This window comes from Carya illinoinensis, chromosome 1 (genome assembly GCF_018687715.1).
Source record: "Carya illinoinensis cultivar Pawnee chromosome 1, C.illinoinensisPawnee_v1, whole genome shotgun sequence".
NCBI lineage: Eukaryota > Viridiplantae > Streptophyta > Magnoliopsida > Fagales > Juglandaceae > Carya > Carya illinoinensis.
The window spans coordinates 40915067-41047640 of NC_056752.1; the positions used below are offsets into that span (position 1 = coordinate 40915067).

The 132574-nt window shown below is 35.3% G+C and overlaps 13 protein-coding genes, 2 long non-coding RNA genes and 2 other non-coding genes across 29 annotated transcripts in view; 11 read left to right on the forward strand and 6 right to left on the reverse strand.

The window, feature by feature from the left end:
* Positions 1–10191, forward strand: part of LOC122299220 — a 10743-nt gene extending 552 nt beyond the window's left edge. Inside the window, exon 2 of the mRNA XM_043109345.1 lies at positions 9913–10191. Coding sequence (XP_042965279.1) covers positions 9913–10191 — 279 coding nt within the window. The remainder of the gene's footprint in view (positions 1–9912) is intronic.
* LOC122293604 lies at positions 7826–7932 on the forward strand. Its single transcript, XR_006237315.1, has one exon. It is a non-coding gene; the product is annotated as a small nucleolar RNA R71 (small nucleolar RNA).
* A 2009-nt stretch (positions 10192–12200) lies between the features above and the next one.
* On the reverse strand, positions 12201–15671 carry LOC122299284 (protein FAR1-RELATED SEQUENCE 5-like). Its single transcript, XM_043109473.1, has 8 exons — positions 15522–15671; positions 14460–14525; positions 14256–14381; positions 14040–14159; positions 13691–13947; positions 13421–13599; positions 12803–13308; positions 12201–12701 (listed from the first exon to the last, which is right to left on the reverse strand). Exons 1-8 carry the CDS (start codon positions 15669–15671, stop codon positions 12201–12203), a joined length of 1905 nt encoding a protein of 634 aa, XP_042965407.1.
* A 2538-nt stretch (positions 15672–18209) lies between these two features.
* LOC122319287 (tubby-like F-box protein 3) lies at positions 18210–23826 on the reverse strand. Of its 2 annotated transcripts, none has more exons than XM_043137286.1 (6): positions 23255–23826; positions 21823–21910; positions 21480–21609; positions 21219–21398; positions 19592–20082; positions 18210–18553 (listed from the first exon to the last, which is right to left on the reverse strand). In XM_043137286.1, the coding sequence occupies exons 1-5, from the start codon at positions 23567–23569 to the stop codon at positions 19605–19607; spliced, it is 1191 nt and encodes a 396-aa protein (XP_042993220.1). In that variant the 5' UTR covers positions 23570–23826; the 3' UTR covers positions 18210–18553; positions 19592–19604. The 2 variants fall into 2 exon arrangements, with proteins under 2 accessions (XP_042993220.1, XP_042993226.1); XM_043137292.1 differs by having other exon boundaries at positions 19592–20076; positions 23255–23824.
* Positions 23827–40238: 16412 nt separating this feature from the next.
* Positions 40239–45554, forward strand: LOC122319301 (sodium/hydrogen exchanger 2-like). The gene is made up of 14 exons (XM_043137302.1): positions 40239–40980; positions 41073–41191; positions 41566–41663; positions 42263–42322; positions 42425–42471; positions 42551–42745; positions 42821–42867; positions 43023–43089; positions 43230–43330; positions 43459–43560; positions 43707–43845; positions 43941–44003; positions 44297–44380; positions 44852–45554. The coding sequence occupies exons 1-14, from the start codon at positions 40807–40809 to the stop codon at positions 45179–45181; spliced, it is 1626 nt and encodes a 541-aa protein (XP_042993236.1). The 5' UTR covers positions 40239–40806; the 3' UTR covers positions 45182–45554.
* Positions 45555–47338: 1784 nt separating this feature from the next.
* Positions 47339–52648, reverse strand: LOC122319306 (vesicle-associated protein 2-2-like). Of its 4 annotated transcripts, none has more exons than XM_043137325.1 (10): positions 52431–52648; positions 51666–51716; positions 51004–51074; positions 50726–50807; positions 50281–50396; positions 50037–50213; positions 49493–49687; positions 49063–49140; positions 48876–48953; positions 47339–47808 (listed from the first exon to the last, which is right to left on the reverse strand). In XM_043137325.1, exons 2-10 carry the CDS (start codon positions 51712–51714, stop codon positions 47698–47700), a joined length of 957 nt encoding a protein of 318 aa, XP_042993259.1. In that variant the 5' UTR covers positions 51715–51716; positions 52431–52648; the 3' UTR covers positions 47339–47697. The 4 variants fall into 4 exon arrangements, with proteins under 4 accessions (XP_042993259.1, XP_042993251.1, XP_042993266.1 ...); XM_043137317.1 differs by having other exon boundaries at positions 52394–52648; XM_043137332.1 differs by lacking the exon at positions 48876–48953 and having other exon boundaries at positions 52394–52639.
* Positions 52649–58378: 5730 nt separating this feature from the next.
* Positions 58379–61875, forward strand: LOC122319325 (acyl carrier protein 1, chloroplastic-like). Its single transcript, XM_043137351.1, has 4 exons — positions 58379–58576; positions 59852–59959; positions 60209–60331; positions 61491–61875. Exons 1-4 carry the CDS (start codon positions 58523–58525, stop codon positions 61617–61619), a joined length of 414 nt encoding a protein of 137 aa, XP_042993285.1. The 5' UTR covers positions 58379–58522; the 3' UTR covers positions 61620–61875.
* Positions 61876–62861: 986 nt separating this feature from the next.
* Positions 62862–63642, reverse strand: LOC122319332 (classical arabinogalactan protein 25-like). Its single transcript, XM_043137360.1, has one exon. The coding sequence runs from the start codon at positions 63511–63513 to the stop codon at positions 63085–63087; it is 429 nt and encodes a 142-aa protein (XP_042993294.1). The 5' UTR covers positions 63514–63642; the 3' UTR covers positions 62862–63084.
* Positions 63643–65016: 1374 nt separating this feature from the next.
* On the reverse strand, positions 65017–72570 carry LOC122319343 (serine/threonine-protein kinase RUNKEL). Its single transcript, XM_043137370.1, has 11 exons — positions 72367–72570; positions 72169–72258; positions 71518–71570; positions 71261–71336; positions 70384–70445; positions 70215–70293; positions 70058–70117; positions 68260–69909; positions 67147–68016; positions 65510–66638; positions 65017–65207 (listed from the first exon to the last, which is right to left on the reverse strand). Exons 1-10 carry the CDS (start codon positions 72412–72414, stop codon positions 65520–65522), a joined length of 4107 nt encoding a protein of 1368 aa, XP_042993304.1. The 5' UTR covers positions 72415–72570; the 3' UTR covers positions 65017–65207; positions 65510–65519.
* Positions 72571–75520: 2950 nt separating this feature from the next.
* On the forward strand, positions 75521–80146 carry LOC122319349. The gene is made up of 2 exons (XM_043137383.1): positions 75521–75674; positions 77380–80146. Exon 2 carries the CDS (start codon positions 77569–77571, stop codon positions 79603–79605), a length of 2037 nt encoding a protein of 678 aa, XP_042993317.1. The 5' UTR covers positions 75521–75674; positions 77380–77568; the 3' UTR covers positions 79606–80146.
* Positions 80147–81605: 1459 nt separating this feature from the next.
* Positions 81606–81677, forward strand: TRNAP-UGG. Its single transcript has one exon. It is a non-coding gene; the product is annotated as a tRNA-Pro (tRNA).
* A 66-nt stretch (positions 81678–81743) lies between these two features.
* On the forward strand, positions 81744–90905 carry LOC122319358. 6 transcript variants are annotated; one of them, XM_043137412.1, is made up of 12 exons: positions 81744–82075; positions 82195–82326; positions 82503–82928; positions 83290–83346; positions 84403–86690; positions 86769–87038; positions 87112–87192; positions 87468–87579; positions 87669–87735; positions 88147–88809; positions 88917–88954; positions 90249–90905. In XM_043137412.1, the coding sequence occupies exons 2-10, from the start codon at positions 82251–82253 to the stop codon at positions 88241–88243; spliced, it is 3474 nt and encodes a 1157-aa protein (XP_042993346.1). In that variant the 5' UTR covers positions 81744–82075; positions 82195–82250; the 3' UTR covers positions 88244–88809; positions 88917–88954; positions 90249–90905. The 6 variants fall into 6 exon arrangements, with proteins under 6 accessions (XP_042993346.1, XP_042993338.1, XP_042993329.1 ...); XM_043137404.1 differs by having other exon boundaries at positions 88917–90905; XM_043137395.1 differs by lacking the exon at positions 88917–88954.
* A 427-nt stretch (positions 90906–91332) lies between these two features.
* LOC122319390 lies at positions 91333–93662 on the reverse strand. Its single transcript, XR_006245070.1, has 2 exons — positions 92683–93662; positions 91333–91813 (listed from the first exon to the last, which is right to left on the reverse strand). It is a non-coding gene; the product is annotated as an uncharacterized LOC122319390 (long non-coding RNA).
* Positions 93663–95512: 1850 nt separating this feature from the next.
* LOC122302815 lies at positions 95513–98951 on the forward strand. Its single transcript, XR_006240525.1, has 6 exons — positions 95513–95641; positions 95723–95814; positions 95891–95980; positions 96059–96320; positions 96398–96487; positions 97870–98951. It is a non-coding gene; the product is annotated as an uncharacterized LOC122302815 (long non-coding RNA).
* A 3146-nt stretch (positions 98952–102097) lies between these two features.
* LOC122319396 (bifunctional 3-dehydroquinate dehydratase/shikimate dehydrogenase, chloroplastic-like) lies at positions 102098–108157 on the forward strand. 4 transcript variants are annotated; one of them, XM_043137452.1, is made up of 11 exons: positions 102105–102330; positions 102788–103023; positions 103250–103355; positions 104122–104349; positions 104907–105253; positions 105586–105649; positions 105814–105922; positions 106070–106213; positions 106491–106639; positions 107683–107845; positions 107941–108157. In XM_043137452.1, exons 1-11 carry the CDS (start codon positions 102304–102306, stop codon positions 107979–107981), a joined length of 1614 nt encoding a protein of 537 aa, XP_042993386.1. In that variant the 5' UTR covers positions 102105–102303; the 3' UTR covers positions 107982–108157. The 4 variants fall into 4 exon arrangements, 3 of the variants coding, with proteins under 3 accessions (XP_042993402.1, XP_042993386.1, XP_042993393.1); XM_043137459.1 differs by having other exon boundaries at positions 102106–102330; positions 104122–104340; XR_006245075.1 differs by lacking the exon at positions 106491–106639 and having other exon boundaries at positions 102098–102330.
* Positions 108158–110239: 2082 nt separating this feature from the next.
* LOC122319416 (pentatricopeptide repeat-containing protein At2g36980, mitochondrial) lies at positions 110240–112456 on the forward strand. The gene has a single exon (XM_043137482.1). The coding sequence runs from the start codon at positions 110513–110515 to the stop codon at positions 112382–112384; it is 1872 nt and encodes a 623-aa protein (XP_042993416.1). The 5' UTR covers positions 110240–110512; the 3' UTR covers positions 112385–112456.
* A 3885-nt stretch (positions 112457–116341) lies between these two features.
* Positions 116342–117011, forward strand: LOC122299337. Its single transcript, XM_043109589.1, has 2 exons — positions 116342–116644; positions 116778–117011. Exons 1-2 carry the CDS (start codon positions 116342–116344, stop codon positions 117009–117011), a joined length of 537 nt encoding a protein of 178 aa, XP_042965523.1.
* The last annotated feature ends 15563 nt before the right edge of the window (positions 117012–132574 follow it).

Here is a 132574-nt window from a genome sequence, read left to right on the forward strand (position 1 = left end):
TGCACAGTCCAAAAACTTGACCGGTGCAAAACTGCAAGTGCACAGTATCGTAGTTTTATAGTAAAGTAATAAGAAGAGTATCGTCCTCAGGAATTGGTACCTTACGTTTGCCAAATACCAAAATTATACTAAACTTGATTTTATCTAGAGGAATCACTAAGATTTTTGTAGTTGCAAATTTAAACTAAAATCGACTCAAAGGAAATATGCAAAGGAAATAAAACTGATGTTTGAAGATCAAATTAATGGGAAGAAAACTTCTAGGAAATCGATTTCACCTAATTCTTCACTATGCTTTTCTCATCCAGCTAACTTAATTTAATTCTCTTTTATCTATTAGCAAATCTCTAATTCATCCAAAAGCCTCTTTCGATAGTCAATTGGAAGTGATTCTACTTTATCAATTCACACAAGAGTATGCAAATTAAATAATCAAGAAAGCAATAAGATCAATGATTTAATTACTACATAGGTTCATACAAGTCTTTCGATCTCTATACTTACCTATGCTGAAATATTCAAGATCTACCCTATGATTCCCTCTTTCGATAGTAAATCACAAGATTACTTATCATCTAATCAATGACCAGTTAATTAAAAGCAATAAACTCAGAATAAATCAGATAAACAAAGAGAGAATTGCATTAAATTAGCATAGACAATCAAGCATAGTTCGGAAATAGGTTACATCGTTTTCCTAGAATGAAGAAAATTTAGCTCATGCTAGAAATGGAATTCAACATAAAACGAATTCACCATAATTGTTCTGAGAAGATTGGAAGAAAAATAAACACTGAAAAATCCTCCTTGCAGCCGCAACTCGTCGTCAAAAGCTCAAGGGAACGATTCAACGCTTTTCTCCCGTCCGTGATCGTATATGATTCCAACGTACGTGCAATAATTGGAATTCCGTCTCCAAAACAAATTAATTGAATCCTTCTAGCTATGTTTTTCTGTCCCAAAGAGTGTTCTCCAGTCAAAACGTCCGGCCATAGAGTGAAAAATCTCTTTTATATGGTCTGACGGCAGAAGACCCTAATTCTGTCAAAATATGATGTTCGCTCGAGCGGGGTGTCGAGCGCACATCGAGCGTTCGACTCTGCCTAATTTCGCTCGAGCGTCCTATCGAGTGCACGTCGAGCGTTCGACTCTGCCTGATTTCGCTCGAGCGGCCAATGTCTCCGCTCGAGCAAACCTTATTTTCCAGCAACCCGCTCGAGCAACCTGTCGAGCGGAAGTCGAGCGTTTGAATCTGCCTGAATTCGCTCGAGCGACCAAAAGCCTCCGCTCGAGCGATCTTGTGAATTCTGCAATATGAAATTTTGCAAGTCATCAAATACCCCCAAACTTACAACTTTGTTTGTCCTCAAACAAACAAAAAGAAAAGCAAATGATAGTTTAGGCAATATCGACTCGACCCAAAAGAGAAGTATCATCACTCACCAAGCTTTTATAAATTTAGATTTCATCTCTAGTATCTTACTCTTTTAACATCAAAGATAGCAAGAAAATCAATCAAAAATTTTACAATTTGTCAAGCAAGAGTTAGGCGTTTACTTCAACCTAAAGCTAAGACCTTGAGTGTGTGTGTGATATAGTCAATTTAACCTCAAACCACCTGCAAACTCAGATACAAGTAGAACAACTAAAATCAGAAGAATTCTCTTAAAACTTAACCCCATAAGTCCAATTTTCAGAAATCCTCTCCACTAATGTAGTCAACACCAAAATCAGAGATCAAAAGGTCTTTATTAAGGTTGTAATGATAGGCCACAGGGTGAGGGTTAAGAAAGAATTGGATATGGAAAATTAAAGCAAACTGGGAAAATACTTAGTGAAAAGAACACTAAAAGAGATACCCACATGATTCAAATCATAGCTCTTTCTTGGCAATATGCTCATACTTGTGGCATTATTATTGTTGTAATCACTGAAGCAATACCAACAATTCCTTTAACACAATCTGAGGTGATACATACTCTGCTTAGCGACTTCTTTTTTTTTTCTTTCTCTTTTCTTCTTCTTCTTCTTTTCTTTTTTTTTTTTTTTTTTTTTTTTTTTTTTTTTTTTTTTCAGTCACTTCCTTTCTTCTTCTTTTTCTTCTTCTTCTTTGATCAATCAAAGCAAAGATAATACGGTTCATCATGAAACCAATTTTTCTCTTTTAAATGTAACTCTCCACCAAAATATTTTCTCAAACTATCAAAGGTAGATTCATTGTTTTTCAGGCTTAGAGCTGGCATGGTTTATGTAGTTCAAAGAATAAATAAAGGCTTATGAAGGCTCAAGGGGGTTGACTATGGAAACACACCATGTAATGATGGCATGACATTTAGGACGGCTGAGAAAGCTTTTTGGTTATGCCAAAGAAATGCCTAGATCATTTCTCTAATATTTGGTCTCAACTAGGATTTCGCCTCAAGGACCCATCAACGAATTCTAGAGCAAAGCAAAATCGAACATCCCTCTTTCAATTAATTCAACTTCTTCTCTTCATAAGCAAAATGGAATAAGAGAAAAACGACTGTGTGCTCAATTGTGTTCAAGGTCAAAGATTTAAACCAAAGTACCCACAAAACTTCACTTGACATACAAGAAATTTTTGAAAATTTTTCTCAAAACCATCTTCAATCACAAATTTCAGAGTCATAGAGAATTCAATCTTACTCCAATGCATGCTTGGTAAGAGAATCAAACAACCCATCAACAACCCAAGACTTAGAAAATAAGAGTATCAAATGACTATAGGAGTATCAAATGACTATAGGAGTTTACACCCCCAAACTTAAACTAAACAATGTCCTCATTGTAATGCAAAAGTAAAAAGGATTGAAGAAATAAAAGGAACTTCCCTGGTTGCATGATGAATCTTCCGAGGTTTTAAAATTTTTCAGCTCTTTATTCATGCTAAATAAACCTGCATCAAAAACCAATTTATTAAAACTAAATAAATAAAGATAATAAAATAAATGAAAGAATGAGAGAAAGATCTATGGGTTGCCTCCCATAAGCGCTTGTTTTAAAGTCTACAGCCAGACTTTTCAATGATCATCAATTAGGATCTCCAAGAGGAATAAATGCAAAGTTCCTCTCCATTTGCTCTCCATAGTAGTGCTTCAATCTTTGACCATTAACTCTGAAAATATTCCCTGTCTTGTCCTTTAAATCTACTGCTCCAAAAGAGAAAACTTCATGAATTGTATAAGGACCCGTCCATCTTGATTTCAACTTTCCTGGAAAGAGTTTGAGTCGTGAATTGAAGAGTAAAACTTGTTGTCCTGGAACAAACTCTCGCTTGAGAATCTGTTTGTCATGCCACTTCTTCATCTTTTCTTTATAGATCTTTGCATTTTCATATGCATCATTCCGGAACTCTTCCATCTCATTCAATTGAAGAAGTCGCTTTTCACCTGCTGCCTTCAAATCAAAGTTAAACTTTTTTACAGCCCAATAAGCTCTATGCTCCAACTCCACAGGAAGATGACATGCCTTTCCAAACACTAATCGGTATGGAGACATCCCAATAGGTGTTTTAAAGGCCGTACGGTATGCCCACAAAGCATCATCAAGCTTCTTCGCTCAATCCTTTCTATTGATTTTGATCATCTTCTCAAGGATGTTCTTGATCTCTCTATTTGAAATTTCAGCTTGACCATTAGTTTGAGGATGGTAAGCAAGTGCTATCTTGTGCTTCACACCATATTTAGAAAGAAGATTCTCAAAAAACTTGTTGCAAAAGTGAGTCCCTTCATCACTAATAATAGCTCGTGAAGTGCCAAATCTTGTGAATATGTTCTTGTGCAGAAATTTGAGCACTACCTTTGCATCATTGGTTGTTGTAGCAATTGCTTCCACCCATTTTGACACACAGTCAACTGCTAGCAAGATATAAGCAAAACCAAAAGAAGGAGGAAAAGGCCCCATAAAATCTATTCCCCAAACATCAAACAACTCAACTTCTAAGATACCCTTCAGTGGTAACTCATGACGCCTTAAAATATTTCCCATACGTTGGCACCGGTCACAAGTTTTCACCAAAGTGTAACTATCACGAAAAATAGAAGGCCAATAGAACCCACTTTGAAGTACCTTAGCTGCTGTAAGGGTGGCTCCAAAGTGTCCTCCATATGATGATGAATGGCAATGATGGAGAATGTCTTGCATCTCTCCTTCCAGCACACATCTTCTAATGATTTGATCAGGGCATCTTTTGAACAACAAAGCCTCATCTCAAAGATAATGATTCACATCATGCAAAAATTTCTTACGTTGATGGTAAGTAAGATCAGGTGGTAAAACTTTACAAGTTAGATAATTAACAATATCAGCATACCACGGAAGCTTGATCTCACATGCAAACAACTGCTCATCAGGGAATGCCTCTTGGACCACTGAATCTGGTCTTTCTTCCTCTTGCTCTAACCGAGAGAGATTGTCAGCCACTAAATTTTCACTTCCTTTCTTGTCTCGAATCTCCAAGTCAAATTCTTGAAGAAGGAGGATCCAACGAATTAGCCTTGGCTTAGCATCCTTCTTACCAAACAAATAGCGAAGTGCTGCATGATCAGTGAACACTATCACCTTTGTCCCAATGAGGTAAGACCGAAATTTGTCACAAGCAAATACCACAGCAAGCATCTCCTTCTCAGTTGTCGTATAATTCAACTGAGCTTCATTCAATGTCCGGCTTGCATAATAGATGGCTTTAAACAGCTTGTCTCGCCTTTGCCCCAACACTGCTCCAATTGCAAAGTCACTTGCATTGCACATAACTTCAAAAGGTTGACTCCAATCAGGCACAATCACAATTGGTGCTGAAATTAGCTTCTCCTTGAGTGCATTAAAGGCCTGCAAACAAACAACATCAAAGTCAAATGCAGAATTTTTCTCAAGAAGTTTACATAAAGGTTTAGAGAGTTTAGAAAAATCCTTGATAAATCTTCTATAAAATCCCGCATGTCTCAGAAAACTTTTGATTCCCTTCACATTCTTTGGAGGTGGTAGTTTCTCTATAGTTGCAATTTTGGCTCGATCCACCTCAATTCCTTTAGATGACACTCTATGGCCTAGCACGATCCCTTCTTGAACCATGAAATGACACTTTTCCCAGTTCAGGACTAGATTTTTATCTTCACATCTCTGCAAAACAAGAGCTAAGTTATGCAAACAATGATCAAAAGATGTACCAAAAACTGAAAAGTCATCCATGAATACTTCCATTATATCTTCCACCATGTCAGAAAAGATAGCCATCATGCAACGTTGAAATGTCGCAGGGGCGTTGCACAATCCAAAGGGCATCCTCCTAAAAGCAAATGTTCCATAGGGGCATGTGAATGTAGTTTTCTCTTGATCTTCAGGAGCTATAGCAATCTGATTATACCCCGAATAACCATCCAAAAAACAATAGTAGGAGTACCCAGCCAATCGATCCAACATTTGATCAATGAATGGAAGTGGAAAATGATCCTTCCTTGTTGCTTTATTCAACTTGCGGTAATCCATGCATACACGCCATCCCGTGACCGTTCTTGTAGGAATGAACTCATTATTGTCATTTTTCACCACCGTCATTCCACCCTTCTTTGGTACAACTTGCACTGGACTTACCCATGAACTATCTGAAATAGCATATATAATTCCAGCATTAAGGAGTTTCAAAATTTCAACTCTCACTACTTCCTTCATTGCTGGATTTAATCTTCTTTGGTGCTCGATCGTTGGCTTGTAAAGCTCCTCCATTAAAATCTTGTGCATACAAATGGAGGGACTTATTCCTTTTATGTCAGAAATAGTCCATCCCAAGGCTGTTCTATGCTCCCTCAACACACGTAGCAACTTTTCCTCTTCTTCGGGTATGAGTGATGTAGCGACAATCACTGGAAAGGTATCACTATCACCCAAGAATGCATAGCGAAGATGCTCAGGTAATTGCTTCAACTCCGGAGTATTTTTCTGCATCTTTTCTTTATCATTTTCAGATTCACTCTTTGGTACCACCGGCTCTAGCTTCCCCACTTCATTACTAAGTGATGTAACCTGCTGCAATGCTCCCAAAGCAAAAACATAGTGGAGAAATTCTTCACTAACAAAAGGCAAGTCAGATTCACAAATAGCAGAATTATTAAAATCAAAAGCATGAGATGAAGTGGTGATACATCGTTCTAGGTGATCGGATGGCATGTCTTCTTGAAAGGCCTCTTCTACACATTGCTTAATGACATCTACCCGAAAGCAAGTACTTGGATCTTCTAGAAATTTCATGGCTTGGTAGATGTTGAACATAACATCTTCCTTGTTTATTCTCAATGTCAATTCACCCTTTTAAACATCAATTAAAGCTCTTCCCGTGGCCAAGAATGGTCGGCCAAGAATTAGTGGGACATCTTCATCTTCCTCCATATCTAACACCACAAAATCAGCAGGGAAAATGAATTTATCCACCTTTACCAATACATCTTCTATGATCTCACGTGGATACTTGATGGATCGATCCGCTAGTTGCAAGGAAATTGTTGTATGCTTCATCTCTCCAAGTCCTAATTTCCTGCAAACAGAAAGTGGCATAAGATTAATGCTAGCACCGAGATCACATAAGACTCTATCAAAAAATGAATCTCCAATAGTGCAAGGCAAAGTGAAACTCCCTGGATTTTTTAATTTTTGAGGCAATTTCTTTTGAAGAATGGCATTGCATTCTTCAGAGAGCTTCACTGTTTCAAACTCTTCCAATCTTCTCTTCTTGGAAATGATGTCCTTCAGGAATTTGACATAATTTGGCATTTGTTCCAAGACATCTGCAAAAGGAATATTAATGTAAATTTTTTTAAAAATATCCAAAAATTTAGAAAATTGCTTATCTAGTTTTTGCTTTTGAAAACGCTGAGGATAAGGAAGTGGAGGAGTAAGAATAGGAGGATTGTCAGGAAATGAAATTGTAGGAGGCAAGTCAGTCTCCTTTAGTGTATCATTGACAATCTTCTCTTATTCTACTTGATCTTTGCTTTGGCCATTGTTCGCATCGGTAGGGGTGGACTTGCTCTCCTTTAATGGTGCCCTCTCAATTTCTTTTCCACTCCTAAGTGTGATGGCCTTGCATTGTTCCTTTGGATTCACTTCAATGTTGCTAGGAAAAGCTCCTCTTTGTTGGGCATTGATGGTAGTGGCTAGTTGCCCAATTTGCACTTCAAGATTCTTCCTAGTGGCTCCCATATTGCTACAATGAGTCTCAATGTTGTCCAACCGTGAATCAGTCTTTTTAAACCTTGCATTGGTCTCCTGAACAAAGGAAACCATGGCATCCTCAAGTGACATCTTCTTCTCGCTTGGTTCGCTATCAAATCCTGGAGGAGGTTGAGGTTGCAACACATTCTTTGTATTTCCATATGACAAATTCTCATGATTTCTAAGCCCTGGATGATAGTAATTTGGCATAGGATTACCACGATAGTTGTAGTTCCGATTGTTGACATATTGAACTTGTTCTTGACTCGCCTCATTGCTTGGAACTATCATACTTGTAGATGCAACATATTCTGTACTTTGTGGTATCCTTTGTGTTGTCAAGGCTGAAATCTGATGAGATAGAGTAGCTACTTGAGTAGAAAGGGCTGCTATCTGCTCCAAGTCATGAATTCCAGCAACCTTCTTAGCCAAAGTCCTCTCAGTTGGCCATTGATAGTTGTTTGAGGCCATTTCTTCCAAAAGTGCAGTAGCACCTTCAGCTGTCTTCGACATCAAAGTTCCACCAGAAACAACATCAACTATAGTTCGAGTTTGCCCATTTAACCCATTATAGAACATCTGAACTTGCAACTAATCTGGCAATCCATGTTGTGGGCAACATCGCACCAAGTCTTTATACCTCTCCCACGCTTCATAGAGTGACTCAAAATCATTTTGCTTGAACTGGCCTATCTCACTCCTGAGTTGGGCTGTTTTTGCAGGAGGGAAGAATTTAGCAAGAAACCTCTCAGCCATGTCCTGCCAACTAACGATGCTTCCCGGTTGTAGAGATTGTAGCCAACCTCTAGCCTTGTCCCTCAAAGAAAAAGGAAACAATCTCAGTCTAATGGTGTCTTCAGTAACACCATTGATCTTCACAGTGTCGCAAATCTCCAAGAACATTGCCAAATGAATATTGGGATCATCCAGTGGCAATCCGCGAAATTGAGCCTACTGCACCATGCTAATCAAAGCTGGTTTGAGCTCAAAGTTGTTGGCATTAATTGGCTGGCGCATTATGCTCGAGTAATTTCCATTCACAACTGGCCGTACATAGTCCTTCAAGGTGCGTGGTAGTACCTCACGATCTTCTTCAGCCATGGCTAGTATCTTATTTCTTCTTAGTGATCTAAGAGTTCTTTCGATCTCCGGATCAACAGGAATAATATCACGAGATCTAACACGGCGCATCCAATGTCAAAAACACATATTAACAAAATTCTAAATTAAAACCAAGATTACTTTGTATCGATATTGACAAAAAGAATAAGAATAAATTGATCCCCGGCAACGGCGCCAAAAACTTGACCGGTGCAAAACTGCAAGTGCACAGTCTAAAAACTTGACCGGTGCAAAACTGCAAGTGCACAGTATCGTAGTTTTATAGTAAAATAATAAGAAGAGTATCGTCCTCAGGAATTGATACTTTACGTTTGTCAAATACCAAAATTATACTAAACTTGATTTTATCTAGAGGAATCACTAAGACTTTTGTAGTTGCAAATTTAAACTAAAATCGACTCAAAGGAAATATGCAAAGGAAATAAAACTGATGTTTGAAGATCAAATTAATGGGAAGAAAATTTCTAGAAAATCGATTTCACCTAATTCTTCATTATGCTTTTCTCATCCAGCTAACTTAATTTAATTCTCTTTTATCTATTAGCAAATCTCTAATTCATCCAAAAGCCTCTTTCGATAGTCAATTGGAAGTGATTCTAGTTTATCAATTCACGCAAGAGTATGCAAATTAAATAATCAAGAAAGCAATAAGATCAATGATTTAATTACTACATAGGTTCATACAAGTCTTTCGATCTCTATACTTACCTATGCTAAATATTCAAGATCTACCCTATGATTCCCTCTTTCGATAGCAAATCACAAGATTACTTATCATCTAATCAATGGCCAGTTAATTAAAAGCAATAAACTCAGAATAAATCAGATAAACAAAAAGAGAATTGCATTAAATTAGCATAGACAATCAATCATAGTTCGGAAATAGGTTACATCGTTTTCCTAGAATGAAGAAAATTTAGCTCATGCTAGAAATGGAATTCAACATAAACGAATTCACCATAATTGTTTTGAGAAGATTGGAAGAAAAATAAATACTGAAAAATCCTCCTTGCAGCCGCAACTCGTCGTCAAAAGCTCAAAGGAACGATTCAACGCTTTTCTCTCGTCCATGATTCCAACGTACGTGCAATAATTGGAATTCCGTCTCCAAAACAAATGAATTGAATCCTTCTAGCTGTGTTTTTCTGTCCCAAAGAGTGTTCTCCAGTCAAAACATCCGGCCATAGAGTGAAAAATCTCTTTTATATGGTCTGACGGCGGAAGACCCTAATTCTGTCAAAATACGATGTTCGCTCGAGCGGGATGTCGAGCGCACATCGAGCGTTCGACTCTGCCTGATTTCGCTCGAGCGTCCTATTGAGCGCACGTCGAGCGTTCGACTCTACCTGATTTCGTTCAAGCGGCCAATGTCTCCGCTCGAGCAAACCTTGTTTTCCAGCAACCCGCTCGAGCACCCTGTCGAGCGGAAGTCGAGTGTTTGAATCTATCTAAATTCGCTCGAGCGGCCAAAAGCTTCCGCTCAAGCGATCTTGTGAATTCTGCAATATGAAATTTTGCAAGTCATCAGGTACATCTAACATTTTTGTCAATGTAATTAATGAATAGGGCTTACCGTATTGCAAGTTCTTCAAGTGGGCGGATGGTGCTTTGGACGTAGAGCAAGAAATTGAAGATATAAAGCAATATCTATTAAGGAAGGAAGAAGAGCTGAGAATGGATAAAATTGAGTTCCGAAAGCGAGCCGATGCCATGGAGAAGATGTTGGCTAATATACTTGAGGAGGTTCGGAAGCAAGATGCTCAAAACAGGCGGAGACGCACACTACTCAATCTGTATTGGGCTGTTGCCATTGTTGTCTCATGTTACTTTCTGCTGTCTAAGTGATTTCTATTTGAATGTATAGCTTTATTTTGTGTATGTATTTTAAGTTAGTCTGAACAAAACTTGGACGTTTGTAATGAGATTTTTCCTTGTTATTTCAAGTGTTTTGTCTTGATGGTTTATGTACTACGGGGTTCGGATTCTATGTTTGAGACTCATAAACTATGTTTCATTTTGTGCTTGATGGTGGATGTACTCTGAAATAGAATCTATTAATGAAATTGAATTATTTTAGCTACCAAGAGAATTTGGTTGGAAGGGCTGAGCCCGTCTGAATTTCTATTTGAGCAACTTGAATATGTTTTGGATTACAGGAATCTGATATTTAGACACGAATTGAGTTTGGATTACAGGAATCTCCACTATATAGACACGAGTGTTATTGGAACTCTCTTATATAACTCCAAATTGCGTTTGGATTACAGGAACCAACAAATAATGCTTGTTGCTGCAGACTGTAACTCCTTGTCCGTGTTGCTTAAATAAACCAATATAACTCCTGCCAGCTGATAAACCATATACACTCCTTCAATAAACCAGCATACTCCTGCGTTGGCTTACTTTGTTTTAAATCATAACCAAACCTTGTGCATACCAACAGAAGGATGCAGTGAACTGCCTAAGCACCCCATAACAACTCAGTGAGAACATACCTGAAAGTTAGCTAGGACTCACGCTGCTATATTCAGTCGGATGATAATAATGTTATTTCCCCTATTAACCCAGTTTGCAATTTCTTCTAAAATTTCATAACCAAAGCTAAGTGATATTAATAGAGTCTCAATATTATGCTTTACAATTTAAACCTGGAGGTTTCACAGGTTATATGAATACTCACAAAATTCCAAATCTAATAATTACAACCCCTCAGAACAATTCTCAGTGACATCGACTGTAACATTATACCATACTTGCAAAACATAATAATTACACCATATACCATACAATTTCTCTAGGAATTACAGCTTCTAAACAAAAAATTCATGTTTTTAAAAATCCATCAACCTCATTGTTTGGTCTGGTTGTGTCCCATCCATACACTCTGGTTGTGATCCATTCAACCCAAATTGCAGTTGTAATGAAGAAAAAACAAATATTATCTTTAGTTGTTGAATACATTTTTAATTGAATGTTACCAACAAGCCTTACTGTTTCTTGAGTCCCAAATACTGTATGTTGAAACTGGGTACCACAAATGTCAGTAGCTGAGTTGTCTACCACAATCTAGAGCAATATGGATTCGGAAGTTAGCTACCAACGATTCTTAATTGCTTTCAGTGCACACCAATTACGTAACATATGAATTTAATATAATTTCTTCTAAAATATATTCCAAATGCTTCTAATATACCTGAAAATTTCCAACATTGAAGATAGGGGTCTCTGCTGGGCCAAATAAATTCCTGCGCGTCTCCTTTGCTGTTGTATCTCCTTCATCTCGCTAATAATAAAGTAAAAAGTAAAAATACTCATTAGATACTAACTTTGATGGGTGAAACTTTATAAACATTACAATAAAGGGGGCAGGTGGGTTTTGGTTAATACATGAATATGTTTGCACTTTCCTCCCACTTGTGCCTTACTTTGTTTGGCTTTAACCTTGCGCATCTCTGTCTCCATCCTGAATGCTCTCCTCAAAGATGGGGGTCTTCCTTTCCCTCTGACAACATTTGGACTCTTGACTTGTTGTGAGCTACCAACGGCAGTTGTATCTAGCGTCTCCAAATCCCCTGCATTTTATATATACAAAATTAAATATTGATACATTTTTGTAGTTTGGTTAGTTTTGGTTATAATGAACTAACCAAAGAGGATGATATACTAAACAAGTCGTCGCCTTCGAACGAACCTGATTCGGTGAAAGATATGGGGTGCTGGTTCTGACGATAACATGAAGTCATCTCATGTATCCTCTTCTTTGCATCTTCAAAGTGCTCATTACAATCCACCGCATAATCTATCATCGTATAACACATATTCAAAAGGATAGAATATCTATTACCATTTGGCCTCTAATCCCCTTCGTCGTAGCTGCTTCGGATTACTGTGTATCTCCTTTTAATGTCCTTCCTCCACCGGTCTAAAATGTACCGGTCTGGCAATGATTTTATGCCGTTTGATTTGAATATCGCCAAAATATGTCTACACAGTATCCCCCTCATTTGAAATAACCCAGATGAACATTTTGCATTGCAATCATCCACATTAAATTCCACGGAATATGTCAAGCTTTTTGTGAACTCCTGAATACGAACTTCATCTTCTACCAAATAACTCTTCAAAACACCATCTGACGTCAGTAGAGATGTCTCCAGATCAAGCACACCAATTACTTGTTGCTGAACTTCCTTGAATTTCGCGTTGGTGTATAACTCTTGAAATTTCTTTTCTATTGGAGATCTAGATACGCAAGGGATAGTGACACTAAAAGACTGGAATTCTGCCTGATTTTCATTCTCAATTTTCTTCTTAAGTGCACTGTCAAACTGGTCGACAAACTCCTTCAAGTTTGTCTTTTCGAATGGACGTAACCATCAAAAAAGACATTCATACTCTCGCTACGTTGGGTTGTACTCATTCTAGCCCAAAAGGTCTCTTTTAGGAAAACCGGTACCCAATGATCACGCTCTGCATATAAACTATTCAACCACGCATTCTCATGTAACTCAAATGTGTTAATAAACTCGGCCCAACACTTTTCAAAGTCCTCACTAGATTGTGTATCGTACACACATTTCATTAACCCAGTTTTAAGCCCACTTTTGTACGCAACATATGACCCAAGCTTCTCAGGGACTTTTTTCAGTATATGCCATAGGCAAAACCTGTGTCGTGTTTCCGGAAAGACAAGTGCAATTGCATTTTTCATTACTCGATCTTGATTAGTAATAATGGCCTTTGGAGCTATACCGTCCATACACTGCAACCAAGTTCTGAATAACCATGCAAAAGTCTCTGTGTCCTCACTAGAAATCAGGCCAGCTCCCAAAAGAATCGACTGCCCGTGGTGATTTACACTAACAAATGGTGCAAAGGGCATCCCATACCTATTTGTCAGGTATGTGGTATCGAATGTCACCACATCACCAAAATATTGGTAGGCTGCCCGACTACGTGGATCTGCCCAAAAAAACATTCTTCAACCTACCGTCATCGTTCAAATCCATCAATGCAAAAAACCCGTTATTTTTAAACTGCATCCTCATAAAATAATCTTGAAGTGCTCCAGCACCCCCTGCACCAAGTCGTAGATGTCGTGCTTTGTGGATGTAATTGCGACAATCATTCTCCAAAAATGGGAGGTTCTCAAACCCATCTGCCCCTACGACAAGAGATCCATAACTCTTATTCAGTCGGATGTCAGCTACGTCGTTTGTGTCTAGGACCCTTTTAACGGTCTCACTCACATCTCTATTACATCGAAAGAAGCAACGTGATTATGTGTGTTATAAACTGTTGTCAACCGCATCTTCCCCTCGACTCTTAAGGCATTAATCCTTGCCTTACAGTCCGTCTTTCCTGTTGGTAAGGGTTGGCTACATTTAAACTCTTATTCTGAGCCTTTCCTCCCCGTGCACACCCAAGGGTGACATATGTGACTGATTGATCTTCTGACCTCTCGCTCCTTTGGGTCATCACCCCAAACCCGTTCTTTTTAGCATAATGCTTATAATAGCTCAACAAATCATCAAACGAATTAAACTCCATCTCCGACTTGGGCTCCTCGATGATATCATCGCCATCTGATGATGGAACTACCTGTGGTGTACCGGTAGTGCCAAAAGATCGATTTCCTGTTCATTTGATCTATCCATGATATTCTCTTCATCAACTTTAGCGAAACTACATGCCTCTTCAGTTTCCAAACAATCGGGTGTATCTCGGTCACCAACTCTTGCACTCGTTGCGGAGCTTGTATTGATAATTGGCCTCGGAGGTCTCATCCCATATTGAAATGGGTAACCAACATTCTGCTTAAAAGAAAAAAAAAAGAAAACGTTTAAACTACTTTTAATAAAAATTATTAAATAACTACAAATCCATAACGATTCAAGTTTCAAAACCACCTGAATATTGCTTGGAATTTGGTAGCCAGCTTGATATGGCATAAAAGTTGGTGACCATTCAGGCACTGGTTCAAAGTAACCGTGCATGTAATTTGTATACTTTACTAAACCAGTTTCAAGAATGTCCTAACATAAAAATAATAATGCTAATTAGAATGCTAAACTATAATACCAATAAGTTTTATATAGGCTCAAATAACATACTGAAGTGGGGGGATTTGAGCTAGATAGTGTACGGGAAGACGGGTGTTTTTCCCCTTTTTCTATGTCCTGTAAAAGTTGTTCAATAACCAAGGTTAGTCTTTGATAAGGTTTCAGGAAAATTATATCATGAATGACCAAGAACTTTGAGTGATGACTAATATCCTTTGCTACTTATTCTATGAAAAAATAAATATAACAATACTACATGAGATTTGTTTATATACTTTTAAAGAGCATAGAATACAAGATTACTATAGTTTTAAAGTGCAATAAATAATAGCACATGGCTGAAAATCCACCCTCTTTCATATTTCTAAACATTTCATACCCAGCTCTTGGAACAAAAAATCAATTTTACATCTACTTATATATATATCAAAAATAAAAAAACCACCACAATATTTAACAACTAAACCACAATAATTAAACCACAATATGGAACTAGAAAATTAATATTTTCAGCCAAAGTATTTCTACATATTTAACTATTTTTTCTTCCAAAATTTTTTTATTCTTAAGTAAATCAATAGAAACATGCCATCTTCATGAACAACCAAGGCAGTAGGGATTACTAAACCAACTACATACATGACATCCTCTGTTCATAATACTACAAACATAAATTTAACAACAACTAACCCACAATAATTAAACCACAATATTTAACCTCAAAATTAATATTTTTAGCCAACAAATTTCTTCATATCTAACTTAAAACTCCTGCCAAATTCTTATATTGTTAAGTAAATCAATACATGCTTTATTGTTTATCAATAATCGGTATTTATTTAAGCAAATGTAACTAATATTGCAGATTGAAGAATGACTTGGGAGCTTACGGATTAAACTCACGCAGATGCTCCACGCAGATGACCCACGGAGCTGACCCACGAGATGGATGACCCGGTATCTTGGTCCACGTACCTGGCTGAAACAGTGGCAACGACGCTAACCCAGACCGAGCCCACCACACTGACCCAAACCGAGCCCACTACACTGACCCAAACCGAGCCCACCACACTGACACAACCCGATTCATAGCCTTGACTCACACCAACCAACGCCCGACCCACTTCGTTTCTGCACCCACACTAACGAACGGCCCACGCAGTGATGCCGTGAGCTGATGCCGTGAGCTGGAGCTGCTTCAATGGGAACCTCTCGCACCAATGGCTGTAAGAACAGAGCGGGAAATATGAAACTGAAATCCATTTTGCGTTTTTGGCCTTTTTTTTTTTTTTTTAAATATCTGACGTGGCCTGACGCCACGTCAGCCGACTCACCCTGCTTGTAACCCACGACTGTCTGTAGAACTATTGAAAAAAAAAAAAAAGGACGGTGCTACTCTGCCATTCAGAGTGCACCGCTCCTCCTTTTGACTATACGGTTATTTTTTTTTCATTTTTTTTCAAATTTTTTTAATATACTTAAATATTTTAAAAAGATATAAAAAAATATCAATATACTTAAAATTATTTTTTTAATTATTAAGTTAAAAAAATTAAAAAAAATTTGTGATCAACGGTCACTTTGAAGGGCACGGAAAGAGGACATTATAGCATTTTTTTTTTTAAATACTATATATAGTCTTTCAGAGAAAAAAAATAATAATAATATTATATGTAATCGTAAAATATATAAATATAATTATTTTAAAAAATAGTAAAATTTATTATTAAAAAATTAATTTTTTTATATTTATTATTTTTTAAAAAATGATTAGATTGGCTCACTACAGTAACTATCATTTATATTTTTAAGGGCTAGGACACCTTCTCATATATTATTCAAAAAGGGAAAAACTTCAAAAGGTCGGATATTTTTTTCTCCTTTGCACCGACTAATAGCATTTGGTCACGAATAGAACCTAAGGTTGTGTTTGGCTATAAGAAATTTTTATTTTAAATATAAAATTTTTATCTCATCATTATAATTTTTTTAAATCTCTGTATAACATATAATAAATAATTTAATTTTTTTTTTAACTTTTTTAAATTTTAATATAATAATAATATTTTAATATTTAATTTTAAAATTTAAAATTCTGACCTGAAAACTCTTATTAGTTAAGCAGAACCTAAGTATGTTACGATTGTGATTAAGTTAATTTTTTCTCTCTCCTTCGTCTATCACATCCCCTGTTCATTTTTCCTTTTTCCTATCCATTTTTTTTTTTTTTTTTTTTATCTTTTTCTCTCCTCTTGTCCTTTCCTCTCCACAACCTAATTCTATTTCTCTCTCTCTCCTCTTACTCCCATGGTCCCATCTGTTGAGAAATTTTGTGAGTGATTTGTAACGAACTCATTTCTTTTCCTTAACTCGTTCTACAACCTTCAATTTTTTTTGCTGGGAGGGCGCGATCAAGCCTCTAGCATTTTGTTTCGACTATTTCCAGCCTACCAAGAGAAAAAGAAGTTCTTTTAGAGAATGGCTGTCACACATGCTGACCTTGAACCAAGGCGTCGACACACTGAGCTGTGCAGCAAAACCGAGGCCCCCCTTGTATTGACCATTCTCTGTGGCTTGCTTTGCTTCGTTTTTTGTCTTGTTGCAGAAGCTTTACATTTTGAAGTAAGAGTTGCAAAAATAATGTTCTGGGACCGATCGATTTTCAATTGGGTTCATGATCTTGGATCCCAACTGGATTAATTTTAGAAAATTGTGAAGGATAGACTTTTCAAAAAGTTATAGATTTTTTATTGTAAATTTTCTATCATTAATTTTTTTCTTTTTGTCGTTGTTATAAAATTTTAGAGGTTTACATTGCATTGTGAATGAAAGATTTTTGAGAGAGAGAGAGAGATTAAGAGAGGGACCAGACCGATTTTTGTTGTTGGGGGGGGGGGTGAGATCGTGCTGGGGCCTGGGTATCAAAAAAGTATTTCCTACATGCGGATGTATTATTTAGTCAGTTTTTCATTTACAAGTGTAAAACAGTAAAACACAATATGCCTCCCATTCAAAAATACAAAAAGTCTGACTGGTCTACTGGAAGAAACCGTTTTCTTTTATTTTTTTTCATAGGTAAAATGCATATAACTTAATGCTCCTCTTTTTTTTTTTTTTTTTAATAGGTAAAATGCATATAGCTTACTTATGAGCATTAACAATAACCTAACTATTGCCAAATGTAAACTTTAACTAGAATCTCACCTTTTGACTATAACATTAATTTTTAGCTAAATAAATTCATATTAGACTAGCCAACATAAAGGTAAAATAATAATATAATATTATATATTTTAATAATATTTGATTATTATTTTTTATATTTTATAAATATGCTCATATTTTAATTAATACTTTTATTAAAAAATAAAATGTGGTAATTTATTTCAATTTAATAAAAGAGAATGAGAGGTTAATGAAAAGAATAAAATAATTAAATAGAAATTAAATAGTAATTATCCAACAATAGAGAACCTCCATAATTTACTATAGCTTAAATGTTAAGGTTTGAACTTTTGGCTAGTCACTGTAAAAGCTTTTTCTCACATCTAACTAAAATTTAGACTTACATTGACATTTGATTAGGCCATTGTCAATGCTCCTGTAGAACAGGAAGAAACCTGCGGAAGTTTCATTCTTCGGATGTTAAAAAATAGATTATGGGTGTTGGTGCAACAGTATCGGCCTGGAAGCCATTAGCTTAGGTTGATTTGCAAAAGCATAGCCCCATCAAAACAGGAAAAATAAAAATTGAAAGTGCATGGGTGAATGATGCACTTCCATAATGCCCAAACCCTAAAATATCCGCAGAATTTTTGCATTTTAATATGTGAAATTCAGAAACATAGAATTAAATAGCAACACAACCACAAGCAAAGGCAAATTGTATAGAAAAACTATGTACACAAACAGAAGAAAATATACAAGCCTGGAGGTTGACTAACTTCCAAAGTTCAAGACTACCTTCTCATTTCATATCCTTTCCCCAATTTGACCAGAGTCCACATCCGAGACAATAAACTTAAAACCCCGAAATCAGTCTCTTTTCTCTAGAGGTGAAAGTCGTTATACGATTTGCAATTTTACCTTCTCCAAACACGTTTATTTTATTACAGCCTGCCATGCGACCTTGAACAATGCTTCTCCTGGACAAAGGAAACCTGGTTAATTTGATTATTCCATAAAACTGTCAACATCTGCAGTCAGAAAAAAGTAGCATATATCGTAACTTTATCACCGTTATACACAAAAGCGCATACAAGGCCTTAAGGAGCAAAATGGTGTTACTTTAACGAAAGCAACAACAAAAATAATGTGACCAAGAATACTCGAGGAATGCATTAGATAATAAATATCCACAAGAGAAGTGGAGATAGAGGAAGTCTGGTGTGTATTTGAATGCCATAAATTGTTAAAGACGGGGGAAGTTGAAAGTCGTATCATAGTATACAGCAAGTGGAGGCTGTGCTGGTGATAATCTTTTATAGTATTGGTGATGGTGAAATGAAAGTAACTGGATGGATTAATGTTCATTATGACAGGATTTTGGTACTTCAAGAGGGCTTGGATTTTTGGCAGACTAGGGCTTCATTGGGAAGTGAGATGATCTCATATGATCTCAAAATTTTTCAAAATTTCCTTTCCCAAACATCACTAAACAAAAACACTTTTCAATTTTAAACATTTAACTTTTTCATTTAATCATTATAACTTTCCCAAACTTCTAAACAAAACACCAAAAAAATACAAGTTTTTCAAATTTCAAAAACAAAAATAATACTAAAAAATTATATTATAACAATATTTTAACTTTATAATATTTTTATTCAACTTTTTCTCTCACTTTTCAAAATCCAAAAAACATCTTAACTCAAACAATTTCACTACTATTCACAGAATTCTCATATCATCTTATTGCCAAAACATGCCCTAAACCTTCATGTCCTGCAATGGTGCACTCTAATCCATCAATGATCAAACACCAGATTATACTGAAGTTTCTTCCACTAGAAAATCTAAGCACTATATCTTATATCTGTGTTTTGTACGTATAATAAAATATGTCCGTGTTTCAGGAAAATAAAAGGTGGAGCATGGCAGAGTTGCCATGATGCGTTCTAATCTTTAAAATTTCTGCCCATTCCAATTCATGAAATTCAGCTTTCAAACAAATAAATACAAACCTGTTCGAACGTGCTATTCACAAGCAATCTTTGTGTCAAAGCTGCTGAGACAGATTGCAAATGCCTGGAATGCTGAGATAGGATACCGGTAATCCATGGTAAACAGGTCCTTCCCCACTTTCCCAAACTGGAGGATGATCTTCTCATGTTCAGGCCCAGCTGGACCATTTTCTGGAGAAGCCACCAATTGAAAGTTTTTCACTGAAGCTACTGTCACTCGCCCATGAAAATTCAAACACCAACATTGGAGCTGCTCATGCCACCTGGGAGCTTTGTTTTTTAAGACAAGCAATCCGTCTTTCTGACTTGCCAAAGGTCCAGATAAGGAATTGTCCATGCGATGTGATTTTGATCGGAAAAAAGGCAGTGATGGAAAGAAATCTATGTTGTTAACAGAAAACTCAGTCTGCGTGGGAGCTGATCCTCCAGGTCCAATTGCAGAGGCGGGAATGGCATCCATGATACATTGCATTCTCCTAGGACCCCTGCTTCTTATGTTACATAAAATCTATAAGCATATGCAAGTCTGTCAATGAAAGTTAGCAATTTCAAGAATTGGGGAAAACACACAGGAAAATCTACCAACTTGGGTGAAAATAGATAAAGATAATATCTATTCAGTGTATATTTGGGATTGCGGTAGCAAATATATCTTATAGCTTTAGGGCTTAAAACTTAAGTAATAAGTTCCACTATTAAAAAGTCATTTACTGTTTGGTAACCTTATGTTTAAAGCACTTACAAACATAAACAAATTAAAAGAGTTTTTAAGGTAGAAATGATGATCGTTTGTTTAAAAATTATGACCATATCCTTAAAAGTTTGAAAGTTATAATTATTTGAAAGTTGTATGAGTATTTTCGCCCATTGACAAATCTTTTTAAAATTTGAACTACATTCCAGATTATCCAGAAGTATGTTTGAGAAAAAGCATGATTTTGAGCTTGTTTAGGGTTGTGGTAAGAGTCTTAAAAAGTGCTTAAATAGCCTTAAAAGCTCTTTAATGAAAAAATTGGTCGTTTGGGTGTTACATATAAAACACTTTTAATCTCAAATAAGCATCATTTTGATGTTTTTCCTCATATGTATTTTTCCGGATAATGCAGAACGTAATTCAAATTTTAAAAGGAATATCGATGGATGAAAATACCTATACAATTTTAAGATAATTACAACTTTCAAACTTTTAATAATATGATCATAATCTTTAAAATTCAAATAATTGTCATTTCTACCTCAGAAAGCATTTTTTTAATTTGTTTCCAAACAAACGTAACATCTTTGAAAGTGCTTTAAACATATGAATACCAAACAGTAAATAATTTTTTAATCGTAAAACTTATTACTTAAGTTATAAGCTATAAGTCCTAAAGTAATAAGCTATATTTCCCACCACAATTCTAAATATGCACTTTGATGCTTTTCCTCAAACATACTTTTTAACTTATTTGAGATTAAAAAGTACTTTAATATGTAACACCCAAACAACATAATTTTCCCATTGAAGAGCTTTTAAGGCAATTTAAGAACTTTTTAAGAATCCTAACACAACCTTAAACAGGCCCCAAATATCTATTTTCATCTGCACACAAAATAACTAGAAGTAGCTGAAGAAGCTTACTCTTACCTGGAACCCAATACATTAAGTTCATATGAGATGTGAGCTACTGGATAGTTTCCAGCAGGGATCCTTGGTGAAATTTGTTTTGAATTTAATAGCCTATTGGAGCGACTTTTTGTTATCTTGGCTCCTGCATGAGGTGGTTGCCCATCAAAGATAGTGAACCTTGTTCCCAAGAAATTTGATCTGGTCACAGACAAAAGAAAATTATGTATGAGCCAGTGAAATAAATGAAAACCTAGTTACATCATTTGCCTCTAAACACACCTCAGTTTCCCAATATAGGTGCCACTCCCCTTTGACATATCATCAGCATCTACAGAGATGATATAACCTGCACAGGTGGGACGTCTAAACTTGCGTGCAGCAAGAAGGAATTTTCCATCATCATGAAGGGCTGTAATGGGGACCAGACAAGCAAAACATATCGTTCATAAAGGAAACCCCAGAAAAAGATAGTCTCATTTTCCTCCAAAATTAACAAACGGTTTGAAAGAACAAAACCAAGCAATTAGCTGTAAATAAGAACACAAACAAATTAAACAGCACTAGATCATTGCTGGAACAGTGAAGTGCTATGAAATCGTGATTCAAGATACCAGATGCTGACCATTAGTCAAGCTGAGGAAAAGATGATATGTCTGGGTGGACCGGTTCCGTTTAATAAAGCATTGGAGGAGAGAATCCCTTGAACCAGGCTGCAAACAAGGACCACAAAAACTTTAGCAGCAGTGAATACCTAAAGAAAGTATAAAAAAAGGATCATGAAATTCCAAATTCAAAAGCACCGAAATCAGAGGTCCAAATAATGAAAATGAACAAACAACAATATTTGCATGACATTTAGGATTTTTTTTTTTTAATGACGAGGTATCCGAGAACTTTCACTGCCCTAGAGAAGGCTCTGGTTCTCGACTAATCCCCAAGGTAAAAGACGTCTCCACCAGCAAATTTGTCACATTAACCGCAGTGCCTTATTCGCAAGGACCAAAGATCAGCCAGGAGCAACCCACCTATAGGGTCTCCTTTCGATGCCTTCCTTGCCCAGATTAGGGTCTCTGGGCAGTCTTTTAACCTCCTGCTCAGGAGGGACATTTAGGATTTTTACTGTCACTAGATCCAATCTATACTACATGGCAACTCAAAGGCAGTTGATTAGAAAAATACAAAGTGGAACATTATATTTTTCTGGGACTCAGAGAGACAGAGAGAGAGACTCTGGAGAAAAGTTGAAGCTAATCGTCACAGTGGAGCTGCAACGATGGAAGCTGAAAGTGGTCCCCCCTAAAGAGCCTGCAACACCTTTTGAAGCAAGTTTCTAAGTAATTTCCGACAGAAAATCTTGCACTGATTGAGAAAATTGCATAATTTTGAGGTGGTCCAGTGCATTACCAAGTCTAATGGACCAAATGGTTTAAGCTTCCTTATGGAACTAATCCTGAACAAGCTAATTTCCCTCCTTCGAGGCTCCAAGCAAACAGGAAAAATATATAATTCCGCCACATTTTTTTATAAGTAATTTTCCCCACATTATATTAGCGACCATCCACAAACCAGAGGCAGTAGTGCATAGATATGCAGTCGCTAAACCGAAAAGAAAAATAAATATATGTAACAAACTACAAAATCAAATCGCTAGGCGAAGAATTACAGAATATTAAAGTCACGAATTCACTATCAGACTTCTAGACTTGCCTTCCAATTCTAATGTGTAAAAATGTGAACTTGACAAACACAACACCTATATACGAGAGAACATGCACCCAAATCCAGAAGTGACAACCCAAACCTGTACCAAATCCTAAAACAAGAAAAATGTATAAACTTACAGCAAATAAAAACAATTACGTCTTTTTTTTTTTTTTAAATTTAATTGCTTCCAAATTGATTCAATTTAAACCCAATCATGGCGTCACATTTTCATTTTCTCTTTCCGGGCCATGAAATTTGGTTTATAAGACATAATTTTAGAATTCGGAAACCAACGAAATAATCCAACTCTTAGCATCCTATTCAAATTCAGACAAACATATTTCCCCTACCTGCTTCACCGAGATCGGGAAAGTGAGAATTCCAGAAACTTCCGGAATCTTAACGATCTCCTTAGTGATTTCCCGCCAGCTGCGGCACACGCCGGCGCACGCAACGACGCTCTTCCGTTGGGGCCACGCGTTCTCGGAGGCCTCGATCCTGACCAGCACCTCCCTGAGAAGCTCCTGCGGCATGTTGGCCCAGCAGCTCTGGCTCAGACCGTCGCTGACCGCGACAGCCGACGCCGAGCCGGAAGAAAACCGGTCCTGAACCACACGTCCAGAGCGCGACCTCATGTCCTGTATTATGCTGCGTATGATAGTCATCGAGTTACGGAATCAGTTACCAGCAGCTCTTATCATTCTACAAATTTCAGATCCAAAAATCCAAACCGAGTTCCAGAGTTAGCTCATTGTTTCCTCCACAAAGACATATAAAAATATGCCTATAAAAAACAAATTCGAGGAAATTACGAGGTTAATCGACAAGGATTTGTGCAGAGAGTCTCAGACAAATTGAGAGAGAGCGAGATGAGGAGAGTGTGTGTCTGTTCTTGGGTGGGAACGGGTTGCTTTTGGAGAGGGGCACGAGGGAATAATTAGTTGGCTGATGGTGACGTGTTCCAGGGCTCCCTAGTGTTCAGTGATCCACAGAGACTCGGGAAATCTAAAACTACCAAATTTCATTTTGCGCATATGAGCTTTTACTATTTCTAAATGCACCCCAAAATCATTAGAACTATGCTTTACATGACGTTAATATCATTCTCATTGGATTATACAAATATAAAATCAATGTAGTGTTTGACTAAAGAGTCTCAAAATATATCATATTGAATTATATAAATATAAAAGAGGATGACTTTTTGCTATAATAAGTTAGTGTTGTAGTTACTGTAGCACGACTAAAAGGAATAAAAAATACTTTATTCTTTACTTCCTACCGTGATTTGGTTACAGTATTTTTTTGAACTATAAAATTATTACTAATTAACGTAGAATGGTAAAATATAATAAAGTTTAATATTTTCAAATTTTTTAAAAATAAATTAATATTATTTTATTATATAACGAATAAATGGATAATCTAATATGGAAATTAGATACGAATACAATAGACAAAGATAAATTTATTCCATATTAGCTAAAACTTAGATTTGGATTTAGTTATTTCAACGAGAGTGCTCTTGAGTCATCACATTTTTTAACTAAAATTTTTTTTTATAAGAATAAATTCATAAATTGAAATGGTTTAATATAGTAAGTTAGATTATAAAATTATTTTTATTATAAAGTAAACATAACATATCATATGAAATCACGTGAATTTGTAAATTTATTTTTGTAAAATTTTTTGTGGTTATAAAATTTTTTGTTTTAATTGACGTCTCAAATGGGAAAATCTTAGATTTTTTTGAATAAATCATCTAAAACTCTCTTTTTGTCAACATAAATTTACTTAGTTACAATAAGGTATTATAAACTCCAATTTCTTTTTATTATCTTTTATTTTGGACCAGAGAAGTTTATAAGAGTTTGTGATTTTGGAATTTAAAATGAGAATGGTAATTAATCTCAAAAGAGGAAAAAAAGAAAAAAAAAGAAAAGAAAAAATGTGGTTTGTATTGTGAAGACTATAAATTAGAGATCATCTTGGTGATGTATCAAATCCACCGAATTGAGTGTGACTTCTTTTTTTTGGTGATTTTGGGAGAATACGAAACCTACAAGAGGAAACTCCAAGTCATGAAATACAAAATAATTTGTGATTTATCTGTCCAGATAATAAAATAAAATAATTAATCCTTGCAACTCAATTTATTGCTGGCCACATCATAATGTAGGGCTTTATATGATTGGTAAAGAATTATAACCTTATCATGTAGGTACCTTACTTTAATTTTCTATACCCATCATGGTTAGCCAGCCATTTAAGACTGCCCTAAGAAATGAAAGTTATACCAACTTTGGGTGCTGCTTGTTTTGTTGCCTCATTTTTCTTACACCATAGAATTATATATTACTTTAAATTCCTCACAAATAATAGTTGAAATCTAAGGTCCAATTTAGTTGTTAAACTTAACTCAGTTCAGTCTAATTTTAAATTTAATATAATATTCAAATATCTAATTTTTAAATTATTAAATTCATCTCAACTTAAAACTTGTTTACACCTATAACTCACAACCTTTTTCAATTCAACATATTTTTATAAGTAGAACTCACAACCTTTTTTAATTTTTTATAAATAATACTAAACTCATCTTAATATCTAAACACATTTAAATTCATTTTAGACGAATCTTACATAACTCACTACATCAACTCAACTTAATATTCAAAAATAGTGTTAAATCATTTGAAGCGTGTTTCTTTTTGTAATCTCTCTCTCTCTCTAGTCTCATTGACCTAAGGCAGATAGGGTGGCTAAATGTTCAAATGTTTAGATAGCCATGTTAGGTGAGGTTAGAGCTTATGGGCCACGAGTTCCATAATTGTTCTTTGATTTAACAAAAAAAAAAAAAAAGTATAATTTACTTATCTAAAAGAGAAAATTATAGCATTGCAACGGTTTATTCAAGCATCATTACAAAGAAGAGTAATGGTTAGAACTTAGATGATAAGAATTGCCAGGCCACGGCATCTCTTCTTAATTCACACTCCAAGTTCTTCCCTAATTTGATTGCTGGTAGGACTTAACCAAACCCACTACAAGAACTTCCATGAATGTTCATTTTGTCATGGATTATTTATCTCCGCGTATACAAAAATATTATGAGATTAATATTACTTATATAAATACTACTTTTTTGACAAAATATCATACCGTCTAGCGAGAGGATAAGAATAACAAGTATACGTACTTTAAAAGACTACAAAATAATTACTCCTATATGAGATATTAGAGTATAATTTTTTAAATTAATGCTGCTCATATCTTTTTTATCATCATCTTATTATGTGATATTAAATTATTAAAAATTATTTATTATATTTATTTTATAGACCAATCATTTAATATTTTATAAAATATTTAGAAAATGATAATAAAATAATTATAAATAGAATTTTTTATTTTCAAAATAAGCCTTGTAAATGTTTTTGACTTTGCAAAGATGGTAGGACTTTGTTATTTTGGGATGTGGACCCACCTTAACAATTATCTCCCCAATAATATCTACGCCGTTAAGGATATCTCTAAAAATGGGGCCTACCTCACCAAGTAGAGGTTATCTAAAGAAACCCAGGGGCAGGGCGCGGGGTCTTCTTCTCAACAGCCGATGGATGGGTAATTGGGTTCAGTGTATAACCGCGGCCCGCATTGTAGCCGTAACTGGAACGCAATCTATTCGACGCTTTGCCTCTTTGAAAAACTTTGCATATTTTGACCCAGGTTCAGAGAATCAGAAGACATTCGTTTTTTTTTTTAAAATTATTTAAGAATAAAAAAAACACAATTAAATTATTTTAAAAAGTATTAAATTGTAAAAACAATATTCATTTTTTTTTAAAAAAAAGAAGTGAAATACATAATTAAATTTGTCTATTCATCATTCATACACTACACATTTGATAAAAAAAAAGTAAAAAAATAAAAAATTATGTGTGATGTGTGGGAATGAGGCGTAAAATTTTTCATGATAAAAATAATAAATCACATATTAATTATATAGATATGTGTAGGATAAGCATTTCTTATAAAATTTCTCATTTTTAAATAGGCTACTACTCAAAAGAGAGAGAAATATTGTAAGGAAGTCTTATATCACACATCTTCACATAATTAACATGTAATTGTCAATTTTATCCTTATATTTTAAACACACATATATTAACATATTAAAATATTATATTTAGAAGTTAATGTGCAAAGCATACCCTCCATTTGATTGACATGGTAATACTTAATTTGCTAAGTAAATTTAAAATTAAAATCTCTTACAAATCAAGTTTTACCACGTCAATAAAATAGAGTGTGTTTTACACACCGGTTTCTAAATAAAATAACTCTTAAATATTAAGATAGAATGATAAAAATAATAAATTATATATTGATTAAATGGAGGGGTGTAGTGTACGACTTATATATAAAATTTCTCTATTATAATAATGTTGCATATAGTTTACCTACAAGACTCAATTCGTTGATTCTCTTTTTTAAATTTTAAATTTTATAATTTTCAACGTACACACGGGGACAATCAAGTTTTTCTTGTTAGCATTTTTCTTTCTTTAAAAAACAAGATAACATGGGCTGTTTTTTAAAGTTGTTTTGTTTTCTACCGCTTCCTAACGAAAGATATTCTCTTTAGAATTAGTTGTTTTTTAATAAACATTTTATTAACTGATGTGATGTATTTTAGATTTTTTATTATATAAATAAAAAAATCATTAAATGACAAAATTAATATAATTTTTATTCAGGTAGATTATTTATTTTTCCAAAAGTTAGGTTAGATTATTCAGGTCAAGCTGGATTTAATTTTTATTTTTATTCAAACAAAATTTCAAAACACAGTATGCAAAAAGATTGCAAAAAAAAAAAAAAAAAACAGAGTATGCAAAAAGATGCAGATCAAAATTATAAAATCTTGTTCAAATAAATCTTTAAATTAACGCTGAACTGAAACATTAATCATATATATAGTTTTGAATTTATCTTGAGAGCAAGATATTTGCACATTGGCACCTCCAAATTGGAAGCTCTGACAGTATTTTTTTTTCCCCCCTCCGGATGAGCATCTAGAAGAATTGTTATTACAAGAAATAAATAAATAAATAAATAATAGATAAAACAAAAAGCAAACAAAACAACAGTCAGTGTGCCGTCCAGTTTTGACCGCTAGGCATGTTCACGAGTACAAATTCTACTTTTTATTTTTTTTCTCTTTTTTTTTTTTATTTATATTTTATATATTTTAAATACACTAAAAGTTACTTTCTTAACCATTAAATAAATAAATAAAATTAAATCCATGAGCGATGAAAATGAAGAAACAAACTCATGGAATATAGTACCATTTTCCTAATCATAATTTATAAAGTCCTTGATTGCAATCTCTCTAGTTCACACCTTCAATGAGAATGATTATACCATTGAAGATGCTTGAGACAATGATGTATTAGACCCAAAAAAAAAAAAAAAAAAAACACAAATCAAAATGCAAAAGTAATTGATTGTGTATGAGAAATTGAGGGGAATCGGTCATTCAAATTGAAAAAATGAGGGTTCCTTTTGTTTTTGTTTGTTTGTTTTTAACCTTAATTGGCACGTTACAAGAATATGCAGCTTTAACTTAGTGCAAAGAAAGGGGGAGATGAAGTCGTGTCTCCATTTATATGAGTCTTTTTCTAATGAAATCCACATGGGCTACTGAATAATTTTCACAATAATAAACGTGAATAAACTGATCAATTTGAAATCAAAATAGGAAAGAATTCTTATTTTAATCAACTTGCTTTAATACAAAATTTTGGTCAGACAGAATAAAATCTAAAGAAGGTTCCCCATTCCTCTGTGTGTGTGTGTGTGTGTGTGTGTGTGGGAGATATAAAAGACCACAAATAACTTAATTCAAGGGAGCCACCTCACGTTTTTGTAATGATTTATTTGATATTAATCGTCAAAATAAACAGTTTTTTTTTTTTTTTAATTATTTGAAGTCCTTTTACACTCTGTAATAAGTCCATACATTGTATTTATATCTATTCGAATTGCAAAAGTATTTGATTAGAAGATCTTCATCTCATAATCAACACGCTTAAATTATGGATTCTTTCTTATGACATCGTGTTAGGACTATCATGTCTTTGAGTTTTAGTTCTTCGTATGTGAGAGAGAGAGAAAGAGCAAAGGCGGCTCAATATAAATTGAGGTTTAAGATAAAATTTAAGTTAGTAATTCGTAATTAAAATATAATAAAATATAAATTATTATATGGAATATTTTTAAAATTTTTACTAAAATGAGATTTTATTTAAAATCTTTGAATAAAGTTTTTTTTTTATGAATTTATATTGAATATTACAACTTAAAATGAGACCTCTATGTAAATTTTGTACCTCAATTTAGCAAGATTTAAAAAATTATTTAAAATATAAATAATTCATTGTATTAAATATTAAATTTAGTATTATGGAGCCTTGCACACATTGAAAAACATAAAAGTAATTTAAAATTTTATTTAATGAAATTTTTTTAATTTTTTTTTAAATTAAAAAATACCTCATTTTTAATTTTGGAGACTTTATATAGCTTGGGGGTCCTTAGACAATGACCTAAATGGCTTTACCATTGAGCTGCCTGAGAAAGAGAGACTGAGAGATTTCAATGTTCCCCACAGCACAAGTACAAATGATGAAAAACAAGCATGGTAGCCCAAGTTGAAGAACGGAGGATCTGCCTCTATGATTCTTCCGGGTGAAGGAAAGATAACAATACAACCATTTCATCTCCATCCCTTTTGTCATTTTGCTCTGAAAAATGCAAGTGGATGCCAAGCTATAAGGAAAGTGACTTTCTTTTTCAAAGGTTTCAATGACACTCGTAGCAAAGGAAAAGATAAGATAACAGCCTTATTAATAATCACCAGAACAATATGATAATAAGCAAGAAAGAAACTTCTCATCCCCCCCACTATTAAATTGCTCAAAGGGTAGCAAATTGGAGAAAGATAGATACCATTCATCATTATGGGTGTTATAATATAACAAGAGAGATTTTTTTTTTTTTTTTATCCACTCTCAATTGAAGCATCTAAAAGGGGTGTGACAAGATTAAACAAAAAAAGGACAAAGAATACACTAAAACCCTCTTCATCAAAATATTCTGTGAAACTTGAACCTCAACTTCATTTATTTTATATCCCTTTTAATGGAAGATGGAAATGTCATTTTTTTCTAAAACCAACTCCTATGAATGGGATTCTCTCTTTCCATATTTCACTATAAATGGAGAGAATCTTGTTTCCTTGTGTCGGTTATATTTTAAGTGGAACTTCATTTTCAACTTTTGATATCAATTTGCCCCCCATCCATTAAAGAAACAAACCATTACTAGCACTACAACTTCAAATTAAGGCATCCTTTGGAAATACGAACCATCTCGCATCGTTTTAAAATTTTTTATAATTTCATTGCTAAACATCACTTAAACACAATCACTTTTTAGTTTTAAATAGTATTCCCTAATTACGTAGCAGGACACAGTAGCCTTTCAATTTATTCGCTGGATGGTTATTGTGCATCCATAATTGTTGGAGGGTATTTAAGGTCTATAAAAAGAGACAAGTCATCAGTGTCAGAACACGGGTTGATGTGAAGTAGAGGCTAAGCAGAATGTAAATCAGATAGAATAATATCAACAGCATAACATTTGAGTGAGATGTGAGGCAGCATATTAGCTTGCTCTCTGTGCCCTAACTCTGCCTGCCTGCCTGCCTGCCTGCCTACCTGCCATGAACCAAAACCAGAACCTTTCCTGTCGCCATAGATGTAAACCTTTTGATACAAGATAAAATAAAGCAATCAAGTCGGAAATATGTGATAGTCCACTGTATCCTGCACTAATTTCGAGAGTGAAGAGAAATTCACAGACCCCCTAGCTAACACAAAGACAAGTCTGTTGCTGTCACGCATAGTCTTATGCCACTTCATTTTGCATAAATGCGAAATGGCAACCAACCAGGTCCCGTCTCATCAAGATTCCAACTTGATATCTCATTGAATTGGAGCACCAAGTCCCGCACTACCACCAAACCTTTAGAAAAGCCACATACAAAAAGGACGTATTTTCATAGCCATCAACTCAACTATCCTTCAGGCGCTGCCATCATCATCAACGACATTATACAAACATAAAGATCTTTCAAGTGAACTTTTTCCACATAAAAAAAACAAAGGATCTTCACAGGGATGAAGAGAAAACCAATTTTCTATCATCATTAATCTGCAGCTTTGAATGGCTTGCCCAGACGGGGAAGCTCACGTCCTCCAGTGCCTCATTTCCGGAAGTACAGGTTTGCCAACTGTGGTTGCGAAGTTGGAAAGATCATGAAATCCGGACAAGGACATGCTCTTCCTTTATGAGGTCGACCCCATAAGATCCAACACCATATAAAATAATTGAGAAATAATATTTGCAGTCGTGGTTGTGCAAGCGGCGTGCAGTCGTTTTGAAAAAAATGAATTAATATGAGATCCACGTGAAAAAAAAAATTATTTTTATAACTTTTTTTTATTCATTTCGTACAACCGTTTACATCTCACTTATATGTGCCGACTGCATCTAGCAGTTCTGAAAATCATTATAACAGAGAACGCAGAAATATAACACACATGGAAGGTAATGTGCTAGCTGCTGCACTACAAAAAGGCTGATTTTTTTATTTTTTATTTTCCAAATTTTAGTGCCCAGCCATTTTTGTATCTAGAAACAAAAAGGACTACAGGATCAAAACATGTGCTACATGAGCTATTAGCAATTGAACTTGCAAACACCAAAGGAGTAGAAACCCTCTTACTACTCTTTGATTATAAACATTGGTCGGTCAAAGTATAATGCAATAGCATGGAATATGTAATTTGAATGATTTGCTTTATCGATTTAAAAATAGGATTCTAATTTCTATCCTCATGTATTGCTATAATTACACCTTCGCCTAGCAAAACCCCCACCAGGATTCCTATAAAACAGGAACACTTCCATTTGGCTGCTGAATGGTCGGTCCCCAGTGGTTTTCCTACAAAACCAAAGACATGACATCCTAGCTTCATAGTTGTTTACACCATAAATCATATACATGGAAAGAGAAAACAAGTGGAAAGATGAAGTGAATCATTCCCAAATACAAGGGGCCCTAACTCTATTAGGTTTTGGGCTTAGCTTATAGTTAGGATTAGCATCCAAGCTTCCCCCAACATTCTGATTTGTCAGCTTAGCTAATACTCAGAATTAGCAGGTAATCAAGAAAGAAGTTCATGAATGCAACTGTAGTAAGCCTTGGACTACCTGATTCGCCTCCAAAGGACAAAGGCTTTGAAAGATATTTGGTTCTTATCAATCCAACATGAGCAGCCTCAGGCTTCAGAACATTATCAACAGGGAGCTGATTTGAGAAGTTACCGGGTGAAAAAGGAAACCTCCAATTTTATCCAGTCATACTTCTGAACTTTGTGCAAGAATTTGATCAGACTTTGTATAGAAGACAAGGTGTATGTATGTCTCTGCTTTTCAAGGAATGGTAATGGTTTCAATTCAGTTGCTCTCCATACTCAAATCATGCAATCTGTAGCATGTTCAAGAAGTTTACTTGACAAAATAAATATACCGCATGCACTTAATCAAAACTCCACGTGGCCAAATTACATGAAGAGGTTCAACTAGCCACACGTACAGCCTAGTATCATATATATAAATGATACTATTCTTTTGGATATCACGACTTTATGGTTAAGATAATGGTTTCCATTTTAGTATCCAATGATTTTTTGTTTAAACCTTCACTTATAAATGTAACTAACATCATACCAAAAACCTTCTTTGTGCAATATATCTTAAAGATTTCACATAGATGATCTTCACAAACTACAAAAGACCCACCAAATAAAACTAGGGAAACTAGAAAGATGAATCCAAATCCACCATAAAATTTAATGACAGAAGAGAAAATACAAACAAAATCTCCTAGCATGGTTAAAGGTTGCTAGCAATTGCCCCTTCCTACATATCCCTTATAAAAAAGCCCAATTCCTAATGCTTCTAAAATCATAACATACTCTGCCTCTTCAAAAGACCTTGCCCACAAGGTCAAGGAAATTTCCGCCAAAGCTCATCCAAAATCTTCCCAAGTTGCATTGCAATCCATGTCCTCATGAGATGCGTCCTCCTCAATTCATTCCAGTAAATAAATTCTTAGCCTATTGCATCAATGTCCAAATTGAAACTTTTCATCACAGTAATAACAAAGGTCTCGATTCCTTCTCTTTGACATCTGAGCTGGAGAAATGCGTTTAACAGGTAAAGTGGACCATTTGTTTTGGTCGTTGGTGGTGAGATTTGGTTGATTTCTTGGTTCTGGGTGTGGTGGAGGGTCAGGTAGTCTTAATAAGGGGGCTGGGGGAGGAAGGCTGGGCAAGTAGGGTTGTGGTGGTGGGCTAGGTAGGGAGCGGTGTAGAGTTCTCTGTAGGAATTCTTCTTGCAAACGGCCTGACCCAAAGGTTGCCAAAAAAGTTATAGGCTTGAATATGGTGACGGCAATTCTTTAATCATCATTTAAGCCACTAAGAAAGGTGCTGATGCAAAACTCTTGGTGAGTCCACTTATTTGATTAAAAAAGAGCTCGAATCAGGTTTGACATTCTTCTACACTGGACACTTGGCAGAATTTAGTAAAAGCTCATACCAGATCCTCGTAAGCCGATAGATCAAAACGAATTTTGAGGACTGAAACAAACTCCTTCCAAGTGTGGAATGGACTTGAGTCCATGAGCCACGAAAGAGTTTTTCCTTCCATATGGAAGGATGCAATTTGGAGCCGGTGATCATCAGGGGTATTACAATAGGCAAATAATTGTTGGGCCTTGAGGATCCACTCAGTGGGTTCAGCTCTATCAAATCTAGAAAAATCCAATCGCAATGTATGGGTCTGAATTCCTTCATCTCCTTCAAATAGAGGCTCACCATTGAATTTCACATTATTGCCTCCACGCCCAGAAAAACCTTCTTCAGAGTTAGTATTTCCCATCGTAAGAGCTAATTGATCATAACTAGCCGCGAGGTTGTTGAGTTGTTGTAATTTATTTTTCAGCAATTATCGTTGGCGAACTTGTTCATCCTTTAAATGGTTAGTCTCCAGTTTAAGGTTAGCCACAGTTTTTCAGAATTGTGCATTGCGAGTCCCTTCAACCATGTTGCAGGAATGTGGCTATGAGACCACTTGTTATGTGCGTAATTGTAATATGTAATTAAGTAAATATAGCTAGGCACTTCGAGGGGCCTGCCCTCCAAACACTACAATATTTTGGATGAAATCTAATGATTTTGATTGATAGTCTTTACAATACTTAAGAGACATTGCAAATAGACTAATTCAACCCATGACTACTGGACTTACAAATTAACCGACCTTAATCAAATAACTAACCCACTAACAGATAAGCCCATGTTTCTAATCGTATCCCTGACCAATTCCTACCTGATAAACACTTAAAATAGGAAATTACATGCATAAGCCCAGTTCTTAATGCTTCTAAAATCGTAACAAAATTAAATCGAAGAATCTCGCCTTAATCCTTGCAAAATAAATCTCCACGAAGAAAACCGATCAAAAACACCAAATTGAGTGAAGATTGCAAGAATTTGAATAAAAAAACCTATCTAAGTCTATCTCTATTTTATTAAAATATTTATTTTTAATCATTATGTATACTTTTTAATTTGAATAGTAATTGAGATATTTATTCTTTATTAAAAAAACACACATTAAAATACTACATTTTCTGACAAATTTATTTTTCTAACATTTATATTATTCAAATGAGGAATGCTACACATCATCCCACACCACACACTTTATATATTAAAATATTATTTTTTATTTCTTTTATTTTTTATTTCATTTTATTCTTATTAAACTAATTGAATTATTTTATTTATCATTCACACACTACATATTTATTATAAAAAAAATGAAAAAAAAAATTAAAATAAATATGGTATGTGAATTGTGAAGATGACAAGAAGAATTTTCCTATTCAAATGGTCATATTTTTTCAACGATCATATTCTTCCAACAATCATACTCTTCCAACCGTCTTATTCTTCTAACAAGCATATTTTTAATGGTCAATTTTTTTATCAATTATATCTTTCAACATAAAACACAAATATTTCCTATGCAATTTTTTTTATGTGAAATCAATTTTTTTTTTTTATTTGAGTCAATGGAAGAGAGATAGTCTAGTTTTGGGTCTCTAATAAAAAGGACTCTACTTATCGAGTTTGGTCTTTATAAATTTGCAAACAATGGCTGGCCAACACAAAATGGAATAACAAAAAAAGGGAAAGCAAAAATAATTACCGTGCCAAAAAGTCTGCAATAAAATAATGACAGACCAATAGATGGCCATCCAGATTCATTGGCAGCCTGGCAGTCACAGAGATAAAAATAAATTTATAAATTAATATGACTAATTAATATGATAAATTAAATTAAAAAATTATTTTTATTATAAAATAAATATAATTTATTATATAAAAATATATCAATTTATGAATTTATTTTTATAAAATCTCTTTTGAACTATATCGATTCTCATAAAAATACTATTTATTTAATTAGTTTGATACCTAGTATATTTTGAACTCATCGGCTAAACATAAGGTAAATTTTATATTTGGCTAGTTCATTACAAGTGATCTTATACAACCAATTTTTTTAGACTTGTAGTTCATTTTGATTAGAGAAATTTTATTTGCAATCTTCAAGTGGAGACTGAATATGTATGCCCTTTATTAAATGAAAAAAAAATTATTTTAGGAGGAATACTTTTGTAATTTTAAAAAATTTTAAAAATAAAATTATCTGACACTACATTGTAGTCCTCAAATAGAAACTATATGTAACATTATTCGATTAAATAATCAAGTTCTACGTAATCAAATTTAAGGCTTCTTAACACTAAATTCTGATGCAAAAGGTGTAGTAATTTGAAATTAATATGAAAAAAGTACATTTTAATAGTAGGGTCGGGTTACTATGCCGTATTGCCGCCCAACTCTTACCGTTGGGAGTGCCGTCCAAGCTATTTTTTTTCTATTTTGCTTTTCATAATTTTTTAATATATGTAAATAGTTTTAAAAAATAAAAAATATATATTAATATACTTAAAATCACTTTTTTGATTATGAAGTTAAAAAAAATTTATCCAACGATTTACTGTAGCAGTACAAATGGGAGGCAAACTATCTTTTTCTTTAATATTAATTCTTACATTTTTCAAAGGGGTGCACACTATGCATAACTTAGATACTATAACGTTATGATGTTATAAACGCTATAAGGTTTTATCTAACATTATTTTTAATAATAATAATTCTTGTTATAAAATGCTATTTTTGTTTTTGAACTAACAAGATAATTGATATCTTTTTGTTTTGCACGTATTCCTCATAGATTTTTGGTCGGATTATTTGTGATATCTATTATCAGACATTAGTCATTCATTTAACTTTGAAAAGACTAAAACAGAACGCTCTGTGCAACCCATCGGCTCGCGACAACGCAACCAGACACGAAACATACCAAAGCTGAAGCCGTAACGACACTATCATCGCGGAAAGATCCACGCGAGGGGCTCAAAAAACAAAATCAATTGAGAAAGGGGTCAGCACGGTTTAACCTAGTCAGGCACCCAGCCAAGCACGGCGTTACTACTTCTGTCCTTTGCGTGGGACCGGACCTGTTCTACTCAAAAAGATGGGGACGGTGATAAAAGAAAATAAATGAAAAATGGAGGACCCCACTGACCCAGTTAGCCACGTGGCATGAGATTTTCTGATCATATGGACCCTGGGATTCATCATCATGCGATCCTGTAAATATGCATAAAATTAGAAAGAAAAGTTGTCGGGATTAAGCAGGCGAGTAATCATGGTTTTGCTGGGTCAAAAAACATAGCACCAAAGAGTGCTCCTTCTTTGTTCTGCAAAGCCACCAACAGTCCGTACCATTTCTACACGTTAAACATATATTTCCCATAAACAAAGACTACTTTTGTAAATAAAAAGAGAGTAAGAACGGGCCCTTATAATTCCACCCATCCAGAGCGATGGAAACCAATTCATTGCTTGCTTAGTTGCTTTCAGCGATGGGTTGGGGTGGCTATGAGGAAGGGTCCCCTTACTCATAAGGGTCTCCTTATTTCCACCTACAATATTAAGATAGTTGGTGGCTATGAGGAAGGGTCCCCTTACTCATAAGGGTCTCCTTATTTCCACCTACAATATTAAGATAGTTGCCCCAAGATTCTACTTTTGCTTTACCATTGCTCACTTTTACCTATATATGGTCAAGTTAATTGAGACTGTATGCATACTCCTTATGTGTTCCGAATCAGATCTGTGGTTCGAAAAGTTAATTGGAACGGTATGCATACTCTTTTATGCTTCGAGTCGTGTAATTAAATCTGTGGTTCGAATTCAAGATATTTATCTCATTTTTCAAATTTATGTGAATGAAAATAAATAAATTCATATATTTCAATCTTACATGGGAGAAAAATAAATTTGTAAAGTAAATTTTTTTAATAAATATTATCAAACTAAAATCGAATAAAAATTTGATACCAAGCATGGAAAGACACGTTAGCCTTCAGGCGATGAGGTAAGCCAGTATGTCATTAACTTGATATTTCGAAGCCATGATCAAGGGGCCGCCCATTGTGCGTAGATCTATATGGAAAATGGAAGACAAAAATCATCTGTCAACAGCTATTCGGAGTCGTCTACATGCGTCTCTCTTCATACGAGAGTCGGTAGACGATCGACCAACAAAACAAAACAAAAAATGGACGACTTTATACAATAAATGTAATGAATTAAACATTCTATTTGCTATTTTAAATTTGTCAACTGATCGACACGCTAAGACTTCGGTTGTAAGATATTTTTATCTTATTCTATATTATCTTAATATTTAAATATTATAAATATAAATATTTTTAACAAATAATTTTATATCTTATACTCACATCTTATTTTTATTTCATTATGTAAGATGTGATATATTTATTATTTTTAAATGATAATAAATCATTTAATAAAAGATTATCCAATAATGATAAATGTGTTACATTTTATATAGTAAAATAAAAGTAAGTTGGTAGTGTGGCGTATAGAATTTTCATTTTTTTTTAATTTTAAATATTCAACTTTTTCATCTAATCATTACAATTTTTCCTAACTTTCAAACAAATCATAAAAACAATTCAATTTTTTTAAATTTCAAAATAAAAATTATATTTTAACGATATTTTAATTTCATAATAATTTTCTTCAACTCTTCCTCTCTCATTTTCCAGAACCACATAAAATATCTTAACTCCAATAACTTCACTACTATTTATAATCAATTTCACTACTATTTACAAATTATCTCAACTCACTTTATTATCCGAATGAAGCCTAGCTACAAACTATAAGTTTCTCTATTTTTCAGTTTTTTATATAATATAAAGTTGAGACAAGTGGTTATTCAATATGATATCAGATCAACATATTTGAATTCAAGTTCTGACTTTATATTTCACCTCATTTAATTAATATTAAGATTAATCTCTTCTCATGAGTTTAAAACAGGCGGTAATTTAACACTAACTTAGTAGCATGTCTCTCGATGAAATTTAAAGACAACAGCCAAGCATATATAAAAGGTTGAAAAATCAAATTTCAATATTCCATCGACTGATCATCAATGTGTAAGATGATATAGCATGCAGACACATTACATACCACTAACTTTGTTCCCAAAATCAAAAACAGTAGTTCGCAATATTCTCTGTTGCTGATAATTAAGAGCAACATGCAGCAATATTCTTGGTCACCTTTGCACGGCACTAACGACTCATATACAAGTCATTCATTCCCACGCGAATGTATATCTACACATCCCCGAGCCCTTTAATTTTTGCTTGCATGGTCCTTCTCACAGGCTGCTTTTATATACAAGGGAGGGCAGCGATTTGACAACCACTAGGATATGCATTTAGGTAATGTTTGATGTTTCGTTTGTTTGATTTTATTGATGAGATAAGTTAAAAGTTGAATAAAATATTATTATAATATTTTTTTAATATTATTTATATTTTAAGATTTGAAAAAATTGAATTATTTATTTTATTTCATATAAAAAATTATAATAATAAAATAAAATAAAATAAAATGATAAGAGAGTTGAAAAAACAAACGATACCACAAAATACTTCACTTAGTCTTAGAATGCAATTATTTCTGTTTGTATTCTTTTTTCTCAACTCTTACAGGGCCACATTTCTATTTGGGATGCCCCTAATAACGTGGCAACTTCAACTACAGTCGTTGCCTACTTTGTGCCCCACGTGCCTGTGATTGTATGGGCAGTGATAAGTATATGCAGACAGATCATTGAATTCCACTGTTTTAATGGAACCGATCCAATTGAAAGATGTTCCCCTCGTGCATCAATATATTTTCATTTGACAACAAAAGGGAGAGAAAAATAGATGGCCGCTTGAGATGGCTAAAACTGCGTACCATGCATATATGGCTAGCAGCTATAAGGTTTCTTACCTTGATGAATGACTTAAAAACTAAAATCATGGGTTGTAAATCAACCCATGCTTAGACTTTTACAAAAATAAATACTTTTAATTATAAAGAGATTTTATAAAAATAAATTTATAATTTGATGTGACGATATATCATATAATAAAATTAATTTTATTATAAAATAGATATAATGTATAACATAAAATCACGTTAATTTATAAATTTATTTTTTTTAAATTTTTTTTTTATAGTTGTAACGGTTTTTTTGGATAAATATTAGTGCCACCTTAATAGATATGATTTCAGTGCACTCATTTGGAAAATGTTGGTGAGCATAGTATTGAATTTGTCTGAAATGAGTACAGATAACTTCATTAATTTTTTTAAATTTATCTGTCTATTTTTGTAGTTTTTGGTTTTAAATTAAAGCCAAAAAGTTGCCACAAATGTATGCTTCTGTAGACGACACAATGATACCGAAGGACCTCTTCATTCCCTTTCCGCACACTGTCTTTTGCCTCGCTCCCTCTCGTTTACTTCCAAAGTCTAATCAGCCAGGATACTGCATATATCTCCTACATTGAGATCTATAATCCTAGATAATTAGAGCCGTTCGATCTCCCATCATCACACTCTATGCCGTCAGTCAAACGGTCAATACACTTTCAAGCTCAAAATTGTTACATAAATAACTACCGCGGCTTCTCATTTTCTACCACGTCCAACTGTATAAACTCTCTCTCTGTTTTTCTCTCTCTCTCTCTCAAGTTCCGATATTTTCTCTTCCCAGATGTGCTTTTAAACCAGCATTTTCCTAAAACTGAGAGGATTGATCGATTTTCTTCCATTTTTCTAAGCCAGCATATTCGGTGTTCTTGACACAAAAAGCTCCAAACGGTAGCGAGTGAGCGAGTCTCTGACTCAGCTCCTAAAGTTCCCAGCTTTTTTTCTTTTTCGTGAGCTGAAAACACTCTGTTTGGTTAGTGACAGACCGCAGAAAAGGAGAAAAAAATTTATTTATATATTTTTTTTGTTCCTGATATCTCGTTTCATTAGGTAGACTTTGCTGGGGATTTGAAAGCAGTAAGCTTCTGAACTGCCGGCTAAGAGATCCACAGACTAAGCTTTTGAACTGGAATTCATTTTAAACAGAGAATAATTTCGTTTTCTTCGTCATTCTTCTTCTTCCCCCTCTCCAAAACTCTCATAATTAGTTGGAACACTTAGTAGCTTCTACCATTGCTACTACTGCGGCTGTTATGGCAGTGGACGCAGGCGCTTTCATCACGAGATTGGGGATGGTGACGACCTCTGATCACTCCTCAGTGGTCTCGATGAACCTTTTTGTCGCCCTTATTTGCGCTTGTATCGTCGTGGGCCACTTGCTGGAGGAGAACCGTTGGATGAACGAATCCATTACTGCACTCGCTATTGTAAGTTCATGCGTAAACATTGCGCATATATGTCTGTATGTAATGTGTGGATGTATGTACATGTGGATAAGAGAATCTGACTTTGGTGGCAGGGCTTGTGTACCGGGATTGTTATTCTGCTCACCACAGGAGGAAAAAGCTCGCATTTATTAGTATTTAGTGAAGATCTTTTCTTTATTTATCTTCTTCCGCCGATTATTTTCAATGCCGGGTGAGTTTGGTATTTTTGGTCATATTTTGCATTTTCTATAGGTCGTTTACATTGGAACACATCATTGTTATTGATGCTGTGTTTTTGCTGTTTGATCAGTGTGATTTCTAGTTTCTTGTTAATATATAGAATTTTGCAGCCAGTATAATTAAGGGTTAGGATTTGCATTGATTCTTGATGTGACACTAGGAATTATGCTTTCCTCAGTTTCATAAAGGTCTTAATTGTGGAATGCTTCCTAGATGTAGGCCACACTATTAACTTCGCAAGAAAAGCATTAAAGAAAGAAGAAAACATAATATAAAATCTTCTCAATTGTTTAGATACATAGACCCATTCTTGTGATTGATCTTTTTCTTCCTTTTCCTAATCAGGTTCCAAGTGAAGAAGAAACAATTTTTCCGCAATTTCATGACCATAATGTTGTTTGGTGCAATTGGTACTCTGATTTCCTTCGCCATCATATCATTAGGTATCCTCAAGAACACGATATCCTTAATTGTCTTAGCTTAGGTTTATGGATATTACTGGGATATTCTATAACAAAAGCTTACTCGGGCGGTACTGCCCATGCTGTGAAAATAATTGTTTCAATCATATTTGCATGCTGTCATTAAAATTTGCCCCGTAATGACTGTGATTGTGCTCATAGTTGGGAGATATCTATCTTGATCCAAGCGTATGCCTGCTGTATGCATATCCTGGGATGGGATTCCAGTCATGCAGATGATATGAAACGTTTGTTCCATTTTCAGTTATCTAGCTCATTTTTTAAGACACTAGAATAAAGACCAATTGAATGGAGACAATCAAACTTGTTTTGAAGTTATGGAAGTCACAGCTGATGGAAACGTTCTTTTGTGGTGTCATCAAGTGACCACTCACAATGCAGTTGTTACCATTCACAAAATTGAAGTTCAATTAATAAAAGCAAAGACTACACGTTCATCATCAGTTGTATTTCTAATGATGAAGAAGATGAAGAATGTATATACTAATTTCGGTTGTGATAAGTGCTAGATTTTAATTGGGTTTATACTGTATATTCATGTCCCTTTTTTCTTGACCTAGGTGCTATACACTTCTTCCAGAAAATGAATATCGGTTCCCTCAAGATAGGAGATTTTCTTGGTACAATCATTATTACACTTTGTGTATATATATTATTATTCATTCTGTTTTATATTGGGGACAATTTCCTTCCTGTTTACTTATTCATTCCCTTGATTGCAGCAATTGGAGCGATATTTTCTGCAACCGATTCTGTTTGCACCTTGCAGGTACAAATGGCAATGAAGCTGTGGTCCTATCACAATTCACAAAAAAGATGCTTCAAAACAATCCATTCCTTTTGTGCAGGTGCTTAATCAGGATGAGACACCTTTGCTATACAGCCTGGTCTTTGGGGAAAGCGTAGTAAATGATGCAACATCAGTGGTGCTCTTCAATGCAATCCAGAGCTTTGACCTGTCTCACTTTAGCTCAAGCATTGCTTTGCAGTTTGTTGGAAACTTTTTTTATCTATTTATCACAAGCACCTTGCTCGGAGCTTTTGTAAGTCTCTCTCTTGTTGCATGTGCTTGCTTGTGATTATATATTATTTAATAATCTTTTATTGATCTCTTGCAGACTGGCCTGCTTAGTGCATATATGATTAAAAGGCTCTATTTTGGCAGGTTGGTAATGTCATATATTGGAAATACCTAATTATTCTTTAATCAGAGCTGGAAGTGTCACCTGGTCTGCTGTTATAATAAATGTGATGGGGGAGTATTCCTAGCATTTCTAGGTTGTGCTTTCATATGTTTTTGTTTTCTAATGACACAAACAGGCACTCTACAGATCGTGAAGTTGCTCTTATGATACTTATGGCTTACCTTTCATATATGCTAGCTGAAGTAAGATTTTCCACCACTTAAGACACCTATGGTTACTTCTTTCTCTCTTCTTTTTTTTTTTTTCTCATAAGAAGGAATCTGACAGTCTAACCCCAAAACTCTTTTTTTTTTTTTTCTTTTTTTTTTTCTTTGTCTTGCAGCTATTTTATTTAAGTGCTATTCTCACAGTATTCTTTTGCGGAATTGTTATGTCTCACTACACATGGCATAATGTGACTGAAAGTTCAAGAGTGACTACAAAGTATGTTGGTTTTTAAAAAATACTATCATGAGCAGCTGGCACATTCTTTTTCATTCTGTTTTCATTTAGAAAAATCCGGCCTTATGTGCTGTTGCTGATGGTTCAGTTCTCTTTGTCAATCATTGCAGGCATGCTTTTGCCACATTGTCATTTGGTGCTGAGATCTTTCTATTCCTTTACGTTGGCATGGATGCGTTGGATATTGAGAAGTGGAGATTTATAAGTGATAGGTAAAAGGTTAATACGTATGAAGGCAACTAGTGCCATGAAACACCTTCCTTGGTTGTAGAATATAAGTGGAATGTATCAAGGATTGTTTAACTTTTGTTTTGTGTGGAGGTAACTTTGCTTTGTTTTTGTTTATGTTTCCCCTCAGCCCTGGAAAATCAGTTGGGGTGAGCTCAATTCTGCTGGGACTGGTTTTGGCTGGAAGAGCGGCCTTTGTTTTCCCATTATCCTTCTTATTAAATCTGGCTAAGAAGTCTCCACATGAAAAAGTCAACTTCAATCAACAAGTATGAGATTTTCGCAACCATGCTCTTACAGTCAATGCTTTTAGAGAAGTTGATGTATTGCACGTCTCCATGGATGATGAATCTTTGTTTTGCAGGTTACAATTTGGTGGGCTGGTCTTATGCGTGGAGCTGTTTCTATGGCACTTGCTTACAATCAGGTAAAAGATCAACATTCTCCTTTTTCTATGGGAAGTGGCATTGCATTAGATGTAATCTATTACTGGGTGATGAGCTTCTCCTAGAGAACAATAACAGTCACCAACTTCAGTTTATGTTGCTCCTGTAGTTCCCGGTCTTTGCCTTGTCTCAACGGTAGACTAATGGGAAGTGTTTTATGCTCTTCCTTCATACTTCGTGGATGTCTGGATGGTAGACAAGGAACTACAATTATGAATCAGTTTATGACAGTTTATGATGAAGATGGCAATGAGCTCTTTATTTTTGTATGCAGTTTACAAGGTCAGGCCATACTCAATTGCTTGGGAATGCACTTATGATCACCAGTACTATTACGGTTGTTCTTTTCAGCACAGTGGTAAGACATCACCTCATTTCTCTAGAGAAACCAGTGGGAAAACTGCAATCAAGTTCACGTATCCAGACTTTAAAACATGCCCAGACCGTCTGACTGCCATTTGGTAGTTCACAAGTCCAAGAGGCTTTTAAGTTAGAAATCTCATATTCTATTAAACAAACACTTTTGAGGTTTGGACTGGGCTCTTCATAACTAGAATTATATATAGAGTGAGCAAAACACACTTGGTTTGATCAGAATCAAAACTTACTTTTGTTTTTCCAAGCAATAGATCTTATTTTAACAGCTTGGACTGAACACTGATATAGCACAGGAAAAAACTTCTTGTTGACCATGGTTTAACTTTGACAATGTAGTTGTACTTGTATTCTGGGGAAATCCATAGAAAACTGAAGTGCATTATAGATTTATTTTCTTCTCACACGCACGCATAATCAGTTTTTCTAAGCTCCTATCAATGGATCTGTGCAGGTGTTTGGGTTGATTACTAAACCACTTGTGAGGATCTTGCTTCCTCAATCAAAACAGAACGCCAGCATGATTGCATCCGAGCCATCTTCTCCTAAATCCTTCACTTTGCCACTTCTAAGCAATGGACATGATTTGGAGACTGACAAGGGCAGCCAACAAGTGCCACGCCCAACCAGCCTACGGATGCTTCTCAGCACCCCTTCTCACACAGTCCACCATTATTGGCGGAGGTTCGATAATGCCTTCATGCGGCCTGTCTTTGGTGGGAGGGGTTTTGTACCCTTTGTTCCCGGCTCACCAACTGAACAAGAAGATGTTCAATGGCATTGAGAAAAATATCCAGCTAAAAGATACTAAAAGCACTAATTTCTGAAACTCGTAGGCAGGGTATGAAATACAGGCAAAAAAGAAAAATAATCAAAAGAAGGCAGGGCATTAAAGGGGCTTTGTGTGATTTATTAATACTAAAAGAGAGTTTACAGTGGGTTGTAACAGCGTTTTCATTCAGCTTGGGCTGCTTGTCATTTCATTTTCGTGAGGTGATTCAAATTTTCAAGTCAACATTGGTTGTCAATCATTTTGTGTCCTTGATTTGCTTAAAAAAAAAAGAGAGAGAGATTGTATCCTTGACAATATGTAGCTCTGCAAGTTTTTACTGATTGTTTAATATGATTTACAGAATATTTATTGATTGTATTCTAAATTTTCGAAGTCTCCTTTTTATTCCCCTTGAAGCATGTCTTTCATTATTGGCCATATATATAATATATATATATATATATTGTAAAACGTAATTCTGCTGCAAAGAAATGGGGAAAGGGGGAATTTGGAACATGCTAGCGTAATGCGTTCAAAAATTCCGAACACCTTGGAGTCAGGAAGACAAACGAAATACGTGGGAAACCATGATTTTCCCAACCTTCTAAGATTTAGGCTGAGTTAGGACGTTAAGTTGAGTTGATTATGAATAATAATGAGTTGAGAAGGTTGAATGAGTTTTATAGAGTTCATTTGAAATGAGTTTAATTGTGATTAGATGTTAAAGATGAGTTTATATATATATATAGAAAGTTGTAAAAATAAATAAATTTTAACATTAAAATTTACTATTCACCTAACATTCATTCTCACTGTCGTTGCAAAAAGAGAATTTTTTTTGTACGAACTCACCTACAGTCATGCCACCAATATGCAAAAGCAATAAAGTATCACAATAAAATAATAAAAAGTATGCAGGTAGTCTGCCAATATGGTGCCAGTCATGTGGGCCCCATGAGAGATGAAAAATTGAGAGGGAGAGCCATTAAAGTTTATCAGTTATGGGCCCCATGATGAATTCAATTTGAACTGAATTCAAAACGACATAAACTGTGTATTTGGATGTTAAAATACCAAACGCTCAATGAACTGCACTGAGTGCAGAAAAGAATCCCTAAGTTTAATCCTCACAACTGGCATGTCGAAATCAGATATCACCAATATGATTGCAAACGAAATCTAAACTGAATATAGAAACAAGATGAAACACTTACTCAAGTTACGTGAAGAAGAGTCGTGTGCAGAACACATCTTTCACACGGTTGACACTGTAGTATTTGAGTTGTGAAAGAAATTTACGATTAGATTTGTATATTTAAACTTCTCCTTCATATCAAATCGTGTCATATCAACAATGCGTTGGGAACAAGGAATGCATTTTCTTTGAAGAATGGTTTTTGGGTCAATTAAAAATTTATTTCTAAAGTGAAAAGTAATATGAATTTGAAAGAGGAGTCTCAAAGCAGCAAACAGGTTGGTGAGCAAACCATGGAATTGAAGTCGTATGTGAACAAAAGGTAGACGTTACAATTTGTCAAATCAACATTGGATACAGGTACTTCCTTGGGACAAATTCTAGTCAGATATTGAATAGTAACATTGTGAATCAATTTAAACAGAGGATGATGGTTGTGAGTCCCTTTCTTCTTTTAGAAGAGGAGGGTTGTGAGTCCCTATCCTCTTTTGGAGGATGAGGATTAGAATGAGTTTTTCTCGCAGACAAGTCGAGATAGACACCTCTATTTTACAGTCTCCCATCTCAAAATGGTCTTATCATTAGAGAACTTTGAAGTTTAGACATTGTCCGACACAATGAAAATTGTGTACGGGAAAACTTATAACCGATAAGTAGTTGACTTGTAGTCGAGACTTGTTACCCGTACTTATTAGTCACAGCTGTAACTTCCTTCATGAATGAATTGAAGTCTATTTAAAAAAAAAAAAAAACAATTTAAATCAGACAACAGAGAGAAGGGGGAAGGGGAAGGAGGGGCGTTCCCCCCTGTTGTAGCAAGACTCTGGATCAATAGCCATGTCCAGAATGAGAAAAAGGATACCATCAAGACATTAGTCCTCATGTCGACAGAAATTTAACATCTAAGTTTTTCTGTCTAACAATTCATTAAAAATAATAATAATAATAGTAAAAAGTTGGCACTGCAGAAGAAATTGCAAAATTCAGATCTATTCAGGTTAATAAACTTACATTAAGTTCTAACACCAACACTCCAGAAATATCCCACAAAAGTAGATGACCAACATTCACTGTGGCACATATCAACCCTCGTTATGCCATTACATGGGCTTCTTTTTGGTAAACATCAAACAAATTGCCTTTAAAAAAAAAAAGATCTGTTATTTCTATATGCACAAATAATAGAAGTTACTATATCACATATCACATACAAAAAAAGGGTATTTGGGGCGTTAGACCATTCTAATAAACCAAAAAAACCAAAAAAAAAAAAAAAAAAACAGATCATCTATCGTTCTAAAATGCTCAGTGATAGGGCCACAAACGTGCTCTCTTATGGATGAATAAGGTATCCGACTGCCACACTGATAAGAGCAACCATACACACATAAAATAAGGGGAAGCCCATCTGAATTCTTCTCACATTGTTCTTCCTCAACATTTCCTGCAGAGCCAAAAAGCCAATGTGAAGTCGCTTAGACTCAGGGGGGAAATAAACTTTGATTATGACAACGATAGCACAGCTAGAATAAGTCTTTAAACTTCTAATTATGACAGAGATGGCAACTAGAATAAATCTTTCAGTTTCATATTACAATGGTAAAAGAGAAATGACATATTACAGTTAGTTAGCAATGACATGAAAAGCAGCAAGACTCAGATTGTGGAGTAAGTAAAGTTTAATTACAATGATGATAAAAGTGAAATAAACAGTTATGCTAGATATAGTCATAGCGTATATAAGCTCCACACACTCCCTTTGAAAAAAGTGGGCAAATCTGGAACCCATAAGAAAAAATTCACTTTTTTTTTTTTCAAATGGAGTGCGTGGGGCTTGCACATCCTAAGACTGTATCTAGCATTACTCCTCAAAATATGAGTGCTTAATTCATATTTGTGGCATGTGGGTGTTTCTTAATTATTCATACACGTATTGAATGTCAACAATTTCATGACAAATCCTGAAAATAATGCTATTTATTAGTTTTGACATTAAAAAAATGTAGGAGATTCATTTATGGGAGTCATGCTGAATACTGGAGGGGCAAAATAAGCACGGTCATCGACAAGATAAAAAAGAAAGGATTGGGATGTATAAACTTCCACGTTACTTAACATAGTGCCAAACTATGTCATTTCTGATTTTCAAAAGTAGTGCCACAACTTATTTACTAAGACAATATTATATGCATCTTGCGAGCATCACAACATTAATTGCTCATTAATGAGATTAGTATGAAAAAGAAGATTGTACCAAAGAGATTGTAGTTTACTTAAATCATCAAGGAGGGAAGTTTTAGATAAGAAGTTAAACTCTCATAGTTAAAAATAATTATAGCACTAAGACGCTCAAAAAATTGACCTTTTATAAGTAAACTTTACCAAAAATGGACAAAAGCTCAAATTAAAGACTGCTGTCTCTAAAGGGGGAATGCTCTGTAATTGAATAATCAACCAGCATTTTCAGTGGTATCAACAATCAACCATCCCTTTTTTTCCTCGTCCATTTACCTTTCCATTCATTAATCTCTGTATGAAAGAGTTGTAACTTGAACCTAGGACCATGGCTATTTGTTTCAATTCACTCATCTGCATGTCTCGCCCATTTTTCATTAGCTCGAAAAAGGAAGTGGGGGCAGAGAAATTGATGCATAACTTACAGCAAAAGTTATTGAATCTACTAAAGTGAATTACTCACCAATTCATCCTTAAGTGTATCCTTCTCTACAGTTGTCATATTCCTCTCTTCTGTCAGCTTTGTAATTGTAAGTTCAGCCTGCAAATAGTTCCAAAAATCTTAACTACTTCCTTCTTCTTATGGTGCTTCAATGAGAAAATTCAGGAAAAGTGGATTTTAAAAATAATATAATGAAGTTGGAACTTCCTGCCATACAAAAAATTGAGGAACTCAATTTGGTATTGGGCCATATGATGGAGGGTCTTCTTACTACCTAAAATAAGATTCAAATTGACAGATGATACACCTTTCACCCTCATTCATCCCTCCCCTCCACGAAAAAGAAAGAGAAGAGTTTCTACCCCAATTACATGGACTACAAAACAATTACAAGCACAGTATGCCTTTGAGGTTCCCTACTAAGAAGTTAAATCTATTATGGAAAACTGACCTCTCTGAGTTTTGAATCCATAGTATTAAGCTTTGATTTCATATCCTCAAAATCCTTGGTGATATTCAACTCAACAACATTCTTCACTGATTTCAACCCCTCCACATCGTCCGAAGGTCTTGAGTCCACACATTCGGCTGCTCTTAACTCATCCAATTCCTCAGCAGTTTCAATCAACTTGGCATCCTCAGCAACCTGGCACAATTACATGAGAAATGGTTCGTGAAAATCATCATCAGTATAGGCAGAATTCTTTAATTATTTCCATTATAAGCTAGGGATCACATCAAATACTCTATCCTTCCAAAATAATTACTTTCTACAGATACAGATGAAAAAGTGTAAAAAGGCTGGCATGGATACGAGCCATATGACACTGTACACAAGTAACAGCTCTATGAAAGATCCCTGTAACATGATAATGATCAATTTCAGAGAGAGAGAGAAGAGAGAGTAAAATAAAAGAGAAAGCTTCTTCAAGATAGCTTAAATTGACAATATTTTATTTATAAGTAGCTTAACCTGACAATATAATATGCATTACCTTTCGAGGCGGAGGAATGTTTTCAACTCCACTAAGCAGTCTTTGCACCAGAGTTTCACTAGATGGATCTTGCTTCAAGGCTCCATTACATGGTAAAAGTACTGGAGAAGGAGGTGGACTAATCAGGATCACCCTTAGTTTCTTCTCCTCAATATATTTGCTACCATCTTTTGAAAACTGTCAAAAGAAGAAATTTGTTAATTAAACTGAGTGAACCTAATTAAATGGTAACCTTAAATTTTACCGTGTCAGAGGTAAGATCCTCTTCAGTTGTCCCAAAGGGGACAACTGTACTTTGAATCAGGAACTTGTCTTTGCATTGCATATCAGGTGGAGCAACACGCTGAGCTTGCATAGTAACTGCATTGACCAAGATGTGATGAGTGAAAAATCTACTGTAAATGGCAACAGATATTTAAGGTATGACACAAGAAAATGTTATTCATACACTGATAACAACCTTTTCAGAAGCTTATTTAAATTTTATTTTTCTAGCTTCAGATCGGTATCTTTCAGTTGGATTGTCTACTTCTTTATTCAAACTAACTTTCCACTAACATGCATAAAGTGATTTTCTATTTCATATAGGCAGCACAATAATACATAATTATCTATACATTAACTGAGATATCAGCCAAAGATATCAGCTGCAGAATGCAGTATCTAAGAACACAAGGAAACAATCGTACCTGTGAAATCATATGTTGCTTTGGGCTTAATAATACCAGTATTCGGTCGCACACAATACTTCTTTGGAGAAGTAGTTTTTACCTGCCAACAAATTTTGTAAGTTTAATAACTATCTATCAATCACTTCCATTGAACCGAACTTTCATTTCTTGAATTCTTTCCACAAGGATTATAAATGGCACATTAAAAACTGGGGCTGATTCTTGTTGATAAAAATATTATCACTATATTCTGAAAACATAAATAATACTGCATAAGCCGCATCTGGTCATGGCACCTTGAAAGCAACATACTGATTGGAGTTATTCCCAAGTTGAATTGAGCACGAACTTTGTTTCTTCACCTCAACTGAGAGAGAGAGAGAGAGAGAGAGAGAGAGAGAGAGAGAGAGAGAGAGAGAGAGAGAGAGAAAGAGAGAGAGAGAGCTTGTCAGTATCACACCCTTTCAGATAAATCCACACTGACAATGAGCTAGCAATGGTAGGAAAGTGGAGGTGATATATTAAAATATGAAGGAAGGATATCTCTTTTCCGTAACAAGGACAGCATGACAAGGTGTGAACAAAAAAATATGGATTGATCTTGGAAATTTGACTGAACAAACCCAACTCCACATGCTAATCTAAGGCTATGTTCACCGTACTTGCAACTAAAAATTACCATTGACTTTCAAGGTGTAATCAAGTTTTATGCAAACATAATATCAGTTTATTCTCTGTTCATTAACTTGCAAAAGTATGAAATCTAAATGACACAAACTATATGCAGTAGTAACAAGGATGCCGTGGAAGATAATACCTTAAACCATACAACCTTAGTATACAGCTCATAAGATATCAATCCTTTAAGATGGTTAAATGATGATCATCAACAATATTTGAGACATGAAATATGTTTAAACCCAACAGACAAAAAAATACATTTATCCAATTTACTTACAAGTAAATTTGAGTACTTGGGGCTGGATCTCCAAAAGCTCCGTAGCCATGACTATAAATCAGCAGAAAACAAGCCAATTAGTCTTTTAAATGGATTGAATGCAGTATCAAACGCTTAAGAAGAGGGAATAGCCTGATGATACTGAGTTCGCCATATGATAAAACATACAAGGGGAGAAGCCTTTTTCTAAAAGGTGCACCCATCATTTAGTTACAGGTCTATAACCTTTTTTTTTTTTTTTTTTGAGGTACAGGTCTATAACCTAAACAGCCAACTAACTATACTCGGCATGTAATTAAAGGTCTACAACCAATTGATTGCGGCCTGTTTGGACATCCCAAAATGAATTAAAATGCCGCATTTCATTAAAACACATAAATCTGGTACAGAGATTGCACTTGCACTGCTTCTTAATACAAGCTCATTATTGCCCTGAGAATACAAATAAGTCGCAGAACAAGGCCATTCTGGTTCTCGACGTCTCATGTAAAGTCCAAACACACCGTTAATGTCGCAACTCTTTCTACCTAACTCATCCAAATTATCCAAACCCATACGTCCCAAAACCCTAACTTTCGAGACCTGTTTCGCACTACAATGGTAGGCCAAAATCCAAAAAAAAAAAAAAAAAAAAAAAAAACAACCGCCTGAACAACCACTAAACACTCGAATGCACTTAATACTGAGGAAAATTGTGCTTGTGCAGAGAATGCATACAGAAAACACACCGATTTCGTTTCTTTAAACAGAGATCAAAGTTCACACCAAGAAAGAGACGAATCCGATGTTTTGCGATGCTTGTTCACTTTGAAATCGAAATTGGAGCTGCACAGAGAGAGATGTTTATAGTTGCCTAGTAGGTGATCTGAAAAACTGTATACGAAGGAAAGTAGAGAGAGAGAGAGAGAGAGAGAGAGAGAGAGAGAGATAGAGAGAGCAGTGAAAGCAAAGAAAGCAGGAGTGGAAATAGTGCCGTATAGGGAGATGGTGGCGTTGGTTACGTGGGGGATGGCTCTCCTCTGAGCGGTTGTACCCGCTACTTTCCGTTGTCCTTTCGCAGTCACGGACTCTCAATTTCAAATCCAACGTCTTCTACGATTTGGCTTTTTTTTTATTTTTTATTTTTAAAAAAACAAAATATTGTGAATTAACGTCATTTAAAGTGGCGTATCAAATTTACATTATAATTATCAAATTTATTTTCATTAAGCAAAATTTTAGATTTTTCTATATATATTAAATATTTTTTATTATTTTAATTATCAAAAATTTAATTAATATTTTTTAGTGCAATAATTAAACATACATGACACTTGAATATCCTTTAAGAGTAGATCTGTTCTAATCTCATCAAACACTTTTGTCTTTATCACTTTTGAGTTGGTAAAGAAATGGTAATGAGCATAGAAACAAATTTAAATAATATATTTAAAAATTCTTCTAAATATACAAGTGTCCAGTGAATATGATATGTGTGGTAGATAGGATGCTAAGGGTTTTGTACCATTATTAATTTATTGTAGCTTAGCCTCGAAGAATCCGTTATTTGGAAAAATTAAAGTCATCGAAAAAGTTTAATTATAAACGATTCTGTATGCATATTAATACGTATATTTATCTAATATAATTAGTCAAAAAATAAAATTTATTAAAAATAATATTAATTTAAATTTTAAATATAAAAATATCAGTATTGGTATGATTGGTCAGAAAGTAGATTTTATTAAAAATAGTATTAATTTAAATTTTAAATATGAAGACATCAATATTGATACACAAATTCGTTTGTACGTGACAAAATTTTAAAGTTATTTATTTGGAAATTATGAATGGGATTTTTATTAAAGTTGGCTATATCAGCCCACTGCATGCTACCCTATTTTGTCCCAAATTTGTTTTTTTTTTTTTTATTCCAATAATTATTGCCAAAGTTTCCAATTAAAAAAGAAAATTTTATATATTGGATATGTACTTATGTAGTATTTAATATTTGAAGAACATTAAATACTAAGAAAATGTTATAAAATTTATAAACCTCTCTTGCACGATGTTTCAAACTAAAAACGATCCCTATTTCAAACTTCAAATTAAAGAAAAATAGATAAAAACCCATCAAAAGTAGTGAAAGAAAGAAACCCTTTTCATACTCATGATAAGGAGATAGCAAAGTGAAAACCAAAAAAGTTACCCAAATGGAAAGAAAAATAGAAAGGAAGAAGAAAAGCAGTGCGTGTCTGAATTAAACATGATGAGTAAAGTTGTTATTTTTGACTTACTTTTGTATTTCTCTTTTCCCTTTTTCTGGAGTTGGGGAAAGGTTGGCTAAGAATCATAGCGCACAAATTGAAATTGGGAACTGTACACAATTGATGCAAAGGATTTCATTATGATCTTTATCATAATATATGTTAGAAAGGGTGCATAAAGTAGCCTAAAAGTGGCTACTTTACTCTTGTATTATTCCAATGGGACAAAATAGGGGAGGAATCTAAGGAATTGGGTTAAGAAGAAAGGAACAAAAAATTATAATTTTAAATGATGAATGTTTTTTTCTCTCTACATTATGGTTCTCCATGTTTTATCAAATCAAAAATTTGTGTTTTTTCTTTAGTTGAATCTACATTATTTAATATTTTGAGTTTTGCTACGTACAAACAAACTCAAATATCAATCTGCATATCAATATTTCTGTCTTCATATTTAAAATTTAAATTAGCACCATGTTTATTAAAGTCTGATTTTTTGACCAACCACGTTAAATAAGTATGCATATTGATACACAGAGTTGCTTAAAATTAAATTTTTTCTAATATTTTTTTATAGCATTATTTTTTTTTTTGAAAAAAAGAATATATCGATTTGATCTTTATTTTTTACGACTATTTTTCTTTCTTCATGATTCTGACTTTAGAGCACTAGTAGTGGAATCAACTTAAAAAAATTTAGCTAATGTTACATAAAAATTAACTACTATAGACTCAATATATCTACAGTATTTTTAACCAAAGTTATTTTCACTTGCAAAATCTGGCCACGTTGTTGGCCAAATCTTATTTTGGGCATAAAAAATTACTCTTGTGGTTTCTGATTTCGTTTTTACTTCTTCTCTTTAACTGGGTTGATGGCGATGCTCTGTGCGGGAAATGGGTTTCTAGGTTTCGATCATCTTCAATGGATTTCTGGGTTTCGATCATCTTGGTCCAAATCCGTCCTTTTATCCGTAGTTTACTCCATTTCTCTGCCTATCTATATATATAATTTATTACTCTGAGCCTCCATAAGTGGTAAATCTCAGTTGTACTGAGATTGATAAGAAGTTTTGGTAATCGGTATCTTTGAAGAATCATCATGTGAAGACCCATACAACGCCATCCATATATTGAGAAATTGATATATATTTCAATTATAATTAGAATTAAAATAAATAAAAATGTCAAAATTAATATTTTAATAGAATAGTGATAGATTTAGAATGTTTGTTGTTTGGTATTGTTAAACAGTGACTAATTAAATTTATAAAAGTAAATTTCTTAATCAAATTCTACATTCAACCGTAAAATACGTAAATATCGCGTAATCGTTTTAAAAAATAACGATACATATTATTAAAAAATTATTTTTTTTTTATAAATCTCATATTTTATTTAATTTTTTTAAAATAATTACGGGACGATTGTACAATTCAATATTTACAAAATACCTTTTCTCTCGTCTAAGCCCGACAGTTTATGGACTTTTTGATCATTTCGTAAATAAATGTGCAGCAAAGTTAGGTTCTCGGTACAACAAGTAGCTAGGCAGATGATTGTAAGTCAAGCTTTCATTTATATTTTAGTACTTATATTGGTGGAAGGCACGGCTCTAGAAGATTATGGGAGTCGATTGATTTGCAATTTAACATCAATTTAAATCCTTCTAGTTAGAAACTAACCAATTAAAAATGGGAGTCTATAGATTTATAATTTTTTTTTTCATATGGATCATAGTTACTTATTTTATTTTAACAAAAATGCGTAAGATTTGTACATTCTAAAAATATAAATATCACTTGTCATATTTTAAATGTGATTCATTATTTTTCATGATATGAAAATATGAGAAAAAGAGACACATTTATTTTTCAGGTTGGTAATTAGTAAAATGGGTAGAAAATAAAAAGGATACAAATATGTATTTGCTTTATTTAATTGAAGAGAACACATTGGAGATAAATTAATATTTTGTATTAAATTTATGATTGTACAAAATAATACTATTACCATACCTTATAATTTAGTACATTTATCCTCTAAAATTAAATCACTTAATTTAAAGAAGAATAATATTATATATAGTCATGGGAGTATATAAATGTCGTGCAATCGTTTTGAAAAAAAATATGCTTTATTTTTAAAAAATTAGTTTTTTTATGTATATCTCGTATTTATTTACTTTTTTAAGTGATTACACAATATTTATAAACTCACGACTATAATAATCATTTATTTTTTTTTAAAAAAAATTGGTTATTAATGTCTAATTTTGAATTCGATTTCAATTTTTTCGAGACTGATTATAGTCAAAGGAGCAGCACATTTTAATCTACTATTTAATTAGTGACCCTAACAATGGTACCGCCACTCTTGTTGACCTACCTCCCACAACTTCCCTCAATTCCTACTTCCTCCGCACCAATAACTCGTCCCTATCAACATAAAAAAGCCTTGATAATGAAAGTAATTGTGCAACTTAAAGACATTTTCATGACATTTAGCAGCCCATAGAAATTAGAAACCATCAAAATGGCATATATCATTTAATGTGGAGGTGTGCCAAACCATTGCATGAGAGAGAGAGATTGTCTATTCCATAGCATTAAATGAATGAGTACTGCGAGGGTGCCGTCCAGCAGTGATCGTTGAGCGTGTCTCTATTAATAAAATTTATTTTTTAATTTATTTTTATTAATATTTTTAACATTTTTTAAAAACATAAAAAATATCAATATATTAATAATCACTTTTTTAATTATTAAGTAAAAAAATTAAAAAAATAAATATATGAGGAGTCAAAATAAGAGAATAAAATGGAATGACATAGTAGCATTATTCTTCAAAGAAATAGAAGATGGAAGAGTCTCGTCAGATCAAGATGTGACGAATTTAGGTGAATTAAGTGGAAGATTTCCATATCATAAGTTGCATTTGATTAATGCTTTGTTCTATAATATGTCGGCATCATAACCTTTGGGTGAGCATTGATATCGCGCATAAGGGAACTCTTACCAGAGGACTTTTTCCACAAGAATAAAAAATAGAAATTTATATTTACAATTTTACTTATTACCATACTAAATAAACTATCATAAAAAACATTTTTTAAAAAAAAAATTTATATGATTAATATATTAATTAAATTGCCATGCACGAGTATCATTCTTCTACAAGTATTATTTATCAAAAGAGAAAAACAAGTGGAGGCTTTAAATGGTCAAGATTCAAGAGTTGGTAACAAAAGCATATCCCATATATTATTTTCAAATTAATTTGAATATGCTTTCGTTAGATATTAAAAGTGTTTCATTTCATCTCATCATTATAATTTTTTTAAATTTTTATACAAAATATAATAAACAATTCAGATTTTTTAAATTCTAAAACAATAATAATATTAAAAAATAATATTTTTTTTAACTTTAATCTCAACTCACTATCTAAACAACACTTTTTCCCCGATTTGAATGTGGAATTGTATTTTGGATACATCAAAAGGCATTTGATTACAAAATTTCATGTGCTCAAAGGGCATTTGATCGCTAAAGAGTGATATGCGTACAAATATATTCTCTTTAATGTTACAAGAACTGTGATAACTAGTTTCGAAATAAGAAATTTGATATGAATCTTCGTATTTTCATGTAAAATTTCAAGATTTAAATTTGAAAATTTCATGAAAAATAAAAATAAAAAATTCATAGTTTAATTTTCAATTTATTTGAAAAAATTATTTGACAATACAAGATTTTATCATTATCAAACATATCCTTTAAAAATTTTTAGAGTTATTGTCTGAATTTTAAGACGTTGAATAGAGTTATATATATAATGAATATTATAATATTTAATAATGTTTGAGAAACTCGTCCTAATATTAATAATAATAATAATAATAATAATAATAATATATTTTACTTGCCTACTCTTCAACTTAAATTAGATCTCATTTGGATGTTCAGACGATTTCAATCCATTTCGTCTCATCTTAATATTTAAATAATATTTAAATATAAATATTTTTTAATTTTAAAATTTTAAACTTTTAACATTTTTATTTAATCATTATTTAATTATTACAACTTTTTCAAATTTCTAAATAAAATATAACAAATAATTAAATGTTTTCAAATTTTAAAATAAAAATTATATTATAATAATATTTTAATTTTGTAATTTTTTTATTTAATTTTTTTTTTCTAATGTATCAAAAATTTATAAAATATTTTAATTTAAATTATTTTATTATTTATAAATTATTTTATTACTATTTATAAATTTATTATCTTACCACGTGTCTTCTCGTATCAACGTCCAAACGAGGCGTTAATCCCAATCACCCTGAACGTATACTAATTCGCAACCAAACAAGGAACAGACGGAAAACCGGAGGAGGAACAGCGAAAGAGCCAAACAACCCATATTGAGTTCGATACAAACAATGCCCAACAAATCCCAACAAACAACGAGAGAGATAAACGAAGAACATCTATAAAACGTAGTCAGGTTCTCTATTAACACTCCCCCATGTGCTCGCCGTCTCTCTGAGTTGATTTCGCTCTTTCAGATCTCTCTCTCTCCCCCACTCTCTTTCTCTCACTCTCAATGGCGTCTCTTACAGGAACTTCGATTTCCATGACCTCGTTCAAGGCGAGCCTGGTAAAGAAATCTCGATCTTCGTTTTCTTTTATTATTTTGTTATAATTCAATCAGTTAATAGTTATCGGATTCATGAATGTATATTTTAATCTGTGATCAGTGTTTCCCTTGATCAGATACTGCTGTAGTTTTACTTACTGATTCAGATCTTGAGTTCATAAGCTTCGTTAAAATTTGTCTGCAGAATTTTATTTATACGTCTGTACGTATCTATCTATACAGGTGAATACATACACACATACGTACGTACGTACGTACGTATATATACAGGGGTTTATTTCAGGTTTTATTGGTAATATTACAGAAGTTGCGGTTGTGATTTGGAGGAAATTATGTTTTTCTGGATTGGTTCCTAAATTAAATTGATGCGCATATCCTTAAAAAAAGAGAAACGTAGATATTCTTCATGTGCATCTCGAGACTAAGGATTTAATAGTTTTCAAATTCTTGCATGCAGGCTATTATTTAATTTTCGAGTTAGTTTCTGATATATTGAATTGAAAAGTTTCAACTATTTATGAAACGTATATTGTTACTCTCTCTATTCTATAATTTAGAATTGAAATCGAGATTTATTTCTTTCCCATATATAGCACTCGGTAAAATATTCAGGAGCGTCTTTTTTTTTTTTTCTTGTTAAAGTACTGACCTTTTTTCCTTTTGAATTATAATCTTGGATGTCATTGGCAGTCTGGACTTCAAATAATTTAGTTTAAAAAAAATAATGGCATAATATTTAATGAAAGCCCCATTGCAAATTGAGAAATAATATTTACAGTCATAGAGCGCAAGCGTCGTGCAATTATTTTGAAAAAAAAGTGAGTAAATACGGAACTCGCATAAAAATTTAATTTTTTAATGATGAACCCTACTTTTTCAAAAGAATTGCTCGGTGCTTACGCACTTTACGACTATATCTAGTATTATTCACTGTAGTTGGTGGACATGCGTTTAGACTGTTTGCGAACAGTCCATTAAAATTTGATGGTTGAACTTCACTGAGGATAGCTGATTACAGATTAGTTGATGTTGGTTTCCTGAAGATAGACATTAAGTCAAATTGGCCTCTTTGATCTAAACAAGCGTTGTTAAGTTGTGAGAACTGTTGTTATTCCACTCTCTGCTTCACCTATCAAAAACGAATAGTTGTGCATTTGAATCAATGAAAGAAAAATAATGCAAATGCATGTAGATAATGTTCCTCTATATTTTTTAAAACGGTAGGTTCATTTATGGGACTTAATTCAGTTTTTTTCTGGTTGAATGTCTAAGCAGGCACCCGGCAGCAGGATCTCTAATTTGAAATCAGTTTCCCTTCCTGTTAACAGGAAAAGCTTCACACCTCTTAGGTTGCGGCCATCACGATTTCGTGTTTCTTGTGCGGTAATTTCTTCCAGTTTCAATGTTACAGATCTATCAATACTCTGAATTTTTAACAATCCCATTAATTGTTCTCTGCTTTTCAGACTATTTCACTCTGTTGTTTTATTGGCTTGACATTTATTTGTCATATTAAGAGCTTGACTATCATAACCTTAAGGAGTTTAATCTTATTGCAAACACATATATATTTCAAGTTGAGGCTCATACAATCATGTTACCAGCAATAAGAATGCCAATGCTCCTATGCAGGCCAAACCAGAGACAGTGGAGAAGGTGTGCGAAATAGTGAAGAAGCAGCTAGCTTTACCTGATGGTTCTGCAGTCAATGGAGAGTCAAAGTTTTCTGCCCTTGGAGCTGACTCTCTCGACACGGTACCCCAATATTTCCCCAAGAGCTGTTGATACATTATATCGCTGTATATGTCATTTCGATATGATGAAATCCTTAATAATTAAATGGCCTTAGTTTGTTTCATTTGCTATCCTACTTCCATCCAGCTACCATTGTATCATTGCCACATTTATTGGCAATGCATCAATATATGTGAAATGGGATGAGAATGAAGGTGAACGGATAAGCATAAGTTAAAAGAAACATTTCTCTTACTGTTCAGCATATTTCTACTATGCAATATAAAATTATAGAGTTATGCTAGATAAAGTCATGAGTTGTGCAAATGCTGCACACTCTTTTTGAAAAAGAGTGGGGTCTACTATTAAAAAATTAGTTTTTTTCATGTGAGGCCCATATTTACTAGTGTGCAGTGTTTACGCATTCTATGACTGCAGATATCGTTTGTGTAACTCTCTAATGGAAGACTCAAACCATATAACCTATATTCTAAATGGGCGAGTCAATGATACAATTGGAGCCTAATTGTGAAACCTTTTAAAGAACAAGAACTTCTCATTCTCAAGCAATGTGGGATCTTATTCATCACATACCCTTATCTTTATCATATAGGGTAAGATATCACAGTTTGTCATATTATAAATATATGGTAATCATGATGCAATTTTCACGTGTTCATTGTTATGCCCTGCTAAGTTTAGCATTGGGATGTGTGAAGTACGATAAGCTGGTATGATAAAGATGCATTGAATGCCATGTCCCATTCCTAAGTGGAATGAAGCTTTATAACAATTCCAAGGAGCCACAATGGTATTCTTGATTAGTTATTTTGGAGTACAATTCAAACATGTCTTAAACTTTTCATTTGATCTTTGCAAAAGGTAAGTACTAACAGAGGTAATCTAGGAACACCATGTAAGTACTAGGATTCTTGTTGTGGTATGGGCCCTACCCTGGACATCAAGGATTCAAGTTACGGGAGATTGTAATACCCCACTAAGTACCACATCAGGTAGGTGAAGTACGATAGAGGTGAATGAATGTAACAAAGATGCATTGAGTGTCAAGTCCCACAAGGAACCGTTGACTTGTTTTGTTGGAGTATAAGTACATACGGGTTTTGACATTTGTTGGGCCGTTGCATTCATTATTATAACAGATAAAAACCTTTTTGTACAGGTTGAGATCGTGATGGGACTCGAGGAGGAGTTTGGGATCAGTGTGGAAGAAGAAAGTGCCCAGAGCATTGCGACGGTTCAAGATGCAGCAGATCTGATCGAGAAGCTCATTGAGAATAAGGGCGCTTAAAATATTTTGCTAGAATGCCAGACATTTTTCTACATTAGCCTTTGCTAGAGTTCTATTTTTCATTCACATCTTACTACTTTCAGTTTGTTTGTTTTGTTTGTTTCTCAAAGAACTTGTGACGTTCGCTCTTAGTGAACTCACCTGGGACTTTTTATGTTCCTACCTTTTCTCCATCTATCCGGAACTTGTATTGCCACTTTTGCTTGGGTGAACCAAAAACTGGTCGACATAATGGGATTCTCTTCTGTTCATCAAATCTTCAGGTTTTGACTCTGACATATTGCCGCCATTACATATTACCGGCCCAGTTATTACCCTTTTTATTAGTTCATCCATCTTAGGATTTTTTTTGGCTGATCTTGGATTGGAACTTGGAACTTTCATCGACCCTAAGGAAATTTCCAGTAATTGAAGAATCTGAACTGTTCAGATTGTTAGTTCAGGTTGAGCAGATTATTTAGTGAGCCTTGAAGATGCATAATATTAATTCGCCTATGAAGTGGCCCAATCCAAATTAGACACGTTAAGATCCATTTTGGAAGCCCACCGGGCTTCTAGACCGAGTTGGAAGTGGCCGACAGTAGGAGCTCTGACAAACTGACTTGACAATCGACATGCATATTAAAATCGAAGCAATTTTTTGTGTTTCTTCCAAAAATCGAAGCATTAGTGCACGTGGAAAATTAAAAGGTATAAGGAGAAAGCATAATGCTAGTGCGCCGCCGGTACCGTTCAAGTGTACTGTTTGGAAAATTTTATTTATTTATTTATTTGGTGATTAAAGAATTAAATTTAAGTGTATTAATTTTTTTTAAATATTTAAATATATTAAAAAAATATGAAAAATATTTTTATTAAAAATGAACTGGAAGAACACAGCCAGCGGTAAGAGCTGGTGGTACGGTAACCCGACTCAAGGAGAAAAGATGCTGCCAGTACAAACAGACAAAACTGTGTTACCTAAAACACCACTATTTAAATTTGACTTTGAGGAGGCAGCATGTGAGATAGATGTACGTAACTGTTTCTTCCACTGCTGCATGGTCACTTTGAGCTAGTGGCTTAAGCCATGTGCCTCCTCATGTGACATGCAGCTTAGAGCCTGGAAATCTTTGTAGTTTTTTAACCCTTTTTTAGAGCGTGTTTTCTTTGTAGTAAGAGTTTTCAGTAAAAGAAAAGAAAAATAATAGTTGGAGCAGGAAATTCAAAGAGTCACAGGAAGTGCAATAATTAAAGGTAAGGTAAGAAAACCGGGTCCCCTAGTAAAACTAGTTTAACTCGGCAATCAATTTTATCAAAATAACTAATAGTCAAGACGAACAATTACAATAATATCACACATCTGAAGACCACAACTACATATTGTATATTATCTAATTTAAAGAATGGAAAAATTAGCATCAACAACCAGACAGAGAGAGAGAGAGAGAGGTAAGGAAAATACAAGGACTACAGAGTGGTCTAGCTAGCCCTGTATCCTCCTAAGCAGCTGCACAGACCAATATGCAGCTAAACCTGCAAAGACAGCTATGTTTAAGTACGAAACCAAGATTTTGGGTGCCGCAGAAGACGCCGGCAATGACCCAAGTGGAGAAAACGCAGAGTCAGGGCCAGCTGCAGCCAACACATCGGGATTCGGAGGGCTAGGGCTTGAAGGAATGGTGGGCACTGAAGACCCAGTTGAAGTAGGCACTACACCACCAGGAGAAGGCAAAAGTGGAGCAATGTCTGGGGACAATTCTTGGAACGGAGATAGAGGTGGAAGAGGGCTTGCCAGGAACGATGGTGTAGCTGAGATAGTGGAGGCTTTAGAATCAAACTGAGAAGATAAAGAAAGCAAAGGGGAGGCCATGAAAGCCATGATGAGCAATAAATGAAACCAAAAGGAGGCCATTCTAATGATGAACAAATCGATTTCACTCTTATTGGAGAGTGTAAATGTAAATATAGTTGGGCGATGAATATTTTCCCTGAAGAAAAGCAGAGATGAGGGGTCGGGGGTAATGTGGGCTTTGGTGGATGCTATGATTCAAGGCTTTTAAAGGGTATGACTAGAAGCTCTAGGTGGGGTCAAGTGCCATCTGGCTAGTGATTAAGGGATGAAGATGGGAACAAACAGGTTGGCAAGTATTGCAAAGAGACAGAGTTCAGTAGTTGTGATTTGTTTGGTAGCAAAAAGATTCCATGCTTTCTTTTTACCCGTGATGATGGGGCTCCCTGATTTTATGATAATCTGGGACCTTTAGACATAATACATCTAAATCTAGCCGATTATGAAAATGGTAAAATACCACAGTCCAAGACATAAAGATCGAATAAGATGTCAAAATCACTATTCATTCATTGTACCATCATTGGTGATGCTAGGATTTGAGTATTAGGAACAACTTGGAGGAAATTGGCGGTATGTTTACACGCAAGGCCAATGCATGTAAGCAATATTCCAAGTTGCATTATTTGTCCATAATTGTTCTAACTTCTACTTTGGGGCTGAGCTGTAAAACTCAAGGTGTTTTGGAATTTTTTTAAGGAATATTTGGAACTCAGCTGGTTGGTTGGCTGATATTCCTAATGCTTTGGTTACGAAGGGCGTCAATTTAAGTTTAGGAATGGATTGGTTAACGAAAGCCCCTATGACATGCGAATCTTTGAACCTAAAAAGATTTCAAAAATGTAAAAACACAAAAAGGGTTTGAAACCATTTAGGGTATTCTTGCTCGATAAAGGATGTATTCTAGTGTATGCCATATTTCTTTGGTTTAATGCCTTCGGAGGGAACAAAACAAAACAGAAATGCCGAAATTTTGAAAATTATTGGAGAAATTTGCTATTATGCATGAGACATTCACTAATTGTGGGATGGAATTTCCTTTAAGGTAAACGACAACTTCATTAACATCAACTTGTATCAAGATGAAAAGAGCAGTCCCCAGTCCCACCCTCTCCCTCGCCCCAAAATCACGGGGTTTCAACAATGTAGAGAAATATTTAGCAGGTTTTTAATCGTCAACGAATGTCCCATCAAGTTCATAAAATCGAATCGATACCAACAATGGTACCAAAGTATGTGATGGGTGCTGATTTTATGCAATGGAGTGTGAAGTAAGCCTCCTATATTATATAATACGTAAGCAGTAATAAAAAAAGAAGTGATACCATGTAGTGTTGGGGAATGGCGCCGCTGTTATAAATTTATCCATTGATGCAGTAAATGACGGTACAATCAGAAAAAGAAAATGATCCCAATGCCTTCTTATCCAATTGAACGCAGTACGTTTCATCAAAGTTCAAACAATAAACTTTATCCATGTATTTATTTCATTTTACACCTACTGCACCGTACCTTGGAACCCGAGAGAAAGAGAGAAGAGATGGCAGAAATTTAAGTCAATCCTTATGAAGCAAATTCTAAAAAGAATATATTCGATTTAACGTGTCAAGATACATAAATCATGCAGTGACAGACCACTGAAAGCCAGACTGTTTACTAATATTTTGCAGACAAAAATTACCTGTCTTAACTCAAGGGTCTGGATTCAGGAAACTTGTCTTTAACATCCTGAAAAATCAATGAACTTTTAATTGTACCTGCAAGCAAGCAATAAAAAATGTTGAGAAATCATATATTTTATAAAAGGAAAAATTTAGTTGTAAGTATAATTATATATTAATATGTGTATTAATCTAATATGATTGATTATAATTATATATTAATATGTGTATTAATCTAATGTGATTGATTAAAAAGTAGATTTTTTTTAAAAAAATACTAATTTAAATTTTAAATATAAAAAAATTAGTATTAATACGCAAATTAATATATAATTTTACTTGTACTTAACAAAACTCTTTATGAAACAAGAGAGGAGATTGATGAAAAATCGTACTACCTCTAGGATATCAAATGCACCTAGGAAGCCGTTGCAACTCCAATGCCACGAGTGAAGCAGCAGTAGCTAAGGCAGGCACACCTGAACTTTTAAGCTCGGAAACAATAGCTTCAATCCTTGAGATCTCAGGTACAGATATGGATAGTATCATTGCTTGTGACAGATATTGCCTACAAGAATAGCCAAGAGCATGCAGCATCCGCAGCACAAATAAGTGAGAGATGCCCCTGTGTGTGGACTCAAGAATCGCACCGAGCTTCGGAAGATTAGTCAGAAGACCAGTGGTGGCTTCCCTTGGAGCTGCCTTAAGCAACAATACCATACATTCCGAAGCTAGATCTGCGACATTTGCTTCATGGTACCCATTTAACTCCAGCAAGACTCCAACATTGCTACCAAAGTCCATTATATCTCTTATGCATTGCTGCTGATCAACTATACCGCCTCTTGTCTCAGCACAACCATCACCTAAAAGATCTGGTTCTTTTGCGTCGATGATTCCTTTTCTGCTAGTGATGGAACGTAGAAGAAAAGCCCTACACAGGCCAAGAGTCGGTTCAAGAAAATCTTCCATACCCTTTGCATAAGCAAATTCCAAGAGGTTTCCAATCCTCCTGACTACTTTTAGTTGAGAAAGTAACTTGGATTCCATTTCAGGAGCAGATGCGAGAGCAAGACACAACTTAACATTGTTTACATTTGCACTAGAGAGATCACCGAGCAAAAACTGAAAGCATTGTGAGATTGTCTTCGGATGTAGAATGTCTGAAATTTTAATGTAGTTAAACTCGATGAACATCATAAGAAGCTTCTGCGCATACATTGGAATGGGATCTTCATCTTCAATCAAGGCAGGGTACAGAGGGAGGAAATATGTATTAGCTATGGACTTAAAATCCTCTGATCTTTGCTCATCATCAAATGGTTCGGTTAAAAAAATGACCATCACATCAAACAAAAGTTTCAGGCACAAAAATCTGGCATCACCATCCTTGTTTCCCTTATACAGAACGGCCAAGCTAGGAAGTATTTCACGTATGATAACAATAGGATTTTCAAGAATTATGCGGGACTCTTCTGTCACAGACTCAAGCACTCGAAGAAGGGTTATTTGGAAGTCATCCCTGCCCTAGAAATCAAATTGAAAAAGATAATAAGCAGATTAGTATATCAATGTCACCCACATCACTTTGTTTTTCTTTGTTTTGTTACACAATAAGTAGGATCCTAACCACTTTGTCGAGGCTAGAATTTCACTATAATTATGTGAATCTCATACTCACAATCATTTAGTAAAAAATATCTACCCAAGAAGCCCATTTTATGTTGCTGAACTGATATAAAGTTGTTCACCAAATATAGCAGACTTGCCCAGGCATTTTGCTAACCATACCCACCATTAGTTCACCCCCGCCAAGACAAATTATTCAAAGCATCTAGCAATTTGCACATTTTCCAAGTTTTCAGACGTGGGGTTGGAAGATCTAGCCAACTACAGAGATCATAGAACCAGTCATTTTTATAAATTTGAATAGAAATGTAGCTCAACTCAATTTGAGAAAAAATGAGGCTATCTTGTTGAAATTTAAGAACTAGAAACAATTAAAAATCACAGATGATTCAGCTGCACTGTGTACCTGAAATGGGGTCTCCACAAGTTTGATTAAGCTTGCCAACTGCTGCAGCACCTGATGGCTCACCACCTTGTGCTTAAAAGACAAGCTTCCAAGAAGATGAAGAACAACAGGAAATATATGAACATTAGTCTTCGGAGCAGCTCGACTGCTAAGGGTAGAGATATGCCCATGGCGCCTTCCTCCCATCATTTGCTGAATATCTCCAGTTATAATATCCAGTAAACCTGGTATAGTGGATGCCACAACATTAACAAATGCATCCAAACACTCCCGCACAAAGTTGTCCTTCTCTTTTGCTAGTCTGTCCACTGCAGAAAGTAACCTAGCATTACACAGAAAGTGAGGCAGCCATCTCCTACCATTCTTACAAAGGAGAGCCACTAATGCAAGAGACTTTCCCTTCAAAACTTCACTTCCCTGCTCAATGAGAGACAAAAGGCCTGGGACAAGGTTTTTATCCTCCACAAGATGCACAAGATATCGGCCAATATTGGTGAACATTTGGGTTCCAAGCACGGCCATGTTTAAAAGGTTTAAGCTGATTTGCTGCTCACGTGGACTGCCCTTGACAAGGGCAGACACTATCTCCTTAAAGGAAAGTTTCTCAAGAATTAACTGAATGCTGGAAGGACTGAAGCGAACCATGCGAACTAAACACGATCCTGCTGCTAGTCTCAAGCTCTCCTGTTTCCCTCCAGCCCTGTATATATAGCTCAGGTTACTAATCACATCCTGGCTGGTGAAACGAGCTGCCCAGTGCCCTCCCTGGCTGGAAATGTTCTCAATTGTCCTCAACGCATAAAGTTGAGTTACATCATCCTCACCTTTTCGTAAAATTGATGACACCAGTGAAATCAATGAATTTGGAACCTGCTCCCACAAAATGTGAATTCTTTATGACAATATGTGGGAAGAAGTACATAAAGGATTCCGCTATCCTATATGGTAGACGTTTACTGAGTGAATTAATCGTGAGATTTTGATAGATAGGCTGACATTTTACTACTTGTTGACTTAAAGAATAGAAAGTTCCAATTTAGATTAACTGCACTTCAAACAATTGGTAAACAAATATGAATGCTATAGCAATTAAGTAGGGAGATGACTACTAACCTGCCAGCCAGATGTGGGCTTGTTGTCCTTCGAAGGAGATTCTGGTGGATTGATATCTCTAGAATGATCATTTTGAGTAGATATATAGAATAGCAACTCACCTAAGGCAGCCATAGAAAACCTCCTCACTTTTTCTTGCTTGTCTCTAAGGCCATCAGTAAGTGAACCTAAAATTCCAGAGTTTGCCAAATTGTCTTCAATAAAAGTTGAATGCCGTATCAGCAAGCCTATTAGTGAAGCAAGTTGTACACGCAAAGCTGAAACCTTGGATTGTCGGAGCATTTTAATAAGCAGGAGCATTATTGGCCCATTGGTCAAGATGTTGGCTGCATCAGCATTACTGCTCAACATCTCAAGGTATCTAATGACATTCTGCTTCTCCCCAACACTAGTGTTCCCATTAACAATGGCTATAATCTTATTGTTCAGGGCATCCAACTTTTCTTTAGGCATCTTCACAAAATCAGATGGCTGAAGGGCCTCAAAGGGCAGTGAAGTAATGACCTCCGATAGTTTATCAGCTTTTCTGCTTGGCATTACAGGTCTGACTGAGAGATCAGATGGATGCCAAAGAACCTGGGAAATATTATTACACAATTTTGTAGAATCGGAGTCAAGGACTGATCCTGAACCTTCCTTAACTCTCTGGATTTTAAGTTGCGGGCTGACACTGGAAAGGGGAGCATCCACTTCAATATGCTCTGAAGATGAGTCCTGATCCAGTGTTTTTGGCTTATCTGCCACAGGCATAATAGCAACAAATGGAGAATCATATTGTTGTGTTTTATTTTCAATCTCTTCCACTTTCCCCTGAGACTGATCTTGACTTGAAAACTTGTCTTCAGGCGCACAAGCTGTGTTATCAGATTCATCTTGTGCATCATCTTCAGTGTTCTCATTAAAATCAAGTTCCATGTCAGTGTTCTCAATTTTAACTTCTGAATCATTCTCAGAGCTATTAGGCAAGGGCCTTCTATAGTTTTCCTTCTCATTCTCCCTATGTAAGTTTGACTTTGCTATTCTTGAAAGTCTTAAAAGATTCACACCTCTAGTAGCACTAGGACGATCTTTCTGCTTCTCATCAACCACTCTGCCATGAGCCTTGGTTTGAGCTCTGCGGCCACTTGGTGTACCCTTCATCGGTGTCTCACAGCCTCTTGATCCTAAAACAGAATTCTCATCATGCTTCAGAGCCCCTTTCACATCTTTTTCACGATATTTAGGAGGGGTCTTGTTTGGAAGAGATTTATCACCATTACGTTCTGAAAGACATGGTTTAGTATATAGTTCTATCATATTATCAAAAGCAGGCTGAGGAGGTAAAGGCACTGGAGAAAATTTGGTTCTCCAAAAAGCATGTCCACAAAGCTCAGGCCATTGGATTCTTTCAGCTGGATCTTTGACCAGCAAAGAATTAATTAGATTGACAAAAGGACGGCTTGGATTACCCGGGAGAGAAGGAGTTGGATCTGAGAGGATGGATTTTACTAGTTGAGTAAATTCTTTTTCCACAAAGGGAGGCCGCCCTACATAACACTCATATAGTACACAACCAAGGGCCCAGAAATCAGATGCATATGAATGGACACCCTCATCGTCAAACAGCTCAGGAGCCATGTAAAATGGCGTCCCACGTTTTGCTTGCGGCAACTAAACAAGTTCATAAAAGTAAAACTACATTAGTAGTGTATTAGGGAAGGAGAGGGAAGTTAACAGATGACTTCAAACAAGTGATTATCAAATCCATTCATTTTTATATATTTAAAACAATTTGTTGGAATAGTTGGCATAAACATACCGAGGAAGAAGGAGTTTTTGATATATCACTCAATTTTCTAGCCAACCCAAAATCACAGAGCTGCAATGAGTAAGGATAAAAAGAGAAATTAACCATTGATAGATCATACATACCAACAATAGCCTTATCATCAAAGAAAACTAAAATGTATAAGCACCTTTGTACGTCCATTTTCATCTAATAGGATGTTTGATGGCTTCAAATCACAATAAATAATTCCCTTGCAGTGTAAAAACCTAACAGGAATTTTTCCAGAACATTAATCGAGAACTAAACAAGTACTTACTCCTACAAAGGAATATGAAAATCAAGGCTAATGAGCATACTGCAAGGCTTTGACAAGGTCACGAGCCAGATCATGAATTGAATCCTCTGGTAGTTGACCATCCTGCACCTCAGTCACAATTTCAGTGATTAGATTCTAATCTTTAGATAATACATTCCAGGTTGCGTATCCTTAGTTATATGTTACGCAAATAGTGCAAATACCGCAGTCTCTTGGCAATAAATCACTTATAATTTCCCATGCTTTACAACCAGAGAATAATGATATATGGCCTCTGAATTAACTTGAAAGGGATCAAGTTAAAGAAAGATGAAGAAACATTTAAGCAGTGACATGGTGCAACAGTTCGACAGTTTATGTCATCGAGCTTGAAAATGCATTTTGTAGGAACTATTACAAGTTTCCTGAGAAGAATCTTAGATATCTACACCTTTTCTCTTTGCAATGTTCTACTGATTTGTAAAGCATAAAAAAACAGTAAGCACCCCGATTTGCAGTTTATCTTTTTTTTATTGGCACCAGGTGTCCAAGAACAAAGTCCCGACTAATCCCAATGGTGCATAGGCCCTCGGCAAGAAATTTTCTACAAGTACATCTCAAGTAATTTCAAGCAAAAGTTGCCCTAGCCCAATGGCCCCAAAAAAATATCAATCTGATAAATATCTATTAAAGTTTGAATATGATATTCCAGTAACCATTATTGCCTGATTGAAAATGAATAATATAGCAAGAATCGTTAACCAAAAGGAGCTGATATAACCATAGGATACAAAATTTGCAGCTAGTATACATATACCAGTGTAACAAGGACACTCGTAATTTTACAGGTTAAACTTGTTTGGGAAAGACCATAAAACTCTCAAGTCCTTTCTTGCTCAGCCACAGAACCAAATATGTTTATCAAAGAAATGCATTACCTGCCGTAATAAGGCCATGAGATCTCCTCCAACGCAATACTCCAAAACCAACCACAAGTGAGCAGAGGTTTCGTACCTGATATACATTTTGTTTGGGGGTCAGGGAGGACAATTAAGACAGAATAGTTCAACTATTAATTCTATACGGAAGAACAAAACTGAAATTTCAGAAGAAATCATCTGGTCCAAGTGGTTGCACGCAAGCAACTGTTCCCACCATGATAGATTATGTATTTCCATATTCAGCCAAATCTTACCAGGAATAAAATTTGAGTACATTTGGATGATCCATAGAGTGGAGAATCCTAACCTGCATTCCGTGTCATGCAAAAAGGAAAAAAAACATAAACATAAATAGCTCAAAATATGGAAATATCAAGGACGGCACTCTGAATGAAAATGTTAATGTAAATCATCAAAGCATCAGCATAGTAATTTCTAAATAAGGAAACCTTCATTCAACATGCTAATTTAGGCATCAAATAAAAAGTAAAGCCAATCCTAAAGAAATAAAATAAATCCTTCCACAACTTGCCCAATACCTTCGTCAACTAATTTTCTCCATTACAACATTTCTCTATCCGTGTCATGATAGTTAATAGTGAGTTGAGTCAAATAGGCACCATATGGAGCTCAAAGCTCCAAAGTTATTTGAGCTAAATATGACGACTGAAGCATCTTGAATCCGAAGAGCCTATATGGAGAAAAAAAAAAAAAAAACCCAAAACAGGTCCAAAAAAAACCTAACTAATAATATATTGCATAAGCTAGTTTTAAAACACTTTTTGTATTTACATATTTGGCTTGGACCAATACTTCCAAATAATTGTAGAGTAAGTAACCAGCGACAGGAACGCAGATCGCTTCAGAAAGAACAAAATGACTATGAACTTGATTGGCTTACTCACTTCTTGAAGAACCTTGTTTTTCTGCGACTTCTCGACGCTCTTAATGGCGAAGTACTCGATGGTCTTCTTCTTCCTCCCTTTATACACGGCCTACGAGGCCGAGATTGGAAAATTCATCAATTTGTTAATTAATGAGACAAATCGAACCGAGTTACTATTTATAATTTTGAAACTGGGAACTAGTTCGAGCAATGTTACCGAGTATTTGCCGCGGCCAATGGCTTGGTAGATGTGGTAGTGGTTCATCGTGGCCGGGCTGGCTTCGAGAGGGTTTCGATTTGGAGCAGAGAGTAAGCGAGGTCAGTGAGGACGAGAGCGGCAGAGAGATCCCACAGAGAGAGAGAGAGAGAGAGAGAGAGTTTGAAAGTGGAGAATGGGAATGGGCTTGGTATGATTAACGTAAACACGGCTTTAGCGATTGGTCAAACATATGAGTGTGGGTCACAGAGAGAGAGAGAGAGTCACGAATGGGCGGGAACACGAAGATGAATGAAAATCAAATGTGAAATTATAGAACGTGGCGGAGAGAGCATTCACAATGGTTTTTTATCTTATCTTTTAAAATATATTATTAAACTTTATTTTTTCCATTTTACATAACAAATTTTACAATATATTATTTATCAATTTATCTATTTTTTTCATATCATTTTAATGATCTTTTTTAATTCTTTTAAAATATTCTTTTCTACCAATAAATTTGTAATATCCATATATTATTTTATATTTACAATATATTTTTATAAAAAAATCTAATTGTAAGCACAACTACACATTAATATATGCACTAATATAATGCGATTGAACAAAAAGTATATTTTATTTAAAACAGTACTAATTTAAATTTTAAATATGAAATAATCAGTATTAATACGTAGATTAATACGCAACTTTGCTTGTACTTAGCAAAACTCATTTTTATATAAAATGTAATATAATTTAGTTTTATACACACGAAATTAAAATATATATAAGTCAAATAAAATAAAAATATGAAAAAAAATTAATTAAAAAATATTTTCAATATATTTTTTAGAATAAAATAAAATAGATGTATTTTAAATGATGAACAATACAAGTCAAGATAAAAAAAAAAAATAAGGAAGTAAATGAAATATAAATAATAAGAAAAATATTTACATGATAAATAGTCCTCGTTATATATAGCAGATTATTATAACTAATTATATTTTATATTTCCTTTTACATAATCGGATGGAATTATTTTCTTAAACAATTTTTTAAATAATTTATATTTATTATATAATACATAAATCTTTGAGAATGCCCTAAGGTGGCTCTCTTGTATCCAATGACCAAAATCTCAAATGACAAAATTAAAAATTATATTATTCAATTTTATGGTGTCAATTTATTACCTAACACATAAATTTGACATTAATAAATATAAATAAATAGGAATTAGTATAATATGGTCAAATCAAATAAATTTAATTAGATTCTATTATTATTATTATTATTATTATTATTATATGGGTCAATTTCAATCAACACATGACAGTTGAGGTGCTTAATCCTTATAAATAAATTACATGTTTACCATTAAAGATAACACCTTAATATTATGTTAATAATTGACAATAATGCTAGGTGGGCTTTATCATATTATCTTTATAAATAATGGGTCAACAATATAATATCCAACCTTTAGATATTATTTTTAAGTTTGTGTAGATAACAGATCATTCATATTATTTAAATAGTAAGATTTAGTTTATAATATTCAAATTTTAAAATTTATCTTTCAAATTAAATCATACCATGTAACTATATGCCAGCTTGATAACATAAATGTTCAAATTGTTTACTCAATCTAAAACAATATGTATTTAAATCGTGTTTAATTAGTGTCAAGCTTCAAGAGTTTTGATTCATTTAACTATGGGGTAAAATTAAAATATTAAATTACTTTCCTAATAGGTGTATCTACGTGCTGTTTGATCACTAACGTGAGGGGGAGCGTTAACAAATTTAATTTCAATGATGAAATTCACCCATTTTTATTAGCTCAAGTTATTAAGACGAATTGTGATTTATCAACTCAAGTTTTCGAGACAATTTGTGATTTATGTTCATGTTATATAATATTTCTTTCTCTGGTTGAAGCAGTTATTATTATTATCATTTTTTAAAGCACTCTTTTCCCAATATTCTGGGGCATTTGCACTTTTGAAGTATAAATAGTTTAGTAGTTTGCTCTTTTAAGTGGTATGACCGTTTGCATTTCCTGCCTCAACATGTCTAAAGCCTTATTCATAGGTAATGTGAGATTTATTTATCAAAGTAGTTAACAAATCAAAGCTAGCTTTCTGAAACTAGCTTTCTAATTGTCATTAACTGCTAATATCAATCAGACTAAGTTATCACCTGTTTTCTATGTTAGCATTGTTGTATAAAGCGCATTTATATATTATATTATATTGAATTCTCAGAAAGAAAAATCTTATTGTAAGCAGAATTTCGTACACCAATTTACGCACTAATATTAATTTATAAAGTATATATTTTATTGAAATGATGTGAATTGAAGATAAAAATAATTTTTACGAGATAAAAGATTTTATTCTTCTCTCAATTTTTTTTTATATATTTTGTTTAAATAAAAAAGATAATTGGTGCATGAACTTTCTTGTACCTAACAAAGTCAGAATGCAACATTATTAATCAGATAGCTCCTTGCACCTGATGTGGTGATATAGAAGGGTCAAGCGGTTTATTTACTGAGATTCTTAACAAGGACTTGATCTCTTGGAATGCAATGTTGTTTGGATTTGGATTACATTGATCTATGGCTTTATGAACAAATGGTAGAATCTGGTGTAACCAGACAACCTGACTTTCATCGGCCTGTTGATGTCTTGCACCCACCTAGAGCTTATAGAGAAAGGTCGCTTGTTCTTTGAAACAATGGGTTCAGTCCATGGGATTTCTTTCTCATGAAATGGATCATGTGGCATGCATGGTGGACATGCTTTAGCGGATAGATAAGTTGATAACACTAGTTATTCTTGGCAATTTAGCGAAGGAGTTCCCAGTAATGTAGGTACAAGTGTTTTTCTTTACATGCCTATAGTAGCCGAACATGTCATCACTGCTCGCCGTACGCTGCATTTATCTCTTGAATGAAAATGGTCCATTCTGCTCATCGAGACGGGGAGCCGCCTGCCGACTGCCCGCTCCTTGCCTAACGGGCCTGGCTATTTGGACATATGGACCGGGTCCTGGTGACACAGCCTGAAGAATACAGGGTCATATTGACAAAACAATTTATTCATAACAGCCCTTGAAGCCCAGCATATTTACAAGGTTTGCCATACTGAATATGAAATCGGCGTGACAGTACTTCACAGAAGAAGTTTTGAGTCCAGATTATCCGTTCAGGCCTCATTTTCCTCTCTCTTCAAACATCTCGCTGGTTTCTACGTGCCTCTCCCTCCCCCTCACTCTCCTTCTGGCCTGGTGGCTTCTCTACTGAACCAAAACAAGTAAGCGCTCCCGCCCACCTCCCCTCTCCTTTAGTTGTTTGTTTTTTTACCCATTTTGGGCTGAACCGATTCGCGAGTTTTAGAGTTTTTGTTTTATTCTTGTCAACCCAAATTGTAAATGCCTCGAGAGCTTTTTTCTTAATTTTTTCTAATCGTTCATTCCCTTGTTTTTCGACTTAAATGCTGAGCGAACCATCTTAGGATATTTTCAGTATTGTTCTCAGTTTGTTTCGGTGCGTCAAGTTTCGTAGTTTGGTCTTGCGTAACATTCGAGTGAAATTTAGGGTTTCTGGGTCTGTTCTGTTTTTTCGTTTGTAATTATGGTTTTTCTCGGGTTTTAGAGTTTTTAATTGCTTTTACTATGTTACTCTCAGCAAGTTTCATGCTGGTCTTGTTCAGTAGTTAAAGCAATTTCCATGTCTCAGGGGCCCAGTCATTGGGACTTGGTTCACACTATGGCAAAATGAGGGGTGGGAGTTTATGTGACACCGTTGCGTTTGCTGGGTCATTTTACAGCTTTCAAAAATTGTGGAATCAATGGAATGCACGGCGTTTATTTTGTAATTTTCTTAACGTTGGTCGTTTATTTTGTCCAAGTAAAAGCAGATTTATTGGCAGCAGTGTGGCGGATGATACCCTTGTGCTTAATGTGGTGTTTATGGTCGGAAAGGAATGAGAGGTGCTTTAATGATAAGGAGCGTGGAGTGGGGGCAATCTGGAATTTTTGTTGTCTTTTCTCTGTTTCAATGGTTTTCTGCTATTGTTCTAAAGGGTGGGAATGTGCATGAGTTTCTAGAATGTAACTAGGTGTCTCACTTTGTATACTTCCTGTGTACTTGGGCATTACCTAGTTTCTTCATATTCAATAAAGATTATTACTTATAAAAAAAAAAAGCAGATTTATTGGTATGTTTTACTTCTACTTTTTTTCTTTATTTTGTTTCCTATTTTATTTTTTTTGTTTTAATTTCTTAGTAAAATCTTTCATGGGTTTGCGATATGTGAGGTCTTGCCGCTTCATTAGAAAGGACTTTTTTTTTTGTTAGTGTTTTCGAAATTATTGTTTTTCCCTTACTTACTGTTGCAAGTTGAATTTCGCGGATAAGACAAAGTGAATATCTTTACTTGTTAAAAAAGAAGACAAATTGACCATGTTGAAAAGAAGTGAATAAAAAAAGAATGCTACACATTTCTTGGATCGATTTTGTTATACTGTCCAATCGAATTATGTGAGTTTTCAACTTGAATCAACCCATCTTCAAAATATCAAGCTGATGAATAAATGTCTTGAGAAAGTCTTTCATTCGACTACCATTATAGACAAATACCTTCCATATTTCCTATTGAATTTGAACCAGAACTCTATTTATGAATTATTATTTTTCTATCTTATTAGCCTTTATTTCTTATTACAAATTTCAGCCTTTCTAGCGATTTATGCCTAGCCTATTTTTTATAATACCTATAGCCTTTATTTTCATGCTTTTCATAGATGAACGCTGCATATTTTCACATCCAGGATTAACATGTATAACATATCTCAAAATCAAGAGTGAATTTCTTATTCTTTAGATATTCTGATTCAATTAATAAAAAAAGCTTCCAATTAGTGATGCATTCGTGTCAGTTGTTCCTTAAGCTTCCTTTTTTTTTCCTCATAATAAATATGTCTTTTAATTTCTGTGAATTTGTACAAAATCTGCAGGGCCCATCTGGATGGGAGAGTAAAATATCTTGGGCGATGGGGCAGGGTTAATGGAGGGCTAATAGAGGCTCGATATTTTAACTTGGCTATCTTAATATATGTTGAAGCATTCATAGGTTTTTCATGTAGGTGTTTTGTTGTATGACTTCCACTTAAGCAAGTTGAGTCAGGTTCTGGTTTCAATTGGTGATGGATTGGAATAAAGAAGAGGCCATCAGGGCCAAGGGGATTGCTGAGAAGAAAATGGAAAGCAAGGACTTTGAAGGGGCTCGTAGGGTTGCTCTTAAGGCCCAACACCTATGTTCTGATCTGGAGAATATTTCTCAGATGCTTACTGTTTGTGATGTGCATTGTGCTACTGACAAGAAATTGTTTGGGAATGAGACAGACTGGTATGCCATCCTTCAGATCGAGCAGACCGCAAATGATGCAATGATTAAGAAGCAGTACAGGAAGTTTGCTCTCCAACTTCATCCTGATAAAAACAAATTTTCCGGTGCAGAAGCTGCTTTTAAGCTTATTGGGGAAGCTCAAAGAGTGCTTCTAGACCGTGACAAGCGTTCCTTGTATGACATGAGACACAGAGCTTCTGGGAGTAGACCGGCAGCTCCACATCGGCCCCCTCAAAAGGCGAGCTGGAACTCAAATGTCAGGGTTCAAAATGAATTCAGGGGCAAATTTACAGCCTTCAATCCTCAGCAGCAGCAGTCACAGCCAGCTCAAGCAGGGTGCTCTAATGTCCGGCTAACTTTCTGGACTGTCTGCCCATTTTGTTTGGTAAGGTACCAGTATTCCAGAGAAGTCACCAATAGATATATTCGTTGTCACTCTTGTAATAAGCCGTTCATTGCATATGATGTGAATGGGAATGTTGCTTCACCAACCATCAACACAAGTCATGCACCACCAGCTACAAACATGAGTCAGTCCACATTTGCACCACAGAAAGATGGTTCTTGTAAAGTGCAGGTGGGATTGAAAGGGAATCTTGGTGCTCATAATTCTAAAACAGAACCTTTGCAGAAGAAACGTCACAATTCTGAGTTTGGTTCTGAAAAGATGAGTGGTAAGAGAGGAAGGAAGCAAGTAGTGGAATCCAGCGAGAGTTGTGACTCCAATAGTAGCACTGATGGTAATCTTTCGAATGTTTGCAATGGAGACCAAAATCCACGGAGATCTACACGGAACAGGCAGCAGGTTACTTACCAGGAAAACTTGAGTGATGATGATGAAATTATTAGCAGTCGAAAAAGAGCTAAGGGAAGTGAATCATCGTGTGCCTCTGAAGAGGAGAGTGGAGATGCATCTACAGAGGCAGTTAAATTTAATCCATCTGATTTAGCTGCTAATGTGAAAGAAAATCTGAAACATGTGAAACAGAATGGGAGGGCTTGTTCTGAGGAGAGAGTGCCAAATGGAAACATGGAAACCAAGAAAGTGAGCAAAAAAGAAACTGCTAACAATGATGGCCTTGAGCAATGTCCTGAAGCTCATGTCAATTTTGCATCCAATTCAGGATCCAAATTGACTCCAGAGCCTGAGTATCTTCAATATCCTGATCCAGATTTCAATGACTTTGACAATGACAGGAAACAGGGATGCTTTGCTATAGGGCAGATCTGGGCTGTTTATGATAACTTGGATGGAATGCCTAGATTCTATGCACGGATCAAGAAAGTCCTGTCTCCTGAGTTTAAGCTGAGGATAACCTGGCTAGAGCCAGAACCAGATGATGAGAATGAAATTGAATGGGTCAATGAGGACTTGCCTACTTCTTGTGGCAAGTTCAGAAATGGTAACTCGGAAGACACTGGAGATCATCTTATGTTCTCTCACTTGATTTCTTGGGTGAAGGGAAGCCGGAGAGATACGTACAGAATTTTGCCTAGGGAGGGAGAAACTTGGGCCCTCTTCAAGAACTGGGATATCAAATGGTACACTGAACCTGACCAGCACCGTAAGTATGAATATGAATTTGTTGAAATCATGTCAGACTATGCACAGGGTGTGGGTATATCCGTCGCATTGTTGGTTAAGGTGAAAGGTTTTGCAAGTCTTTTCTGTCGAATGGTTAAGGAAGAAACAGGCACATTTCAAGTTCCACCGGCAGAACTGTTTAGGTTTGCTCACCGGATTCCATCTTATAAAATGACTGGTGCAGAAGGACGAGGTGTTCCAGCAGGATCTTTTGAACTTGATCCTGCATCTTTACCCCCTAATCTTTAAGAGAGTGTTATGCCGGAAGATCTGGACATGGAAGCTAAAAATATGCATTGCAATGGTCCATGTTTGGGGCCTTTAGAGAAAATGAGACATGGGGTGAAGTCTGATGGAAATGCATCCATGTGCCAGGCGGATGTCAAGAGGCATGCCCATTTGTTGCAACCAATTTAAGATTAGAAAGGGTAAAACACAGACCTATACTTCCACTGAGTCCTTTTCGCATCAGATGAGAGCTGATCCTGTTGGTAGGTGGAATGAATATACCATCTTTCCCAGGAAAGGTGAGGTTTGGGCATTATATAGGAACTGGACTGCTGGAATACAGTGTTCTGACATGGAGAATTGTGAATATGACATGGTAGAAGTCATTGAGGAAGATGATTTGCAGATATGAGTGTTGATTTTGGAGCGCGTAGATCGTTACAACTCACTTTTCAAGGCTCATATAAAAGAGGGGTCATATGTAACTGTTGGGATTCCGCGTATTGAGCTTCTCCGGTTCTCCCATCAAATACCTGCTTTCCGTCTGACAAAACTGAGACATGGCAGCCTAAGAGGCTCCTGGGAACTCGATCCTGCAGCATTGCCTGCTAAGTGCTTTTCTTTAAATTGAAGTTGCAGGATCACAAGCCTTTCAAGATCTTAATCCATTCAGGCACTGGCTCTCCAGCCGTTGTCTTATTCACTGAAAACTGGTGTGGTAAATAGAATGAATGATATGGGAGAAGTTGCTTTGCATTGGCACTGCAATCAAGTGCATATGGTGCGAATCTTTGGCATGCAATGAATTTTTGGTCTCAGTTCGGCCGCATTGGAGAGAGAAAAGGTTATGATGCTGGTTCTGTGCATTCGTTCTTTCAGTTTATTGTCCATCTGAATGATGCGATGTAACTTGGCTAATCATTCATCAATTTCGAATCGGGGAATGTGTGCCAAACATGAAAAATGTGAATTTACTCACTGTCACTGTATAGCATATATAGCTTTGTCTGGTTTTACCCGTGCAACTCGTCGTAGATACAGTGAATCCACTGGGCTTGCTTTGTGGTTTTACATCAAGTAGGTATAGTGAATCCAACGATGTTTGACTTGTGCAGTTTGGGATGCATCCAAAATTGGGGGGACCTCTCTCTCTCTCTCTCAATTGCTTGGTAAGTAACACTTTCATTAAATTAGCTGTGTATGAAGCTCATGAATGCTTGCCAACCACCAGTTTGTTTCAGTGAAATGCATCCTCGGAAGTGCATTCTAAATTAGGCTACGGAATGACAGACTATGGCCGAAGCGTTGCACTCACAACGAACGGAATGAATTTCTAGAAAGAATAATGTTATTTTGGAATAATGTTATTTTGTCATCCGAAACTTATTGCTCATATGACTCTCTTAATGTGACACTATTATGTGATATCACGTGGTTTATTAAAAAAAATTAAAAATACAAACAAAAAAGGGCAGAGGAAATTTAGAATTTTTGCAATTCTCTTTTTGTATTTTTGGATGTTATTTTGATTTGAATATATTTTTAATTTTTAACAAATCATGTGACAATATTTGGTGGTGTTGCGTCAAGAGAATCATATGAATTGTAAATTTTAGATAGTCTAATAGCAGTACCTTTTTAGAAACAAGCACCATCCAATCCAACATCAAAAAGTTTTAATCCCACGACGAGAAATTGTAAACGGGGGACTTGCCCTTGAAGGGGAGAAGGGTTTAATGATCAGATGTCGAGACATTATAATAAGACATTGCCATTACAACGTCGGAATTGAGCAAGTGCCAAGCACCCCGACTCAAAGAAGGACAATGTTGGGTGTAATAAATGTGCACACTAGTATGAATAAGTTTCTTTATTTTTTTAAAAAAATTTCTTTAATTATTTTTAAACATTCTTAACTATTAAGGAAAAAAAAAATTCATGAATGAACATAATTAATGTTGATACTATCATTAGTAGCTTTTGTAGAAGTAATATAAATAAATCTGTCCCAACCTGCAGTAGGGCATTTGGTCTAGTGGTATGATTCTCGCTTTGGGTGCGAGAGGTCCCGAGTTCGATTCTCGGAATGCCCCTTGCTGTATTTTATTTTCTTTTGGGGGGCCGGGACGGGGAGGGTTTGTCTTGGAGCGTTGCACTGCTTTCCAAATGTAACTTCTGGTAGCTGATAAAATAAAAAATAAAAAATCGGAAGGACTTGGAAAAACTTTTGGAATGTTGAAGAAATGAAGTATTCAACTAGACAAACACTACACGCAAAATCGGTTTGTCTTCTGCTTAGTGAAATCCAGTGTAATTTTCAACTTTGTCAGAAAAATCAGCACAGATTGGAGCGAATTTTCTCCAAAAGTTCTCCCCACTGCATCACATCCTCGATTTACCTCTCTCTGCCGCTGTCTCTTTATTGAGTATATTTTCCTTTTTGATCTTCAGTTTTCCCCCCGTTAATCTCTCTTCATCCCATTGATCTTCGGTAACTCCCAAACTTTGTGATTTGTTTTACTCTAATTTTGATTATCTGCATTACAACTACCATGGGGGAAAAAAGTTCATTTCTTTGTGGGTTTTATGAAAATTTGTTCCTGTTTGCAGGTGATTTGAAAATGGTTTCGCTTGGGAAGCACGCTCGTTAAATTAAATTAGTCAGGATGGAGCCAAATGTCAATACTCCCGATATCCAGACCCAGTTCCTTGATAGCCAATATTCGCCTCCTTCATTTTCTGGTACGGTTTTAGTGGTTTTTGGGCTTTGATTTTGTTGTTATATATGTCAAGTTATATGTTATATTAATTATAAACATATTGAAAATCTTCCCTAACAAACATTTTATTCCTATTAGCCAATTTCATTCCTATATTAATTCTTTAAGTAATTAAACAAATATGATCATTTGGAAAAGTAGGTGGAAAGGTTGAAACTGGGGATGCTGATGAATTGAAATATCTGGAAAGCACTGTGCCTTTTGATGCTACTGTTACCACTGACGATGCATTTGGCACCCAATTAGTGAATCTCGCTGGGGAAACCCAAGTATTGAGTATTGCTGGCGAAACCCAAGGATATGATGATGCCAATTGCAGTGAAAATATGGCCACCCAGTTATTTGACGTGTTTGATAATCAAGTTGCTGGTGTTATGGAAGGCAAAGGAACAGAAGAAGCTGAAGATTTTCGTGATAGTGATGAGCAGTCTGATGATGAATCAATAAGAAGTGGCAGTGGCCAGTCTGTGGTTGGGGAGAAGATTTACAATTCTCTTCATGAACATCATAATAAGGGGTTATTGGAGAGATTTGATCCTTTACCAGATAAAGAGCATACTGCAGGTGAGTCTTTTTTTAGAACATCTGACAGGTTCTGAATAGATTTTTCCTGAAGCTCAATTTTGGTATGATTATATTTGTTATCTCATCCTGGTTTATTCTCTACCATTCAGATATGCTTTTGTTGAAAAAGAGAAGAGGAAAAATAAAACAATATTATGCATCATATGATTGACTTCTACTTTTTGCCAAAACTCTTATCATATGATTAATTGGGTGCATATGTGTTTGCATCAGTTTGTTAATGAGGAAAACTCAGCGGTTCAGCTAAAACTTTCTTTTGCCTCTATAAAATTCTGTATGTGGTATAGCTATTACCAGACTTGAAAATGAATATATTATTCTTTCACCGTTTGTCTTTCAGAACTCCACGTTTCAACTGCAACATGTGTGGTTGAAGGCAACCTAAAACCAAAACCTGGTACGTATTTATTCTGCTCCTGCAATGCATTTATAAAATATGCATGGTTTTGTCCAATTATATATAAGACTCCTGGAAACAGAACTTTTTCTAATTTAAATAAACATCTGGTAAGATCTCATATTTCATGTGATGTCATCACATACAAATGTGGGCATTGAATTGCCAGTTTCTGGTGAAATTGTCCATTTCTTTGTCATTTTATGGTTGTAATTGCTTTTGTCTCAGATTTTGCAGCTGTGAAATTCTGCAGATATGTTTAAAACTTCCAAAATATGCCACCTTTGATGCGGAAGCAATGCTGTTTTCAGTTGAGGAAGATGCTGTGGAGTAGCATGAATATCTTTTGTGTGCAATGAATCTGTTTTTAAAAAAGAAATAATAATAATAATAATAACCAAGCTATATATTTCAGCAAAAGAAGTCGATATTAAGCCACTAACTATTGTTTTGGTGTCTGGATCAGTCCACTTTTGTTTTCATGTTGGATTTTTGTACTGTCAGATCTTCATGTTACTTTTGACTATTGTCAACCTTTGTTGTCGTTTAATATTTTTAATGTTGTTTGTAGGGCTAGTTCACGTCTAGAGCTAATCAATGGTCTGTCCTCCAACTTCATTTCAACTGGGAACCCTGATTTTCTATGGACTACCGTGCAATTGATTTTTAAAAGAAATTACCTGAAACAAGTTGATTTCTCACTGCCAGAACCTGCCCCTGCTTTTGCTTTCTTATTCCAAAATAGGAATTTTCAGTCTACAAAAAGAATTAGAAAAATTTACTTTACAAACTAACGTGATTTGATGTGGTATTTCAGGTTGTATAATAATTGTAAAGTAGATCTTACATACCATGCACCAGTTTGCGAGCTTTCCTTTTGTAACTTTTTTGTAAACCTAGCAGTTCTCATTCCAGATATGGTAGATTGTGTATACTCTCTTGCCACTATAGGGAAGTTTAAAATGTATAGAATTTAGTCTGATGAATAAATATTTTATTAGAACTGTAGTGTCAATCCAGGGATTCTATTACTAATTGTTTCCTTGTTTCACATAGGACCTCTACGATTGGGGTTTACTTCAGTTCGTGTAGCATCATTGAGGGCGTCTGCTCTGGCTGCTCGCATGGCTTTGAAGGGAATCAACAATGGATCCTGTTCTCTCCCAAATAAGAATCAGTCTCTGGGAGTTGGTGAGGAAGTAGATCAGGAACATGGGCAATGCAATGGAAAAATGAGGGGGTCAAAGAATAAAAATGTATGGGTTGGCAGTAGAACCGCTAGAAAACTTTTTACTGAGGATTTGCATGATGACTGTAGAGGACTTCTTAACTTGAATAATGTTGAAGGAGAAGAGTTGCCTCATTTGCCTGCTTGTGATGATGGATTGGCAGGTTTAAGCTATGTGGACTCTCAAGAACCTGAAGAGTTATCGCAGGCCAATGCATTGAATTTTTTGGAAGGGTTCCTGAAAGATAATGTCGGGGAGATTGAACAAGCTGATCGTGTAAAGAAAATTGGGGGAAAATCAAATTCTGTCTCAAGTACAGAGGGCCTGCAAAGTTTTGCCAAGAAAGCCATTGATAGAAACATAATTGGAGAAGCAGCGATTTTTGACGGGGATGATAGTCATGAGCATGAAGGAGGTGGAGAAACCTTCTGCAGAAGAAAAGAAGAGTTTTTGTTTGGTAGAGGCCATGGAAGAAAATCTTTTACCCTACCCCAGAAGCCTGAAGGAAGCAGCCTAGATGAGTATAGAGACCATGAAGAAAATTTAGATTTCGATAACAATAGAACAGGTTTAGCTCATTCGGATTCAAAATTAATGTGGCATAACCCAAAAGTGAGTGACAAGACAGTGCAAATGATGAAATTGAAAAAAACTCTAGTCAGTGAGTCGGACAAAGAGTTTAGTGACCATCCCTGTGGACAGTCGGAGAATAATGTTAATGAGACAGATGTGTCAGAAATGTCAAACATAGGTTTTGATACGCAAATGGCTGCTGAAGCTATGGAAGCCTTGTTCCATGGTGAGAGCATTGCTAACCATGATGATAAAGATGTCTATCAAGGTAATGAGAACAATGTAAAGGGTTCCTGCAGAGGTTCTCTTGGAGGAAATACAAATAAGGTAATTCATTCAAGGCAACCCTTTTGTCGTAAGGGGGCAAACCTCTCTGATATAGGGTTTGCTTCACTAAAGAATTTGGAGAGCATGAGTGCCAATTCAAGAAAAGAGTCTTCAATTTCCTTGGAGAAACATTCTGATAATGTCAGGAAGCAGAGTGGAATTGATCTGGTCAGAAAACAATCGAAGAGGGTTCACTTGATTGCTGAAGAATGTCTTACTGCCAATGGGAATGGAAACTCGAAAAAAAAGATATCTAGGACTATTGAGAAAAGAAAAGCTGGAGGAGCTTTCGACAGAATTTGCACTAACGAGTCCAACAGATGTGATGAAAGTGCATTCCTAAGTGGAGTTAGTGCAGTTAAGAAGCGGCATTTACAAGGCGAGGTTGGTGCTCATGTATCTGTTTCTCGTCAAACTAGACAGTTATTGGTAGGTAATCATTTGAAGAAGGCTGAGAATGCATCTGGTGACGGTAGGGAAGAGCTGAACTATCCGATTGAGGTATGTGCCTTAATAGAGAAAAGCAATAGTAGTTCAGCCATACAAGCTTCTGAATTGTTGGAGGAAAGATCATCTATATCGGGCTCTAATCAATCCAGAAGAGTTAGAAGTATAAAATCAAGTCAACCCGATCTATTGGCTCCGGAGTTGATAGATTGTAACAATGGTTCTATAATTGATTCATTGAGATATCCCAGGAGGAGAAGATCTAATCGAAATATGTCTGGTCAGGAAAATGGATCGGATTGCTTAGATGGTGTACTTGAACCATCTGTTCAGTTGAAATACGTTAAAAACTCTGTATCCAAGCGCAAAAGGTCATGGGGTGATGCTAAAATTCCTTTTGTTGATTCAAACCTGAAGAAAACACGTTCAGGGCATGCTTCTGTATTTGGAAAGTCTGGTGATGTGGATGTCAAAATTATAATTACAGATCTAACTGATGCAAAGGCTAGAAAAGACTCTAAGAGAAATAGTGATGCAAGTTGCCCTTCATCAACTGGAAAGGTGAATTCCAGGTTGGATGAATCACCGAGGTCATGCAAGACGAACCTGTCAAAACCAAACCTTCTGAAAGAAATCCGTAGCTTAAGTGCTGCAGTCCCTGAACTTGCTTCTGTTTCAAAAGCTTCAAGGAAGAGGAGAGATATGAATGATGTTCGAATCTTGTACAGCCACCACTTGGATGAAGATATAATGAAGCAGCAGAAGAAGGTAGTTAGTGATTTCGTCTCCTTTTAGCAATGCGCAAATTGGTTTAACAATATCTTGCATGGTGTTCTTGTCTCACAGATTTTGGCTCGGCTAGGATTTTCCACGGTGTCTTCTATTATGGATGCCACACACTTCATAGCTGATCAATTTATTCGTACAAGGAATATGTTAGAGGCAATTGCTTCTGGAAAACCGGTAGTGACACATTTATGGCTTGAGAGCTGTGGACAAGCTAGCTGTTTCATTGATGAGAAAAACTACATACTGAGGGATGCCAAGAAGGAAAGGGAGTTTGGATTTAGCATGCCAGTTTCATTGGCACGTGCATCCCAGCATCCACTTTTGGAGGTAAATCATCTGAATTTGTCGGTTTAACAAGATCCATTGCCTTATCCAATCTCTACTGATGATATCTCCACAGGGTCAAAGAGTTTTTATTACCCCAAATATAAAGCCTAGTAAAGAAACAATTTCCAGTTTGGTTAAAGCTGTTCAGGGCCAGGTACACAATTTTTGCAGGTTTAATTGTCTATGATTATTAAGGTGAGCAGTGGTTTCACCTGGAAGTCGTTGTGTTCTTTCTTTTTATCTCTTCTCCTTTTTTGGAATTCTTTTGCTGTCTCACTCACTGACATGCCTGTAGATATAAATCTTGAATCTGTTCAGTTTTCTCCCGTTCTAATTTGAGCAGATAATTTCTGGTGACTTTAAATGAATTCAGATATGCTTAAAATTAATCGTTGTCTTGTTGCTGGATTCCTGTCAAATGCTCCCCAGGTGGTGGAGAGAACTTGCAGATCTACTCTGAAAAAAGTTGACATTCCAGAGAATTTATTGGTTCTATCTTGTGAAGAAGATTATGTTATATGTGTTCCTTTCCTTGAAAAAGGTTAGCAACAGTAACACATCATTAGTCTCAAAATAATCCATTCAAGATGCAAACTTCGCTAAGAATGGGGAATATTGCTTTACTTGCAGGGGCAGCAGTGTACAGTTCAGAGCTGTTATTGAATGGTATAGTCACTCAAAGGTTGGAGTATGAGAGGTTGGTTTTATTTTAGCTAGAGCATTACCTTTATGATGTTAAGTCAATGATTTCTGCATGAATAAATGCTTTTATCGAAGGTAGAAGATAGTTTAGCCGTCAACTTATCGATGTCTTCAATAATTTCTAGCATTTTCTTTTAAGAAGCAGAGTTATACTGTACATCTCTTGCCTATGGTCAGAAATTGTAACTTATGTTTCAATTGAGAGGCCAAATGAAATTGCAACTTACTGCTAAACTAGGTTATGGCTTGTGGCAAGTGTAATTTTCATATCATATATTTCTATTACAATTTTTCAAGTTTTATGATTATTTTTCTCCAAGTTCTCCTCTGTTGATGCTCTGCACTTGATCTCAATGCATAATTTCTACACTTTGAGGGTAAACGTTGGTTGCACTCCTGATTGCAGGCATCGCCTCTTTGCGGATCATGTTAGAAGGACCCATTCCACGGTGTGGATCGGAAAAGACGACGAACAGTTTCTTCCTGTGACTAAACATAAATAAGATTCATTTTTATTCATTGATTCCTTTGATTTTCCTTCTGGTTCTGCCTTTTAGGGCCATTTGGCTGGTAACAAGTGCTATGATCTGTACATAATATTCAAGAAGTTGTAAAATTTATGAAAAATTCTACCCAACCTCCGGTCCCCTGTTCGCACACCTTATGTGGCGAACCCGGTTCCTCACCCACGTCACGGTTCAGTCGCCCACTTCTGTCAGACTTCTCTCGCTCGAGTTTCTCTCACTCAACTCCTTACTTCTCCCTCTTTCTCATAACCAAGAAAATGAGCAAACAGCCTCTTCTCCCAAATCTCCCGCATGCAGACACCCACCCCAGCCAGCACCCTAGCAATAGATCACTCCCCCTCAACCCAGCCCCTCCACGTCTCTCACTCATGAAACCCTAGAAGATTCCGTCCTCACATCTCACCCAACCCCTTCTTCACGTCTCTCACCTATGACCCTTGATCTCGCTCTCAAACTCCATACGGTGTGTTGAGCTTTTGCTGCAAACTCCAGACGTCGAACACCAACGCTCACTCCGTACAGATCTGCCTCCTCACATCACGGTAACACACATTAGGCATTTTTCCCAAAATAAATTACAAAATTGGAGAGGTTTACTTTTATGTGACTATGTAGGCTGAGTATCGCTTCTTTTCCCCTTTTTTCTCAGGTTTTAATGGTTGTAGAGAAAAGGGGGGAAATTTTGTGGTGGGTATTGTTGGAGCTTGGATTGTTATTTAGATGTGGAAACTGGAAAAGGTTTACCTTTAGTGAAGTCTGTCAATATATAGTCTGTAACACACCCTGTGGGTTGTTTGGTAGCTAAGAAACTAAGGGAAAATTTTGGTTACTGCAGGATGGAGCATATTAATTTTTTAATAAGTTAAGCCTAATTAATGATCGAAAGAGGGCTGTTTAAATTATCACCATCATCAATAACATTATCATTTGCATGTCGTGAATGGAAAATATTTAATTTAAAGGTGGTCTGGATGTCTCTCTTCCTTTTGTTGATTTATTTGTTAGGTGGGAAATGAGGAAAATTGTGGTGATCAGAGACTTAGAGCTTAAATTATATGTTGAATAGAGGTAGGAGTTGATGAAAAGTTCACATTTTAGAGGTTAGTGTAATTGTCTGGTCTGAAGAGTTAAACTAATCTTTGGGTATTTTGTTTGGATGCTTTGGAAGTGATGATATATTTTCTCAATTTTGTAATTTAAATTTAATGACTGCTTTAAAGAGTTTGGTATAATAAGATCTCTACATTTTTCAAGAGTGTGTGTGTTTTGGTATCTTGCAAATGGACTTTAAAACTCTGAGTTGTGACTTTAAAACTTTACATTTTTCGTTTATATTCTTTTCATTGCATTCCTATTGGTAACTTCGGCCTGTGAAGAAGGGGGGAGGTGTTTTGTTGTGGATGTTTTCAAGTTCCTTATTGATTGATGTAGGAAATGCCAATTTTTTTGTGTTGATATATTGGCTTGAGTGTCCAGTTATAAGCAGAAGGATAAATTTTCAACCTTTACATTTACCTTGTTCTTACCTTCTGGTCGACATCTCGTCAAAGGGTGGTTCTTTTCCATTTGTTTGATATTTATTTCGTTCTTTATCTTGTTGGATACTGCTGCATGATCCACGGCCTGCTCAATTAATTAAGGCAATATAAAAAATAGTAAAACAAAGCAGTGAAATTACTTCAATTTTCAGAATGATTCATCACCCTTCCTTGACAAGAGACTTCATAATTGTTGCAACTTATTTTTAAAATGTTAGATTCTGTAGCATATACGGACAAGCAGCATGTAGCAAGAAGATTATGAATGAGGGTTCAATTCATTCCTATTCATGCTAGAAGATGAGAAAAAGGGGGAGGGTGAATGAAAGAAGAATCAGAAGATAAAATTCAGATTTATAGAATTTTTCTTATTTCGACTACCATGAAATTCTACTTCATTAATTTTTTAAACATATCAATTTACCTCCTCATGCTATATATAGGATGCCATGGATTCTCTGATGAGGGGAAGGATTGTTCTTGTCATAGCACACAGGCTTTCAACTGTCAAAAGTGCAGACAGTGTTGCTGTTATATCAAATGGTCAGATAGCTGAAAGCGGCACCCACGAGGAGCTACTTAGCCAGGATGGAATTTACACTACATTTGGAGACAATCACAAGCCCCAAGTACTGCACTATAGTTTAAAATTGTAGATAAAACTACACGCAGTAGCAATGAATCAAAATAATAAGTGAGGTCAAGTTCATTGAAATTCCAGTGCTGGCTTCTCCTGCATGCTTATTGTGTAGATCACGTAGATGAGTTCTTGTTCTCAAATTATTATCGAGTCCTTTTTTTGATAAATAAATTAATTATATTGATCAAAGAATGGCAAAGCCAGTTACACAACTCTGATGCCCTAACTAGGTAGGCAAATTAGAGACAAGAATTATTATTATCGAGTCCTCTTCCAACCTTGATCGGACTATAGTTGTATCGTGTTAGTTTGAAATGTAAATAGATTGTTTGGATTGTAACATGTATGCTATATGTTGTATGTGAAGAATGATGGCAACTTATTATGCTAAATCCATAGACACCATCACCTATTTACACATGATAGGTGGTTATTTAAATAAATTCCTATATTTAATCTAGTTTGAGATAATTTTCTTATGACTGCGAGTTTGCATTTGGAAAGATTTCTCCCATCCTAAGTACTTGCAAATGGCAATTTGTCTGGTCTAAGATGGCAAACGCAAATCAGCAAACCAAACTTACCACCAATTAGTGATACCACTACAGGAATACAATATTTCAGCAGAAGACTTCTTCTGTCATACAACTATATATACATACACATATCTAAATAGATTTTTTGTTTCTCTTTAAACTATGTTTTTATTCAATAATTGGCCGAGATGGAGATATAAATTAGCAACTCCACTTAATCAAATAAAATGCATTTGCCGGCTGGTTTTAACTTATAAGTATTGGAATCTTGCACCTACTATTATTGTTCATAAAAGAAAAATTAACAAGCAACAACAAACGTGGAGTTCCAGCACCTGAACCATCTTGGTATGGTGGGAGAGGTAAAATAGAATGTATTCAATCACTTTCAGCACCTAGCATAAGCAATACATTACAAGAAAAATTACATTCATCAAATCTGTAGAAGTACCCCAAAACGTGCACAAGAAAAATTACATCCAACAACTCTAACAATAAAAACTACATTCACCAACTGGAAAATAATTCTCCAACTCATCTGTAACCCATAATTCGCCTACACATTCACATCCTTCTATTCTTAAAATCAAGAGAATTACACCAAGGTTGGAAACAATAATTCTCAAACCACTACAAACTTCAAAATACCAACTTCGAATATAACCCAATGCCAAACAGATTACGCTACAAATTCAAAATTCTCAAAATTCTTCAACTTCCAATTTGTCAGCTGCAGTGACATAGTTCCATCAAAATATGCATTATTAAGTGAGCATCAATCCTCTTGTTGGAAAGCAGGTCTTTGAACTTCTAGTATCTTTGCATGTTGAAGCTTTATTGTTTATACATGTATCAACAAAGGGAAAAAAGGCACGATAATAATACATACACTAACAGCTACATATATACCTGTAGCTACAATCCGCTAAAAAAAAATCTCATTTACTAGTATATAACACTAACAGGTATGCAAATTCAGGGGGACTGAATTGCACTAAGTTCCAAGTGGCACGCATGACATATCTTGAAGGTATTAACAATAGAAAACTAAAACATCAAATTTGAAGAGCAGCCCATATTATTCTTTCATATGTATCAATTAAATCTAACCACGTGCCTCTTCAACCACATCATTATTTATTCTTTAATGGCGGAATATTTTTCTTTGTTCCATATTTGCGATCATTGTTATAATTTCTAATACCTTTAGTATCAATGTTGATTTGGTCTTTAATTTTGTGACAAAAAACCAAAATAACATTCCAAGAATCTAATACTAAACATATTTGACAAATTTTTATCCAAAAGAAAAAAAGAATTTTCATTCTCATTGCTCACTTTCACAAAATATAAAAGTACACCCATGAATTTTAGTTATAGAATTATACAATGCTCTCTATTTTACACTACACGATATAATTCATCTTCTTGCTAATCATTGAATCACATCCGCAATTTCAAGTGAAATGAAAATGAAAATAATCATGTTCCTTGGCCAAAACTTTATAAGAATTCATGCTTTTTATTTACTTAAAAGACAAAATCAGCGATCATTAAAAGACAAAATTTCTTCAGAGGATGGAAATACACAGGTAAATATGGGCAATAGGTAACTCAAAGGAGCTATATCTGCATTGGACATTATTGAGGCAACAACATCCTCACACCAAAAGATGCAGCGCAACAAGGAGCACTACCAACCTTGAATCTTCTAGAAGAACCCTCTGCAAGCACGACTCGCAGCATGCCATCTGTCAAGACTCCAGAATATTCTTGTATAACTAAAACTAACTAAGTCAATGTGAGCTGTAGGATCAATGCATGTAATCTGATTTGTCCTTAATTGAATATGTATATATGCACTGTGAAAACTGTTGTATGACGGAATGGAAACGAAATACAAAAGAGAAGGTTGAGAATCTGTTTTGCTCTCAGACTTTGTGTAGAGCACCTAGAGTGCATTTCTTCTTCCTCTGTTTTTCTTGTTTTATCAGACATATATACAAGTTTAGACAGAAACATAATACATGCCAAACACGTCCATATGCAGTAAAAAAATGTTGAAGATAATTTGTAGTTTGGGTTTGTAGCTTACATGGTGGAGGCACACCTACATACATACTGTGATGGGCTAAAAATTAAAATGCAAGTAATGAAGCACTTGAGAATATAAATGCATAGATATACGAGAAAATGAGCAAGGCATGTGGGAGATCACATTGTACAAAAAGTGAATTATTGATATTTTTAGTTGGGTCAAGTATTTACTTAAGTACTTGAATCTCACTCGCGTACCATCTGGAAGTAGAATGACTGTAACATAAACACCGGGTTCAACTTGTTCAATAACTTCTTTTTCTTCATTCCTCATTGTTGAAGAAAGCATGAATCTCACCCAAAATGGGCAACCAATTAAAGAAAAAAAATAACAAAGACCAACAAACAAAAAGCCACAGATTCAAGAAACACAAAAACACAAAATATACGGGATGGTGGGAAATGGAAACGGAATGGGGAGAAAAATAAAAACCCTTCGGTCAGAATAGGCCAATGTTGGCAGCCCCAAACAGCGCCGTTCGGAAGACGAAAGCAACACCACGGCTTGTGCGACGAAGCTGTACGAAAGAGAACGCTTGGGGGTTGACGTTGGTGGGCGGGGTGGGATGCTAGGGGAGGGGGACGCGGGGGGATGGGGAACAATGGGGGGAAATGTAAAAATTAAATTTTATTAAAAAAAAAAAAAAAAAACACTCCAGGTAGGCGGTGTGCAGAGGTTGCGCGAGAGGGAGGGGAGCCTCCGCATACCACTTTTTTTTTTTTAAACTTTTAATATTTTTTTGAGTTTATTATTTTTAGATTAATTCAATTCTTTTATTTATTATTTATATATTAAATATTTGATAAAAAAAAATTAAAAAAAATGTGGTGTGTAGAGATTGTGTGAACAATAAGAAGTTGTATAAATTTTTTCCAAAATTTATTGTATGGTGGTCTGTTTTATCTAATTTGATTTCTTTTTTGTTCATTGCATAAGAATTTCAGATGCGAATTTATAATATTCAATAATTTGCCGAAGTACCGACCGTGTATTTCTCGGGTTAATTTTATAGGCAAGACATGAAAAAAAAAAAAAATTCTATTTACAAGTCCATATGTAAAACATGTTATTCTTATAATTAATATGATAAAATTTAATTTGTAAGATAAACTTAAAATTTAAATCTCTTGCCTATCAAATATTGTCATGTAAATCGTACGGAAAATATATTTTTCACATAGACTTATAAGTAGAATCTTATAATCTTTTATTGGATCCACCTTGGGTGTGAGGGTCCCGACTTTTTCCCCCAAATCAATTTTTTCGAATTTCAATCCATTCTAATCTCCCTCCAACTTTGCTGGAGCCCCTCCAGCTCGATTTTTTTTCCTTGGTTGCCGTCCACCGCCTGCCTTCTATTGTCTGCATTCAAGGTCACCCATTATACAAGAAACAGTCCCCTTTTTTTATCTTAAATTTTCTCGAGTTCTCTCGAAAAAGTCCAAAGAGAAACTCTAGTCCTCTTCTTCTTTATATGCTATATAATTCTTTTCTATTTAAAGAAAAACATTATGTTATTTTACATGTTGTCCCTAGCAGATCTTTTGTAGCTTGTGATTAAGTTAGGGAGCTGCTCAAGTTTCATGATCCGATTCACTATTTTCTTTGATGTCAGATTAGAATCTAGAATCGTTCTGGATCTTTTTTTCTATTTGTAAATTTTCATTATTTTCTGCTTAATTTCAATATTTAGCCTCTATGGCTTGTGGGTGCTTTTGTGATTGGTAGCGGCTCTTTTATTGGGTCATTTAATTCTCTCCCACTTATGGGTTTTTGAATTTAAGTGTTTGTGTAATTGGTTTAAGTAAAAAATAGCTTTCGATCCTAAGATTCACCATCGTGTTATGTAATTTTTCTCTGGATCCGAGTGTATAACATATGATTAATTTTACTTCGTAAAAAGTAATGCTTTATGTTGCTGGATACGATTTGTTGATATGATCTTACCCTCGAGCTTGGCATCTATCCAATTGAGACAAGGATGGACCCGTATTAATTATTTAGTCTTAACCGTATGTGCAGCAGTTACATTTGTGATGCATGTATTAATTATTTAGTCTAACTTTATGGTGATGCATGTACATATTGAGCCAATCTTTTTGGGAACACATTGATCTTATAGTGATTTCAATTCCCTCACATGGTAAAAGACACTTGTTTAAACAATTAATTCATTTGTTTTTTTCGCTGAGATTAAAATTTGATGATAAATATATATATATATATATATATATATTTTATAATTTATGTGTATGTATATATCAATGATTGTATCCATAAGTATTTAAACAAGTGTTATAATAATTTTATTTTATACTTTTGAATAATGAAATACTCTTGTTACATAATTTAAAAATAATAAATATGAACTTTATGATGATCATCTCTTAAAACTTGTTAAACTGTGAGTGTCAAATGTAATTGTAGTTAGTTTGAAGAAGTTTGAATTTACTTAATTTATTTCTTGTAATATCAATCTATAAACTCAGTTGAAATAGCGTGATGGACAATGAGGAAGATAAAAGGCCACCCATGTCTTCTACACCAATTCCATCGACTTAGGTATGATACATTAATATCATTCATAAAAAGAAGGTGTCTCGATTCCAATTAGTTCATGTATTTTTATTTGTGTATTGTAAGGATATTATGGTCTAGGAAATGCTTACTACCTGCCATTTATGATGCATCCAAATACATATCCGAATTCATATATATACGCATGGGCTAACCAGGTACATAGCTTTTTAAACTTTCAATTTTATCCTTGGAGTTCATTCTTATCCATTCTAACACTGTGCCTGATTACAGGCCCCACCAATGCCACATTTTTCAACAACGTTCATCTACCCTCCGTCGACTAATGCAAATGAGTCAAGCCGTCTTCAACAAACGATCCAGGTATATAGCTTTCTAAACTTTCATTTTTTTTTTCTTTAAGTTGTTTATTACCTGTTATAACATCGTGTCTGATTACAGCCCCCACCAATGCTATCTTTTCCAACAACGTTATCTATCCTTCATCGACTAATGCAAAGGAGTCACCCTCAGGCTGTGTTCAACCAACAAGCTAGGTTCTTCCTTTCTTTTCCTAAATTTTTGTCATTGAATATGAGCATTGTTACATATTCTAACACCGTGCCTGATATAAGCCCCCACCAATGCCACATTTTCCAACAACGTTCATCTACCCTCTGCTGACTAATGCAGAGATTCGGGTCGTCTTCAACAAATGACCCAGGTAGATTTTTTGCCTTACGTTTCAATTTTTTTCCTTAAATTGTTTATTACCTATTCTAACACTGTGCTTGATTACAGTCCCCACCAATGCCACATCTTCCAACGACGTTCATCTACCTTCCATCGACAAATGCAAAGGAGTCGGGCCATGTTCAACAACCTAACCAGGTTAGAATTTTTGCGCATCTTTTTTTACAAATGTTGTTATCCGTTCTAATATTGTACTTGATTACAGCCCCCTCCAATACCATATTTTCCGACAGCGTTCATCTATCTCCCTCAACCAATACGGAGGAGTCTGGCCATGTTTAACATCCAGGAACCATCTATTTTACATATCAAAATTTTACAACTAACTTCTTCAAAATACAACCGGGACATGTTCAACATCTAGGAACCCATCCATTTTACATACCAAAAATTTACAATCTAGTAACACTTGAGATCTCCCTTCACAACAAAAAGAAAAATACGCTAACATATTTTAATCTGAACTATCCATTTCCAACTAACTTCGACCAAAATACATTTATGGTCCAAGCCAACCAAAAATTATTACAATCGATAACACCCAATACATACATAAAGATATGCGTATACATCTATTCTGTACGACCCGCTTCACAATTTTCTCCTCTTGCTTGTAAAGAACTTTCTCTCTCTCAACTAGTTTATCTTCATTTTTCTGAACTTTATACTCACGCAGCAATACATCGTCCTCTATTTTTCGAATTGCATTCTCTCTTGTACGAATTTTGTCCTCTACCTGTTGAAATATATCTACTCATAAGAAGAATTGGCACTTTGCTTCTCCCTACAGTACAAAATGTATATTTGAACCAGGTTAAAATATGACACGTTAAAAAGCAATACAAAAATATTACAAAAAAATCTATGTTTTACCGTGTTGTATTTCGGGCATGCGTAAAATTTTCTTCTAGGATTTTTGTTAGTTTTGGAGGTCTTTAATGGGGCTTTCAAGCCACACCAACAGGTTAGTGATTCGAAAAAATCATCAACTACACATGATGATGCACTCGATGCCATAGGTTATCTATCTCAAAGAATGCACAAAAATGTTAAACCATTTCATGAAAGTAAGTAGAACGACCCTAATGTGATGTTCAACAAGCTGTTAAAATGTGATGTTAAATGAAATTTCGACAAAACAAATTAATAACTGCCAAATTTATAAGTGGTTTTGACTCGTGCATATAACTACCAAAATAGGAATCATATTCTCATTTGAGCAACCACAAGCTTAGGCGATGCTTCCTGTTTCACCTCTTCATTTCATTCACTACATACTTTGTTATCCATCAATATGACACTAGTGTTGAAATAGATTACACTCAAGAATTTAAATAAAACTAACTGATATGAGCATTACCAAAACCCAAAGAAACTGATCCTCACATTAGATTTGTTTTTAATCTTCTCTCTAGAATAACATTGTTTTAATTTACCTACTATTATTCATGTTCAGTTATGCCTCTAGTTTCTTTCTACTGCTAACAATGAATAATGTTTTGGGTTTATGTTGAACTCAGATATCAGGTGATGTTCCTGCAGTACTGAAGGCTTTGGAGGAGATTGGTTCTCAACTAAGGTCTAAATTGAATTTGGGATGGATAATACTTTGTCTTTAAGACTTTAATGAAACGTTTTTTTTTTTTTTTTGAAAATCAATGTTTATAATCCAGTTCCATTTTATTCAAGGAAAACCCACTGCGACAAGTGATTTCTATTAGCTCAGCATACAACTATATTGCAATCAGACCACCCCAACCATTCTTGGACCCAACTTTAGGTTATTGACTACATTATTGCTAAAAACCCTTAAAAATGTTGAGGACCTTTGCATTTGTTTCAGCTGCTTTATGTATATTTTTTTCCCAAGTCTATGGTGGGAAAGGTGAACAAAAGCATCGACAAATTCAATTTTCTGGTAGCACTCAACAGGTATGTCCATCTTTCTTGGTTATATAATAATCATTTGTTAATACCACCAAAATGATGACAGAAACCATTTTTCTCTTGTTAATACTACAAGAGAAAAATGAAGGATAACTTCAAGAGCAAAAACACAACCTCAGAAACCACAACATTACTAATGAAAGCGAAAAAAAATACATTTTATTTAATATTAAAACTCCATAAACATTTTTCCCACAACAAGAGCAAAATGAGGGGGTAAAATCCAACTTTCAAGAGTAAAACCACAACTTAGAAACCATATCTCCAAGCATTAATAAACTAAAAAAAATAAAAACAACCAAAGTGAGAAATGGATTACCTTACTGTCATGGAGTGGAAGACATACACCAACAGGGATGAAGGTTTTTTGCGATTTTGGAAGTGAGAGGAGCAAAATGGGAAGGAGATTTTTGTGATTCGGAAGTGAGAAGAGCAGAATGGGTCTTAGAATGGTTTGCGATTGCGATTTGAGGCTTATGAAGGAGACGAAGGTTTTATGCGATTCGGAAGTGAGAGGAGCATGGGTCTGTGATTGCGATTCTATACGACCTGGGTTTTCTATGATTTGAAATTTATTGGAGCATAATGGTTCACCATTGATTCGGAAGTGAGATTGCGATTCCACCCAATGATGAAGGTTAAGGTTTTCTGTGAGGAAGCTGAGAGGAGCATAATTGGTTTGATAGGAGAGGAATCGTGTTTTTGATGGCTCTCAAATTTTTTTTGGGGGGGGGGGGGGGGAGATGGCTTTCAGACCGTGAATGAGAAACCGTGTAAGCGATAAATCATGACATGGCAGTCAGACCGGGTTCGCCATGTCACAGTATGGGGTGTATGCAGAAGGACTGGCTTCAGACTAGATTTTCTTCTACTCAAACTGTTAATGCTCTAACCATGTCACAACCCCCAAGAGAATTTCCTGGGACCACACCTCGACACAACTCATGGAGGGTCAGGACAGTCACATAGCTAGCCTGCTTGCATGCCTTGACTCAGACCATGACATGCAGCATGCAACCATGGAAGCTACTGGCCGCGCGCAAACCATGTGTGTAGGCTTGCGTGTGCCCTTGAGCGTGCACCTGCGCGCATGCATGCGTGCCCCAACACCACTTAGCGAGGTTAGTAGCGTGCCCTCACATGCATGCTATCCAGCGCATTGCTCCAGCCTGTGCCTTGTAGGGGAGGCTGGTGGCATGCCAACCAGCGCACGGATTTGGCCCGTGCCTTGCGGCCCCATAACCCAGATCGTTAGCTTGGGCCATGCATGCTCATCGCCTAGGCCACCAGCTCGAGCCATGCAGGACCACTGCCCAAGCCACTTGACTGGGCACCACAATAACAGCACAACATCACCCTCTGCCCACCATCAGGCCTAAGCTTGCCACCATGCCATGCCCACCATCAGCAGGCCATGCACAGCGCCATGTTGTGCCCACAACTAGACCAACGCGTGGCACCATGCCATGCTATGCAGCGAGCCGCAGACTAGACCATGACTAGCCTAGCCGTGGACCATGCACCACCATATCCCACCATGGGCCTTACATGCCAAGGCCCCCATGACTAATTTATCTATTTTTATTATTTTTATTTATTTATTTTAATTTGTCTAGGGACCTTTTGGGATTTTCCATTTTGTAAACTCTATAGATAGGACCCTTAGAAATTTCATTAGGATCTTTTGGCATTTTAAACATTGAGTGGCCAGCCATAGGGCTTGGAGTTTATTATTTTCGGTGCATCTTGCATTTGGGCTCTTTTGGGGTGCAATTCGTGAATCCCCAAGGAGATGATCACACCTTACAATTCGTGAATATGTGTGATTCAATTTATTTTTTAATGTATTTGAGGTTTCCATTCAATTCTTTGTGCAATTCTTGAATCAAAGATTGTTTGGTTCCTTTGTTCTTTTCATTTTCTATCTTTGTGAAGAGGCTGAATCCTCCATTGGGATTTCGGTTTGTGTGGTGGATTGCAAGATCTCTTGTATTCATGTGTTTTCTCACATGTTCATAAGATTTTCTTAAAGTTTCTTGAAGAATCCCTCTTCCCAAACACATATTTCGGCCTGCCCTATCTTTTGCCTTTCCCACCACCTTCAATTGCCTCAAACCACAAAATCCTAAGCTCTCATCAAGCTCTATATGCCACCCTCAAATTCTCATAGCCAAACAAGTCCATAAACCCTAGATCTCACCTTGAAGAATTCGGCCATAGCCTCCTTGGCTTGGCCGAAACCCTAGATCCTATTTTTTCTCATTTCCATTTTCCTCCCATTATTTGATTGGTCATCATCCTTTGATTGATTGACTCAAATTCCATTTCCCTCCAAAACAATTCAGCCCCTTATCCATCCCGTTCATTTTCGGCCAACCCTAGTCCATCTAGATCTCAAGATCTCAATTCATACATTTTAGGAATTACACAATTCCTAACTTTTAGGATCTCCACAAGCCACATTTGCTCTAGCCGTGTACACCCACTAGCCTTGGCCGAACCCTTTATCAAACCTAGCCTCAATCACTCATCTCTAAACCCTAACTAAGATTGCCCTTCATCCAACCCTAGCACACAAGTAGCGCCGAGCATACCAAGGGTCACTTAGCCGTGCACCATCATCACCCAAACAGTGATCACCTAGCCCAAACACCATCCATACTTCCCACTATTAAACCCTAACCTCATCACACCCAAGCTCCATTTGAGCTACACGTGATCTACACCAAGCAAAGGAGTCTTATCGATCACTAAAGGAGCAATAAGGAGAGAATCAGACCCTTAGTGTTGGGAGACTTGACCGAGGTCCCCACCAAACCATCTGTCCACGATGCAGCAGCAACTTTTGAAACTACTTCACAACCAACAATTAGGGGTCGATAAATTCAATCGGAAATCTCCTCATTTGTTTGGTTAGACCCCATTCGAAACTTGACTAATTTTAAGCTGAGTCTAATATCTAAATACTCAATTCTCAACTCATTAAACTCATCTCAACACATTTTATATGTAAGATTCACAATTTTTTTTCAACTCAACCCTCTTTATACAGAGGATCACAATATTTTTCAACTTCTCATAAATATATCTAAACTTATCTTAATTTTATCCGAACTCGAGAGTCTAAGTGAAATAACGATAGGTACATGAAGTTGATAATATGATATTTATTGTTCATCTAATTATGTTCGAAATATTATATAGCTAATTCGACATGTCTTTCTGTTTTTCATTTGAAATCCTTAAGGTTCGTACTTTCCCCTCAAAACAAAATGAGTTTTGTTACGTACAGGCAAAGTCGCGTACTAATTTGCATATTAATAATATTGATTCATTTATATTTAAAATTTAAATTAATATTATTTTTAATAAAATCTACTTTTTAACCAATCATATTAGATTAGTATATATATTAATGCACAATTATACCTATAATTAGATTTTTCCAAACAAAATAAAGCCAGAAAAGAAAGATCCTACCAAGTGTCCTAGTCATAAATGTTTGAGAATGATTTAACTTAAGAAGTGGGCAAAGCATAAAAAGGAAAAAAAAAATAAAATCTCGAAGAAATAAGAAAATGTGGAAAAAGAAAACATTCTCGGATTCTTAGAATAAAAGAGATATAGATCGATGAAAAAGATCTTATAATATTTACAAAAAATTTAATACTGCTCCAGAAAAATCATTTAGACTAAATTAATTCAGACAATAATATACTTTAAAGATTAATCACTAGTTTCATTTGCAACAGAAAAAAAAAAAGTTTCAAAATGCTCAACGAACTCAACAGTCGACACGCAGAGCAAAACAAAAGGTCCAAATAAGCGGGCACCATCAAACATAGTCGGACGACAAACCACCCAACTCCTTTACTAGTCTACTGTGCGCTGAGTTATTGACCTCTCTCTCTCTCTCTCTCTCTCTCTCTCTCTATACATGTTTTGTTCAACAAACTACACACGATCGTAATCTCTATTTGCGAGAGCGCGAGTCGATCCCGAGAGAAATGGCAATGGAGTCGAGCAACGTTCTGGTAACTCTTACTGTAACTCCTCTATTTGTTCACTTCGCTAATTTTCTTTTCTTTTCCGCAAAACTTGCAGGAAACTATTAAATTCACAATCGAGTCCCTTACGGACGTGTAACTAGTCTGCAGATTCGAACGTTCTCTCCGTAGCCAAACGGATTTTATTATTATTATTACTACTTAGTAGTTTTGCGTATTCATTTCTTCGCCTTTTGCTTTCTTTCCTGTTTTGTTACTATTTTTTTCTAACTTTTTCACTTGTTTTTTCAGCAACCAAACAAGCATCTAAAATCTGAAATGTTTTTTTATTGCGATCAATTTAATTAGCTGCATTGTTTTCCGCTTCCTCATTTAAAATAAATTAAAAAAAAAACTGATATTCAAATCACTACATAATTATAGTAGTAATTGTCTGAATTTTTCGTCACTTTCTTTTCCTCGCTTTTATTTGATTTAATTTCAGCTTGCTTCTTCTTCTGCCCTGAAAATGGCAAGAGGAGGAAGGAATAGTCCAACTCTAGTTTGTGCTCCAATCATAGCGGAATCGGTGGATAAGATGGTGGTTAATATGGAGAAGGCAAAACAAGGTGGTGCTGACCTTGTGGAGATCCGATTGGACAGTTTGAAGAACTTCAATCCTCATGAAGATCTCAAAAACCTTATTAAAGAGTGTCCGTTGCCCACCCTATTCACTTACAGGTCCACAACTGGGAATTTTTTTAAGATTGATCTGTTTATGCTTTATATGTGTTTGTTTCAAAAGTCCATATAATACTATCATGATATGTTTAAATTCTATTTTTCTTTAAGAAGATTTTTCATTTGGTTGAATGGGTGAGCATCATCGGGAGGTAATATATTTTGATCTTGTTACATAACTTTGAAGAGCCAGCATAGACCTGTCTGACTTTATGTACTTTTCTAGACCGAAATGGGAAGGTGGTCAGTATGATGGTGATGAAAAGATGCGATTGGATGCCCTTCGATTAGCCATGGAGTTTGGAGCTGATTACATTGATGTTGAGATTCAGGTTGCTTCCCATTTAATATACAAATCAAATCAATTCAAATAGTGGCATGATTATGTTAACAAGGAGTTAGGATCTATGATTTAAGCAACAACTAAAAGATTTTTTCTCCCTACATATATATTTTAAAATATAAAGTATGCTTTGGACAACATATTTATATAGTATCAATCTAAAATGTAATGATCCAGGGAAAGTCCCAGCCACATCTTCTCTATAAACCCAACAATTTAGTCAATTTGAAGCTGACCTAGAATCACTTATGAAGTCTAGTTTCACCTAGTAAGCAGCCAATGCAGGACTTAGCACCCATGACTACCTTTATAACCTACCCATTATATGAGTTATCCATATTCCCAATGTGGGATAGAGGTGTTACACAAACAGCATCCATTGCGTAATCGATTGCTCAGTGCTCTTTGCTCATTTTATTCTTAATTCTTATACGATTGGTGACTTCTAAACGAGGGGGACATATTAGCATTTTCTCACTGAACTAAAAGCTTGAATGGCAGAACTTAAAAAATAAAAATAAAACAATTTTTTTGAGTCCTACTAGTAGCGAAGTTTCATACAAGATGTTGTATTATGATCTCAATGTAATGTACCAAATTGTTGATAAACTTGTCAGAATATCTTCCAATGCCGCTTATATCATTTGTCATTTACCAAGGGCTATTTACAAGATGTTTAATAGTAGTTATCTGTCCTACTTTACTAGGATAATAAACTTCAAGTTATCTTCACTTCCATTATCTGCTTTTTGAAGGTTGCTCGTGAATTCAATGATTCCATTTATGGAAAGAAGCCTGAAAAGTTCAAAGTCATTGTATCCTCTCACAATTATCTAGATACTCCGTCTGTGGAGGACCTTGGCAACCTTGTGGCAAGAATACAAGAAACGGGTGCTGATATAGTGAAGATTGCAACAACTGCGGTGGAGATCACTGATGTGGCACGTGTTTTCCAAATAACTGTGCATTCTCAAGTAAGCAGCGTATGTATTACTGAAATCACGTTTTAAAAATTTAACCTAAGTCTATAAATTCTCTCCATCTTCATTGAAATTTATGTGATTGTTCTTCTCTATAACCTTAGTCCATAATTTCTCTCCTTCATCATTGAAATTTATATCATTGTTTTTCTTGCTAACATTTATAATTCCACCAGATATAAATCAAGGTTGAATGAGTCATATATGGATTGTGTGAATGGTGAAAGGTGCATAAATGATTGATTGCTAGAAGATTCCACTTTAAACCTACCAAAATTTCACTGCATATGACTCATCTTTGCTTAATAAGACTGGGTTAATCATAAGGAAAATCTGGCCAATCATGTTATAAGGCTTTTGCCATCAGCCTTCTGAAGCAGCGCATTTGTAAGTTGGACTAGTAGCAATTTTGAAGCTAAATATCCACTTTGACCTTTTTCTGTTTCTATTCTGTTGCTTATTTATTTTTTGTTCTGAGCAGTAATGGTAGAACCACTTCACATCATGTATTCTTAGATTCTTCACATATTTATTTATTTATTTAATAATGGGAATTTCAGGTTCCAATTATAGGAATTGTGATGGGTGAGAAGGGTTTCATCTCACGGATTCTGTGCCCAAAATTTGGTGGGTTTCTCACGTTTGGTACCATTGAGTCAGGAATAGTTTCAGCTCCTGGTCAACCAACCATGAAGGAACTTTTACATCTATACAACTTCAGACTGATAGGACCAGATACCAAATTGTTTGGCATAATTGGGAAGCCCGTTCACCATAGCAAGTCACCTATTTTATACAATGAAGCATTTAAGTCAGTTGGTTTCAATGGAGTTTATGTACCTCTCTTGGTGGATGACGTTGCAAATTTTTTCCAGACATACTCATCTGCAGATTTTTCCGGATTCAGGTTTATTCTTTTTTGTTGAGTACTCTTTGAGTGGATCTATAGCATATTATTATATTTTTGTACGATGTGTTATTGGTCTACTTTCTTCAAGATCATAGCTTCGATAATTTCTTCTCTTTCAGTGGCCAAGGTTTTTGGAGGGTTGGGCCTTTTATTAGAGTGATGGGGTTTTGTCGCTTATTGCTTGATGGTGTTTTTGTTAGAAGTTGTACCAATGGTTTTGCTTTTATATATTAGAATACTGCTAGACAATTCTGTCTGACAGATTTTAGAATATATAATAACTCTATACTTGAAGCATGAGAATCCTTAAACTCTTTTTCTAACTGCAGTTGTACAATTCCTCACAAGGAGGCTGCTCTAAAGTGCTGTGATGAGGTCGATCCAGTTGCAAAGGTTTCAAAAATTCTTTTCATGTTTTAGTTCTTGTGTAATTTCCAAGCCCAAAATCTCTGGCATCAATAAATTAAATAAGGGTATTTGGGGGATGCCTTAGCTTTATTTGTTGTTTTTCCTATAATCAATGGTATGAATTGTCACACCCTAATAATATTTCGCAGTCAATAGGAGCTGTGAATTGCATTATAAGGAGACCTACTGACGGGAAGTTAATTGGCTACAATACTGACTATGTTGGTGCTATTTCTGCCATTGAAGATGGACTAAGAGGTATCTATCATGTTGTATGGTCAAAGAAAATATAAGTTAAAATGCATAGGTTATACACATAAGCTTCTACTCTCTCTCTCTCTCTCTCTCTCTCTCTCTCTCTGGTTTAACTTCAAGGTCCTCTGGATGATGTGTTATTCATTGTAGGTTCTCATAATAGTAACAATACTGGTGATTCACCCTTAGCTGGTAAGCTATTTGTGGTCATTGGTGCTGGAGGTGCTGGAAAGGCACTTGCTTATGGTGCAAAAGAAAAGGGAGCACGGGTTGTGATTGCAAATCGCACATATGGTAAAGCTCAAAAACCTTTCAAAAAATCTTTATGGAGTTTGATAACTTTAGCCATCAGATTTCTGTGCTTTCAAGTTTTCTATCCATCCTATCTATGGCACTGGCATCTTAAATGCATGCAAAACAGGGAGTATCCATGCATCACATTTTGTCCGTGCTTGTAATTGACAGCATGTTTACAATATGAATGCTTCCCCACAACTTCCAGAATACCATTTCTGAGGTTTATAGTTACTTCTATGGTGATTTCTGATTTATCCATTTATTTTGCTTCAAGACCGTGCCCGAGAGATTGCTGATACTGTTGGAGGAGATGCTTTATCTCTTGCTGATCTAGATAATTTCCATCCAGAGGATGGCATGATACTTGCAAACACAACATCTATTGGAATGCAACCAAAAGTTGATGAAACACCCATTCCTAAGGTCTGCCTCTCTGCCATGATGTTTCTGTTACATGCGATTGGTTTCCTTAGAGAGACACAGAGAGTTTGGGTCCCTTTGGTTTTGCAAGAAGCTACAGCAACTGACTGGTACCACTTCTTTAAAAGTGGATTTGGGACTGAACTGCTGTGTTGAGAAACCAAAATAATGAAAGTTGATACTGGGCTGCTTTGGGGCTTACCATGAACATTAACCAGAAAAGAAAAGAAACAAAGAACATGGAACATCTCAATTATTTTATAAATATTAGATGATAAAATTTATATGTTTTTTAATAAAATTCTTGTTTACTGATAAAAAAAAAAAACGTATGGACATTTCCTAATGTAACGATTAAGAAAAGCAATTTGGGTTGTTTGCTGGTGTGAAGGCTGAGCACCAATCAGTGTAAGTTCATAATTAGGGTAAGAATACAGGCTAAGATTATATTACAGGATGCTCTGGCTCAGAACTTCACTAACTCAGAACTTCAGTAATTTGGTTCTCATATAAGCCAAACAAAACCTACCCAAATTGTTTGGATGAAATTGTTTTGCCGTTTTGATCTAGTTCTAAATGCTTCCTTGCACTCTGTAGTAAGTGTGTCAGGTCATCATTTTCCCAGAATGAAACCAAAATGTCAACTATTTTAAACTAAACTCAATTCTTGTGTATTTTTGGATTGGCTTGGGCCCTTCAGTCCTGGGAGGGATTTTTAGGTATAACAATGACATTGAGCCTTGAAGTAACCAGGCAACGGAGCAGATAGTGGAGAAACTAAAAATAAAAATAAAAATGAATTCTCTACTCTTGTTTAATGCAAAATGAAAGGTCCTCATTAACAAACTAAATCAAATACTTTGAGATTGATTTTGTTTGTTCCTTATGATACACCAGGGAAGCTGTACATTGCAGTAGCGTTTTGTATCTGAGAAGATTGTCAGCACTTTAATGATTCACAATTTGCAGAAAGGCACCAAACTTTTTGTGATATCAATTGGCAATCACATTCGAAGCTAGAGAGTAATTGGCTTTCTGTTTTGCAGCATGCTCTGAGATCTTACTCACTAGTTTTTGATGCTGTTTACACCCCCAAAATGACTAGACTTTTGAGGGAAGCAGAGGAATCTGGAGCCGTAATTGTTTCAGGGTTGGAGATGTTCATCGGACAGGCATACGATCAGTTTGAGAGGTTCACTGGGTTGCCTGGTATGTTGATTGTAAATTGCTTCGTAATCAGTCTACTTCATTGGTTATTAACTGATTCTGTTCTATTGGCATTTTGTTTCTTTCTGCAATTGCAGCCCCGAAGGAACTTTTTAGGAAAACTATGGGAAATTACTAGAGGTTTGCTTGGCTACTCCTTTCATGTGGGCTTATTAAAGCTTCCCATGTAGCTCAATTTGAACTTCTTTTTTGTCTCTGTTTATTTGTTTTTGAGAGATTTAACGACAACTAGTTTCATCTCTTGCTGGCAATTATTTCACATGAATAATATTAAATTTTTATTTCTTTCGTTTATGTGCCACTCTCTTTCTCCTTCATTTGGTGAACCATATCTATCACAAAAATTAGTACTGCTACCTTTCTTTGTTGCATGCCAATGAGATGGCTTGGTGGCCGTCAATTGTCATAAAATGAGTACTTTTATCTTCTTTATCTTCTTTGTCTTCTTTATTGTTGGTCTAGCATCGTGGTTGCAGCCATGCAATACTCTCGCATTATCAATCCTGGTTTATGCTATGTCACCTACTCTTCCTACATTTCTTACCTCCTCTGCTTTGTATGAATTCCTCCCAGACAGGCCAATGCACATTAGCATTAGCACTAAGCTCATTACACCACACTTGCTCTCTGAGTTCAATTGTCAATATAACAGGAGCACACCTTACTGGAAACTTGAAGCCGGAGATTTTTTGTGGGAAGCCTGTGCAATAGATTGCAATTGCTGTGGGAAAGTTTATTCCTCCGCTCTCTCTCTCTCTCTCTCTCTCTCTCTCTCTCTCTCTCTCTCTCTCTCTCTCTCTCTCTCTCTCTCTCTCTCTCTCTCTCTCTCTCTCTCTCTCAGAGGAACGGTTGGGAATGGCAATTGATTACAAGCATACACCGCAGTAACCTTGCTCAGAAGAATCTCATGGTCTTTTTGTTACTCTATATATCCATCCTCTAAACCAACTTAGAAGTTCAGATTCTCAAAGCTTTCAAAGTTTTATGATAGTGGAAACCTTCCGTGATTTCCAGCCACCATCTCAAGTTCTCAACACCTATTAACAGCACACCTTATTCACGCCAAATACCATTAAGATCGAACCAGCTTTTTAACATGAAATCTCCCCATACTTTTAAAATCTCTTTTGCTATAGGTTATTTGTTCAGAGACTCCTACCCCTCATAATTTTCATTTTAGTAATACTGAAATGGTAGTATTATCTTGATTTTTATTTTTGTAAAAATAAAGTAATGTGGAAATGTGTAACCTCATCATTTCAACTAGCATGTCCTATCATTGCCACACATCTATCATTCATAGGAAATGTAGGCTGTAGCAAGCACCAGCCCGCAAGGAATAAATTGCAGTCACTACTGGTCCACGAGTAAGGAATCACCTCAGAAATCTCCTAAATTTCAATTACTTTTACCATATAACGTCAAAGTTCTGACTTGATAGCATTGTTTTTGGTACTGTATCGTACATGTCGGTATATTCTGTACAGGTCACTAGACCGATACAGGTATGATACATGTTTCGTATTGACTGAAATACTTATTTCAGTTTGTACCAGCTAGTATTTCGGCCTTTTATCTTTTTTTTTTTAATTTTTTTAAGCTATAATCTCATTTTTTGACCTTTAATTCATACTAGACTATTTATAATTTATATATAAATATGTATTCATATACAATATATTCATATATAGACTGTTATTTTGAAATATAATTTATATATATATATATCGATTATTTCGAAACGATATACGAAATAGTACCGGTACTGAAATATTTTATTCCAGTACCTTAACTGGTACGACATTCGGTACGGTATTCAAAACATTGCTTGATAGTCCAACTCAAAGCAAGATGCATTTCTTCTAAAAAACAAAAAACAAAATGCATTTAATTTTTTTTTCCTCCCATACTGGGGTTAAACAGTTGAGGGAAAATTCAAAATATAACTCTCGTTTATAATATTTTAAACAAATATATATATAAACAAAAACTAAGGCTAGGTTTGGCAAGTGAAATAATCTCGGACTACTTTACTACTATTTACAAATAGTTCATTATTATATATAAATTATTTGATTGCTTTTTTATTACTATTCATAATATTTTATATTACTATTCACAAATAATTTGAGATTAACTTAACATTCAAATATAGCCTAAAAACATGCTGTCCCTAGTAGCGGCCATAGGCAGTGGCCACCAAGACTGCCACTAATTTTCAACTTTCTTAATTTTTAAATAATTTTAAAATTATTTCATATTTTAAAAAATTATTAATAACATAAAATATCTTAAAACCTAATCTAAAACTTATCTTACAATTATTCACAAACAAATCTCACAAATTTTAATCTCATTTTACATCCATGGCCTATAGCGTAAATTTCAGGCAAAAAGGCAAGGAAGAAAACGAAAACTAAGGGACGAAAATATAAATGCGTGAATGGTGTGAGCTGTTTCCGTAACCGGGCAAAAAGGCCTAGCGCTATCTCCTCACCACGCCAGAGCGCCCTGCTGTTGTTACTCACAGAGTTTACGAGTGAGATTGGCCTCATTACAGAGGCGAATGAGAGATTCGAAACTCCTAACCGCATTAAAAAATGACTCGCGTACCTTAGCATGGTTCTTTGAATTGTGAAATACAATGATATGCACTCCGATTTGTTCCGTATTACATCTAAGATCGCCGACCTTGCCCGAACGGGTCGAATTAAATGCGCTCGGAAACTGTTCGACGAGATGTCCCACAGAGATACAGTCGCTTGGAACGCAATGCTCACTGGCTATTCTCAACTGGGTCTTCACCAAGAAGCGCTGTCTCTTTTCGGCCACATGAGAATCGCCAACACCAAACCCGATCATTACTCGTTCACCGCAACTTTGAGTGCGTGTGCAGCTGCGTGTGACCTTACATACGGAATAAAAGTCCATGCTTTGGTTATTGTTTCAGGTTTCCGAACTTCATTACCCGTTGGTAACTCGCTAATTGACATGTATGGGAAGTGTTCGAGTACTTCTAGATCTAGAAAAGTTTTTGAAGAAATGCAAAGCAGGAATGAAGTAACATGGTGCTCACTCTTGTCTGCGCATACAAATTCTTGTCAATTCGAGCCTGCTCGTGAAGTGTTTTACACGATGCCGAAAAGAGTAGAAATCGCTTGGAATATTATGATTGCTGGTCTTGCTCGATGTGGTGAAGTTGAATTATGTTTGAATTTGTTTAAAGAGATGCGTGAGAGTTTGTGCTGGCCAGACCAGTGGACATTGAGTGCACTCATGAATGCGTGTTCTGAATCATCTGAATTCTCATACGGATGCATGGTGCATGGAATTATTATTAAGACTGGCTGGATCTCTGCAGTGGAGGCAAAGAACTCAGTTTTAAGCTTTTATGCTAGACTAGGTTGCCAGGATGATGCTATGAAGGTGTTACAGTCCCTCGAAACGCTAACTCAGGTTTCTTGGAATGCGATCATTGATGCCCAAATGAAAGTAGGGGATACCCAGGAGGCCCTTCTTGTTTTTCAGAAATCGCCTGAGAATAATCTAGTTTCATGGACATCTATGATCACAGGGTACTCACGAAATGGGCACGGAGATAAAGCTCTTCAGTTCTTTGTCGACATGGTGAGAAATGGTGCTCAGCCTGATGATTTTTCATTTGGTGCAGTCCTTCATGCATGTTCTAGCCTGGCAATAGTAGGGCATGGTAAAATGGTTCATGGTTGCATAATTCACTCCGGTTTCCATGCTCATGTCTACGTTGGCAACGGGTTGATTAACATGTATGCTAAGTGTGGTGATTTAGAAGGGTCAAGCCGTGCATTTAATGAGATTCTTAACAAGGACCTGGTTTCTTGGAATGCAATGTTGTTTGGATTTGGATTACATGGACGCGCAAGCCAAGCTCTATTGCTTTATGAACAAATGGTAGAATCTGGTGTAAAACCAGACAAAGTAACTTTCATCGGCCTGTTGATGACTTGCAGTCACCTAGGGCTAATAGAGAAAGGTCGCTTTTTCTTTCAATCAATGGGTTCAGTTCATGGGATTTCTCATGAAATGGATCATGTGACATGCATGGTGGACATGCTTTCCCGAGGTGGATTCTTGGCAGAAGCAACAGAGTTGGCTAATATGTACACAGGAACAGGGAGTACGGAAACCTGCTCGTCTGAGGTTCTGCTTGGAGCATGTCATGCGCATGGGGATGTAGGTTTAGGGACATACATTGGGGAAGCTTCAAAGATCTTAGATTCTCAGAAGGAGGTAGGTTATGTGGTTTTGTCAAATCTGTATTGTGCAAGTGGGCAGTGGAAGGAAGCAGAGATGATTAGAAAGGCAATGTCGGATCATGGTGTGAAGAAAACGCCTGGTTGTAGTTGGATTGAAGCAAGAAACAAGGTAACTACTTTTGTTGCTGGGAGCCATTCACATCCATACCTGCAAGATATCTGTAAAATATTGCACATCCTTGAATTTGAAATGAAAAATCCATCCTTTATTGGTTTTGAAAATTGAAAGATTTCGGATTGTAGGATCAACATGTTGAAGCATACATCGAGTAATAGTAGCTAGTGAAGGATTATTATTCGCCTTTTTCCTAATCCTAACTTCTACTACTCTTTTGAAGGATAAGATGAAGCATCATGCTATTGCTAACCTCTCATGGTAACTTATATCGTACGGTTTGAATTAGAGAGAAAAATTATAGTTTTAATAGAAGTGGGAGTGCTAATTCGTGTTCCGTACTCGTATTATGTCAAGTTATGAATATTTAACTATATGACTTAATCCGAACATGATCTGTTTAATTAAATAGGCCAAACCTTAAAACCCTAACATGATTAATATAAATAATAGGTAACACGATATAACTCGTATATATAATCCGCTTAATAATTAATCATAATTGGATTAGCACAACACAACCAGTGTTAACCCGTTCCATGCAAACAAGTTCAACTTACTTATACAACCTATTTGACTTGATTAATATAATTTAATAAGAAAATTAATATCTAAAATGTTTAGTAGCTACATTATAGTTAATGTCTTCAAAATATAAGACTACATAAAAAAATGTCACTATTTTTAAAATCAACCTTCAATAATATCAATATTATAATCCAAATAATAACAAAGCATATTATAATTGTAATTTCAAATAAAATTTAAGTAATTATAGATTAGTCAGGTTGATTCATTTATTAGTCATATCTTATATTGTCGATATGTTTTAACCAAAACTCATTTATATCTGATTTAAATCTATTTATTTTGTGTCATATTTATATTGGGTTGACAAATTATATCACATATTGTAACTCCTAATAAGAGAGGATAGTTTGACAAATTATATTGGGTTGACAAATTATATCACATATTGTAACTCCTAATAAGAGAGGATAGTTTGACAGGTGGGTAAAGTTTAATTAATCCCAATGATTATAATAATCTGGAAAAGTATAAATCATTCCTAAATTACCACAAAGTCGGCATTTTACCATTTGCGCCACTTCAAGATTTAATAATTGAGTTCATGCTACAAAACACTATATTCTCTCATTGCAATTCAATGTTCATATAGCCATATATTGATGTAAACTACAGCTTGTATTTCAAATCAGGAATTAAATAAGAAAAAAGCTTCAAACCGGACGTAATGTATTTTGCATTTTACACCCTTCAATAAAAAATATGTACATGTAGGGAATTTCCTTGTTTTACCATAGATTCGAGTTAAGGCTACGCTATTCTCCTCTCCTCTCCTCTCCCTTTTCCCTTTCTCTTCTCTCTTCTACCCCCTCCTCTCCCGTTCAAGTCGATAATCTCTCTCGACAGATCCCGTCGTCGATCTCTCTCTCTCTCTCTCTCTCTCTCTCTCTCTCTCTCTCTCCAATTTCGTCGTTGTCACAATCTCTCTTTTCCAATCTCCGACGTTATTGTTTTCTTCATATTTTAGGTTTTTTCTTTACAGAACACCCTTCAGATAAGAAGCGTACGAAGAATAGATCAGAGGGTATAACTCTGGAACTCATAATCAAACAATTAGGGCAACCAAGTTTAAGCTAACTCAAGTGAAACTTGGTGAGTTTGCTATGTTTGGTTTTTACTATTCAAGGCAACTGCTATTGCTCAAATGCAGGATGACCCAATTGGATTTTCTTCAGCGAAATGGTTTCTTTATTGTTAAATGATTTACTTCAATCGGTATATCTCATTCTAATAAAGAACCAAAAGACGTAAACACTCTTTTGTTGTGTCTTACCTCTTAAACTCTTGTGGGTTGTCCACAAAATCCGCTATTTTAGCACCACAAAGGTCACAATTTCAAACACCAAAGAAACCAGATTCATTGTTTCATTTTCTCAAAGAAAATGGGTTCACCAACAACAAAATTAGTATAATGATAAAGAGACAAAGTACACCATAACAAAACAAAAAGAAAAACAAGAAAATACACTTACAGAGCAATAAAATTATAAATACACTTCGGATTCGGCTTGAGGAAAGCGAGGGAGAAAGAGGGGAGAACTAGACCTTTGGATTTGGAGGAGAAAGAGGGGAGAAAGAGAGATTGACAAAGGAGGAGAGGGGAGAAACAGACATTGGTGGCGGCAGAGATATTGCAGATACAACATTTCATTCCTACAAACAGATCTATTTTTCATTTGCTATAACACATGCATGTCAAATGTTTAATGGATGGTGTAAATTCACTATACTCACTGGGTACCGGCTCCTAGGCGCATTCATTAAATAATCACATCCGCTTTCCATAATTTAATACTCGTAGTACAAAATGAGTGATAGTTTAAGTGTAATACTTAATTTTTTACAATCATATGACCAACTTCAATTAGGGTGGCTACCTGTCTTAAACAAGCGAGTAGCAATCTTCTGTCCCTACCCCTGTCCCACCTAGTCGAGGTCGCAATTTTATAACCCACTCCCTGCCTCCTGAGCAATAGGACAAGTCGCCCAATCTATCTCAACCCAACATTCAAAAACTATTCAACCAAACCAAAATTTTACAAATACAACAAATAACCAATATGAAAGATGGAATGGAGCTTGTAAATTTGGATAGCAGTGTTATCAGTTAGGGTCAGTTTTTACAAGTAAAAGCTATGGTGGACATTACAAAACCTCTTGAAAGGGGGAGGTTTTTAACCATCGGTGATACAAAATATTGGATACCCCTCAAATATGAAAAGCTTCCAAATTTTTGTTATCATTATGATATGATTAAACATCCTTCTAGTCGCTGTGAAAAGTTGAGTAGAGAAAAGCTACCCGCAGTGGATTTGATCAGCAATATGGTTTTTGGTTGAGGGCAAGCACTAAGAAGTCATTCACTGCCCCTCTTCAAGCAAGTAAGATGTAGTCCGCTGGTGGTTCATCGGAGAGAGGCCGACGAGATGATTCTGATGGGTCCTAGAAACGGTCAGGCAATTATGGAAAGGCTTCTTTTGAGGCTAAAATCTTGGAAGGTAATAATGGAAATAACTCCATAAGGAATGGGGTGATATTCTCGAATGTCAGTTTCACTAATAAAGGGGTTGGTGACTTGAATGGGATTGGTGCTTCTCAACTGAATATGGAAAGAATGGAAGAAAATAAAGGAGTTTCTGATTTGGTAATTGTTGGTCCCGTGAAAGGAATATTCTCCGAGATCACTGATTGTGATGGAACACTTTTAGCAAATCTCTCTAGAAATAAAGGACAACCTCATAATGGCCATGTCAGCAGAAATAGATCTATTGGTACTAGAGGGGTGACTCATCATAAGACTTGGAAGAAAAGGGCTCAAGCTAGCCCATCAGGCTTAGGGGCCCAATCTTTAGAGGACAACTTGGTCATGAAGTCTAGTATGGCCTAGAAAAGAAGGTTGCCCCATGACAAAGTAGAGGCAGTTGTGAAGAGAGCAAAACAGACGAGTGAGGACTTGTTGGTGGTAGACAATAAAATGGCAGAGGCTGCTATGCAACCCTGCCAATTTCCATGAAACTCTTATGTTGGAACTGCCGAGAGTTTGGGAACTCTTGGATAGCTTGTGAACTTCACTTGCTAGTGAAGGACAACCTCACAATGGTGGTGTTTTTGTTTGAAACTAAAAGTAGAAGAGATAATGTGGAGAAGGTAAGGAGAAAGTTGGGGTTTGAGAATAGCTTCGTGGTTGACAGTGTGGGTAAAAGTGGTGGTTTAGCCATGTTTTGGACAAATGAGGTTAAAGCTGAGCTTTCTACATACTCGAGGAGTCATATTTCCATAAGGATTAGTACTAAGCCAAGTAGTCTAGTCTGGATGCTATTTGGGTTTTACGGAAACCCAGCTACAGAGAAGAGAATAGAAAGTTGGTAGCTTTTAAGACTGCTCAAGCCTGGGAGTCAAATGCCATGGATTTGTATGGGAGACTTTGAAATACTGAGTTAGGAAGAAAAGTTTGGTGCAACAACTAGGCCTTTTTCACAGATGGAAAGGTTTAGGGAAGCAATTGATAAATGTGATCTTAGTGACTTGGGCTATAGTGGCTCTAAGTTCACTTGGTGTAACAAAAGGGAGAGGGAAGAGTTTACAAAGAAGCAATTGGATAGTGCCCTTGGGAATGGTTTCCTCTCATTGCTATGCAGCAACTGTGAAGTTCATGTCCTACCTGTTCTTAATTCTAACCATTCCCCCTTATTGGTTTCCTGTGACAATGGTGAAGATGAGGTCAGAAGAACTCAGAGAATATTTAGATATGGGTCATACTGGTTTAGCAACCAGGAGTATAAGGCAATTATAGAAAGATCATGATAGGACTCTTTCAAAGGGGTGGTTCTTTAAGCAACTTCAAGTATGGACTGGATAGCTGCAGAAGTAAGTTAAGATCATGAGATCATGGGCTAAGGCTTCTGCTGGTAATTAGAGAAAGAATATCAAGCTTAAGAGTGATATGATCCAAGAGCTACAGAGACTAAACCAATATGATTTTAATGCTACAATTAAGGAGCCGCAAGTTGAAGTGGATGGTCTGCTGGCAGATGAGGAGACAAAATGGAGGCAAAGGTCTAAGCAACTATTAACAAGGTTATGCAAAAATTTTGGTGGGGAAGTTGAGGTGACAGAACCAAAACTCAGTGGTTATCTTGGAAACTATTAAGACAATAAAAAACAGTTGGAGGCCTTGGATTTAGAGATTTTGAACACTTCAATGTTGCTCTTCTAGCTAAGCAGGGGTGGAGGCTCATCCAAAACCCTCAATCCCTAGCTTCAAAAGTCTTGAAAGCCAAGTACTTTTTCAGAACAGATTTTATGCATAGTAAGGTAGGCAGTAATGCATCTTGAGGAAGAGTTTTATGGAAGCAAAGCCAGCATTGAAAGAGGGCCTCTTTTGGAGAATTGGCAATAGGGAATCAATGATTATAGGGAAAGACAGGTGGATCCCTCAACCCTCAATGTATTAGGTGCAATCCATCTTAAGTGACATATTTGCAAATTGCCAGGTTAGTGATCTTATTGAGAGAGAGACCAAAACTTGGAACTTGTCTTTGTTGAAAGATGTATTTTTAGAAACTGTAGTTTCAAATATATGCAGAATTGCCCTCAGTTGGAGTAGTAGTCCAGATCAACTAATGTGGAGATGCTCTAAGGATGGCAAGTTTATAGTGAAAAATGCATTTCACCTTCTTTGTGAAATGGACTTGGCTTCTAAGGGGCAAACCTCTTCAAGTGTGAGTGTTACTGAGAGCTGGCCACATATATGGAAGATTAAAGTTTCAAATGCCATCGAGATGCTATTGTGGAAAGCTAGTCATGAGTCTTTGCCAACAAATCAAAATCTGTGTAGAAGAAAAATAAGGGACTCTCCTTTATGTCCTGTTTGTACACTGGAACCAGAATCTATTACACATGCTTTATGGTCTTGTCCTTCAATACAATATGTTTGTGGGGTCTGTTCAATAAAGTTGCAGAAGGTAAATGCTGATTTTCAATGTTTCAAGGAATTGGTTAATTTCCTGTTTGCTGTTTTGTCTGAGGACAAAATGGAATGTTTTGTTGCTAGGGGTGCTACCTGCATATGCCGGTGCGGGGGCACCCCTTCCCCACACCCCGCCCCCGTATATGCGGGGGGATGGAATTCCATCCCGCACCTCACCCCCGGGAGGAGGGGGCGGGGGTGCCGGGGGGCGGGACGAATGTAACAGCCCGCTAGAAATTCAATTGTGAAATTTCTATTAACTTTAGGAACCTCGTGAAGACCCCATAAGTTTTCACAAATCCATTAATCGTATAGGTTTTTGTCTAACTACATAGTTAGTGTTATTATTTACTATGGTATCAGAAGTGTGTTTTTGATTATTGGAGATAGTTAGAAGTGTCAAAATGTATTATGGTTTGTGCCATTAGAGTCGGAGGGTTATTTAAGATCTTATGGCGCAATAACATTTTTTCATATTTTCGGACAAAACGTCTGTTCAAAATTGTAGATATTATTGGATAAAAATATTTTAAACTAATTTTATGGATATTATTAGATAAAAATATTTTAAGCTAATTTCGTGGATATTATTGGGTAAAAATATCTTGAATTGATTTTTGTAGATATTATTAGGTAAGAGAGTCCTACACTTCACTCTCACTCCGGGTAAGAGAGTCCTACACTTAACTCTCACTCCAGCTTCATCTCTTCCATATCTCATCCATAAGTATCTCCAGCCACCTCTCTCCACGAAATTATTTTCATTTATACTTTCAATTAAAAGAATATCAAACACTCTCTCTCGGACAGCTTTTAAGAGTTCTTTTTCACGCCAATTTCGAAGCTTTTGTAAGTGTTTTATCATAAAATCTCCTTCATATAAGTTGTTCCTTTTTGAGTCTAGTTTACATGAATATCTTATTTTCCCCATTTGAAGATCATTTGGTCAGTCAAATATTATATAAACTATAGAAAGGTCATTCTGGGAGATAAACTGGAGAATATGTTATAGTTTGGAGTTTTTGACCAAGCTAATGGATAGATATTGGTCCGAAATTTTTATGGAGTATTGTTAACATGTATATGTGAGTATTGGTTGAGGATTTTTGCATGATTAAAGGTTTTGATGAAATATTTTCTTAAATTTAGAACTTAGAAACTGGAAGAAGAAAAACAGTTTCTGTTTTGAGAAAGTTTAACTCTTTGGTGGTCTAAACCTATTCCAATGACTTTGATAATTTTATTGGAGGATCCTAAGCATCTTATATACATGTTATATTATTATTTTGAAGATATTTGATGTTAGTTTCAAAGATATGAAATTTTATGTAAAGAGATATGCAATGCCAAGTTATCACCTAATTGTCTATTATACAGAATTTATTCCGTCATCAATTTTTATCTGTTACATAATATATTCTGTCATGTATTACTGTACCTTACAAGTACGTCATGCTAAGTATGTCATCTATTACATGTATGTCAAGTTATGCAATATTCACTGTTGCAAGTATGTCATGTTAAATATGTTGTCTATTATATGTTATGCCATGTTACGAAATGTTTCTATCTCAAGTTGGTCATATATTTCAAGTTATGCTCAAGTCACGTTATGTTACGTCAGGGCTTCAGTCATTTTGTATTACAGTCACGTTTCATCTTGATTACTTATGTATGGGGTCACAGCAATTGTGGCGCATACACTACGTGAGACACAGCAATTGTGACACGTAGAATACATGGGGCTACAACAACTGTGGAGTATGTATTTAAGCAGTTAAAGAATAAGTTTCCGTAGAATACATGGGGCCACAACAATTGTGGAGTATGTATTTACACGTAGAATACATGGGGCCACAACAACTGTGGAGTATGTATTTTTCATGTTAAGTCAAGTTTGTGTAGAATACATGGGGTCACAACAACTGTGGAGTATGTATTTACACGTAGAATACATGGAGCCACAACAACTGTGGAGTATGTATTTTTCATGTTAATTCAAGTTTCAAAGCAAGTTCATGCTAAGTCAAGTTTCAGATCAAGTTCATGTCAAGTCAAGTTCAGTTCATATTTCAATTTAAGTTATGTCAATTATGCTATGTTGTACTCCAAGTTATGTTTTAATTACTTATGAATTTGATTATGCATTTATGTTTTTACTGTCATCCATGCATCATTAGCTTGTGTGGAAGTTTTTTGTTAACTTACTGAGATTTGTAATCAAATCTTACTTTAGTAGTCCCAACTACCATCCCCCGAATGGTAGATCTTGTTACAGGACCTGAAGGAGAATCAGGAGCTGATCAACTAGACACAGTTGACTAAGTGACGGTGCGACATAAATGTTAATATAGTAATTAACGTAAATTACTACTTGTACGATTGAGTTGTATCTCTAGTACTTTTTGGATCATAACCATTTTGGACTAGTGTTGTGATCCTAGTTATTCAATGGATTTTTATGTATGAAGTATGTTTTAAGCATTTGGGATATTTTCAATTTGGTGCATAGTATTGCTAAAGAAAAAATTTATCCGCTGCGAATATTACATATTGTTAACTGCATGTTAGGAATATTGCATCTTATATGTCATGAACGGGGGCATGTAACATTGTGTTGTATGTCTCGAGGCTTCAAATGTCCGTCCGATCCCAAACGGAATTTGGGGGCGTCACAGGGTGGTATCAGAGCAATACGTCTCTGGGCAGTAAATCCACATGTCCTTAGGAAATGCACCGAACATTAGGTTTGAAATTTTAGTCGTCAGTAGGCTTGAATTTCTTAAGGTATGAAAGGTAGTATGTGGTTTTAATACATATACTCGTGTGTTTCAAGAAGGGACACATGACTCGTGATAGAATACCTCGGAATCCTAAGGGAGATAACAATCAAGAGGATTAGAATTTCCCGATCGATGAAAGATTAGTTGAGGTAAACATAGTTAACGTTGATCTGATTGCAATTGATGGTAGTATTGCATTATTGTTATTTTGGAGTAAGTCAAGTCATTGGGGTTGGTAAATTGTACATTATTTGATTCAAACGAGTCATTGTTTCCATTAATTGTGGTAGTGCTCGAGAATTCAGTTTGGAAGCTGAATTGTTACCCTAGTGGTAAGAGTAACAATTTTCATTAGAAGTATTATTGTTCATACCAATGTAGATATAGAATACCTTTTAGTAATATGAGAAAGGATATGTAGGATTGATGAATGGTATTCCACATATTTGGAGAATTGTTTTAATTCTGAGAATACGATAGAAATTGTGTTTGGAAGAGTAATCTAATTAGGAGAAACTTTAACCTTAGTAGGATTCATTTATGATAATAATATTACCACGCCGCCAGTAAATGATTTCTGGCAAAGCACTATCTTTATGAATACATAGATCGATCTTCTTTTGAAGATTATTATATGGGGAGTAAAATCTTGGTCTTGAGGATTTATGTGAACATTAGGAACAAATCATTTAGAGTTAGAATAATTGATAACTCATGATGGATAGAAGAGTTATGACAATCATAAGAGAGAAAGTCTCAAGTTTAAGTTATTAACTGGTCAGTTATAGAAGTACCACCTAGGAAGATGACTGATTGTTGTGTTTATAAAGAAGTAAGTTAGTCCTAGACCAGTAGACCTTCTTGAGGTTTTTATTAATTTGAAGATTACTGAGAGTTTGGATATGCATGATTAAATGCATATTTATATGAGTCATTGGATCATGTCATATATATGAAAATCCCTGAAAGAAATAAAATGGAGCACATAAAACATTTACCAGAAGATAGAAACACAAATATGAATATTTGTGAAGTATTATTTTATTATCATAAAGCAAAATTACATAAATTTGAAGTTCTTTGCTCTTCAAAAATCTGCATGCCTTTCCTATCTAAAGGAGTAGCCACTCGAAAAGAAGAGTTAAGCAAAGATTTTAAATCTCTGTTCTCTCGCTTTACTGCTTCTATCTTCATGTTGGATTCCATAAGAAGCCTCTGAAGGATAGAAATATTCTCGTGGAGTTTGTCAACCCCACCAGTCCTGGATTGCAGTCGCTGAGAATATGCGACAATGGCTGATGAGTATCGGGTACCGAGACTCACAAGCTCGTAGATAAGTTCATTATCTAACTTATTAGTCAGATCATTATTGGATTGTATTATAGCACCTACGGAAGAAGCATAAACAACTGGTGAACGAGGTGCAGAATACCTCATGTTTTGGTAATGAGAAGATTGCTGAGTCATTGCAAAGTGAGTAAGCAGAAAGAGATTGCAGAGTAAGAATGCAGACTAATTTCAAAAAAGTGAAGAAGATGAGATGAGAAAGAAGATGAACTGAATAATTCTTTTATAGAGAAAATTATGACGAATCATCTCTCATGAATCATTTCTCTACAAGAGACAAGAGCAATGTAGTATCATAGCTGCGGTGCCTGACAACTACAGAAGAACAAAGTAGTGTCATAGCTATGCGGCGCCTGACAACTACAGAAGACTTATAAAAATCATGCGCATCAGAGTTGTCTGGTCAAAAACAGAGGGCCACCGATTTAAGAGAGAGAGAGAGAGAGAGAGAGAGAGAGAGAGAGAGAGAGAGAGAGAGAGAGAGAGAGAGAGAGAGAGGATAACGGCTTAATTTTGATGAATTCTCTACTAACTTTAGTATTTACAAGAACACTTAAAGTATATCGCCTATGTTTTTCTAAAGAAGAGTTTTGGAAGATTATTTACTTGAAGTTTTAGGTTTGGAGAGTGTGTCGATACAACTTGGCCAACCTTGTGGAAAGAAGTATAATATAATTGTTGATTAAAATAAGAGAGTTAAGGAATGACATAATCTCAAAGGTAAATATATACGGGATAGACACCAGGTTGATAAGCAACACATATTCCTTAACTTGTTATTTCTTACTTACTTCGATTTCGAGGACGAAAATTTTTTTTAGGAGGGGAGATTGTAACAGCCCGCTAGAAATTCAATTGTGAAATTTCTATTAACTTTAGGAACCTCGTGAAGACCCCATAAGTTTTCACGAATCCATTAATCGTATAGGTTTTTGTCTAACTACATAGTTAGTGTTATTATTTACTATGGTATCAGAAGTGTGTTTTTGATTATTGGAGATAGTTAGAAGTGTCAAAATGTATTATGGTTTGTGCCATTAGAGTCGGAGGGTTATTTAAGGTCTTATGGCGCAATAACATTTTTTCATATTTTCGGACAAAACGTCTGTTCAAAACTGTAGATATTATTGGATAAAAATATCTTAAACTAATTTTATGGATATTATTAGATAAAAATATTTTAAGCTAATTTCGTGGATATTATTGGGTAAAAATATCTTGAATTGATTTTTGTAGATATTATTAGATAAGAGAGTCCTACACTCCACTCTCACTCCGGGTAAGAGAGTCCTACACTTAACTCTCACTCCAGCTTCATCTCTTCCATATCTCATCCATAAGTATCTCCAGCCACCTCTCCCCACGAAATTATTTTCATTTATACTTTCAATTAAAAGAATATCAAACACTCTCTCTCGGACAGCTTTTAAGAGTTCTTTTGCACGCCCATTTTGAAGCTTTTGTAAGTATTTTATCATAAAGTATCCTTCATATAAGTTGTTTCTTTTTGAGTCTAGTTTACATGGATATCTTATTTGCCCCATTTGAAGATCATTTGGTCAGTCAAATATTATATAAACTATAGAAAGGTCATTCTGGGAGATAAACTGGAGAATATGTTATAGTTTGGAGTTTTTGACCAAGCTAATGGATAGATATTGGTCTGAAATTTTTATGGAGTATTGTTAACATGTATATGTGAGTATTTGTTGAGGATTTTTACATGATTAAAGGTTTTGATGAAAGATTTTCTTAGATTTAGAAACTTAGAAACTGGAAGAAGAAAAACAGTTTATGTTTTGAGAAACTTTAACTCTTTGGTGGTCTAAACCTATTCCAATGACTTTGATAATTTTATTGGAGGATCCTAAACATCTTATATGCATGTTATATTATTATTTTGATGATATTTGATGTTAGTTTCAAAGATATGAAATTTTATGCAAAGAGATATTCAGATAAGCCAAAGTGTGGATATTCTTGGCTAAATTTATGTTTTGGTTAATTTCTAACCATGTGATCTTGAATTAGAAGCTTATATATGTTTTAGGATATAATTTTAAACCATGTGATGGTTTGGTTTGAAAATCATATATTTATAAGTCATAGATCAAGAGATTTATTAAAACTAGTTGAGGAAAAAGTTTCTGTTTTTGGACAAGTGTAAAACCAAAAACTCCAAATGTTATTTTGTGATTTTGGTGACTTTAGTTTGATGATTTAAAGCATGGTTGATGTTAGGATGATATTATGAATATGTTAGAAGTAAGATTTGATTTTTTGAAATTCTTGGAGATGTTTTGATTTAAAGTCAAAACTTGTGATTCAAGTGCTTGGATCTTTTTACAAAAAAGTTTGGTGTTAATTATTAGCTTTTTCTAAATGGATGTTTTAAGTATGGTTTTAAACTTAGGATTGGAAGATGTTTGTTGCAAAATTTTGGTTTAAGTATGAGTTTTGAAGTTGGAAAGACTTGCAACAAAAATCAAGGGAAATGACCTATGGATGTTTCGGCCATAGTGTGTTTTCCATAGTTGTGTTTTGTTTTAAATTTTTCTGAATTGATATTTAAGTTTAGGACAAAATTTACATGAGAAATGTAAATTTTGTAAACTTTTGGAGTTAGTATGCAAAATCCTTAAGTTATGGGTAAAACGGTCATTTTCCCACATGTAGAGAGTAAAATGAAAATTTTACTCTTTAAGTTAGTATTTTTCATATTTTAAATTATTAGTGATTTATTTCTAACTTTTAGAATCACTAATTACAGTTCCTCGTGATCGCACTTGAAGTTTTATAAGAAACGCGGAGATCGAGGTAAGTTAGCTTTTAACTTATTAGCAGTCTACTGTGTATGTGTGCTTAGTAAAGGAACTACAGTGTATGTATGTGTGTTATCATATATGTCATGCAATGCCAAGTTATCACCTAATTGTCTATTATATAGAATTTATTCTGTCATCAATTTTTATCTGTTACATAATATATTCTGTCATGTATTACTGTACCTTACAAGTACGTCATGCTAAGTATGTCATCTATTACATGTATGTCAAGCCATGTAATATTCACTGTTGCAAGTATGTCATGTTAAATATGTTGTCTATTATATGTTATGCCATGTTACGAAATGTTTCTATCTCAAGTTGGTCATGTATTTCAAGTTATGCTCAAGTCACATTATGTTACGTCAGGGTTTCAGTCATTTCGTATTCCAGTCACGTTTCATCTTGATTATTTATGTATGGGGTCACAGCAATTGTGGCGCATACACTACGTGAGACACAGCAATTGTGACATGTAGAATACATGGGGTCACAACAACTGTGGAGTATGTATTTAAGCAGTTAAAGAATAAGTTTCCGTAGAATACATGGGGCCACAACAATTGTGGAGTATGTATTTACACGTATAATACATGGTGCCACAACAACTGTAGAGTATGTATTTTTCATATTAAGTCAAGTTTGTGTAGAATACATGGGGTCACAACAACTGTAGAGTATGTATTTACACGTAGAATACATGGGGCCACAACAACTGTGGAGTATGTATTTTTCATGTTATTTCAAGTTTCAAAGCAAGTTCATGCTAAGTCAAGTTTCAGATCAAGTTCATGTCAAGTCAAGTTCAGTTCATATTTCAATTTAAGTTATGTCAATTATGCTATGTTGTACTCCAAGTTATATTTTAATTACTTATGAATTTGATTATGCATTTATGTTTTTACTGTCATCCATGCATTATTAGCTTGTGTGGAAGTTTTTTGTTAACTTACTGAGATTTGTAATCAAATCTCACTTTAGTAATTCCAACTACCATCCCCCCCGAATGGTAGATCTTGTTACAGGACCTGAAGGAGAATCAGGAGCTGATCAACTAGATACAGTTGACTAAGTGACGGTGCGACATAAATGTTAATATAGTAATTAACGTAAATTACTACTTGTACGATTGAGTTGCATCTCTAGTACTTTTTGGATCATAACCATTTTGGACTAGTGTTGTGATCTTAGTTGTTCAATGGATTTTTATGTATGAAGTATGTTTTAAGCATTTGGGATATTTTCAATTTGGTGAATAGTATTGCTAAAGAAAAAATTTATCCGCTGCGAATATTACATATTGTTAACTGCATGTTAGGAATATTGCATCTTATATGTCATGAACGGGGGCAGGTAACCTTGTGTTGTATGTCTCGACGCTTCAAATGTCCGTCCGATCCCAAACGGAATTTGGGGGCGTCACAGCGAACACCCCATCTGCCCCGCCCCCTGCTCACTTTAGGACACTATGTTCCGTTGGGTTTAAAAACAAATTTTGGTCTAAAAAAGATTTTTTTAGACCCAAATTATTATATAATTAAATAGTAAATTAAAATTTATATATATAATAATAATTTAAAAGCTATTAACATAAAAATTATGTTATTAATTTTAAATTTGTTAGACTTGTTCACAAGAGTCAAAAGACAGTAAGTCTTACATTGCTCAAGTAAGACTCTTGTATGGTATTGGAGTTCTATATAAGGTGGCCTAGGGTGCCCATACCATTTGCAATCTTGTGAACAAGTCTCACTCTCTTTTGACTCTTGTGAACAAGTCTAACAAATTATAATATATATTTATATATATACAATTTGTAAAATATAAATATATATTTATATATTTATAAATATAAACTAAAGTGCGGGGCGGGGTTGAGCCTTGCCCGCCCCCTGCCCCCACTTAGTATTTTTCATACGGGGCGGGGGCCCTGCCCCGGCATGTGCGGTGCGGGGTACCTCGTCCGCCCCTATTTGCTGCTACTGTGCACCAGATTTGGAAGAGGTGTAATTTTTTATTTTTGAAGACAAGTTTGAAGCCCCAGATAAACTTGTGCAAATTGCAACTCAACTTGTACTCAACTATAAGGTAGCCAATATCAAGCCTGAGCATCAAGTGCTAAAAGACAGAAATAGAACTCAATAATGGATAGCTCCTCCCTTGAATAAGTACAAAGTCAATTGGGGTAGTAGTTAGAGATTGGACTGGAAATGTGCAGGCCACTTTGAGGTCTCAAAGATAATTATTCCTAGATGTTCAGTTGGCTGAATTTGTAGCTGTTTTGAAAGCGGTCATTTTGTGTCACCATCTTAATCTGCAGCGTATTATTCTTGAAGGTGATGCGCTGGGTGTGATGCAAGGAATCAATGGTGGGGTTGTCAACTGGAGTAATGCATGCATCTGTTTCAAGACATCAAGTTAATGCTTCAAAAGTTTCATTCTTGGTCTGTGCAGCATGTGTTTAGAGATTGTAATACTATTGTTCATTGTTTAGCTAAGGATGCACTTAAACTGTAACAGCCCACTAGAAATTCAATTGTGAAATTTCTATTAACTTTAGGAACCTCGTGAAAACCCCATAAGTTTTCACGAATCCATTAATCGTATAGGTTTTTGTCTAACTACATAGTTAGTGTTATTATTTACTATAGTATCAGAAGTGTATTTTTGATTATTGGAGATAGTTAGAAGTGTCAAAATGTATTATGGTTTGTGCCATTAGACTCGGAGGGTTATTTAAAGTCTTATGGCGCAATAACATTTTTTCATATTTTCGGACAAAACGTCTGTTCAAAACTGTAGATATTATTGGATAAAAAGAAATATCTTGAGGTAATTTTCATGAATATTATTGGGTAAAAATATTTTGAGTTTATTTTTATAGATATTATTAGATAAAAATATCTTAAGTTGATTTTTTGTAGATACTATTGGATAGAATATTATGAGATAATCTTTTATAGATATTTTGGGTAGGAGAAAACTACACTCAACTCTCAACTCCAGCCTCATCTCTTCCATATCTCATCCATAAGTATCTCCAGCCACCTCTCCCCACGAAATTATCTTCATTTACACTTTCTATTGAAAGAATATCAAACACTCTCTCTCGGACAGCTTTTAGGAGGTCTTTTGCACACCCATTTCGAAGCTTTTGTAAGTGTTTTATCATAAAGTCTCCTTCATATAAGTTGTTCTTTTTTTAGTCTAGTTTACATGGATATCTTATTTGCCCCATTTGAAGATCATTTGGTCAGTAAAATATTATATAAACTATAGAAAGGTCATTCTGGGAGATAAACTGGAGAATATGTTATAGTTTGGAGTTTTTGACCAAGCTAATGGATAGATATTGGTCCGAAATTTTTATGGAGTATTGTTAACATGTATATGTGAGTATTGGTTGAGGATTTTTGCATGATTAAAGGTTTTGATGAAAGATTTTCTTAGATTTAGAAACTTAGAAACTGGAAGAAGAAAAACAGTTTCTGTTTTGAGAAAGTTTAACTCTTTGGTGGTCTAAACCTATTCCAATGACTTTGACAATTTTATTTGAGGATCCTAAGCATCTTATATACATGTTATATTATTATTTTGACGATATTTGGTGTTAGTTTCAAAGATATGAAATTTTATGCAAACAGATATTCAAATAAGCCAAAGTGTGGATATTCTTGGCTAAATTTATGTTTTGGTTAATTTCTAACCATGTGATCTTGAATTAGAAGCTTATATATGTTTTAGGGCATCTTTTTAAACCATGTGATGGTTTGGTTTGAAGATCATATATTTATAAGTCATAGATCAAGAGATTTATCAAAACTAGTTGAGGAAAAAGTTTCTGTTTTTGGACTAAGTGTAAAACCAAAAACTCTAAATGTTATTTTGTGATTTTTGTGACTTTAGTTTGATGATTTAAAGCATGGTTGATGTTAGGATGATATTATGAATATGTTAGAAGTAAGATTTGATTTTTGAAATTCTTGGAGATGTTTTGATTTAAGGTCAAAACTTGTGATTCAAGTGCTTGGATCTTTTTACAAAAAAAAGTTTGGTGTTAATTATTAGCTTTTTCTAAATGGATATTTTAAGTATGGTTTTGAACTTAGGATTGGAATATGTTTGTTGCAAAATTTTGGTTTAAGCATGAGTTTTGAAGTTAGAAGGAATTGCAACAAAAATAAGGGAAATAGCCTATGGATGTTTCGGCCATAGTGTGTTCTTCATAGTTGTGTTTTGTTTTAAATTTTTCTGAGTTGATATTTAAGTTTAGGACAAAATTTAAATGAGGTATATAAATTTTAGAAACTTTTGGAGTTAGTATGCAAAATCCTTAAGTTATGGGTAAAACGGTCGTTTTCCCACATGTAGAGAGTAAAATAAAAATTTTACTCTTTAAGTTAGTATTTTCCATATTTCAAATTATTAGTGATTTATTTCTAACTTTTAGAATCACTAATTACAGTTCCTCGTGGTCGCACTTGAAGTTTTATAAGAAACGCGGAGATCGAGGTAAGTTAGTTTTTAACTTACTAGCAGTCTACTGTGTATGTGTGCTAAGTAAAGGAACTACAGTGTATGTATGTGTGTTATCATATATGTCATGCCATGCCAAGTTATCACCTAATTGTCTATTATATAGAATTTATTCTGTCATCAATTTTTATCTGTTACATAATATATTCTGTCATGTATTACTGTACCTTACAAGTACGTCATGCTAAGTATGTCATCTATTATATGTATGTCAAGTCATGTAATATTCACTGTTGGAAGTATGTCATGTTAAATATGTTGTCTATTATATGTTATGCCATGTTACGAAATGTTTCTATCTCAAGTTGGTCATGTATTTCAAGTTATGTTCAAGTCACGTTATGTTACGTCAGGGCTTCAGTCATTTCGTATTCCAGTCACGTTTCATCTTGATTACTTATGTATGGGGTCACAGCAATTGTGACATATACACTACGTGAGACACAACAATTGTGACATGTAGAATACATGGGGCCACAACAACTGTGGAGTATGTATTTAAGCAGTTAAAGAATAAATTTGTGTAGAATACATGAGCCACAACAACTGTGGAGTATGTATTTACACGTAGAATACATGGGGCCACAACAACTGTGGAGTATGTATTTTTCATGTTAAGTCAAGTTTGTGTAGAATACATGGGGCCACAACAACTGTGGAGTATGTATTTACACGTAGAATACATGGGGCCACAACAACTGTGGAGTATGTATTTTTCATGTTAAGTCAAGTTTCAGATCAAGTTCATGTCAAGTCAAGTTCAGTTCATGTTTCAATTTAAGTTATGTCAATTATGTTATGTTGTACGCTAAGTTATACTTTAATTACTTATGAATTTGATTATGCATTTATGCTTTTACTGTCATGCATGCATCATTAGCTTGTGTGGAAGTTTTTTGTTAACTTACTGAGATTTGTAATCAAATCTCACTTTGGTAGTCCTAACTACCATTCACCCCGAATGGTAGATCTTGTTACAGGACCTAAAGGAGAATCAGGAGCTGATCAACTAGACACAGTTGGCTAAGCGACGGTGCGACGTCAATGTTAATATAGTAGTTAACGTAAATTACTACTTGTACAATGGAGTTGCATCTTTAATACTTTTTGGATCATAACCATTTTGGACTAGTGTTGGATCTATTTAATGGGTCTTTATGTATGAAGTATGTTTTAAGCATTTGGGATATTTTCAATTTGGTGCATAGTATTGCTAAAGAAAAAAATTATCCGCTGCGAATATTGCATAATGTTAGATACATGTTAGGAACATTGCATCTTATATGTCATGAACGGGGGCAGGTAACTTTGTGTTGCATGTCTCAACGCTTCAAATGTCCGTCCGATCCCAAACGGAATTTGGGGGCGTTACATAAACTCTCAGAGGAGAGCATTGTGTTGGAGGGAGTTCCTTCATATATCCGTCATTTGCTAATTTTAGATGAATAAAGTCTATTATTCTTCTGAAAAAGATACTCATGGCACACAATTATTGTGAATCTAAGGGCATGTTTTGGTACATAACTATTCTCATATATTCTCAAACTATTTCATTACTATTTATAAATTATTCACTACTATTTACATATATTCTAACATACTTTTAGAATCTAAATGAGCCCTAAGCTTCAAATGCGCACTAAAGACCCAAAATGTCTTTGTGCACAAGATCCTTTGGTCAAACTAGAGAGTAGTGTGTTTCTTGGTACAAAAGACATCTCTTCGCATGAAATTTGAACCAAAAATCTAAGAAAAAGAGAAGAAAGAGTGTAATAAAGCAGGGGCGCTCTTAGTGGGCATGCCCCTGCCTCTTACCATTTAGGGATGCTGGCATTACTCCAGGCGTTATGCCTGGAGTCAAGGACCGTAACTTTGGCTGGCCATTTACGGTTACCATATGAAGGGGTGCGGACGACTGATAAATGCCTCCTTCCATTCCTTGGCAGATGCAACTCTCTCTTGGAAAAATCTCTCTCTGTCTGTGAGTGAAAATACTTAGGCTGTGGGCATTTTGAATGTGTCTCTAGATTCATCTACGTAGCACATTCATGCACTGAGTAGAGAAATCTATTTGAACACTGGATTCACTCGTGGAACAACTACACAGACTATTCTTGAGGTATTTCTTCCACTGTGTACGTTTATATAATAGCTTACATTGGTATCAGAGCACTACGTTAGTTGTTCCCAGTGAAATATGTCTCTGTTTCTTGTTCATGTAATGCATATATATTTTTTTTCTTACATTCTATGAATATGATCATGTTTATATATATTGGGTTTAGTCTCTGTTTATTAAAACATGTATGAGACTGTTAGAAATGCCATGATCTATTATCGTAAGTTTTTATATATGATCTCTGTTTACATGAACATCACGCTATATTGCTAGATGTGTTTTAACAGTTTTCTTTTTATGCATTGAGAATATGTATTATATTTTTTTTTAAATACAATATATATATATATGTTGAGCACTGTGTGATACTGCGCATGGCAGTGTATTTGCCATGCGCAGAGGCACGGAGCGCACCATGGTGGTGGCTGGGCAACCACATGGTTGCTGCTAGCACCACACGGGTGGTCCTCGCACTACATGGTGCCGAGGACACCTTCATGGGTGGCAAGCACCCACTGGTGCACCGAGCACCATTTTTTGGTGCTGAGCGCACACGGTGCTGCAGCCCACACCGTGGTGCCTATCGCACCATGGTGCTGAGGGCTCGCACCGTGGTGCCGCTGGCACCACGTGGAGATGCTGGCACCGAGTAGTGCTGCCCAACCGAGATGGGCAGCATACACCACGGCTACCGCATGCCAAGGAGTGGTGCTGCACAATGGGAGCAACCCACTCCGGCTGCTGCAGCCCGTGGTGTTCAGAGCACTCCGGTGAGTGCTCTGCCACCGAGCCCACCTGCGGAGGCTGCCTAAAATGGTGGCTTTAAGCCACTGTTTTTTTCTGATATTGTTCACATGAACAGTACCAATTCCGGAGGTTGAAGAAGGTTTAAAAAAAAAAAAAAAACTTACGGGCTGAGGATTTAAAACTAATGGGCTGTTCAAAGCTTGAACTTGGCCCAATTGTTTTTTTTTTTTTTTTTTATCTCCAGCCCAATTGTTTTCTGGCCCAACCCGTGAGGTTTTTTCACTAAAATGGAAGAAATTGTTTTTCTTGTGTTTAGAACCCATGACCAAGTGGGAGTCAAGATGAAAGCGCACCATTGGGCTGCTGCTTCTCCTGGTGATAGGTGGG

Bases quoted from the DNA above. Each gene is read 5' to 3' on its own strand.
- LOC122319416 (XM_043137482.1), top strand. From the start codon at position 110,513: ATGCACTCCGATTTGTTCCGTATTACATCTAAGATCGCCGACCTTGCC.
- LOC122299337 (XM_043109589.1), top strand. From the start codon at position 116,342: ATGGAAAGGTTTAGGGAAGCAATTGATAAATGTGATCTTAGTGACTTG. The intron at 116,645-116,777 runs GCAATTATAGAA...GCTGGTAATTAG, and splicing joins TTAGCAACCAGGAGTATAAG to AGAAAGAATATCAAGCTTAA.
- LOC122319358 (XM_043137404.1), top strand. From the start codon at position 82,251: ATGGAGCCAAATGTCAATACTCCCGATATCCAGACCCAGTTCCTTGAT. The intron at 82,327-82,502 runs GTACGGTTTTAG...CATTTGGAAAAG, and splicing joins TTCGCCTCCTTCATTTTCTG to TAGGTGGAAAGGTTGAAACT. The intron at 83,347-84,402 runs GTACGTATTTAT...TGTTTCACATAG, and splicing joins CAACCTAAAACCAAAACCTG to GACCTCTACGATTGGGGTTT.
- LOC122299284 (XM_043109473.1), bottom strand. From the start codon at position 15,671: ATGGATTTCAGTTTCATATTTCCCGCTCTGTTCTTACAGCCATTGGTG. The intron at 14,382-14,459 runs GTATGTTATTTG...TTTTTATGTTAG, and splicing joins GCTCAAATCCCCCCACTTCA to GACATTCTTGAAACTGGTTT. The intron at 13,600-13,690 runs GCAAGGATTAAT...TCGATGTAATAG, and splicing joins CAGGAAAGACGGACTGTAAG to AGATGTGAGTGAGACCGTTA.
- LOC122319332 (XM_043137360.1), bottom strand. From the start codon at position 63,513: ATGGCCTCCTTTTGGTTTCATTTATTGCTCATCATGGCTTTCATGGCC.
- LOC122319301 (XM_043137302.1), top strand. From the start codon at position 40,807: ATGGCAGTGGACGCAGGCGCTTTCATCACGAGATTGGGGATGGTGACG. The intron at 42,472-42,550 runs GTACAAATGGCA...CCTTTTGTGCAG, and splicing joins ATTCTGTTTGCACCTTGCAG to GTGCTTAATCAGGATGAGAC. The intron at 44,381-44,851 runs GTAAGACATCAC...GGATCTGTGCAG, and splicing joins TTGTTCTTTTCAGCACAGTG to GTGTTTGGGTTGATTACTAA.
- LOC122319343 (XM_043137370.1), bottom strand. From the start codon at position 72,414: ATGAACCACTACCACATCTACCAAGCCATTGGCCGCGGCAAATACTCG. The intron at 68,017-68,259 runs GTTAGTAGTCAT...TTGTGGGAGCAG, and splicing joins AGCCCACATCTGGCTGGCAG to GTTCCAAATTCATTGATTTC. The intron at 66,639-67,146 runs GTACACAGTGCA...TTTGATTTCTAG, and splicing joins TTGTGGAGACCCCATTTCAG to GGCAGGGATGACTTCCAAAT.
- LOC122319325 (XM_043137351.1), top strand. From the start codon at position 58,523: ATGGCGTCTCTTACAGGAACTTCGATTTCCATGACCTCGTTCAAGGCG. The intron at 58,577-59,851 runs GTAAAGAAATCT...ATGTCTAAGCAG, and splicing joins CCTCGTTCAAGGCGAGCCTG to GCACCCGGCAGCAGGATCTC. The intron at 59,960-60,208 runs GTAATTTCTTCC...GCTCCTATGCAG, and splicing joins GATTTCGTGTTTCTTGTGCG to GCCAAACCAGAGACAGTGGA.
- LOC122319349 (XM_043137383.1), top strand. From the start codon at position 77,569: ATGGATTGGAATAAAGAAGAGGCCATCAGGGCCAAGGGGATTGCTGAG.
- LOC122319396 (XM_043137452.1), top strand. From the start codon at position 102,304: ATGGCAATGGAGTCGAGCAACGTTCTG. The intron at 102,331-102,787 runs GTAACTCTTACT...ATTTAATTTCAG, and splicing joins TGGAGTCGAGCAACGTTCTG to CTTGCTTCTTCTTCTGCCCT. The intron at 106,214-106,490 runs GTAAAGCTCAAA...TTTTGCTTCAAG, and splicing joins GATTGCAAATCGCACATATG to ACCGTGCCCGAGAGATTGCT.
- LOC122319306 (XM_043137325.1), bottom strand. From the start codon at position 51,714: ATGGCTACGGAGCTTTTGGAGATCCAGCCCCAAGTACTCAAATTTACT. The intron at 48,954-49,062 runs GTGAGTAATTCA...CGAGACATGCAG, and splicing joins ATACACTTAAGGATGAATTG to ATGAGTGAATTGAAACAAAT. The intron at 47,809-48,875 runs GTAAATGGACGA...TTGGCTCTGCAG, and splicing joins AGAGATTAATGAATGGAAAG to GAAATGTTGAGGAAGAACAA.
- LOC122319287 (XM_043137286.1), bottom strand. From the start codon at position 23,569: ATGACTATCATACGCAGCATAATACAGGACATGAGGTCGCGCTCTGGA. The intron at 21,911-23,254 runs GTAGGGGAAATA...CCTTGTTTGCAG, and splicing joins TCCCGATCTCGGTGAAGCAG to CCTGGTTCAAGGGATTCTCT. The intron at 21,399-21,479 runs GTGTGTTTAGAG...GTCTGTGACCAG, and splicing joins ACCTATATTGGGAAACTGAG to ATCAAATTTCTTGGGAACAA.